Source organism: Engraulis encrasicolus, chromosome 18, assembly GCF_034702125.1.
Source record: "Engraulis encrasicolus isolate BLACKSEA-1 chromosome 18, IST_EnEncr_1.0, whole genome shotgun sequence".
In the NCBI taxonomy this organism is placed as follows: domain Eukaryota; kingdom Metazoa; phylum Chordata; class Actinopteri; order Clupeiformes; family Engraulidae; genus Engraulis; species Engraulis encrasicolus.
The window spans coordinates 50,739,787-50,883,965 of NC_085874.1; the positions used below are offsets into that span (position 1 = coordinate 50,739,787).

At 43.7% G+C, this 144,179-nt stretch overlaps 6 protein-coding genes, 1 long non-coding RNA gene and 2 other non-coding genes across 11 annotated transcripts in view; 6 read left to right on the top strand and 3 right to left on the bottom strand.

Moving 5' to 3' along the window:
* clu (clusterin) overlaps positions 1-999 on the bottom strand; it is a 17,535-nt gene extending 16,536 nt beyond the window's left edge. The window contains exon 1 of one of the 2 annotated variants that reach the window (XM_063223801.1): positions 873-999. The gene's annotated coding sequence lies outside the window, so the exon portion shown is untranslated. The remainder of the gene's footprint in view (positions 1-872) is intronic. The other variant, XM_063223800.1, reaches the window with a different exon arrangement.
* A 17,793-nt stretch (positions 1,000-18,792) lies between these two features.
* Positions 18,793-19,790, top strand: LOC134468289 (uncharacterized). Its single transcript, XM_063222230.1, has 2 exons — positions 18,793-19,324; positions 19,512-19,790. The coding sequence occupies exons 1-2, from the start codon at positions 18,793-18,795 to the stop codon at positions 19,754-19,756; spliced, it is 777 nt and encodes a 258-aa protein (XP_063078300.1). The 3' UTR covers positions 19,757-19,790.
* On the top strand, positions 19,771-22,824 carry LOC134468290 (uncharacterized). Its single transcript, XM_063222231.1, has 7 exons — positions 19,771-19,996; positions 20,182-20,525; positions 20,619-20,881; positions 21,027-21,278; positions 21,380-21,599; positions 21,725-22,109; positions 22,820-22,824. Exons 1-7 carry the CDS (start codon positions 19,810-19,812, stop codon positions 22,822-22,824), a joined length of 1,656 nt encoding a protein of 551 aa, XP_063078301.1. The 5' UTR covers positions 19,771-19,809.
* A 33,365-nt stretch (positions 22,825-56,189) lies between these two features.
* Positions 56,190-63,767, top strand: LOC134469474 (zinc-binding protein A33-like). Its single transcript, XM_063223755.1, has 2 exons — positions 56,190-56,334; positions 62,015-63,767. The coding sequence occupies exons 1-2, from the start codon at positions 56,310-56,312 to the stop codon at positions 62,602-62,604; spliced, it is 615 nt and encodes a 204-aa protein (XP_063079825.1). The 5' UTR covers positions 56,190-56,309; the 3' UTR covers positions 62,605-63,767.
* A 4,473-nt stretch (positions 63,768-68,240) lies between these two features.
* On the top strand, positions 68,241-80,709 carry LOC134469473 (E3 ubiquitin-protein ligase TRIM35-like). 2 transcript variants are annotated; one of them, XM_063223754.1, is made up of 8 exons: positions 68,241-68,490; positions 71,616-72,114; positions 72,751-72,849; positions 75,683-75,778; positions 76,130-76,357; positions 76,779-76,801; positions 77,652-77,776; positions 79,074-80,709. In XM_063223754.1, the coding sequence occupies exons 2-8, from the start codon at positions 71,722-71,724 to the stop codon at positions 79,649-79,651; spliced, it is 1,542 nt and encodes a 513-aa protein (XP_063079824.1). In that variant the 5' UTR covers positions 68,241-68,490; positions 71,616-71,721; the 3' UTR covers positions 79,652-80,709. The 2 variants fall into 2 exon arrangements, with proteins under 2 accessions (XP_063079824.1, XP_063079823.1); XM_063223753.1 differs by having other exon boundaries at positions 68,241-68,387.
* Positions 80,710-81,915: 1,206 nt separating this feature from the next.
* On the bottom strand, positions 81,916-98,448 carry LOC134469475 (tripartite motif-containing protein 16-like protein). Its single transcript, XM_063223756.1, has 8 exons — positions 98,256-98,448; positions 86,850-86,945; positions 85,986-86,219; positions 85,680-85,848; positions 85,550-85,585; positions 83,410-83,469; positions 82,651-82,707; positions 81,916-82,499 (listed from the first exon to the last, which is right to left on the bottom strand). Exons 1-8 carry the CDS (start codon positions 98,313-98,315, stop codon positions 81,976-81,978), a joined length of 1,236 nt encoding a protein of 411 aa, XP_063079826.1. The 5' UTR covers positions 98,316-98,448; the 3' UTR covers positions 81,916-81,975.
* On the top strand, positions 90,736-97,016 carry LOC134469476 (uncharacterized). Its single transcript, XR_010038991.1, has 8 exons — positions 90,736-90,981; positions 92,186-92,255; positions 92,527-92,619; positions 93,064-93,148; positions 93,615-93,690; positions 93,805-94,020; positions 94,278-94,422; positions 95,814-97,016. It is a non-coding gene; the product is annotated as an uncharacterized LOC134469476 (long non-coding RNA).
* A 28,800-nt stretch (positions 98,449-127,248) lies between the features above and the next one.
* LOC134469540 (U6 spliceosomal RNA) lies at positions 127,249-127,355 on the top strand. Its single transcript, XR_010039009.1, has one exon. It is a non-coding gene; the product is annotated as a U6 spliceosomal RNA (small nuclear RNA).
* Positions 127,356-132,130: 4,775 nt separating this feature from the next.
* Positions 132,131-132,237, bottom strand: LOC134469541 (U6 spliceosomal RNA). Its single transcript, XR_010039010.1, has one exon. It is a non-coding gene; the product is annotated as a U6 spliceosomal RNA (small nuclear RNA).
* Positions 132,238-144,179: the final 11,942 nt, after the last annotated feature.

The following is a 144,179-nucleotide window of genomic DNA, read 5'->3' on the forward strand; positions in this document are numbered from 1 at the left end:
CAGTATATGGGTCAAAGACGTTCAACATGAAATTGTCCTTCAGTGTAACGGATACTTTTGCTTACTGTAAATGCAAAATATATATATATATATTTTTTTTAAATATATTTTTTGGTTTGGCTTTCATGCATTCACTTTTTAAAAACATGAAAATCATGTTTTTCACAGTTAAGCTTACAGTAAGCAAAAGTAGCCTATCCGTTAGCACTGAAGGACGATTTCATGTTGGACGTCTTTGACCCATATGCACCTGTATAGCACTACGCACCATGCGCTAAGGACGCACTATGTGAAAGGGGGCCCAGGATAAAAACAAATAAATCAACAGAGAGCAACAATCTGACACATGAACTCGAGGCAGCAGCAGACAGGCGACGTCTTTGGAGTAACTCATAACTTACTGTCACAGACAGCAAATCCATCTGCATGGGAAAATCAATAAACAGCTGAATAAAAATACTAACATTGGGTAACATCTGTGATGTGTGTCATGATGAATCTGACACAATGGAAAACAGAGTGACTCCTCAATATCCGAACTGTGCACATGGTTGCCGAATGTCCCTTCAAAATATTGGCAACAAACTGTAAATGCGTCTATCGACAAGTTGGCAACCTAAACCGCTGACTGGAAACGAGAAGGGGGTCAGGGCAAAAAAAAATCCCTCGAATGTTGCTCCAGGCAGTGGTCCGTTTACACCAGGCAAAACTGCTGGCCTTCTAAAAAACACACACACACACACACACATAACCGGTAGGCCACTGGATACAATTCTCGACCATTTGCTGCGTCTGAATGAATTGCATGAAAACATGTAGCAGAATTTCCTATTATTTCACGAGCATATGGAAGCGTGAAACGCGTCGCTCACCTCAGCAGCAGCAGCAGTCTTGCACTCCCCGGAGTGGATGAAGCGCAACGCACATACTGTGGCCCGCCGCTAGGTACAGTATTTATACACAGCAGTGCGGGGATGTTGATTGGTGATTCACTGGGGGAGAATGCCCCTTCGGCTTAGGACTTTTCCAGAAGTTGTGCAATTTCTCGCTCAGACTGCCTGCACGTCCTTTGTGCAGGCGCTAGAGGGCGGTGCTGCACCTTCAGGTTCAGGCTGCTCTGTCATCTCTTGGAGCCGCCATGGACCATGTCCACTAGTGATGGGATTTTCGGCTCTTCTTTGAGATGCGGTTCTATTTGCTCTTCTTACTATGGAGAGCCGGCTCTTTCGGCTCCCAAACGGGTCCCTATATATGTGTTTACATAATTAATAAATTCAAAGTTTTAATTTCATTTTACAACATTTTGTTTCATTATTGACATTGTGAAGCAGTTTGGGCAGTGTATTATGTGTAAAAGCCTTTATGAACAACACTTTTATTATAATCGGTCGTTAATAAAGACCCAACATACCCAAATACAAAGTAAATTAGAAAGGTATTAATACATACTATGAATTTCTGATCGCTGTGAGTGTGTCTAACAACTCCTCTATATCCACTGGCACTTTTAGTCGTTCACTTCAAAGAGCCTGCTCCTAGAGCCGAACGGTTCGCGACCGACACATCACTAATGTCCACAACAGGGGAGGAGATGGTTTTCCTTCAGTGGTCAAGTCAGGAAACAATACTGCGGAGGAGACTCAAATGGAGTAGCCAACCGTGTAATAGGCTAGTGTTGCAGTTTTCCCCCCATGGGAATAGATTACAGGAAATGTGTAGGCCATGCAGGAATGCATCTGTGAATGACTTTTCAATCTTGATGCTGGAAAGAAGATTGCTGTGTACTTAACCATGTGGGTGAGTGAGAGGCCTGTTTATTACATTAGATTCCCCACGTGCACATGCTTCTGCTCATTAGTGCTGATTTCGAAAAGCATGCCTGGGGATCTTTCCAGCACATCTGTATCTGTTAAGAAGTGCATCAATAAAAGTTTCAAATGACAGTCTTTAGCGACAGGGCTAGTCATAACTCTACATCGTTGTAGAATCAAGCCAGTGCTGCCAGCATCCTTGACCTCCACCCATGCGCTCAAAATATTTCCAAACATAAACAAACACACACACACACACACACACACACACACACACACACACACACACACACACACACAGGCGGAAAAAGACAGGCTACGTCTTGCGACCTCAGCTGGTAAACACAGCCCTTTAGCGCCTGCTGCTTAGGTAGGCTTCAATTAATAGAGGCATGCACAGCGTGCAGGGGCAAGTCAAGGCTGTCTGGTGAGTCTATGCAATGTAATGTCTTATATCTGCAGTTGCTTACAACTGCACTGTTTGGACTGTATTTACAGCAGAGATTGCAGGAAAGATATTATTAATCTTAAAGGGACACTGTGCAGGAAATGGTCAAAAAAGGTACTGCAACTATGCCGCTCATTGACACTGTGTCGCCTGTTGCCAAATTTGACCTTTTCATGATAGTTTACTAAGTAATAAACTAATATTTTCTAGTATTGCCCAAGTACAGTCATTTGTGCAGCTAAAAATGGCTATTTCTGGAAATTCAAAATGGCGGACCATGGAGAAGATCCCCCTTTTAATGTATGAAAAGTGCAATTATCCCAGTCATCATATATACTTAGAATTTGATGGTAGTGGTAAGTATTCATGAAAAAGGTAACATTAGTGAATGGGCAGCATGAATTCTGGAAATAAACAACTAAAAATCTCACACAGTGTCCCTTTAAGGGAAATCAAGGGTGTGGGATTGGAGTTACTTTATCATGTGGAAATCATGCAGGTGGCACATGTTCCCCCTCTCTCCACGCACACATGCACGCACACACACGGTTTGCCAACCGTCCCTTGAAATGTGGAATCGTCCAATGTTTAGAGATAAAAGTACAGGTTCTGTATTGAGTTGAAACAGGACACAGGATGTTAAAATGCAGGAAATTACATCTAAGATATGCAAGGACCCCCCCGACTCCCGCCACAATGTGTCCCTTACTTTTTACATTTACAGTTGGCAACCCTAACACACACACACACACACACACACACGCACAGACACACATGCACACGCACATACGGACGCACACATGTATACACATGCACACACACACACACATTCATGTTTTTACTTGTTTAACATTTAATATGATCTATGTCGTTTGTAGAGGCGCATATGGGGTTTAAGCTGTCATGGGCCAGATTATTAAGATCCTACAGCTGGCCAACAACCAGGGGTGTAGTGGGCATGGTACGCGGGGGTACGCAGTCCACCCACTTCTCCTGAAGTGAGATTTTAAAACATACTTCTGCCCATGTTTTGAATACAAAAAAAGGAATGAGCACATGGCAGTATCGCAGGTGATTGACCAAACAGATGAAAACGGAGAAGCAATGACAGTAGATCAAGGATAGAAGGGGGGTTTGACACGATAAGTTGCCTAATTATTTGATGACGTTTAAAATCGCGTACCCCCACTTTAAAAATCCCCACTACACCACTGCCAACAACAGTTACGGTAAAGGGGAGGTGAGTCAGGACTCTGGACTGGAGCAGTAGCTGCAGGGACCAGGGAGGTAGCCGACAGGGAGGGGCAAAGAGGTCTCTTGTCCCGGGCCCAGGGGATCAGCCAGGAGGGTCAGAATTGGATCCTCATTACATTGTATGTAGTATGTATTGGGTTTGGGGGGCCCTTTCAGATGTTTTTGTCCCGGGCCCAGCCAAAGCTATCAGCAGCCCTGGCCAGGGAGTACATAGGGGTTAGAACAAACATGTGTCCTCCGCCCTCATCCCGCCTCTCAGCTTGTCTCGTCTCGTTTTCCATCCCCTCCTCTTCTGCCCTCTCCTCTTCTCTTGAGGGTGTGGTGGCTGGGGCTGTGTGTGTGTGTGTGTGTGTGTGTGTGTGTGTGTGTGTGTGTGTGTGTGTGTGTGTGTGTGTGTGTGTGTGTGTGTGTTTTGGTGTGTGTGTCTGTGTGTGTGTGTGTGTTTGGTGGGGGTGTGAGTAAACTGGGCCAATACGCAGCTCTGGCCTTCCCATCATCCCTGTAGGCCAGGGGTGGGCAATTATTTTGGCCCATGGGCCGCATTGGATTTAGAAAGTTGACCAAAGGGCCGGATGTCGTAGGCAACTTGTCCGTACCAATAATAAGAAATGGTGTACGCCAACAACATTACACCATTGTCAGTTAGGCCTATGCCATTCCTACTAATTGTATCTAGATGTAGACTAGACCACTAGACCAAGACCCTTGTTCTGGGTAGCCAATTTAAGAATGAATGACCGTATGAATCTGCATTTTTTGGCCCCCGGGCCTGAGCTTGCCCACGTCTGCTGTAGGCACTGGGCCAGACAGCAAGCACTGTGTTCCCTCTCCTCCCCTCCCCTCTCTTCTTCTCTCCTCTCCTCTCCCTCTCCTGTGTTTATGTTTCAATCTCTTTTTGCTCTCCTCTTCCCACAGCACTCTTCTTCTCTCCTCTCCACACCTCCCTCCATTCCCTCTCCTCTCACCTCCTCTCATTCCCTCTCTTCTCCTTTTCCCTCACAGCACTCTTCTCTCCTCTCCACACCTCCCCCCATTCCCTCTCCTCTCCTCTCAGCTCCTCTCCCCTCATATCTCTCTAAGCCAGGCTCAGACTATAGTGACCCATGCTCCTCTCCTCTCCTCTCCCCTCTCCTCTCCTCCTGTCCTCTCTCTCTCCTCTCCCCTCATCTTCACTTCTCTCTAAGCCAGCCTCTGAACTAGTGACCCGTACTGCAGAGATGGCTGATCTCTCACAGCGGGTCAAAACAAATCCCCCATCCAATCATCCGCCCTCCTGCCCACTGCTGTTTTGGGAAGAAAAAGATATGTAATCACGTTACCCCGTCCCCAAATGTTTGTTTTGTGCAAATAGTCACCCCAGATGCACAGGCCTGTATTTCTGAGACGGTGCAGCTATGTAATGAGTCAGCGCTTTTTTGTTTTTTAGACAAACACAGAGAGACTGAGATTGCTGAATAAAACTTTATTTCTCTATTACAGTATATGCGGTATATTTACATGTGTAAACTGCAATGGTTACAGTAATGAGGCATGAGTCAGGTATGGTGGCTGGAACTGTACGGGGGATTGGAATAAACTTCTCTCCTCTCCTCCTCCCTGCCCTCTCTCCTCTCCTCCCCTCTGCCCTCTCTCCTCTCCTCCTCCCTGCACTCTCTCCTCTCCTCTCCTCTCACACACCTCATCTATCTCCTCTCCTCTCTTCCCTTACCCGCCCCTCTTCTCTCCTCCCCTCTCTTCTCTTCTTATCTCCTCTCCTCTCTTCTCCCCTCTTCCCCTCCCTCTCTCCCCTGCCCACCCATCTCTCCCTGCACTCTCTCCTCTTCTCTGCTCCTGCATAGTTTTGCTGCTGTCTAGCTCCACTGCTTACGGTAAAGAGGAATGACTCAGGCGTGGTGGCTGGGGCTGTGTGTGTGTGTGTGTGTGTGTGTGTGTGTGTGTGTGTGTGTGTGTGTGTGTGTGTGTGTTATACTGGGCCAACAAGCCGCTCTGGCCTTCCCATCATCCCTGTAGGCACTGGGCCAGAAAGCAAGCACTGTGTCTCCTCCCTCTCGTCTCCTCTCCACTATGTTTATTATACTCTAATCTCCCTGTGCTCTCCTCTTCCCTAACAGCACTCTTCTTCTCTCCTCTCCTTTCCTCTCCCCTCTCCTGTCCTCCCTCTCCTCTCCTCTCCTTTCCTCTCCCCTCTCCTGTCCTCCCTCTCCTCTGTGTTTTATATCTCTCGGTGCTCTCCTCTTCCCTTACAGCACGCTTCTCCTCTCTGCCCCCCACCTCCTCTCTCCTCTCCACTCCTCTCCCAGCACTCTTCTCCTCTCCACCCAACACCTCTCTTCTCTTGTCCTCTCCTGTGCTCCTCTGCCATCTCTTTCACTCCTCTCCTCTCCCATCCTCAGCGCTCCTCTCCTCTCCTTTCCTTTCTTCTCCTCCTCAATTTTGTCTCCTCTCCACCATTCCCTCTCCACCCCCATTTCCTTCTCTTCTCTTTCTCTACTCATCTCTTTGCCACTTCTATCACTTTCACTTCTCTTCTACTCTCCCCTCATCTTCACTTCTCTGTAAGCCAGGCTCAGACTATAGTGACCCGTGCTGCAGAGATGGGTGATCTCTCACAGCGGGTCAAAACAAATCCCCCATCCAATAATCTGCCCTCCTGCCCACTGCTGTTTTGGGAAGAAAAAGATAAGCAATCACTTTACCCCGGACCAAATATTTGCAATGCCTTCTGCTCCAAATGTTTGTGATTCTGTATTGCTGAGACAGGGCAGCTATGTGAGTCAGCATAATCGTTTTTTCCCCCCCAGACAAACACAGGCAGAGTCAGCTTGCTGAATAAAACTCTATTTCTTATATATATGAGGTAGATTTACATTTGTGTAAATTGCATGTGTTTTTGCATGTGTATTTTCATTTACCCTTAACGGAACTTCTAAAAAGGCGACAATAAAGTAACAGCAGAACATATACAACACTGTTACAATGGTTGTGTAGGTACAGTGAAATTGAACTTGAACTCGAGTATACTCGTGAAAATTGTTGCTCAATCAGTTTTCCCCAGCAGGTGGCACTATAGGCTACCTAGAAATGGCCAGATTTACCTCATTCTGTGAAGAATACACATGTCCATGTTTCACTTTTGACTGCAGGGGGCAGTACATCCTTCGTTTTCAGCAGAAATGCCCAGTTCCACAGAAGGGTACACCTTATTTTGACAAGAATACGCACTTACAGTAAACACCATCTTACCCCTGCAGTAAGTCAAACCACAAGCTCAATACTTGACTTTGAACATTCTGCGCCTACCATATAACCAAGGAAGCCTATTATTGACGTCTCACAAACCATATCAAGTAACCTAACCAGTACAAAAAAGCTAAATGACCCTTGATGTATTTCTGACACCCATTTTCTCTCTCTCTGTCTCTCACTCACTCACACTCACACACACACACACACACACACACACACACACACACACACACACACTCACCTTAACAGTGGCATGCACAGACGTTTTGGAGGGCAGATGCTGAAGGGGAGGGGAGGGGGAACTTCGAGCTGCTTCACTATACGTAGAGCATGGGTCAATAGGTCCATCGCGATCTACCAGTCAATCACATAGGCAGTACTGGTAGATCACAAGACATTTAAAAAAGAGAGAAAGACATTCCCTGATCCCCAGAATTTGACAAATAATGTGTTCCAGAAATACTTGTAGTTTGAACTTGTGATAAACACCATATTAATTTTTCATCAAAAGACTTGTATGTCTCTTATACTCTTGTTATGTACAGACTTTACTCCGTTTTACAAGTATGCCTACCATTTTTAACTTACATATGAAATAGCATCCAAAAAACAATTACTACCACTCTACGTTTGATGCATAACACCATAGTACAGCTAATGCATTGATAAAGCTATGGTAAATAGAGGTGTGATGTTCAAACGAGCCGGTTCTTTTGAACTGATCCCTGAAGTGAATGATGGGAAACGGACCACAGCTGGGGGAGCCACTCGACCGTTATTTCGTTCATTTTTCATTCATTTTAAGCATGTGACCTCGACCAGAGTAATTACATTTTGAGTAAAAAAACGGTCTATAGCAGCAGGAGAATAATCCGTTGTTGTTTGGACAAAATTAGCTTGAGGTGGAGTCAAAATATTACATTCTAAACACTGAATAAATAATTTTAAAAAGAGCCAAAAGAGCCAGTTTTTTTGAACGGCTCTTTGAAAGGAACGAGCCACTAAGATCCGGATCCCGTCAAAGAGCCATAAATCCCATCTCTAATGGTAATATTGTATGCAAGTGTCATATATAAATACAGCCGCGGAAGAAATTGAGAGACCACGTCAAAATTTTCTGATTTTGTTATGGATAGGTATGGGTTTGAGTAAAACAAACATTGTCATTTCATTCTATAAACTACCGACAACATTTCCTCCGAATTTCGAAAGAAAATATTGTCGTTTAGATCATTTATTTGCAGAAAATCTCAAAATGGTCAAAATAACACATAAGATGCAATGTTTCCAAATCTCAAAAAAGGCCAAGAAAACAAGATGGTATTAACTTTAAAACAACACAATAGTAATGTATTAACTTAAGAAGAGTTCAGAAATCAATATTTGGCGGAATAAGCCCAATTTGTAGTCACAGCTTTCATGCGTCTTCGTATGCATTGCATTACTCCTTCACATTGTTCTTGGTTGACTTTATTCCAGGCCTGGTGCAAGATTTCAAATTGCTGGGCTTGGGTTGATAGCTTGTGACCATCCAGCTTCCTCTTGATCAGATTCCAGGGGTTTTCAAGGGGGTTCGGGCCTGGAGTTTGGGCTGACCATGTCAGGGTATTGATCAGGTGGTTCTCCAACAAATACAATAGTAAGTCATTATATTACCTCTACTACTGCTCTTTTGATACTTTTAATAACACATTACAAGTTCAGTACAAACAAAACATTGATAAAGCTACGTAATGTTGTATAAAAGTATCAATCCCATTGATATGGTCGTAATAAAACCCGGAAATGGTTCCCAGAACTACAGAACAAAAACAAACTACATTTTGATGTAAAAGTCATTTGCGATTTCATTCATTTCATTGACAGACCCTGTAGTCGTCAAAATGCAATCCACTAGGCCTAAACGTATTGGTGGGTTTGGTCCCAGCATTCCCGCCAACTGATCCGTAGGCACACTAAATCATACCTGCAAACTTGTCACATTAAGGTGAAATTCACCACAAAATAGGTCACTTACGTGAATCGTGTAGATCTGAAAAGGTTTTTTGGGGGGTGGAGGTAGGCAGAGACCTTATTGTCATATTGCCTACAGACAATATTGTCATTAATGTTGAGCGACATTCTATTGCTATTTTGTTGGTCAGTCTACCTCTGCCCAAAGAAAGTGGATCTATTCTGCCTCCCGTGACCACTGTATCAAAAATGCTGGATGGATACTCCTAGGATCTACTAGTTACAAAGTTATAACCTAGCCACGCATATAATATTGACGCGCGAGATGTCCCACCCCAAACAAACGAAATTAACCACTGGTCACTCTGTCCGGTCTCCGCTGTCACTTTTACTTTTTGGCCTTTTTATCGGATTTTGAGTACCTGAACAACTGCTATGGGATGAGGATTATGTTGCCAAGTGCATAGGTACGTCCAAAGAAACTCAAGAGAAAGAACAATCTCTTGGCGGGGAATGCATTGGCCACGGTGTAGTACGGGGGCGTTGCCTGAGGACACGAGTGGATGGAAAATTAACTCCCTTGCGCATGGTCATTGGTCAGTGGGTGCGATGGATGCCATTTTCGTACTCCCTTGCACATGGTCAGTGGGGGCGACACCATGATGGATAATTTGTGGCCAAGTAACGGCAGCTGTTGGTCAGCAGTAATTGCTGGGGGTAATTAAGGACAGCTGACAGACATTCACGCTGTCCTATGACCTGTTCCACAGTGAATAACATTTCCGTACTCCCCTTGCCATCATTTCCTACTACGCTGTTATGACGTGAGTAAGCCCTCTTGTCTCAAGCCTCTTTGGGTACGTCTTGTTGGCCTATAATGCTAGAAACATGCTTGTGCTTTATGTTCCCCAGTCTAGCAGCCATTAACTTTAGCATTTATTTACTACTTTTCGCATAGCTGTTGCAGGCAAAGGATGAAGCTATGGCGTCCTGAAACATTAGAACTAATACAACCGTTTTGAAAATGCAGTGAAAATATTTCTGGACAAAATGTACACTCTCTACCACCAATCCACTAAAAAAATCACGGGAGCTACTGTAAGCAGTCCAAGAAGTGGGCTCAGAAGTGTTAAAATAGCCAGAGTTTTAAATACACGATGTAGCCAGCAGTTTCCACTCAGTAGCCTAATACCGTGTACAGACCAGGAGCGAACGAAGCGACGGAAGTCATTATTTCCCGAATAATTCGCCAGGAGCGAAGCTTCTTGCGCGACCAGAGCGAGTTTTGACGATTAAACTAAATCTAATCGCAGGCAAATACGCTCCGACGCTGTTTGGCGAAAACCAATCGGAACGTTCATATCTCCGAATGTCCCAGGCTGTCAAGCCAGAGCCGTTACGTGATTAGCTGAATCAAACATGTCAATGCTGCGTCTCGAGCGAATCCAGCGAATTCAAGGCGAAACTTCTTCTGCTACCCACGCTACCAGGCAGCGTAGTTCGCTCTTGGTCTGGACACGGCATAAAGGCTGTGTGGACTGTGGAGATCTTACGAAGCTCTTAATAAATAATGCTGCAGCTAATCTGTCAAGAACAAGCATAGAAAGAAAAAATTATAGAGGCCTTGCTCGTTGAATGTAAAGCAAGGACTGAGTGACCGCGGACTCATGTAGGCCTACGATGCACTTTCGGAACTCTCAAACCTGTCTCTGCAACTGCAGGCCCATTACATCACGCTTTTCAGAGCAGAGGAGGTCCTGAATCGTACAATAATGCCGCGATCACACCGCCAGCGTTGAAAGAGCCACAACGCTGCTGACTCCTGCCTGGAAAGCACTGGTCAGGGGCGTTGAACGAGGCAAACGATTCAACCTGAAGCGTTCAGCCAGGAATCTCGACCAACCGAAGCTCGTGTTTAGAAAAATGTGAACATTCCATTGGCTGACGCCCTGCAGCCGCTGAGCTCAATACATATTTTTAGATGAAGTTCAACTTCTGCCGCCCTCAGCTTTTGACGCTTTCGACGCCCGCCTCTAGAAACGCTCGACGCGTTTGCCTTGTTCGCCTCCTGCTCTCCCATACAAAGTCAGTCACTTCCGCATCTTTCCACGCGTTCAACGCCCGCGGTGATCGTACGGTAAGATTCTCCAGGAGAGAAGTTGGAGGAGGCACTGGCGGCCCAGCCTTCGGTTACACAAGCAATTCATTTAAAACAATTCTCCAAAGCCTCATAAATAACTTGGAGAAACGCATTTCTTTTGATTCCGAAATAGCCTACTGAATAACCTCAGTGTCCTTGATGAAAAAAAAGCACCTGACCCTCCAGCCCTTGCATACGCCATGGTAAGGTCCAAGTGAAGCGGCTCTGTAGGAGGTTCAAGCTCGGTGAAGAGCAAGCTGTTAATGGCATCAGACATTTTCTTGAGGATCCAGAAAGAGAGCCCGAGAGCCTCAAGCCACTCACTATGCATGTAGGAGCCATGAGTAGTTTGTTTATATTTTCTCATCTTTGAAATATTATTTACAAATTCTATTTTTGTTACATTTAGAACCTGAATTATTTTTCTATTTCTAACATCTTCTCACGTTTTGAGTATGCATGAGTATGAGTGAGTGAATGAGTGAGCATGAATGAATGAGTGCCCTCTACAGGCAAAGGGGGAAATACACCAACAGGTATATAGGTGTGCCAGCCGGATGCCAATGGGAGGGTTCAGTGATGCGCATACCATCAAAGACCGTGGCAAAGAGAGGAAGCTTGAATGGACGCTGGAAGCCTTGAAACTTTGAATTAGAATATAGAACTTTAGAAAGCCACTTGAACCCTTTGCAGAAAGTTTGTAATTTATCATTTATGTTATTAAATCACATCAACTTTATTTTCGCCTCCTCGAGTATTTTGCACGAGTCAATGATCATCACACCGAACCCCAAGAATTGTCAAACAAACAAAGGTCAATGGGACACCAAACTAACAATAGTCTTTGATGCGCACATTGAATTACTTGGTGGAATACTACTGAAGATCTTGTGGATTTCAGTTGGAACTCGCTGGACTTCGAATGCGCAAAGTGGAAAGAACAAAGGAAACGCCGAGTAGAGCCCGAAAGCCTCATGCCACTCACTATTCAGACCATCCCTGGCAGTATTGCTGAATGTGAACGGGGCTTCAGCCTCATGAACAATAAACAGTGTGTACAGACAAGATACCTACACTGTTGCAGTCAAACGTTAGTAACTTGATGAAGATCAGCATCAATGGTAGCCTCGCGCACCATCCTACGTACTTCCGCCAAGAGACTTGACTCCTCACTACGTCTGGTACCTGTTTTCTGTGGAGCGATGTTGAGCGGCAGGATTTGGCCGGTGTTCTGACAAACGGTCCTTCATTCTATGCGTTTACATGAGACACTTAAGTCCGATTTAACTCACTTTAAATCTGATTAAAACTTAATTCCACTCTAAAAATATCATGTAAACACTTACCAAACAGGATTTAAGTTTATTCCGATTAAGTCCGATTAAAGTGGGTGGTTTATTCCTCTTTTAAATCCGATTAAACACGTTCCTCTGTCATGGAACCTTTTATTCAGAATTACAATAAATCCAGTCGTTCCACGCATGCTCGTTGACCATACGATGGCGCCAAGAGCCCGTGCTCTTTGCCAGTGAGAAAAAAATGGCGGCACTTCCTGTTGATTTTCACATGAAAGTTTTGCTTAATTTAAAGTCCCTAAGCGACTATAAATGTTGTGGCTTCCATATATTGATGCAAAAGTGCCCCACGAAGTAATGAAGCACAACAAAGTTACTCCACATCACCCTTTCACCAGTTCGTTTTTCTAAGCTAGGTGGGTGCTAACTAGCATTTGAAAGAACCAGACCCAAAGGGAATTTCTCCAGCCTTGAGTCCACTGAGGGAATTCATTTTCGGGCTGAAGAAGATTAGCTTCTGTCCCAATAGTAAACATAGTTCCCCGGAGGTTTGGCGACCACGACCCCACGCCTTATTGGGCTCAATCAGCATGTGCGTCCTCAGTCCAATCGCAATGCTTTATTTTCCCTAGACGTTTAATCGCATTGAGGTGAAAGTGCCATGTATACACGTCGCAAAATAACTCTTCATCCGATCTATTTAAATCTCATTTATTAAATCGGACTTAAAAACAGCATGTAACCGTAGCCATAATTTTATCCTACGGTAGGATGTTCTGTCAGACATGTCTGTTAAACGGTCCTACATAGCCAATCATTTTTATAGTGACTTCACATTTGCATCAGTAAAGGTCTTTGCAAACTGGATGCAATGCGATTTTGCAATGCGATTTTGCGAATAAAACGCGGGTCGAATTATTCGCAAAAAACTATGCACACCTCGTGCGACGCGATTTTGCGACCTTGTGACATCAAAACGTTCGAAAAATTGCACCAGTGAATTGATAGTAGCAGCAGCACGGACGAGGTCGTCATCTTGGATCCAAACGTTTTGCTTGGTATAGGGGAGCCCTACCCACACATTCACTGGCCTGGCGAGACCTTTCCCTGCCGTTTGCAAAATGATATTAGGCTACTGTAACACAACTGGCTTTCGCTCAAAAGCGAATGCAAATCTATCAGGCCAACCATTCCATTACCTACACAAACAAGATTATGCCAGGCTAATAACTAAAGATGACATTTGAAGTACACAAACAATTTGAAGTGCACACACATTTGTCTTTTGCCTATCAGTCAAACGAGTAGCCCTAGCCTAAAATGCGTGCGTGCCTCTGAAAAGATGCAGCCCCTTGGCCAATGCAGCACACATCGCGCGCTCCACGCTCATCCGACCTGTAGCTAGGCCTATAGGCCTATTTATTTTCTGCAACAGAGTGATGAAGTGGTCCGCACAATGGGTATTAGCTTCAAAAATATAAACTTTATTTCATTTTTTTAAAGAACAAAATAAAGTTCATATTTTTGGAATAGGCTTACGCAGTGCGGACCACTTCATTACACTGTTAACCACTTTTTGTCTGGCACCTAGATAACGTTGTGGATGTGCGCATTCCAGCCGCCAAACGCTATTTTCTGCAACAGAGGAAATGCTTTCTCACGTGACCCAACAGCAGAAGTCCGTGGCAACATTGACAATACAAGGCGATTGACAGTGACAACTAGATTTGTTCCGAGGCAAATGAAACGCACACTTCATTCGAGATGAGCTGAATTTCTATGCATGATGTAAGAGCGGCGTGTGACTCAATTTGAGCCAGTTAGTGCCAAACAGGCTACGAGGTGAGCGCCTCGGAGAAAATGTGCCCACCTCATTCCTGGGTATACCCACATAGCCTGTTAGATAAATTGGCCTGGCGAGACATTTTCCTGCCGTTTGCAAACTGACATTAGGCTATTGTAACACAACTTGCTTTTGCTCAAAAGCGGATGAATCATGCCAACCATTTCATTACACCAACACGATTAGGCCAGGTAGGCTATATAACAAAATATAACATGTGAAGTACACAAACAATTTGAAGTGCACAGACATTATTTTCTTTTGCCCATCAATCACACACGGAAAGGGCGTGCGTGCTCCTGAAGAGCTGCAGCTTCTTGGGCAACACACATCACGTTCTTCTACGTTCATCCGACAACTGTCGCTATTTATTTTCTGTAACAGAGGAAATTCTTTCTTGCGTAAATGTTGACCCAATAACAGCAGACGTCCGTGGCAACATTGACAATGCAGGGCGATTGACAGAGTGACAACATTAGGCAATATTTGTTCCGAGGTCAAACGGACAGAGGTGGCCGCTGGTGTTCAGAGACTTTGGTCAGATGCCCAAGACAAGGTGTGCGCCTCGGAGAAAATGCAGCCCACTTCATTCGGACCTCCGAATGAAAAGGGTATTCTATTTTTGAGACCACAGTTGCCAATTTATCAGACGCAATATAATGGAGCGGACAAGTTTAATTTCAGTGTTTTAGCAGATCACTCCTACACATTGCAGGTTGCGCAATGTAGGCCTTGGCCTGCACCCCCATCATTTCATAATTTCACCAAAGAACAGCTCTGCACGTCCCCGTGAAAAGCTTCCCAAAACTACTTATAAGAACAGGCAATCATCACTGCGCCACATGGACTCGCCGCTGCGTTTCATTGATAGGCATTCGTTTTTGACAGGGCCTGTTTTAAAAGTGCGTGCATGCATGCATTTGGTCATCGAAACGAGAATATTGTCTTTTTTTCCTTGATAGTGCTGGGCCACTCAAAGCTGCCAAGTCATTCGTTGACAGTGCAGTGCAAATACACTATTATTCAATAAAGATATGAGTTAGTTTGCATTGACTTGCATCCAAAGTGTATATGAGGGTCTTGTATGGTGTACTGTGACAATGTTGGTGCTTGCTTTTATACCAGAGGGATAGTTATGTTTGTGTAAACTGGGGTGTCACTATGAAATATCCCAAATAAACTTATTGGACATTGTTTAGTAAGTGTATTCGTTCACAGAATAACAGAAATATTATGATGGCTGTGGTTTTCACCAAGAAAACAAGATTGTCTAATTCCATGATGAGGGGATGCTGTTGTTATCCCCAAGTGTATGTGAGTGCACTGGTTCAGCAAAAGTTAATGCTGCAATTGAGTGCTATTTTTGTATTTGCAGATGGAGAAACCAACCTTGCGATTCCAGCCTGCCAAAAAAGGCAAGACCCCCCTCCTCACCCTGAGGCCACTCAGGCAGCAAGGCCTTTCATTGAGGCCGGCCATGCTGCCCGGCAGCGGGGCGACAGGGTGTCATCGGCCCCGCCCAAGAAGCCGGAGGAGGTGGAGAAGGAGGCGCGAGCCCGCGTCGTCTCCGAGGGCGGAGACCCTGGGAACCCCACTCTGGTGCTGAGCCGCCACAGCATCCAGTTTGGTCAGTACCAGGGTCAAACCTTCAAGTGGCTCCTGGAGAACAACGTGGGCTGGACCACTGACGTCCTCGCCAAACACCAGAAGGAGCGGGAGAGGAGCGTGTCCCAGAGCACGCTTATGTCCAACAAGGTACATGCTTCCAGTATCTTGCTTTAATAAGAAATTTAAAACAACCCTATTCTCATCTGCCTGGGGTGATAGTTAAATAAGTATATTAGGCACACTGAATGACAATTATGTATGATAATGTGCTTTATGGGTCATTTTCATTGATTGACTGATTGATTGTTGAAGGATGCACTCGCCCAGTACGCCTGCGCTTACCCGGATGTGAAGGAGGAAGTCCGCTTCCATAGAGCGCAGGCGGAGGCCCGGGAGCGTTATGAGGAGTCCCGGGACGAGGGCGAGCTCCTTGTTGGCTTTGGGGACTACCGCTGGGACACGCTGAAGGGCCTGTACCACAGCATTGACCCAGAGAGGATGAGGTGAAGTGACATTGTGGTTGAGGCCTGTGTAGTTGTGTGTGTTCTTTTGGCATTATTTAGAAACTTCATGTGTGTCCCGTGGCACCACCACCACCACCGCCTCAGCACGGAAGCCGGCTGCTCCGTCCTTGAAGTCCCTCCTCCAGTCCCGGCGTCCCATGACCTCAGGCGAGCTGCAGGCCAAGGTCCACAAGCTCGTGGGCACGCCAGCGAGACGGCCTGCAGCTCCAGGTAACATTGACTTCTGGCTTTTACTAACTGTCCAACTTACTGGTTTAAATGTGTAGTTTGTATCGCTGAGTCCAGATAATGTTGTTTGTAGATGGGTCTGTTATATGTAAATATAGTTAATCAGGCATGCAGTGTCTATTACCATTTGTGTATTTCTGTATGATGGTCATAATTTTCTTTGTTATCAATGATGTTACTCTGGCCTACTGTGCTCTATGCTGTTTTCTTTACCTACAGCACTTCCTTCCGCTCGAGACCGGCCTCCCTCGCGTCCATCACCGACCCCCTCCGTAGAGGTGAAGGACGAGGAGCTGGTTCAGGCAGCCAGTGACATAGAGATGGGTAAATGTCTCACTGAACCAGCGCTCCTCTATCAGAAATGCTTATTTTAATATTGTCTGAAAGTGGATGTATTGGATGAATTAACCTGTCATGTGTATTTGTTTTTGTGAAATCATAAAGCTGGTTCTTGAAGGAGAAAGGTAAGTTTTGAAACAACGGTATGCATGTCGTAATAGATAAAACTTGTAGTTAAATAGTAGATTCACAACCTCTCTGTCACTGCACTGCTTAGTCGCACTAGCACTTCCTATCTTCCACTTCCTGTATGTATACATGGTGTCTTTGGATGATGTGTATACCCACCCCTAGTGGACATCTGTCCTTCCCATGTCATTAATGACACTCTTCCAGCTTCTTGCACTAACTGTTTGGTAATGGTCGGTAGATGGTCTGTGTATATCTTTTCTCTTCATGTGCGTCTCCATTCACTAAAATCACACATTAATGGTGCTTTTGTAAGCCATGCATAAGGGCTGCATGATTATGGGGGAAGAAATCATACCATGCATGCATTTCTTGTTGGTTGAGCTCATTAACTGTCTCATTAACTGTCTCTGGCATTGGCTAAGTCTGTGTGACTGTGCAGTGCTTAAGTTTTAGTGTGTGTGTGCATCTGAAGTCAACGTACAGGCCCTTCAATCCCCCCCTCCTTCTGTGATGGCGCCTCCACCTCCTCCGCCTCTGATGCCCGTCCGGCCCGCTGCCGCCGCTGCCCGGCCCACCGCCGCGATGCCCGCCCGGCCCACCGCCGCGATGACCGCCCGGCCCACCGCCGCGATGACCGCCCGGCCGGCCCGGCCCACCTCACCTCCACCCAAGGCTGCTCCGCCAACGGCCACCCTCGCACCTCCACCACCACCTCCATCGAGGAAGAGGAAGAGGAAGGAGCATCATGTGGAGCAGCCGATGCCCACTCCTGCTGTGGCTGAGGTGAGGAGGAAAAACTCATAAACCACACTGCACTGTGTAATCAACTACTACTGGTAGGTGCTTCACCACTGTTTTCTTACAATGTGCCTGTCTGTCTTCACAGCCTCAATTGCCGGAGAGCTGGCGGACCGCGCTCTCGAGGGAACAGCAGGAGTGGGTTGCCGGGGTGCTGTTTCGGGTGGACAGCAGGGGGAAGACCCGTCTCACCGGGGACCTGGACCTGTGGTGGGACCCCCCCAAGCCCCGGCAAAACTACACTCAGCCGCCCGCCAATCCTGCATCCTTCTTCGCGTGTCGGTTGTTCCTCTGGGTGCCCCAGCGCCTGTGGGGTGTCCGGCCGGCATGCACACAGCCCGGCTGTAACAAGCTCCTGACCAAGGCTGGGCTGTACAAGACCATCCGGAGGGTCTTGGACATCGACTCCTGGTACTTCATGGCCACCGAATACCTGGAATGCAGTCGATGTCAGAGGAAGGTAGCAGGATGGTCGCAGGAGGTGATGCAGCAGCTTGGGCCCGAACAGCTGGCCCAATTTCCAGCTGTGCTCACCTACAAGTAAGTTGCATTTTGTCACTTAATGTCACACCGTGTCATTCAATGGGATGTACTACTCTTTGTGTGTGCATGTGTGGCTGTTCTACAACGCATGTCCTCTTCCCCAGGCTCTCCTGCGACTGGCGGGTTATTGCCATGCTGCGTGAGCGTTCTCGGGGGAACAGCGCGACGCAGCATTACAACAAGATCCGTGAGCTGCACACGGAGTCGTGGATGCGGAAGACCATCAGGTACCTCAGCGTCATGAAGCCCTTCAGGAGAGCGGGAGTCGTGGCCGATGTCCAGCCGCCGCCGCCGATGCGCCCTGTCCCACTTCCAGGGTGGCTGCTGACCGTGTACGGCCACGACATCCTCTCCAGGACGCGAAGGCCCGGGTCACCTCCATCTTCGGGAAGATCCTGAAGATGGATTCCACCAAGAAGGTAAGCCAATGCCAAGACATTGTATGCCTCACTAAGATGTTTGTGTTTGTACATGTCAACAGGTGACCCGAAGACCTACCAGCGCCGCAGCAACTTCAAATGACATGTATTAAGATGTTTTTATTTGTACATGTCAACAGGTGACCCGAAAACCGCCAAGGGAACCGCAGCATGGGCTTCCAACGTCGGAAACGAGCACGGACAGGTGCTGATGTCCGTGCTCACGGCCGCCGAGGGCGACGGCCTGAAGCCCATGGCTGCCGGGTTGGTGAGGCGGTACCGAGACGCTGGGGTACAGCCACCGCTGCTTCTGTACGTCGACCGGGACTGTTGTTCGCAGCATGGAGGTGGTAAGACAGCTGACATGTTCCCCGAGTGGGACAAGCTGGTGGTCCGGTTGGACATATGGCACCTGATGCGCCGCATTGCGTCAGGTGTGTCCACCGAGAGCCACCAGCTGTACAAACCCTTTATGCAGCAGCTGTCCTCTGCCATCTTCGAGTGGGATGCTGACGACACGGCCCGGCTATTTGCAGCCAAGAAGCAGCAGATGGTGGCACAGGGAATGACCACCGTCCCCGACGACGCTGCTGTGATGAGGCTCGTCAGCCGCAGGGAGATGGCCGCCCACTGCCGCAGGCGGACCAGAGGCGCGGAGGAGTCCCAGCGGCTGATCGATGACCTCATCGCCATCTACAGCAGCGAGTGGGGACGTGACACGATGGGCATTTCCCTGTTTAATGGTGAGTGTGCAGGTTAAGATTTAAAAGAAGTTTCACCGCCTCCTTGTTGGTAGTACACATTTAAACTTTTATCCATAATAGGTGATTTGTTTGGGTATATGTGGCAGTTACAATGTACACACGTCTTGAGTGCTTAAAGTACCTATTAATCATCTGTGGTGGTTAACCTGCGTGTACACCTTTAAAGACCGCATCCACGACATATGGGCGGAGCAGAGACGCCACCTCGCCTGTATCCAGGACCCGCCGGGAGTGGAGCTGTACACGGAGACGGGCAGGCTGGACAAGGGGGGATCCAGTCTGCCAGTGTACAGATGTGCCAGAGGCTCCACTTCCCTAGAGTCGTTCCACCTGCACATAAACCGCTTCATTCCAGGTAAAGTCCTCCCTCATGTGAAAGTGTGTGTGTGTGTGTGGTATGTGTGGGACTAACTGTTTAGTCTTTGTTATCTTTTGTCTTTCCAGGAGATAATGCCAGTGCCTGGATGTTCCAGGCATATCTCCTGGATGGGATTGTGCGGTGGAACGAGGACCGTGCGGTGTCCATGGCGGAGGGAGAGCGAAGGCTCCGCTCATACGGTGGCCCCCTGCAGCGCTCCCTCGAAGAGCTCAGCCAGGAAGTGCTGGGAAGCACTCTCTTCGAGGACCACACCAAGCCCAGGGAGTACACAGGTACATTATTTTAAAAGGCTTCCCATTATAATCAGTTCAGGAACTCCTTTAAAAAAAAAAAACATTCCAGACATGTCCAGTAGTATGAAAAGCATATGTGGTGTGTGTGTGTGTGTGTGTGTGTGTGTGTGTGTGTGTGTGTGTGTGTGTGCCCGCACCCGTGTGTGTTTGTGTGTGTTTTTTAGGGGAACTCATAGGGATTGAGTACCTGTACTCCCAGACGGGCAGAGCGCTGCGGGACGTCAGCTTGGACCCAGACACTCCGGACACGGACGAGTGGGGAGACATCTTGCCCCCACCCTCTGAGGAACCGCTACTTGATGTCGTCCAGGAAGAGGTGGAGGACCTGACTGTCCCTCCACCGGGCGACTTCCAAGAGCCTCAGAGGTATCCGTGGTCATGGGATCCAACTGACGAGGCGCCCGAGCCGGCAGGTCCCGAAGACGTCCCGAACCCCGCACTCCACACCCCAGGCCGGTCCTCACCACCTCCTCAGGAGCCAGCTGAGGTGAGCATTCCTTCCGAGTATGCAAACATGCAGCTCAGCATCTGACTAATTACTCTGCTATTGTGTGTGTGTTGTGGTGTGTGTGTGTGTGTGTGTGTTGTTGTATGTGTATGTTCACAGGAACATGTAGGACCGGATGGCCAGCCTGGGTACCTGGCTGTGGTGGAGTTGGCCAGAGCCTTGGTGGAGCTGCGGGGGGAAGCGGCTTTGTCCGAGAGGGGGGTAGACCGCTTGATCACCCTTCACCAGGCCTTGACCCCGATGGACAGGGCCCGGTTGGTCTACCCCTCTCAGCCCAAGGACAAGCCAGACACGGGACGCTTCCGGTCAAGCAAGGGCTCTCAACCCTGTATACCAGGGTTGCAGAGCCTGAAGCGGTAAGTCCCAAGAATAAATCCACCTCATGTCAATGCTGGTTGAAATTTAAATGTGGTACTGTTGTCATTATGACTACTGTTAGTTTTGTTCTGTCTGTCTTTCTGTCATTTATAGTCTGTCTGTCTGTCACTCTGCCTTTTACAGCTGCTTGACTGGATCAGGATCGGGACCTGCCACGTGCCCCAGCGTAAGCCGGGTGATGGAGACGGTGTGCACAGAATTGTGCCTCATCTACCCCAACACGTCCTATCACTACCAGGGGGTGAGGAGGGGTAGGTGGGACCACATTCTGATGCACTACCACCACATCCAGAACCTGCTGCTGGGCCACCAACGACTGATGGCTCGGGCGCCAATTCAACTGGCCAGTCTAAATTATTGGACCCTCTCGCAGTGGTAGGTTTGATGTCTGCACATAGCTGATACAGTCGAGTGCATCACAACACTTGGACACATTACTGAAGTCTCTCTTGGAATTGTGTTTTATATTTTTGTAGGTTCACTAGGACCACTCTAGAGAAGGAGAGGCTCCTGTTGGCACCGGGACCAGGCGCTGCAGCCCAAGGGACGCCGCCAGCATCACCAGCGGCGGAGGCACCAGCGATGCCGTCGCCAGCACCAGCAATGCCACCAGCACCAGCGATGCCGCCACCAGCACCAGCACTGACACCACCACCGACACCAAGACTGCTGCTGCCAACACCACCAGCACCACCAGCACAGACACCAGCACCAGCACCACCAACGCCACCAGCACCACCAACGCCACCAGCACCACCAACGCCACCAGCAGCACCAGCACTACCAACACCATCACCACCACCACCAGCACCGACACCAAGACTGCTGCTGCCAAGGCCACCAGCAGCAGCAGCAGCACGACCACCACCACCACCAAGACTGCTGCTGCCAACAGCACCAGCAGCAGCAGCAGCACGACCACCACCACCACCAAGACTGCTGCTGCCAAAACCACCACGACTGCCAGCAGCAGCAGCACCTGTGCTGGTGCACATGGCACCATTGGCGGCGGCCCCACCACCTCCCTCAGCGGCAGCACCAGCGGTGGTGCACAGTGGCCAGGCACCAGGGGCAGGGCAGCTCCATCTCCCTGTCCGTTTAGTCCTGGCCAACCCAGCACCACCAACAGCTGCCGCGGCTGCAGCAGGACCTTCCACCCGGGCCACAGGGCCTCTCCGGGACTTCTCGCTGCCCCAGCAGCAGAGGGTGAGGGAGCTCCCCATCTCCTCCCCCCTCCCTGCTCTCTCTCAGACACTGCCAGTCCAACCACCCCAGCCCTCCGCACGGAAGAGAGACCCCCCAAAGTGCTACAGCTGCGGGCAGCTGCAGATCAAGAAGACTGGGCACTTCCGTCGGGGGGGCAAAATGCACTGCACTGCAACCATGGGGGGACTGGCAGAGGGAGATGCAGGGGACCAGGGTTGAGCTCTCGAACTGCTGACACCCTCCTGTCTGTTGGGGCATGTGTTGTAAATAGTGTGTGTGTATTTATTGTGTGCGTGTATATATTGTGTGCCTGTATTTATTTTGTGCTTGTATTGATTTGTATATAGTTGCCCTCCACAAGGGAAGGGACCTTGTCGCGGTGTGCAGGCTTTCCACAAGCACCGGCCCTTATTTATTTTATTTATTTATTTATTATTGCACGCACACTTTACTGGGCATTTCAGCTCTTGCACTTCACTTAATACTTGGGTTGTTCTGCTTCAATTGATGCACTGATGACAGTGATATCCACAAACCATCTGCAATCTAACTGTACAATGATTCTTGGAATTACTGCTGTGCGTCCACAATTAAACAACAAATGATGTGTTTGAGAAATGATTGTACTTTGAACCTACCGTATAATAAACACCATATTAATTTTTCATTCAAATAAATCTTGTATGTGTCTTACATTCTTATACGTGTAGGCTAATAACTTTGCCAGATGTGTCTGATCAAATCCCGCCCAAAAGGGTCTTAAAAACCGCCAAAATTCAACAAATTACATCGACTTCTATGGGCCCATAACAGCTGGGAAAAAAAGCCAAATGGCCAATTTATCCCGTTTTTACCCGCAGACGTTCATCCCAAGTAGCCCAATTGGCAATACTGCGCACAAACCCAGTGGCCGCATGGAGGGTCAAGGGTCAGCTGTGATCTGCATCCAGAGTCACGCCGCACACCCTTTGACAACAGCAGGTTGTGTCACCAAGACACAGACCAGTGTTGCCAAATTAGTCTTTGGGACTTCATCGCTAGATTTAGCCTTTTTTTGCCGTCCCTGCCAACTATAAACTTAATTTGGTGAATATAGCGACTTTTAAAAACGTGCCTTTTCATTGACGAAATCATTGTAACTCTGCGCAGCAGTTAGAAGCATTTCCCACGGTGATGAAGAAGGGCTGCAGATTAACTTTGATCTTCAAAAAGTAGCCACCACTGCCCATTTGAATTATGAACGTAGACACTCTCTGCTCTGACGTAATGTGGCAACTTCTATTGACTTTTCAGCAAGCCAATAGCGACTTTGACTGTTTTTTTCTTTTTTTTGGCAACACACACACATACGAGGGCCAAGTGCCAGTTCCCCTTCACACTGTTGTGGCCGGCACCCAGAATCAGGGGTCTTCCATACCAAGGCGGTAAAGAGTTGCGGAACGGCAGCGTTTTTTACCGGCGTCGGTGAAAATACATTGAAACATATCTGTCATTACACAGTAACCGGCGGGAGCCGGCTCCGCGCCGCGCTGCATTTGGAAAATAGAACTCGAGCTTATTTTTCATGCCGGCGACCGGCGGTGTCTCATTCAAATGAATGGCAAAGTAGCATGCTAGCTTTGGCTGTGGGGAGGGTTTTGAATAGGACTGGCCGCGCACGCCGACGCTGTCAGTGTGAAAGGCAGAGAAAAACACGCCGGCCAAAACTAAGCAGAAAGACCGCGTTCGTCCCGGGACCGTTCCGTTCCGCCTTGGTATGTTTTGGCCCTCACGCTGCACACCCTGCGGCAACAGATGTGGTGTCGAACACACACACACAATTTTCGGCTCTTCTTACTATGAGGATCCGGCTCTTTCGGCTCCCAAACAGTGCTGCTAAAAGAAAATCAGCCAAAGTCGCTATGGACTTGCTGAAAAGTCGCTAGATATGACGTCACGCACGGCGCACTGATCTACAGAAAACGCGCCCACATGTCTTTGTCCAATACAAATCCGCGGTGCTAGCTACTTTATGGAGATCAGAGCTAGTCTGCAGACCTGCTTAACCGTGGGAAACGGTTCTGACGGCGGCGCAGAGTCAGAATTATGTGGGAAAACTATGAATTTGTCACTGAAAATGCACGTTTTAAAAGGTCACCAGATGCCCTAAAAAGTCGCTAGATGAGTTTTTTTGGTCACCAGTGCCCGGGGCCGGGATTCACTGCGGTCGGTGCGCCACCCTTCTAGTGCTCATTTAAATTTGTCATATGTGTAGTGGAGCGCTGCTCCTTTAAGGGAAAGTCTGACGCTGCGGCACACGTCACCACGCCGCTCGTAGAGGCTTATGGGAAGTCTCTTCATAAATACTGCCAGGGCTAGTATTCGGTAAGCCTGCAAAGTCCCCCTTTGCGCGTTTCATCGCCACCGGCGAATGCGGTGGTGGCTTCTCCTTGGGTCGTCGAGAGGAGTGCGGTGTCCAGTTCGGATCTAGGAGATGTGGACCATTTCTTGTCCTCGTGAGTATGTGGACCATCTCTTGTCGCTGTTTATGTGCTAGCCAGCGGCTAGTGGCTAACTTCGCGTCTGCTGTTCTATAGGTTGTGATTCCAACTTGGCGTCTCTTACTTGGCTAGAGTGATCTCTTGCTTCTCCACTGGCAAGGACTTCGGTGGACAATACCAACGGTTACCTTGCGCTTTTCCCGTCTCCTGCACGCCGGTATGTATTATAGTGGGTTAGCTTGTGCCTTTACCCAGCTCTGACTGTTTTCTTACCATGGTTGCTAACGACGGCCATTATTATGGTTTCAGCGTGTGGTCGCTACCGGCGCCTCGGCCGTGTACCTCTGTATTGGCACTCCGACTGTGAGAATTGCGCATCGGTGCACCCTCATCTCCGGGTAAGGTAACCTCTCGGCAGCAGAATCGTATGATAGTGGGTGTCCTGCTAGCTTGGCTAACGCTCTCCTCCTCCCTCGCAGGTTGTATCTGTGTGGCCGTGGTCAGACACACCACGCGTTTAGGTGCACGAGCGGCGACTTTTAGCCCCGGTTGTGTGGTGCCTCTGGACGCCGGGAACCCGTATCTCGGCTGCTGCTCCGGCCTCGGGAAATCGGACATTCGTGTGTGTGTGTGTGCGTTGGCGCGCTTTAGTTCAGTGTGTGTGTGTGTGTGTGTGTGTGTGTGGGCGCTCGGCTCGGTGTGAGCTGGTGTGTGAGCCATTCCACAGTGTGTGTGCGTGTGCGTACGTTGGTGCCTGTGAGTGTGGGGATACCTAGGGGACTGCACTGAGCTGAGCCTCTGGGGTTGGTTTACCTCATGTTTTGATTTTCGTTTTCTTTCGTTTGCTGTGCCTAATTTCCTTTTTTTTCATTATTTCATTCAATTATCTAATTTCTTATTTTACTGCATGTGTTTACTGTTTTCTGTTTGCCGTGGATTATTTCTGTTTGTTGTGAACTATTTCTTTACTTTTTCTTTTGTTAATCCTGAGGTGTGCCATTCGCCCTATTGTGTTAGCCGTGCCAGCCCCTAGTGGCAAAGTCTGACAACCTGAGTGTAGGTTCTAAGGCCTTAGGCCTACCAGGTGTGTTGTTTATTGTGAATTAAGGAACATACTTTGGGGCAGGTGTTTACAGATCCGCGGGTGTGGTGGCAGCACACCCACCCCTGCACTTTACTGTTACCGTGAACATACTTTGGGGCAAGTGTTTATCTATCTGCGGGTGATTGCGACAGCACACCCACCCCACTGCACTTTGTGAATTGTGAGTACCTTTTTTTATATTTTATTACAAAGAGTGAGAAAAATATATTTTTATAACGCAAAGAATAATAAAGATTTGAATTATTAATTGTCACCACTGTCTCTGCCTCCATTGTGCACGAACCTGTGTTTGCCTGGTAATCTATTGTGCGGGTACATTGTGTGTTGGTCCGGGGTATCTGTAACTACCCCTAATTCATTTCCTCCGGGGGCTCCACCCCCGGGGGTGGCGTAGTCGAACTACTTCCTGTAACGGTCTCGCCCACTACATCTGCATATCCCAAGGAGCCGTTGTGGTCAGTGTTGGCAGATTGTCTGCGACAAATAAGCGACTGACGTCCTGAAAACAAGCCCAAAAGAAGCGACTGACGGGCGTCGTGAAAACAAGCCCAAAATAAGCAACCGAAGGGGAGGGTTGTCAGTCGCGTGCCTGGTCAGGGAAGACCTTGCTCTTTGCGGGGGTCTGCGTGGCAGCTAAAATCCCCTGAAGTGACCACAGAAAGTGGAAGTTAACAATGCTGTAGTAAGGTCACTTGTAAGGATGAGTGAGAAAAGACGAGTTGCCATTGAGAAACACATTTAGGGTGACCAGCTGTCCGGACTTCGGCCAGATAACCCCGCCCCTTAACTTTCTAACCAAGCGTCCTCACGCGCACCCATTGCTTCGACTTAATCCCCGCCTCCGTGGAGAAAACAGTGAAGTTGGCATTCTAAACTGTAGGCAGGAAACTGTAGGCGCTGCCATCTTACCTCAGACTAACTCAGCTGCCAACAGCAGTTTTACTTGTAAAACAATATTTTTGGGGGGAAGGATTTTCGCATTTCATTACCTCACTCCGATAAAGGAGTCATCAGTACCACTAACTTATTATTGTATCAGAGACGGCAGGTTACGATAGACAAATCCTTCCGTTGTTGTCTGTGTAGGCTATTTCATATTTTAAAAAAAATATATTTTGGGTAGTCATGCATTCGTTGGCCTAATAGCCAACAATTAATTTGATTTACTTTACTCAAAGTTGGTCAGAAGTCTGTTTATCAGCGGTGTTTTAAGGGAGGCAAACCGCTTCTGTCAACCTTTATTTTTCATGCAGACGCTGGATGGAGCTCAAAATACAGACAGCGCCTGTCCAGAAAAAACGTTTCTTTGCCCTGTTTGTAAAGTTGTGAGAACCCTCGTATCGTTGTAAAGGCATTTAGTGGACAAACTTAGTTGCACTATGCGTTGCCACCAGTGCAGGAAAAAATGGGAAACAGACAGTAGACAATAATATAGTTACCTTATTTAACTTTCATACAGTCAGTTAATGAACTTAAGGGCTATTGCACTGAGATTTTCCCGACAGAAGGCGACAGCAATACAGTTCGCTATCGCTATGCGAAGCCTGGGATTTCAATCTGGAGTAACATGGCGGCCGCAGATATCGGAAACGCGACCGACTGTCAAGGTCTAGTTTGCGTCAATGACGTTGCCTCGCATCTCGAGGGCATAAGCAAAAGGCTAGGAGGAAAGGAAAGACAAAAGAGGGACACACGGATGTCGTGAACAGGTCGTAAAAACGGACCGATGGCCACCCTAAACACATTCAAATGACCGGCAGAGCAGGAGAAAACAGCAAGCCCAACCCTGAAAAGAACAAGCCCAAAAAAACCGCAACCCGCGACTTTATAAAATTCAAAGCGATTGCTCAAAAAAAGAAGCCCAAGGTCGCTTATGGGTACACCCCGCCATTCCGACGCACCGCCATTCCGACATTGAAGTCTTATTGTCGTAGTGGCGATGCGTTTGATCTTTATCAAAGGCACTGCCATGCCGACACATTTTTAAGCAGATTCGGATGAATAGCCTTCAGGGTACTTTTCAGCATTAGCCTACACTATTCCACTGCATATTGCAGTGGAACATTCAATCGACTTCATAAAAAAAAGTTTTGTCAGCTTTGTCAAAGTGCGTTCATTGTTATTAATAGCCTAATAATCAGCACATATATAGGCTACACCAAACATGCACAGAACACCACGTCTAGGCATAGCCTAGTAGGCTATAACTAAATGCAAGTGGTAATGAGACGTGCTACATATTAATGTTCGTTTTTTTTTATTTTTTACTGTAAGTTAAATATTCGTCTTTAAAAAAAGAATGGATTATTACCGAGGTCCAGACCATTGCGGCCAGTCTGGACACTCGAGTCCTTAGCCTAAATAAATAGCACACGCAGTGTAGTTGTCTTTCAATAGGCTAATTCTGGTTTTATGTTAAGGCTATTCAATCCCTAAATTACTTTTTGGTGGATTACTGAAGTAAACCTTGACAGATTCCAGGCGCACTCTCCCACCTCTTCCTGCGCGGCCGCCTGGAACAGACCTCTCCTCTCGTTGGGAGGGACAGAGGAGACGCGTGACAAAGATAAACACACAAACAAGCAAAACAAACTAAGCACTTGTTGTCACTAAGTAGTCTAAAGCGGCGGGACATCTTCAAGAAAAAATGCATAAACATTTCCATTTAAGTCGGCAAGTTGAAGAGTGCATTTCTCATGCTCCATGCGCGTAGGGATACTCTTTGCAATGCATGTAGGCTAACGCTTTAAAAAGAAAGCATCACCTCTGATATTAATGTTTGTGCGCTTATTTGGTTGCCTTCTCGTTGCCTTGGTCGAGCTTTCTCGAAAATTATGAGGCCCGGACCTCATATAGCCAGTCAGTAGGCGCACGTCATCTGCTGAAGTGTCTTTCATGTTTGCTTTTATTAGTCTTATTCATAACCCACAGTGCAGTCGCGGACATGCCTTTTTACAGCCGTTAGGATCAGAATTCGACACGAATTGAATATCGTGAGCTGTTGGATGGATTTTGTGATTCCGGTCCTCGAGCAATGTGCCTGTTCCTGCTTTAAACTGCGCACTGGTTAAAGTTATCAAGGACTGGCCGCAGATCACTGTTAGTGTAGGCTATACTGAACCTGCTGGAGAACTTGCATCACTACGTTGTTTTTTTTTTTCAAATGCCTGCAGCTATAACCGTGATGAACATCAGGTAATTAGCCTATCTAGTTTTCTAATATCGAATTCCCAATATGGGGCAACGGGAAATAAGCATCCGATATATAAGGTACCAGATAGTCTGACAAAGCAGGGAAAAGGGACAAGTTAAGGCCATTTGGACCGTGACAAAATGATACACTGATCGTAACTGTGCTGTCACTCTCTCTCCACTACTTTCCGCTCGTGTCTCAACATTGTTGCAAATGTCATTGGCGTTAGAATGTTGTTCACGCCCCTAAGCACTTGCAACAATGTTTAAATGATAGGAAGAGTGGTGTTTTTAAACAGAGCTCTCTATTAAATGTGGGCTTAGAGTCTGAACAAAAAAAACCTGGCAGCGAAGGACAAGGCAGAAAAAGAGCAGGAACACCAGAGTCTCGGAATTACATTAAAAAAAAAAAAAGAATGGCGGTGTGTCGAAGTGGCGTTGTGTCGGAATGGCGATTGCCCCCCGTCGCTTATAATAAGCGGACTTGGCAACACTGGTTGTGGTAGCTTTTGTGATACGTACCGGATTCTCATGTACCCTGTATCTGCTTGTAGGGTAGACCGAGTAAAGTTAAGTACAGGGTACAGTTGAGGTAAATCAAATATACCTGTGTAACAAGACTCTGATCTAATTCCAAAGTGTAGGCATAATGCCGTGTAAAGACCAAGAGCGAACGAAGCGATGGAAGTCATTATTTCTCTATGGAAGGCACGCGACCTGCGCTACCAAAGCGAATTCGCCAGGAACGAAGCTTCTTGCGCGACCAGAGCGAATTTTGAAGATTAAACTAAATCTAATCGCAGGCAAATTCGCTCTGACGCTGTTCGGCGACAACTAATCGGAACGTTCATATCTCCGAATGTCCCAGGCTGCCAAGCCAGAGCCGTTATGTGATTAGCTGAATCAAACATGTCAATGCTGCGTCTCGAGCGAATACAGCGAATTCAAGGCGAAACTTCTGCTACCCACGCTACCAGGCAGCGTAGTTCGCTCTTGGTCTGGACACGGCATAACATAAATGACAGTCCCAAAACATTTGGTGACCATATCGAAGATTGTGTAATCTCGGTTTATGTTGACATTCGGTTCCTGCCATATCTTTGTCCCATATCGCTTGCCGTAGCCTCATACAAGCAGATGTACATGTGCATGAGAATTCCTGTGCGTATCATAAAAGCTGCCACACTGTAGTGCATCATGTGTCACGTCTCTACCCGTCAATGAAAATGCATTGTGTGGTGTCGTGGGGAGGGAGACTGATTTGACTCTCCCAAGACAAGCAAAATAGTTGCTAGATTCGGCCAGATTGAGCCTGAAAAGTCGCTAGATGTTTTTTTTTGTCGCCAGAGGTGGCCAAAAGTCGCTAAATTGGCAACACTGAGTGTTGTGGGGAGGGAGACTGATTTGCCTATCACAAGACAAACGAAATAGTCGCTAGATTCGGCCAGGTTGAGCCTGAAAGTCGCTAAATCGCTAGATGATTTTTTTTTGTCGCCAGAGGTGGCCAAAAGTCACTAAATTGGCAACACTGCTCCCAAACGGCTCCCTATATACATGTTTACGTAAGTAATAAATAAAAAGTTTTAATTTCATTTTACAGCATTTTGTTTCATTATTGACATTGTGAAGCAGTTTCGGCAGTGTATACTGTGTAAAAGCCTTAATGAACAACACTTTTATCATAATCGGTCCACTGAGTGTTATGGGGAGGGAGACTGATTTGCCTCTCACAAGACAAGCGAAATAGTCGCTAGATTCGGCCAGATTGAGCCTGAAAGTCGCTAGATGTTTTTTTTTTTTGGTCGCGAGAAGTGGCCAAAAGTCGCTAAACTGCAACACTGCTCCCTAACAGCTCCCTACATGTTTACGTAATTAATAATTTCATTTTACAGCATTTTGTTTCATTATTGACATTGTGAAGCAGTTTCGGCAGTGTATACTGTGTAAAAGCCTTAATGAACAACACTTTTATCATAATCAGTCGTTATTAATGACTCAACACACCCATATACAAAGTAAATTAGAAAGGTATTAATACATACTATGCATTGCTGATCGCTGTGACGCCTAGTGCCCACTGGGGAAACTGCCAGGCGGGATCTGCGACGCGCAATATCGCGGTCACGAATACTCCCATTAGATTCTTCCCGGGGCTAAGACTTTCGACCCGTGTCTCGCAGCTGACACTGGGTAGACCGAGCGAGATAACAAACGGCGAACGGTCGTTTGCACACATTACTCACCCAATATCACAACACAGTGTGTACATGGCTTAAATGCGATTGTGTTTTGGTCCTAGATAACATTTAAGCCCCGTTATATCATTATAGAAGTACAGCTGTAGTCTAATATAAACTTGTAGCTGCCTGGTTCTGGTAAAATGCTAACGTTAGCTTACCCGATTAACTCAAAACATCGAGTGATCAAATGGCAATGTGGGGTAACCTATTTGTGTTACATAAATTTGTGGTGCATTTTTACATCAATCCGTGGTAGTCGTGACATTTATAAGCATTTAGGGTCTTTATATTAAGCAACAACGTGATGTTGGAAATCATAGAAATCGCCGCCATGTTTTTCAAAAAAAAATTGTAACTCCCGCCCTTTCTCCCCATACGCCCATCTGATTGGTTTGTGCTGCTTACATGCATGACAGCAAATGTACCATAAAGGGCGTTCTTGACGGCGTCTTTTTGACGAGGTTGAAAATCTGCTAGGCAGCGAGCATGCTCAGTGTGCCCGCGTGAAGCATCATGGCAGTCGTGTCACATGGCGTTGAACCATCGCGGGAACAAAAGTTTTGTCAAGCAGATATGCAGTAGCAGAAACCTACTGCGCTGGGCAGAAGACCTCCTCCATGATGTGAGGAATCTGCCGTGATTGGTGTTCATAGCTCATGTGATTCATGTGTGTGTAGTTGAACGTGCTTCATTTTCTACATGCTGAAATGCATTTCATGCTCAAATGTAGCATACTTAGAGTGGCATCATCGATATGTATGGTCGCACAACCCACTTACAACAGTAAAAAAGAGAAACAAACCACCCTGTCGTCACATGCTCCATCTTCGCCACGTTAGGAGTGTATGCCGTAGGTTACAAAACCAGTACTATTCCACGGGCTGCCTGCTTGTAGGGTAGAGGTTGCGCGCCTGACTTCCATTCGTGAGGTCCTCGGTTCGAAACTGCGCCGAAACACAGGAGGTCTTTAGTTGCTGATGGTTAATGTGGAAACAGACCTGTTGCGAGCGACTTATCTTGTCCTTTATGTATGAGAGTGCACGAAACAGTGGCCTTTGTGGTTGGCGCGCCATGGTAAAGCTACATATTGAACACCTGGGTTCAATCCTCGCAGGATGGGTTGGCGCTGTTAAGTAATTTTAAAACGGTCCTATCTGAATGACGACTTTGGTCCCAAAACACAAAATGAATAGCCTAAAGTGAGCACTAATTAACTGAATTATTACATGGAAGTGAAGCCAAATCATCACAAATTTAACTAAGAGTTGTACCATGATTCACCAAGTGGTAACCTGTGTCTCTACCTCAAGACCATCCGATTTCTCGCCGAGAGGCAGAGAGTCTCGGATTTCACAAGCATGTGCCGACATTGGTAAGCGCGTCATGGAATTAGTGCCATGATGATTAAATTCCACGAGAGGGCGCCCTGGTACACCCGCTGTCAAAAAAGGTAGATCCACCCACAGACCTATAGATCCACCTTCTTTGCCGCTGTTGAAGTCTCGTCGTCCTGATGTGTCCAGCTTGATTGCGACGCAGTTATCCCCTCCTTTTTATGACCAAGCAAATCACGTTTTGATCAAATCTTTTGCTGCGTAGTTGCAAAGGAGCCTATTGTGAAAGATTGGAGAAGATTCTTGGTCTGTATTCAAATGAACATTTCCCACACTAAAACTATGGTGAGAATAGACGACTGCTGCTAATGCTTGCTCAGCAGCATCTGAATGGGGAAGTGTCAGTGCAAAATGATGTCCAAGGTAGCAGGTTCTCCATCCTCTATTTTCCATAACAGATCTTTTTTTATTTGTATGAGAGAGGGTAAAAGACAGGACCTATCCATATGTATGAAGAACCCATAAGATCACCTAATTCTACATTCTCACAAGTAGCATTGTGCATTTATTGAGTGCATTTCAGCCATCTTTAGAATGGCATTACAGAGAGATTACTCAATATACATGTAGGCTACAGTATGTCTTCAGTTCAAATTAAATGGAAATGTTTTCTAAGTAGGTGTTGAGTAAGTAGGCAGAGGTCAATTGTTTTTTCCTGAATTTGCAAATAAGTCCTCACCTAGTAATTGTGTCACAAGTTGCATTACAGTTAGTCAGTGAGTACTTCAATTGCTACTTCAAAACTGACAGCTGCTGATGGACAACATGTGCCACCCTTACCCAGAGGAGAAATATCTATATAAAACAACAATTCTCGTATGGTATATACTATAAAAGTAAATCATTACCGGTACTCGTTTTCTTGATATGCACGGCACACAAATAGTCTGGGAGTAAGGATAGTCTACCACCGTCTTGAATATTCATGACAACTTTTAAATTATCCATAAGACATTTACCAAGTAGTATGAATGGTAAATATGTCTACCATCTACCCAGTGGAGGTAGGATGCAGAGGCTTTATGGGGTTGTCGACTCTACGCTTCCTAAAGGACGTGGGAGTCACCGGAAGGAAGCTTAAGAAGGCAACAAAGGAACTGGCAGAGGAGGCGGAGAAAGGGAGCTTTTGGCTCTGGCTGCGGAGGAAGGACAGAAACTGGGGGAAGAACACCTAACCCCCAGACAGCAGCTGCAGGGATCAGCAAGCCTATCTCCCAACCGGCTTGCGCATTCGGCACTTCACTCAACACTGTTGTCACCCCAGCAACCAACGCACCTGAGCACAGCTGCATTGGAAGGGGGTTACAGCCAGCAGCCAACGAACACCAAACAGCTCAACTGGCTCACAAACAACTCGTCAGTAAGCATTCAGCGCATTCGGCACCTTTCACTCAGCACTGTTTTTTTTATTATTTATTTTTTATGCTTATCAAATGTATGAAACGTATGTATTGTTGGTGTGAGCTGTACGCCAGGGGCAGATGGGCAGTGAGCCTGGCCACTCACTGTTGGCCCACTAGCCGGAGTTGGCGGTGTTGTGGTTCAGGGCCGAAACACCGCAGAGAAGGCTGGACACCACCTGACGACATCTGCTTCTGGCGTAGGGCTACAGCTACCTGTGAAGGTGGTTGAGGAAGGCACCTCCTGTGCATGCATGATGAATGTGAATGTGTATTCCCTGTTTGTCTAGTAATTTATACAATAAAGATGTTTGTGTCACAAGTCTTATTTTCTCTCGCTGACCCATGGGCACCGGAGGAGGTGCGACAGGCAGCAATGCCCAGCAGGTATTAACAGCTACCTGTACAATCCTGTCTAAAATGTCATATTATACCCATTACTCGTTAGAAAACTGTTGTTGCTGGCGGCCATTTTGAAAAATGGCTGATATGGCCACCATGTTGAAAATTCATGATGGCTCCATATCCAATTCTTTTTAGAATGCCTTGCTACATGTATATCAATTTTAATGCTTGTATCACAAACTGAACGATTGCTTTGGTTAGCCGCTGCACTACTATGTGTGTTCACCATTGACGCTGGGAGGGACAGTCATGCGGTTTTCAACTAAGGAGGCATTTTAAAAGTACATGGCAAATGTTGTGCACTTGTAGCAGAATGGATTATTGAGGTCTCATCTGCCTCCTGAGCTCTGCGCTCAGTGATTGGATCCTGGAGTTGGCCGTAGGGCATTTAGGTAAGCACGGTAACCTGTCAGGTGACCGCCCTCTCCTCTTCCGGGTATCCGGCTTTGTGTGGGTAGCAGGTAGCACGAAAGGTTGCTGTAGCTGCATCAGGGTGAGCGTATGCTCCGACTGGGTTTCGTCCAGGTATTGGCGAGTTTGGAACCGCATTACGTGGCGTGTGTGTGGCCACGCTCAGCTGATGCTTCTGAGCGACGGCTTCTACCGACAGTTGTTGTCTCCTCTCCATCTCCGGCCGCAACAAGTTGCGAGCAGTTACCGCTCGACCGTGTAGATTGCAGAGCCCAGCGTGTCTACTGCTTCCGGCTGCTGTTTTGTTCACCGAGGATTCACCCAAGCGTGAGCTGGCTCGCAAGCCAATGTCTGCACTCCGCATGAATGAATGTGCTTCTTCGTAATAGTGCATGGCCCCTGCTTCGCTCTCTCGCATTGTCCTCGTCTGCTTATTTGTTTGTTCCTTGCGACCCTCGTCGGCTAATGTCAGTGCCTAGTGCATGCAGTGCACTTCTAAAAGCGTCCTCTTTTTGTGTGTTTTCTTTTCTTTTGTGTGATGTGCTTTGCTTCATGTGCATGGCTTGCTAATTTCTTATTGATTTGATTTGCTTCATTTGCATGGCTTGCTTATTTCCTATGTTGCTTTTGCTATTTGTGTTTGAAGTTTCAGTTGCATGATTACTTTATTTTTTTGTTTATTTGCTTGCTTCTTATCTTTTGAGTGTGCAGTGCTTATGCATGGCTTGAGTTTCTTTTGTTTATTTTCTTTTCCTTTATGTTTCTTTGGGATTGCATGGCTGCATCGGTAGCTGCATGTAGCTTAATTGGGTAAAGGGCAGGGAATAAATTGTCTGTGAATATTTTCCTCTCAGTGACCAGCACATTGCACACCTACCCCTGGAAGACCCATCTACTCAGTCCCTCTGTTGAAAGATAAGTGGCATTTGTTCAACATAGTGGAAGTGCATTTGTTTTAGAATGCCAGTGTAACGTGGTGGAATTGTACTAATCACTGTGTTTGTGGGTTTGCCCCCTCTCTTTTCAGCCAGGTGCTCTGGGCCTACGCGAGTGGCAGGACGAGTCCCCGGGTGGTGGATCTACTTCGGGTTGGTTCACATTTCGGGTGCCCCTTCCCCTTTCAGTTTCCAGCTTTGGCTGATCACTTGTGGTGTAATCAAATATACTGCTACTTTCCCCCTGTTGTTGCCCTGCCAGTCGTGGTAAGTCACTGCCCTAGGCTAGTCCCCTTAATCCCCCCCCCCTTTCTCGTACATTGTGAAGACATAGTTTGGCTACCAAAGCCAGCCTTGTAATAGCAGGTGTGCAGTGTTGCTGGTGTGTGCATGTTTGTTTGTGTGGGTGTGTGTGTGTGTGTGTGTGTGTTTGTCCTGTTGTGTCATTGGTGAGGACCAGAGTTGGCCATCTTGGCCTCCGGGTAGTGACCCGAGTATTGTCTATGTCCTTTTGTTTGTCCAAAGTTTAATAAATATCTCTTGGTGGAACTCACGTCTCTGTCATATCTAATGTATACGAACCTGTGTTGCCTGATTGGTACTTTTTAAGGGTTTACTTCTTTCTTCCTGTGGGCCAACCCCCCATAGGTGGCGTAGTCTGCTTGATTCTAATTGTACAAACCTCCATTCGGTCACACTGTCTTGTTGTATGGTGTGTGTGTGTGTGAGTGACTTCATGTCTCCAGGTGTTTTTTGAGTATTGCTTGGGCTGGAACTGATCAGACAGATCTGGTTAACCTGACAGCTGGGATGTTGAGGGCTTTACATGTAACTCAGGGACACAAAGCTGGGCTGTGCAGGTTTGTGGATTTAAAGGGGCACTGTGTATGATTGTGGCCAGAATATAGGTATTTTTCAAGATTCAAGGAGTTTATTGTCATTGTCAATGAAGTCAACGAAATTGTGGGTGGAGCAACAACACTGCGTAGTTTGAAGTAGGCCTATAGAAGTAACCAAAAAGAAGTAGTCAAATAAAGTCTAAATTCATGAAGTATATCATGAAGTATAATAAATTAAAGTAAATAATAGTAATAATATGAGTATTAACAAATTAATCAAGTAAATCAAAAACAGTAAAATAAAAAAATAAAAATGTGATCCTCTCCCCACAATTCAAAGTTAATAACCCAGTGCTGTTGATATTTTTTAGGTGCACACAACACACACACACACACACATGTATGCACACATGTATGAATACACAAAATCAATAGGATGTTACAGTAGGCCTAAGTGCCATCCCTTAAAAGGCAAAAAAAACACAGAACACCAGTCCAGAGACCTATGTAAGAGCACTAGAATTAAGCAGTCTAATGGCTTCAGGGTACAGGCTATTAGAAAGTCTTGTAGTTCGTGCCTGTAATGACCTGTATCTTCTGCCTGATGGAAGCAGTTGGAACAGGTGGTAAGCAGGGTGGTGACAGTCTTGCAAGAAGTTCTGCTGTCTTCGTAAACAGCGTGCGGTGTAGATGGTACTTATCTCTGGGAGAGGTGTCCCAGTGATTTTCTGTGCTGTTTTCACCACACGCTGGAGTGCCTGCTGGTGTGCTTTTGTGGAGCTCGAGTACTACACCAAAGACCCATACATTAGAATGCTGCTGATTGCACAGTTATAAAAGTTCACCAGCAGCGGTCTGGGGATGTGATAGCCTCTTAACTTCCTCAAGAAGTAAAGTCTTTGCTGGGCCTTACCCACGGCTGAGGCTATCTGTGTACCCCAGGACAGATCATCAGCCACAGTCACCCCCAGGAATTTAAAGCTGTTGACCCTCTCCACCACCTCTGAGCCGATGGAGAGGGGTCTGTGAGGGGTCTTGTTCCTCCTAAAGTCTACAATAATTTCCTTGGTCTTTTTGGTGTTTAGGGCCAGGTTATTGTTGTCACACCATGATGCCAGATGTTGTACCTCCTTCCTGTAGTCCGTCTCATCGTTGTTTGTTATCAGTCCAAGAACGGTGGTGTCGTCAGCGAACTTGACTATGAGGTTGGAGGGGAAAGAGGCAGAGCAGTCATGGGTGAACAGGGTGTACAGCAGAGGGCTTAGAACACATCCTTGGGGCGCGCCGGTGTTGATGGTAATAGTGGATGACATGTGATCACCTACTCTGACCCTCTGTGTGCGATCAGTCAGAAAATCCACAATCCAGTTGCACAAGGTGGTGTTTAGTCCCAGCTGGTGTATTTTGGAACGAAGACTGTAAGGCCGGATGGTATTGAAGGCCGAGCTATAGTCCACAAAGAGGAGACGTGCATAGGTGTTCTTTTGCTCCAGATGTTCCAGGAGTGTGTGAAGCACAATGGCGATGGCGTCCTCTGTGGAGCGGTTTTCCCTGTATGCGAACTGAAAGGGGTCTTGTGATGGTGTAGTGGCCGCTTTAATATGTTTCATGACCAGTCTCTCCATGCATTTAGCAGGAATAGGGGTGAGAGCAACAGGCCTGTAGTCATTGAGACCTGTGATGTGGGACTGTTTGGGAAGGGGAACTACTGTGGCGGCTTTGAAACAGGCTGGGACCCAACCAGTGGACAGTGAGGTGTTAAAAATGGAGGTAAAAATGTCTGTGAGTTCTGCAGCACACTCTTTGAGAACCCGGCCCAGCACTCCATCTGGTCCAGGTGCCTTCCTGGTGTTAATGCTGCTAAGTGCACATCTCACCTCATGTGTGGTCAGGACAGGAGCTGGATCTGTACTAGGTAGGGGGGGCAGGACAGGGTCTGTGTTCTCCCTGTCAAAACGGGCGTAAAAAACATTTAATTCCTCAGCCAATGTAGGAGAATTAGCAGAGGGGGGATGAATATTGCTTTTGTTGCCTGTTATGGCCCTGATGCCTTCCTACACCTGCCTGGTATTTGTGGTGTCAGCAAATCTGGCTTCGATGTGCCTTCTGTGTTGTTGCTTTGCAGTGTTGATGCCCCTCCGCAGCGCAGTCCTGGCACTCCTGTACGCCTCCTGGTCACCAGACCTAAATGCAGTATTCCTATGTCGAAGCTAAGTTAAAATTTTAACTTTGCTGTTAATTTAAATAGTGCTGCGTATTGCCAAATTTGATCATTATATGAATATTTGCTAAGTAATGAAGTAATATTTTCTAGTATGACCAAAGTACAGTCAGTTTTGCAGCTAAAAATGTCTATTTCTAGAAATTCAAAACGGCAGACATGGAGAAAATCCCCCTTTACATGTATGAAAAGTAAAATTTTCCCAGTTATAGTGAAAACTTACAATTTGATGGCGGTGGTATTTGGGAAAAAGATAACATTTGTGAATGAGCAGCTTGAACTCTGGAAATACACCCCTGAAAATATTCCAGAGTGCACATTTAACTTAGGGACAAGAAGAACAGGTGTAACACTGTGCGAGAAAACACAATTCAGTAACATAAAACGGGCCAGGCCAATTTTATTCCCCACAATTGCATTGCGGGCCATGGCCATGCGATGTAACAGTACATCTTGATCCAGAGTAAAAAATATTATAAATTGTACAAGAGCGCCCTCTATGGGTAGCTCTCATGAGCTCCTCCCCTAGCCAGGCTGCGCCCTCCTACTGACGCTACACCTTCAGCGTTGCAACTAGTCAGGTCAAGAGCAATGCAAGTACTTTCTTAGTTCCCGCAAATACGGAAACTCCTTTTACTTTGCCAGGAATCAAACAACCATAGGCCAATCAAGGGAGGCAGGTCAACCATGCCGTTTGGGAAATGTTAATTGTTATACTCTTGGTCAGACCAAGTCTTGAAGAGATTTGAAAGTCGATGATAATCAGGCTACTCCTCCCCCCTTCCTGTTTGTCTTGCTGCTTCCGCCTTTAGATCAATCTACTCCCGTAAGAAATATTTTTGTCATGTAAGAAATTGTTTTGTTGTAATGTTTTTTGTTTGTTTTTTTGTTTGCACAATGCTTGAGCTGCCCTAGCCCCAGGCCAAACTCATGACATGATGTGTATGGGTGTGTGTGTACAATGTAAAAAAAAAAACCCTAACTAACCCTTCTTTGCATCTGCACCTGTTGTTCTATGTATTTCCTGTGCGCATTATATCTGCTAGTGATGTTGGCTATGATTATGTTCTCTTTTGAAAGTCGCTTTGGTTATAAAGTGTCTGCCAAATGCAATGTAATGTAATGCATTTGTGTTTCGTGAAATGTAAATTTGTCTCAGAGTTTGCATTTGTGCTTTGTGTTTTGTACATTTTCTTTCACATTTGCAGTTGTGTTATGAAATTGTCTTTTTTTTGTAAGCGTGTATTCTAAATGTATAAATGTTAAGAGTGTGCTGAAGTACTCTTTTATGACATTTTATTGTTACTTGAAGTTCAATAAAAGTATATTAACTTCATGCTTCTTTGGACTACATTGGAACACTTCAAGTCTGTAAAAAGTACATCATGTTAAGTATTGTAAATATATTAACAGGTATGCTTGAAGTACGTTTACAGTACACTCCCAAGTACATGAAATAACATAAATGCAATACTATAATTTATGCTGTTTCCCAGAGCTTGTACATTAACCACATCCACAGGTCACATCAGTGATATACACGCATGGCATGTTTGCCATTTACAGTCATTGCAGGTTCACAGAGATTCCAGATACACATTTCACCTCCACTCAGTCTAGTTTCATCTTCCTACACTTGACCACGCCCGTTGAACCTCAAACCTCAGTTTGATTAGCTACTTCTGTCTTTCCTCCCACCGTAACACAAGTGTGAGCTTACAGGCCTATGTACCAAAACATATACGTGACCGTCGCAATGACGGTGGGAACATGGTCATTTTTTGTGTTCCACTTAAAATTTAAAAAACCCTACAATAAACGCAGAATATAACAATGAGTAATATTTTCATGCACACCAAAGATATTCCTTCGAGATAAATGGCTCTCTGTTTGAGAAATTTAGCTCCAAGAAGTGCAGTGCATGATGGGACATGCATGATGGGTAAATGCACTTTGTGTAAGCACACTTTGAAGATATTTGGGTGAAGTACAGTCATGGTGCACTTAAAAAAAAGTATACTTGCAATATGTTAAAGCGATTTACTTTAAAGTGCACTATAGAAAATCACACTTCAAAGACATTTGATTAAAGTATAATCATCGTGCACTTTAAAAAAATGCAATTGCAATATGTTATTTAAAAATACACTTTTAGTAAGTTCACTATTAGAACTCTATTAGTATATTCCTCTAAATACACTTTAGCCAAACATCTACCAAGTCCACTTTAAGTATGGTTGGCTAAGTGTACTTTATTTGAGAGCAACTTAATTTCATCTAATTTTAGCATACTTTTTCTTAGCACAAAAAGTATGAGTGCACTTTTAACATGCTAAGTAGGCCTACACTTCAGTCGTGCTTTTATTGTACTAAATTGAACCACTTTTTCACCTGGGAATATCATTTGTTTCATGAAATAGGAATTTGTTTTGTTTAATTTGTAAGTGTGTAATGAAAAAGTAATTTTGTTTTCAAACTCTTTAATGTTCGTAATAATATGTAAAAAGTGACCGCACCTCAGGGCTACAATATGTAGCAAGAGGAAGATAGGACACTTTTGGTTTCCTCATGACACACACACTTTTTCCAATTACTGCTCAGACATGTGCATCAATTAGACTAAAACTGCAAGGATGCTCTACCTTATCAGCTTCCCTTCAACAAATGTCATAGGATCTGTTGAAATATTGTAGGTTTAAAAATATTGAAAAAAAACATTTTTTAACAATAAATTATTGTCATCTTGAGGACCAGATATCTGATGGTGTGGCAGATTTGGCCCCAAGACGCAAATTTTTAATCCCTATCCTAAAAAATAGACAACGTGTTAATGTTTTTTTTCCCTTAAAAAAACCCCCACCACAATCACAAACACAACAGCTTACAACTGACAGGTTGATATTGGTGGTGCCACTTTATGTGTGTGTGTAGCCTATGTGTGTAGCTTATCCATGTATCCATGCCTCTTGATGTGTGTAGCCTGGTAAACCAGTCGCAGGCACCAAAAAAAATGTCCACCAGCGGGTGGCGCTGTTCACTGGCTAATTCCAGAGCCGTTCATAAAGTATACACTTTTATTTTGACGTCTGACCGGCAAACTTCCCCCAGTGTCGCTGTGTTCACGCAGAGAAGGGGGCGGGCCGCCTATTCCACGCGCGTTGCGAACAGGACACCAAAACAAAGTCTCCCTCTGAAGTTTAATGATTTCTCTGTTGAAACGTGCAGGGATATGTTGTGCCATTCTACATGCCGTGCGTTCCTGATAAAGTGAGTTTAATACAGTGTTAGGTGAGAACAAATTGATTTGCTCTGTTGTGCTTACAGTGTAGTCTACCCTACTACTTCTACTACCTACTACTACTACTAGCACAGCAGCGTACCACTGCAGTCAGATAGGGTTTATGGAGGTAGAAGGGCTATGCTGCAGTGCCGTGCGTATTTGTTTACTTTATGTTGTGTTGTAATTTAGGCCTAACAATACTGTATTCCTTGATTAGGTCTATCTATGCTGGCAGTAATTACTAATCATTCGCCAATCCACTTAACTAGTACTAGCACTTAAAAAAGTTGCATTTCCCGTGTGCAAAAGCAGCTATGCTATTTACAGTATTTCTCAATTGGTTTTGTACATTTCTCACAACAGAATAATCATTCTCAGAACTTCTTGTTCAATTGTGACTTCCTGTTGTTGTCTGTGCATATGGTAAAATACGTTTCTCATAGTTTTCAGCATTTAGCAAATGCTTTCATCACCATGCAGATGGTTGTGTACAATTCTCAGCTTTTTCGTACATTATCAACTGCTTTTGTCATATCACTCAAAAAGCATTGTCACTGAATGCACGAAACTATCTCACCGCCAAAACATTTAGGCCCTATGTCATAGTTTAAGTCTTGAAATGCAAAATGACTTACCAAGCTGTCATAATGTGATGAGCACTGTATAATTTCCATTGGATTTGTATCTATAAATGTGATCTGAATTGGTAAATTGCTCACAGGTAAATATTGACTCTCTCTAATCAAAGGCAATAGAAGGGATAGAGAAAACAGGCATGCAATACAACAATAGGCACTGTACTGCATTATATTACTCTATGCCTCATGTGCCCTTTATTATTACGCTCCACGCAAAATTACAATATTTCCCTAGAATTTCACAAGACAGTAAGTGTACTTTATACAGTATCAGTGTATTGTTTCAAATTTATTTTGCTTTACAGTTCTATTTTTTTCACATGGGCTTGCAAGACAAGTAAAAAGGGATGGTAGAGGGCGCATTTTGACACCTCAACCAGAGTTTGCTATTTTTTCCTATTTTGCAGTGAGAAAACCTGTCAATAAATAGTCATAGTCTAAATGTATATCTAGGACAATCTTATCTGATCAGTGTAATACAAAGTCGAATTTACAACATTTCCCATCCAATCTAAACAACATTTTGCTTCAGAAAAGATCCTCAAGAATGTACTATTCAATTGACAACATGATAAAGCGATTTGACTAGCTTGTCCATACACAGACCACACTATGACACAATGACTAACCATTCTGCTGGCACTGATACGTTCATTGACACAAAAACTTGGGTTCTGAGCAAGAGACTCGGTTTTGCAGGTCATCCACGGTGTTTTGCCATTTGTTAAAGCTGTTTTGAGAATGAATATTATGTTTTGCACATTGCGAGAGAGATTCGAGAAATGTACAAAAGCAATTGAGAAATACTGTAAATGGTCGTGCCATGTTGGTGTAACTTACGCAATTATCAGATTGAAACGATTGTGTAGAACTAAAGGCAGTCTGGGAGTTCCCAGGCTAGTTAAGCCCTGCAATTGCCTTTCTTGTGCAATGTAGGCCATGTCATGTTTTTCCTGTTGTTTACAAACAACAAGCATGTTCATTTAGGTCTTTATTGGCCTATTGTTCTTATGGCTTGTTTTCTTTTCTTCAGTTAACTACGATTTGCCTTCAGATTCCCGAGTGGAACTTGGCATCTCCATGAGAAGGAGAAACAGAGATTGAAAGACCAACTCCAAAGCAACACCAGAGAGAAATGGCTTCAAGTTCAATCACCTGTCCTGTCCAGGGTGTAAAGGCATTTTTAGAGACCCTGTCATTCTCTCCTGTAGCCATAGCTTCTGCGAGGACTGTGTGAAAACCTCTTGGGAGACGAGAGGAGACAGGCAGTGCCCTGTGTGTAGGGCGTCTTCAGAAGGCCCGGCCCCCGTACTCAATCTGCATCTCAGGAACCTCTGTGAGACTTTCCAACAGGAGGGGAATCGAAGAGGACTCCTGTGCAAACTCCACCACTCAGAACTCAAGCTCTTCTGTAAAGACGACAAGCAGCTGATCTGCCTGGTGTGTAGAGACTCAAAGCTCCATGACAACCACAACTTCAGCCCCGTCAGTGAAGCAGCAGCTGAATATATGGTACGATTCAGAGAGCACATTTGATGCAACTTTTGTTGTCACTTTTCACAAGATTGTCAAGAAAGCTCACAATTCTTTACTTACAGGTGCACTGTGTAATATTTTTAGTATTTAATTTCCACAATTCATGCTGCCCATTTACAAAATAAATGTTACCTTTTTTCAGAAATACTTACCACCACCGTCAAATTCTAAGTATTCATTAAGAGTGGGAAAATTGCACTTCACATACAGTGAGGAGAATAAGTATTTGATCCCTTGCTGATTTTGTTGGTTTGCCCACTAATAAAGACATGATTAGTCTATAATGTTAATGATAAAATGTATTCTAATATTGAGAGACAGAATATCAAAAAGAAAATCCAGAAAATAACTTTGAAGAATATATTTTAATTGATTTGTATTCCATTGAGGAAAATAAGTATTTGACCCCTTTAGTCAAAAAAGACAAAATACTTGGTGGCAAAGCCCTTGTTTTCTCATACAGAGGCCAGATATTTCTTTCAGTTAATGACAATGTTTGTGGGTATATTAGAAAGGATTTGTGTCCACTTTTCTTTGCAGATCATCTCTAAATCACTTAAGTTGTATGACTGTAGCTTGCCAAATGGGAACTTCTGTTCCCTTCACAGGATTATTATAGGGTTAATGTTTGGAAACTGTCTAGGCCACTTCATGACCTTAATGCGCTTCTGCTTGAGCTAAGCTTACTCCTTCGTTGCTTGGGCTGTATGTTATGGATTATTATCATTTTGGGAGGCTAATCCATGACCCACCTTCAGTCTAGTGGTGGTGGGAAAGAGGTTGGCATGCAGCATTGTACGTTTACATGTCTCCCTCCATCCATTTCTTGACGATGTGAAGTTGTCCTGTGTCTTGGCCAGACAAACAACCTCAAAACATAATGTTACCACTTTCATTTATGATGTTGGAGAAGGTGTTGTTCTTGGGATCATAGGCAGCATTTCTCTTCCTCCAAACACATAGAGTTGTGTTAATGCCAAACAGTTTGATTTTGGTGTTATCTGATTCCAGCACCTCCCAATCATATCCTAATCCAGTTTGACGTTCATTGGCAAACCTCAGGTGAGCCTGAACAGGTTCCTTCTGAAGCCGGGGTACCATACATGCACTGCAGGATTTTAATCCGCTGTGGTATCAAGTGTTTCCAATAGTTTTCTTAGTGATTGAGGTCCCAGCTGCCTTGAGATAATTTCCTAGCTCCTCCCATACAGTTTTAAGGTGCTTTATCTCCTTTTTTTCTGGTTATTAAATTCCCACAAGGTCAAATCTTGTATGGAACCAGAGACAGGCCTAAGATTGATGATTGATGATCATTTTGTATGTCCTAAAATTGGGAAGAAATGCACCAACAGTTTGCTCTTTAATATCCAGGAGCCCATTTCAGCCTTATTGAGTTCTAAAATCTTGTCCCTGACATCATTTGACAGCTTTTTGGTCTGTCCCATGTTGGCGAGTTTAGTTTGATTGATTGACTGATTCTATGGACTGATTCTGCCGATTCAGTGTGTCTTTTGTGCAGGTTACTATTAACAGGTGTGTTCAATTCAGATAACAAGTTGATTGGAAGTGACATTTGATCTGCGGGATCAGAACTCTTAGTGGTTGGCAGGGGATCAAATACTTATTTCCCGCAATTAAATATAAATCAATTATTATATATTCTTTAGAGTTAATTTCTGGATTTTCTTTTTGATATTCTGTCTCTCCATATTAGAATACATATTATCATTAACATTAAAGACTGATCATGTCTTTATTAGTGGGCAAACCAACAAAATCAGCAAGGGATCAAATACTTATTCTCCTCACTGTACATGAAAAGGTGGATCTTCTCCATGTCAGCCTTTTTGAATTTCCAGAAATAGAAATTTTAAGCTGCAAAACGTACTTTACTGTGGTCATACTGTAAACATTAATTCATTATTTAGTAAATATTTGTGAAAAGCAAGCAAATTTGGCAATATAAAACGGAGGCTAACTAGGAGAGTTTGCGTGAAACGTTAGTAAACCTCCCTCCCAAAGCCTCATACAGTGTCGATGCCATTGGGCTGATGGACTGGTCCTTTAGTCTAGCGGTATCGTACTGTGGCTCCGTTGTAGTAGCCGAGGTGACAGGTTTGCGTCCCCGAGGGGAATGGCCTGTGCAGGAACACTTCAGACACAAATAGGCAGCACAGTTTCAATGAGCAGCATAGTTGCAATACCTCCTCTGGCCACCATCCTGCACAGTGCACTTGTAACATTATTAGTAACTCTATTTGATTTCTAGGAGGAACTGAAGAGGAAACTTGAGGCCATAGAGGAGGCGCCACCTGACCGTAAACGAGCTAAAACAACCAAAAGGAACGACCCGGCTCAACACATCCGAGTAAGAGTCATGCCTGTAAACTTGTCTGTTAGATAATTTCCATTCATGCACACATTTAAACTACTTTATTATGTCCACAATTCATAATATGTTAATGTACTTAAGGACATAAATGTTACAGATACATCAATGCTCAGTCATGATCCACCAATGCTGGTCCCAAAGTAGCAGCAGCTTTAACGATACAAACACCTTCTTCTCCAAATATGACGGCTCATAGGACTCAATGAGTTTTTCCAAATTGTCATTAGACCACAATATCATAGTTGTTTCCTGAACCATGAATATTATTTGACATTCAGGACGAACTGGCTGTCGTACTGCCGTCATTTAAGGAGAAGCTGGATGCCCATGAAAAAGCTAAAGAAACATTTGATGAAACAGCCCAGCATATCCAGGTAAGATGCATTTTCATTTATAAGAGTGATTCTCCGATTCGACTACGCTTTTAAGTCCATGGATTTTATTTGCCAATTCCACTAACTATTAACTGCATCCAATGATTATTTGGACATTAGAAAACATTTATCTTTCATATAATACAGAAAGTGTAGACATGGCATTATTTCCCTCAGCAAGAATGAATAATTAATACTAAAAAGATAAAGCATACAGATACATGAATTGATTAAGGTGTTGTGGTGGAACTTCTGAGGTCCTCAGTTAGCACAACACCATAAAAATGGCTGAAATGTCAACCGTGTTACCGTCAATGGTGTTACAATTAGCTATGACAGTCAGGGTTGCCAGATGAGGCTGATGATTTCCAGCCTAAAAAATGTTCAAAATCCGCCTAGAAGCACAAAATCCTGCCTAATTCTATTGATTTCTATGGCAAAAAGTGGGCAGGTTTTTCTGATAAATGCCATTTTTACCCGCACACGGCCATCCTAAGCAGCCCAATTGGGCGGGAACCAGCCCAATCTGGCAACACTGATGACAGTTGAGGAGGAGTATATTTTTGCCAATTTATCTCCATATTGACAGACAAACAAACAAAATAATTTGTGTTCTAGGGAGATGGGTTTGTCTGCTCTGTTTTTTCTCCTAAAAAAGTGCCGACTTGTTCCCCTGCACTGTTGACCGTAACACAGTTGACTGTTTTGAAAGTGTTTTTGAGCTATTGATCCCTTATGTGTTGGAAAAATCCTATGAACAGACACTAGGGATTATCTCTGGAGAAGGAAGTCTTGTGTAAGGAGGGTGACTAAATTCAAATCAGACGTTACAGGGATGTATAATGAAAAATGTGTCAGTCTGTATCACAGTGAATCATAAAATCCTACTTATGAAGCTCAACAATCACATTTTCTATATCAGTTACACAGATTAATGACAACATTATTGCTAAGGGACATAAGCACTTTCAAACGTGTATTGTTTCAACTCTAGTATTTTTATTTATGTTTGAAATGACATAGTATTTGTCCATAACACTGTTGACAAAATAATTAAGCAAATGTTCGCTTTCATTACAGTATTTATCAAATGATTTAAGATTAAGCTTGGCAATTTGTTTGTTTGGAAACTTAAATATATACACTATGTAAACATCTAGGTCATTTAGTTGAAAAAAAAATACTGATAATTGACATTTTGCTTTTGCCAAAAGCGTAGGCGAATCGTAGAATCACTCATAAGTTAAAACTGATATCCTGTAGCAGTAATACATATCCAAATAAGATGCTGTTTACACATATCTGGATATTTTTAAATCTGGATATTTGTAATCCTGGTTAGCTGTAAACGCAGCATGTAGATAAAAATGAAAAAAAAAACTTCTTTGTAACGTGTGTTTTAGCCTCCTAAATAGGATAATTTGTGATTAAAGCCGGGTTTTTTGATATGCTGATTTTAAAACTCTGTTTGCGTGTAAACTGAAGACCCAAACCAATGCATTTTCAAAAAGATGCAGTTATGTGTAAACAGCTTCTAAAAGGCTAGTAATTCACCATGGTGATGTCTGGTATTGCAGGTTCAGGCACAACAGGCAGAGAAGTACATCAAGGAGGTGTTTGATCTTTTTCATCACTATTTACGTTTTGAAGAAGAGAGCTGGATATCTGAACTGAAGGAAGAAGAAGAGCAGAAGAGTCAGATGATGAAGGAGAAGATTGAGAAGATGAGCAGAGAGATCTCATCTCTCTCAGACACAATCAGAGCCTTCGAGGAGACCCTGAAGTCTAATGATGTCACATTTCAAGTAAGAAACTTTTTTCCATGTCTGTTGTTATTTGGAAAGTTGATGCACTTTAGTTTCTGTAATTAAAAGGAATAATGGCTTGTTGTTTTCAATATCTGATTATAGTACCTGTTTTAAACCTCCCAGCAAACAGTGAAATAATTGAAGAATTCCTTATTTATGCACATTATAAATGCTAAAAGTTCTAAAGTCTTACAAAGGCAAACATTTATCACAGTGAAACCATCAAAATAGTTATCAATGCACAAGTGAATTGTCCAGGGTACTAAAAAACCCAAACAAATAGAAATACCTCCTCTTAAAAGATCTTAACAACTTGTCTGTTATTTCTGCAGAACCTTATGTCAATGGTGGAAAGGTGAGTAATCTTATTCTGATTCAGGTTTATCTGTGTTTAGACAAATGTGCAGCCATGGTATAAAGCCCCCCCTCTATCGTTATCGAGGTATTGCATGTTGTTATCGAGTATCTTTTTTTCTGATATCGTGCAGCCCTAATGGTAAGGGTTGTGTGGCCTGGGTTGTGTGATTCTGAAAGACAATCCCACTCCCACTAATGGATGAATGTTATTCCAGAACCCTGTGCACTCCAGATCCAGAGAAGCTTCCACAAGGAGCTCTGATCAATGTGGCAAAGTACCAGGGCAATATTCACTACAGAGTCTGGACGGATTTGGGCCTGGCCTTGGTTGCATATAGTAAGTTGCATTACTCAATTATGTGTGCGAGTCTATTATCTGTCATGTGACTCTCCAATGTGAGCTGCCATTGACATTGACGCAATAAATGCTCTGTGAATTTTCTACAGTAGCTCGACATGGGCATGATTCCTACAGTGTCCCAGGTGTGTGGAGCTACACACACACACACACACACACGTACACACACACACTTTACGAAAATCCAGGGTCTCCGCGGATCCTTAAAAAGTCTTAAATTTAATATTTTAATAAGCCTTATATTTCGCCAATTTTTGGAAGTGTGGTATTATATTTACGTGGGAGGTCTTATATTTCATCTGGGTAGCTTGGGTGTAAGGAAAAAGGTCTATTTTTTTTGACGCTATAAACCTTATTTAACCGGCATACGTCCCTTATCAAGATGCGGAAAAGTAGATGAAACTGATCTGTGTTTGTGGCGCTGCGCAGCGCAGCCCGCTGGCCACACAGCGGGGGGCAGCCGCAGACCTGTGGGCGCAGCGTCTAGCCTACTTGCATGTTCTAGTAGAAACAGTCGAAAAAGTGGTCGAAAAAATATGAACGTGAATCGAGATGGGTAGATAGATGCAAGTTCAGTGTAATGTGGCTTGAGGACAAGAAATTAAACGGTTAGCTATCCAACGCAACGTCGGAATATGAAGCTTGATGTTAACTGTGTCGGGAGGACGCATAGCCTAATCATTTAGTCGTTGAGGTTAAGTTTTAAATGTTGTCTATCGTAAGCATGTATGTGAAGGGTTCATTTCATAAAGTCCATTATGACCGTATTCGAAAATAATTGTTCCTTCATACAATAGCCTACACTTTCAAAATCGCCTCTAGATACGTGACAGGCTATTTGATGCCTCTGTCAAATGCAAAATGATTTTGTTAACATGATGACAGCATGAGGAAGTGAGCGCGAGGCAATACGAAATCGGATGAGTAACAGAATATGTACGAAGCCAATGATCTGGCGAGGTGCGTAATGTCCAAATCGGTAACCAGATGGGCAACGGTAAACGCGCTAAATGCTTGTTATATTATGGACATGCTGGAAATCGCTTCCAAGTTGTGCACGGTTTCTTGCTCCCATCTAGAGAACAACAAACTACAGACAGGCTAAGCTCAAAGTAGAACGCTTGCTTCTGCTACCCGTCTCTGATAAAGCGAGCTGGAGGAGGAGAAACGGCAGTCACTCAGAGTAGTCGTACATTTAACCCTTTTGACACCAGGTGTCCTCTCTCCTAATAGCAAAGTGCATTCAACTATTATTTATCCATCATAAATGATGAATTGTTGAGCCATTTTTTAATGTGTAGGCCTACATTTAAAGGCATTTTATGAACATTCATCTGATTTTTCCATAGGCTGTCAAAACATGCGTGGGACCCTCAATTTAATGCCAGTTGTCAGTTAACTGACCATCTGCATGCGTGGTGTCTGTAGGCCTACAGATCAGTTACGCCTTGCTACTGCTTACACTGTGTTTACCCTAGGCTACACTACAAAAGCACAGTAGTCATATAATATTGTTTATTATATATAATGATGTACTAGGCCTACATTTCATAGCAATGCAAACTAATAACATTAGCAATACTGCAATGCCTCACCCCGAGCGGTGGTCTTATATTTTATCATCAGAGGTCTTATATTTGTCTTAAAAAGTCTTATATTTGGTAATCCAAAATGTGCAGAAACCCTGAAATCAACCATGGTTTTACTATGAGAACTGAACCATGGTTTTTAGTTACTCATAGTTATCATGTTTTTTTGAACACGGTTCATGACTATGGTTTAACCATTGATTGACTGGTTCAACCATGCACTAACTGTGATTTAACCAGTTTTACGCTTTCGTAACCTCTAAATTGGACTATTGCAATGCCCTATTCACTGGTCTCCCTGCAAAGTTGATTAACCGTCTACAATATATTCAGAACTCAGCAGCAAGATTATTTCCAGACACCAGACCCTGGCATCACATTACCCCTATCCTCTATCAATTACACTGGCTTCCTATCCATTCACGTATCCATTTCAAAATTGTCCTCCTCGTATACAAGGCCCAGCACAACGTTGCGCCCTCCTACATCACAAATCTCTTCACCCCATACAATCCCACCAGCACACTACGCTCCACTGACACACTCCTCCTTACCATTCCCTCCACACACCTGCGCACATTTTTTTTTTCAAATGTATTCTACCTTTTTTTCTCATTTTAATTCATTTTTATTTTTACTTTATTTTACATTTGAATTATTTTCCTATTGTTAATTCATTGATGCTTTGTTATACTTCCTCTACTGTTATCTATCTGTTTTAATTGTTAAGTGTCCTTGGGTATCTTGAAAGGCACTGAAAATAAAATGTATTTATTAATAAAATTATTATGGTCTAACTATGACATATTTAACCGCTTAAATTTCTTGTTCACTCAGAAAAAAACTAAATACTAAAACATATTTAACCGCTTAAATTTCTTGTTCACTCAGAAAAAAACTAAATACAGCCATTAATGTTTGAACATGTACTCACAAAAGTGAGTACACCCCAGATTAAAATCCGGTAGAGAAGGGGCTGTGTTGGCTCGAATCGTCTCGAAATGAAACAAAATGAAAAGGGATGAAAGGGGAGGTCATCAGTGTGCATTTCAACCTTTCTTTGCATTGACCTTTTACATTTTCAGTCTGCATCTGGCTTAAATAGATTGGTGTGAGATTTGAATGCAATCCTATGGAGAATATCATGATCTGCTTCAGTAGTCACAGTGCATGTTGATATGCATGTTTCTTTTAGGTGTATTTCAGATTACCAATGTTGACAGCATCCATGCATCCCCAAACCATGTCAGTCCCACTATCTATTTAAGCCAGATGCAGACTCAAAATGTAAAAGTTCAATGCAAAGAAAGGTTGAAACGCACACTGATGACCTCCCTTTTCATCCCTTTTCATTTTGTTTCATTTCGAGACGATTCGAGCCAACACAGCCCCTTCTCTACCGGATTTTAATCTGGGGTGTACTCACTTTTGTGAGTACATGTTCAAACATTAATGGGTGTATTTTGCTTCTGAGTTAACAAGAAATTTAAGCGGTTAAATAAGTTGTTAAATGGTCACTAATCATTGTGTCAAAGTGACATTTCTGTAATGCTTTCCTATAAAAATGTATACTCAAAAATCTGCAAAAACTTTGAGGGGTGTATTCACTTTCGTGATATACTGTATGCCCTTGGAAAAATTGACCATGGTTTTACTATGAACAGAGTAGCCGCGCGGTCTAAAAAGTAAAAAAAAAAAGTCTTAATATTTTGATCCCCTTTTTTAGACCTAAAAAAGGTCTAAAATATCTGTCTCAGGTCTAAAAATTTTTACGAAGGTCTAAATGCAATGCAATGTACGAAACATGACCCTCAAACATGAACATTAATTTTGGAAAAATTGAATGAGCGTCAAAAGCGCAAGCGACGCTCGTGCATTTCGGTTCTGTTAGCGCATGAGGCAGCTGGTCAGGGGAGTATTGTTTGTACGCTATCTAAGAGTGGTTGTTGAGGATATTTGGGTCATCGTGGAAAATTGGGCATTTAAACCACCTTGTGCCAAATGTATTGCGTCGTCCCGGAAGACCGAATAGTGTGGATTGATTTACCTCCACTTCGACTGATAGCCAGCAACACAAACCGTGCCCAGCGGCAAATCCAAGGGCTGAGTTTATAAAGGTTGGTGGAGCTCCGTCACTTCTGGCGGAGGTGTTGTCTTCCGTCTTACAAACATCACGGACCACCACTATAACTGCCATTATGTTATTTTAACAATGCGCAAATTTCTCGCCAAAACAATGAAACGCGTGGCGAAACTAATCATAATAGCTGTAAACAGCGCATCTATCTGTAGTCAACTTGGAAGATTTTTTTATGAATCATAGAAACATGCTTACAGTTTGAATAAGGGCTCAACGGTGGACTGAGAGAGGTGCCTGCGCCGTGCGCGCATGCAGGGCTTTGACTTTCTCCATCGACGGGGAGAGTGATTGTCAAAGTTTTTTTTTTTTTTTTAAACGCCGCTAGAAATGCTAATCTCTGCTGAGCGTAACTGCTAACAAGTTATGAACCTGTTAACTTTATGAGGGAGAGCAATACATCTGTGTATAAAGTTAGGCCTATCATTGGACTTAATCAGAACTTGCCCTGTTCATGTTAGGGGAGAGATGGGAGACTTGGCGACTGTGAATGCCTGTTCACTGCTCATTTGTTGCACAACAACATCACCTGAAGTTTGTAGGGCTTTATAGCATACAGGAACTCTCAGTAACAGTAACATAATGTTTTAATGTGCAAGGCTTCTGTATTGTCAAAGTAATTTACAATTTGCCTACACATCTTATTTACAGATGTTTTGGCAAGTGTAGACTTGCATGGATGGAAGAAATACAGTGAGGAGAATAAGTATTTGATCCCTTGCTGATTTTGTTGGTTTGCCCACTAATAAAGACATGATCAGTCTTTAATGTTAATGATAATATGTATTCTAATATAGAGAGACAGAATATCAAAAAAAAATCCAGAAATTAACCCTAAAGAATATATAATAATTTATTTATATTTAATTGAGGGAAATAAGTATTTGATCCCCTGCCAACCATTAAGAGTTCTGATCCCGCAGATCAAATGGCACTTCCAATCAACTTGTTATCTGAATTGAACACACCTGTTTATAGTAACCTGCACAAAAGACACATTGAATCTGCAGAATCAGTCCATAGAATCAGTCAATCAATCAAACTAAACTCGCCAACATGGGACAGACCAAAAGGCTGTCAAAGGATGTCAGGGACAAGATTTTAGAACTCAATAAGGCTGAAATGGGCTCCTGGATATTAAAGAGCAAACTGTTGGTGCATTTCTTCCCAATTTTAGGACATACAAAATGATCATCAATCATCAATCTTAGGCCTGTCTCTGGTTCCATACAAGATTTGACCTTGTGGGAATTTAATAACCAGAAAAAAGGAGATAAAGCACCTTAAAACTGTATGGGAGGAGCTAGGAAATGATCTCAAGGCAGCTGGGACCTCAATCACTAAGAAAACTATTGGAAACACTTGATACCACAGCAGATTAAAATCCTGCAGTGCATGTATGGTACCCCGGCTTCAGAAGGAACCTGTTCAGGCTCACCTGAGGTTTGCCAATGAACGTCAAACTGGATTAGGATATGATTGGGAGGTGCTGGAATCAGATAACACCAAAATCAAAAACTATTTGGCATTAACACAACTCTATGTGTTTGGAGGAAGAGAAATGCTGCCTATGATCCCAAGAACAACACCTTCTCCAACATCATAAATGAAAGTGGTAACATTATGTTTTGAGGTTGTTTGTCTGGCCAAGACACAGGACAACTTCACATCGTCAAGAAATGGATGGAGGGATACATGTAAACGTACAATGCTGCATGCCAACCTCTTTCCCACCACCACTAGACTGAAGGTGGGTCATGGATTGGCCTCCCAAAATGATAATAATCCATAACATACAGCCCAAGCAACGAAGGAGTAGCTCAAGCAGAAGCACATTAAGGTCATGAAGTGGCCTAGACAGTTTCCAAACATTAACCCTATAATAATCCTGTGAAGGGAACAGAAGTTCCCATTTGGCAAGCTACAGTCATACAACTTAAGTGATTTAGAGATGATCTGCAAAGAAAAGTGGACAAAAATCCTTTCTAATATACCCACAAACATTGTCATTAACTGAAAGAAACATCTGACCTCTGTATGTGAAAACAAGGGCTTTGCCACCAAGTATTTTGTCTTTTTTGACTAGAGGGGTCAAATACTTATTTTCCTCAATGGAATACGAATCAATTAAAATATATTCTTCAAAGTTATTTTCTGGATTTTCTTTTTGACATTCTGTCTCTCTATATTATAATACATTTTATCCTTAACATTATAGAATGATCATGTCTTTATTAGTGGGCAAACCAACAAAATCAGCAAGGGATCAAATACTTATTCTCCTCACTGTATCTTGTTTTCAAAGGGCACATGTCTTTAGATAGGCTACTATTAAAATATATCTCATTGTAAGGCTAGGTACTGGTACAGTACCAATGAAATAATTTTTATCTATAGCATACCTTCATGGCATACTATGGGTTGACAGTATTTTCAGGTTGGGTGTGTTGCCTAAAATGCCCCCAGCTCTGTCTTGGAAAAAATATGCCGCTCCACCTGACCAATTTCCCTCCAGAATTGCTGGAATATAAGATGATATAAGATATGACTTTTTATGGTAGTGGGACTGACATGGTTTGGGGATGCATGAATGCTGTCAACATTGGCAATCTGAAATACACCTAAAAGAAACATGCATGTCAACATGCACTGTGACTACTGAAGCAGATCATGATATTCTCCATAGGATTGCATTCAAATCTCACACCAATCTATTTAAGCCAGATGCAGACTCAAAATGTAAAAGTTAAATGCAAAGAAAGGTTGAAACGCACACTGATGACCTCCCTTTTCATCCCTTTTCATTTTGTTTCATTTCGAGACGATTCGAGCCAACACAGCCCCTTATACCGGATTTTAATCTGGGGTGTACTCACTTTTGTGAGTACATGTTCAAACATTAATGGATGTGTTACGTTCGCTGACACAGGTGATGGTTGAGGGAATCTGTAGCCACGGGTAATTTTAAAAGCAACGCAGCACAGCTGAGTAAATGGGAGGGGCACTTACCTGGGTGTGAAACACTGGCTGGTGGTTGGTCAAAGGCACTGTCAGTTACTCCAATATATGCGAGAATGAGTATGGCGACAAGGAACACAAATCCACTTGCATGCCTCGAGAGCAACACGCCACTGGTAAGGTGCCTCTTTATATTCCTTTGCTGTTTGGCTGAACTGCTTGTTATTATCTCCGTTTGTTTAAATGACCCTTTATTTAGTAACTTGTCACTCTGCCTGCTTGGTGAGAGCCGTATTATAATGTGTTGAATGTTAGTTTATAAGTTTCGTCTGTGTAAACATTTAAACCGCAGCGCGTTCTCCTTACGAGGTCTACTTCCTAGTTCGCGGTGAATTCTGGGAAATGTAGTCGCGCTATAATTGATCGCTTCCTGTGGTGCATTATGGGTAGCGTAGTCTATCCACTTACTATTGAGAAGTGGATGCTGTTTGTGCCATTTAGAGCTGCCGGTTGTGGTTGTTGCCCTGCAAATGGGCTCCTGTGTAATGTTATTGTCTTTGTCTGGAAATGTTATTGTGGAATTGTTGCTTATCTAGAAGGCTATCTGCTTTAGCTGTTTGTATTTGTTGCTTATGTATTAATGTATGTAGCTTAACTACAACTTCAATGTATATATTTTAATATTCATAAAATTAAAATGTAAGACTTTATATACATAAATTTAGCACTTTATGATGCATGGGCCTATTCAAAGTGAAATGTTTATAGACACATTTGCCGTGCATCCATATAGGTATTTTAATTGCACTTGAATATTATGTACTTGTCAATCTGAGAAAACAACTACAGTACACTTTGGTCTTTATCTTACAGGTTTATAACCTGATGGAATGTGTGTAAAGAAAAATAAAATAGAAGAACCACATTTGGAGTTATACCGACGTCTTTGCTCTCCTGGCACCCCTTTCGGCGGGGAAATTCAAAACAAGCCGAACAGGCTGTATTTTGCTTTTTTCTGAGTTAACAAGAAATTTAAGCGGTTTAATAAGTTGTTAAAAGGTCACTAATCATTGTGTCAAAGTGACATTTCTGTAATGCTTTCCTATAAAAATGTATATTGGAAGAAATATCTTGTTTTCAAAGGGCACATTTCTTTAGATAGGCTACTATGAAAATATGTCTCATTGTAAGGCTAGGTACTGGTACAGTACCAATGAAATAATTTTATCTATAGCATACCTTCATGTCATATTGGGGCCTACTATGGGTTGACAGTATTTTCAGGTTGGGTGTGTTGCCTAATATGACCCCTAGCTCTGTCTTGGAAAAAAATGAGATTCAAGGTTCAAGGTTCAAGATTAGTTTATTACGTCTTATTATAGGTTTGAAGCCTATAAAGAGTAAAAATTGTTGTGTTTTTCTTGTGTCCTCAAAAAGATTTTTAAAAATAAAAATAAAAAAGGGAGGGGGGGCATTCATGAATTCAGTAGTCTAACTGCTTGGTGGAAGAAACTACTTTGGAGTCTGGTAGTGTGAGACTTCAGGCTTCTGTAACGTTTCCCAGATGGCAATATGGTAAACAATTCATGGTTTGGGTGACTAGGATCAGCCAAGATCTTTTTTGCCTTCCTGATGCTCCTTCCCTCGAACAGTTCCAGTATGGAGGGTAAGTCACAGCCGCATATGTACTGAGCTGTACGCACAACCCTCTGAAGAGCTCTCCTGTTGGCTTGAGAGCAGTTCCCATACCATGCAATAATGGTCCCTGTCAGAATGCTCTCAATGGTGCCTCTGTAAAACGACCTCTTTTTTGCCTTCCTGATGCTCCTTCCCTCGAACAGTTCCAGTATGGAGGGTAAGTCACAGCCGCATATGTACTGAGCTGTACGCACAACCCTCTGAAGAGCTCTCCTGTTGGCTTGAGAGCAGTTCCCATACCATGCAATAATGGTCCCTGTCAGAATGCTCTCAATGGTGCCTCTGTAAAACGACCTCAGGATCTTGGGTCTCATCCCAAACTTTCTCAATCGCCTGAGGTGGTACAGACGTTGCTGGCTTTTTTTAACAATGCGCTTTGTGTGATTGTCCCAGGTGAGGTCCTCTGAGATGGTAACGCCAAGGAATTTAAAGTCTCTCACCCTCTCCACTGTCTCACCGTTGATGTTAATGGTTTCAAACTGGTGTTCTTTCCTCCTGAAGTCAACTATTAATTCTTTTGTCTTGGACACATTCAGAGACAAGTTGTTTCCTCTACACCACTCCATGAGGTTGTTTATCTCTTTCCTGTAGGCTGTTTCATCATTGTTTGTGATTAAACCGATAACAGTGGTATCATCTGCAAACTTGATGATGGTGTTGTTGTTGTGTATAGCCACACAGTCATGCGTATATAGAGAGTAGAGGAGAGGGCTCAGAACGCAACCTTGCGGAGCTCCCGTGCTGATGGTCAAGGAGGATGATGTGATGGAGCCCATTCTCACCACCTGTTTCCGTGCTGAGAGGAAGTCTAGTATCCAGCTGCAAAGGCCACTGTGAATTCCTAGACTCCGGAGTTTGTCGTCGAGTATGCTGGGGACAATGGTGTTAAAGGCTGAGCTGTAGTCCACAAACAGCATCCTTACATAGGCGTCTTTTTTCTCCAGGTGTGTTAGGGAGGTGTGTAGTGCGCTGGTGATGGCATCATCAGTTGATCTGTTCTGTCTGTAGGAAAACTGGTGACAGTCAAGCGTAGGTGGAATCATTTCGCAGATGATGTTCTTCACAAGCCTTTCAAAACATTTACTCACGATGGGGGTGAGGGCCACAGGTCGCCAATCGTTCAAGCTGGTGATTTGGTTTTTCTTAGGCACTGGAACAATGATAGATGACTTAAAGCTGCTTGGCACTACACACATGGACAGGGAGAAATTGAAGATGTCTGTAAACACACCAGCCAGTTGCTCTGAACACACTTTGATGACACAGCCTGGAATCCCATCAGGTCCTGCTGCTTTACGAATGTTGACTTGTTTGAAAGATTTCTGCACATCAGCCACTGTGAACATTAGGCCTGGGTCAGAGAAGTGAGAAAAGGAGGGGGCTCTTACTGGAGGTTTGGTGTTGACCTAGCCTAGAAATCTAGACGCCCCTAGCGACCGCAAATTGAATTTGCTCCCGGGGGCAGTCTAGCGGACCCCGGTCGTTTTGCGAGGCTGAAAGTTATCCGATGACAGGGCCAATCAAATCGCGAGGGGGGCCGGGCTACCTAGTAAACAGGAAACTTTCTAAGAAGAAGCATGGTGTCCGTCCGTGCTACGTATAGCACGAAAGTGTTTAATAGCTACTTAATTTAAAAAGCCTGGATGATAATACATTTCGTGGCTGACATGGATTGATGTAATAATACACCATGAACTTATGGGGCACAAATAGATCTCAACACATTACCATTTGATCATTCGATGTTTTAAACTAGCTCGGTAAGCTAAGTTGAGCATTTTACAGAACCAGATAGTCACACGTTATTATCAGACCACTACTGTAGGTGTAGAATGAAATTGCTGCCCCAATTTCTAACAAGACACATGCCATTAAAAACGAGACATTTGGGAGCTTTGGAAGTCTTTGAGTAGCTTACTAAATAGATGGGAATGACACCGAGTCTACCAAGCTAGTGGCTAGCTAACCTGTCGTCAACAACACAGACCTAGGTATCCAGGTTAGGGTTAGGTTAGGGTTAGTCTTAGAAAAAAAAACTAGGGTTAGAAACAAAAAACTAACATCAAAAAGATAACTAGCTCCGTTATATGGCGGTGGGATCGATAGTCTGGCTAGTGGGAGCGAGCTGACCGGGGAGCGTCCTGCGTTGGGAGCGACAATCAGGGAAAGTTATGGGTATACAGCTGGCTAGCTAACGCCGAACATGCCATGTTGACAACAATCATAAATATAACCGTTTAACAAGCTCCAAATTGCTCGACATTTTGCTGATTGATCAAGGAGGGTCATGTGGCTGAAAACGAGGCATTTTTTAACTGTATAAGTGAAAACACGATTTATTAGGAAACTTGTTTGTGGCTGTGGTCATCACACGAATTCACTTCACCTACAAAGAGGCCCTCGCTAGTGGCTAGCTAACCTGTCGTCAATAGCAGAGCTAGGTATCCAGCCTTGTATTATATGCCTGCCCCAAATTCTAATAAGATCCATGTCATTAAAAACGAGACATTTGGGAGCTTTGAAAGTCTGTAAGTCGCTTACTAAATAGATGGGAATGACACCTGGTCTACCGAGCTAGCGGCTAGCCATGTATTAGTTATGGGTATACAGCTAGCTAGCTAACACCGAACATGCCATGTTGACAACAATCATAAATATAACCATTTAACAAGCCCCAAATTGCTCGGCATTTCGCACGAATTCACTGCTACGACGGCTCGAAGTTGCCGCTTCAACTACAAAGGGGCGTGTCGCGTGTACGAGACAGCTGTGACGTTACACAGAAGTGTGTGGGGATTGGTTGTTTGCCATCCAATTGCGTGACGTTGAGTGCTGAAGCAACCGTTTATCCCGCCCACACTGCTGCCCAGCTCTCCTAGACCCTGGTACAGCTTTTTGCTGTACGGGTCTGGCTGCGCTAGGCTAGTGTTGACCTCAAAACGTGTATAGAACTGGTTCAGCTCATCTGCAAGTGAGGGATGAGAGACTTCGATGTTGGATTTTTTCCCCTTCAGATCTGAAATCATGTGCAGTCCCTGACACATATTTCTTGAGTCATTCCCTTCCAGCTGTTCCTCAATCTTATGCCTATTATCTCTTTTTGCTGCTTTGATTGTTTTCCGCAGGTCATATCTGCCGCCCCCCTGGCCAATTTCACTCCAGAATTGCTGGAATATAAGATGATATAAGATATGACTTTTTCTTAAATACTTGCCACTATTCATATTTTTGCCATTATAATTATTGTTATCTTTTCGTGACACCTGTGCGGCAACTGGGAATGGGAGCGATGCTGGTCTAAATTTTCATTTTTGTGGTCTAAAATAGGTCTAAAAAAGGTCTAAAATTTGATGTGGTCAAACCTGGCGACACCCTGTATGAAAACTAACCATGGTTAATGTAGTTATTCATTACATTACAGTAAGCTGACACTTTTTTTATCCGGAGTGACTTAAGCGGCGTACACATACAAAGCTAGCTTTTCGCTTGCTCGCCTACTCCCCACTCTTTCATGGAACGTTCGCTGAAAGTTCAGCGCGGCTTTAACTGCCAATGAATAGGCGAGAAGTACCGAACTCTGCATTCCAATTGGTTACTCGCTTACTCGCCTCGCTCGAAGTTAAAATATTTTCAACTGGGGATCCGCCCACATCGCATCCCTTGTACAGTACTCGCCTGCGAGTCTTGCTGGAACACATAGACATTCTATTGACTTCATTCGCTGAGCAAGTAACTAGTAGCGACGTGTGTGTACGGCCCTTTACTGACATTACAGGCTATTGGTTACGGTCCCTGGATCAATGTGGGGTTACTGTAGGTGCCTTGCTCAAGGCCACTTCAGCCATGGAAATCTGAATCTGAGGCACTGAAACCTTTTGAAATCTGAAATCTACCACTACCACAACCACTCCACTACAAATACCTCCACCATCACTTCTTCTCTGAACTACTAATTCTACCTCTACTTATAGATTCTCTACTACCGTACTACTGAAAATCCACAACACTTACATATTTACTGCCATCTTGCCCGTTGTTATCAACACTGTCTCAACTGTCATCAGTTTTATTCCATTTTCATAAACCCGTTTACTGTCATCGGCCTGCTTTCAGCTGTACAAATCTGTTCATTTAACCTTTTTTGTTTTTTATTTGCAGCTCCTGTGATTTTGGATCCCAACACCGCGGGCTATATCAGCCTGTCTGACTGCCTGACGAAGATGGAATTCTGTGATGATGGGCCCGAGCTTCCTGAGAACCCAGAGAGATTCCACAGGTCAGAGTGTGTGCTGGGTTCGGAAGGCTTTAACTCAGGGACACACTGCTGGGACGTGGTGGTTGATCTCTGCATTGGTCCGTGGTCTGTGGGGCTGAAGGCGGAGAGCTCCAGTAGGGATGGACCTGACTCCAACTGGCAAGGATTCTGGGGCATTCATTATGTTGGCTATATGGATGACTCAGCATGCGAACATGGCAAATACCAAGCTCGCTCTCCAGGTGCGTCACCTATTCCCCTCAAAGTGAACCAGAGGCCCCGGAGGATCAGAGTGCAGCTGGACTGGGACAGAGGAGAGCTGTCAATCACTGACCTTGAGAACAACACACGCCTGTACACTTTCACACACGCCTTCACAGAGAGGATGTTTCCGTGCTTCATGGCAGATTGCTGCACTCTGCGGATCGTGTCATGGCGGATTGTTGGAAAGGGACAGGATCTCACTTGGACGCTATGTCCATCTTCTCTTTAGGACTGTTCATGGCAACATGGTTGTGCTCTGTGTAGTCCACTCAGACCTATCAGAAAGAAGCACGATCACTAAAGCTATAACATGGGCCCCTGGGCCAGACAATAAGGAAGCCCCCTCCCCTCAGGGATTGTGAGGTTTGAAACGAATAAGGTGTTTATTGAAGATGCTGAAGAGCTTTTGTTGTTGGGAATTTCTACCCCTGAGAAAATTTGAAAACACAGTTGAGAGATGTGCAATTTGTTTTAATATTTGTTTTATGGGGCATTTTAGCTTTTATTCTTACAGGACAGTCAAAGATGGAGACAAGAGAGAGAGAGTGTGTAGAATGTGGATATGACTCATGCCAGACTCGAACCCGTGTCCCCATGGGCATGCAAGCCCAGGGGTGCATCCCAATATGTGTCTTTGCCTCCTCCACTTGTGCTTGTCTCCTCGTCCCGCCTCCTGGCCCCTCCTTTGTGGAGAAAACGATAAAGTTTCCCAGCTGTCAGCCTAGCCACAACAACTTTTGAGGGACTGTTTTTCATTCACCATCCCAATTGCAAATGAGAAAAAGACTTTACAATTGAGCTTTTGCAAGATATTGAAATATAATGCTGTTGTCAGTGATGTCATCATGACGAGAAGCAAGTGGAGGAGGCAAGGTCACATATTGGGATGCACCCCAGATGTGGGGCGGCTTACCTGTGAACCACCCACATTCATACCATACACGTAACCCATTTGTTACAGTGTTACAATGTTATTTGCTGCTATTCTGCTGTCTTCTTTGGGTGTTAACAATGTTATTTACTGCTGTTCTGTTCTATTGTGTTGTTTGGGTGTTAACAATTCGGGGTTTCCTGCTGAATATTTCTTAGTCAAGGTGGGCGGGGGGTTAGCAGAGATGCCAACAGTTTTAAAAAGTGAAAAGGAAACAGTTTCAGGCACAATTGAGCCAATGGTGTATCAGGTTTGTAATATTATGTGCTAGTGTGTTATTTACACGATATGCAGCATCCTCAGAAAGCCCATTGTGGGGTTTTTTTTTCCATTAAATATGACATGAAACCCTACAAAATGAACACCTTATACATTTGTCTTTATCAAATGTTGAAATAAATCAACTTTTGATATTCATAGTACAAATTTCAAGTGTTGGGTTTATTGCCAAGGTGGATGCTTAGCTACAGTTTCATCCGTTTGTCCTTGAGTGCTTGGTGTAGTACAGTAAGCATGTGTGGTAGCTGGCCTTGGTCCCGGGATGCTCTGAGCGGAGGTCATGTGGGATGAGATCTACCTGCCACCTCCTGTGTCTAGAGCAGTGTTTCTCAACCTTCTTTAAGGCGAGGCACCCTTTCAATTCATGAAAAATTTCAAGGCACCCCAAACCAACAAGCCGTAACATGGCATCTCATCCGATACCACAAAAGCTTAGAAAAGTAACACATTTGGAGATGGCACACGACCTACGTTCAAAGTTGCAGCTGACTGGGGCGACCTATATTTACTTTATTGAAAGATTCCACTGACTAGCATTAACTTATCAATTTAGACAATTATGTATCATATTACATAATTTATTTATCAGCCACGTGGGGTGAAATGGAGTTTGGAGAGGAGGTGGGACAATTCGAGAGCCTTCGCACAAGACGGGTGGATGGATAGGAGTAGGAGGGATTAAATCTCCACAAACGAAGGCGGGAGTAGTTATGACAGCTGCCAATCACTCCACATTCTTAGCACTGTCAGCACTCTTGACTGATGTTTGTCCCCAAAAAGTGGCGGTCCCAGTTCAAGTGCCGTCATTAGCCTTAGTCTCACTGCAGGGCCAGCCCCGGGCTGGCCCGGACAAAAGGGGGCTGACGGTGATCTCATCAAAAGGGGGCTAGGTGCTAAAGATGGCCGCCGGGCCAGGTTGTGGGGCTAAGGGCCGCTTTCCCTGGCCCGTTGAATTCGATGGGCCAGCAAGCACCGCCGAGGCTCGGAGGCGGGGTCAACCTCGGGCGATATAGCCCACGTGCGATATAGCCTACCAGACCTTCGGCGATAATAGCGCAAAAGCTAAATAAGCCGACATAAATGTCATGTGTGAGTATTTGTGAGACACTTTTTATTGGTGTCCAGTGGAAAGCATGCCAAATCACGATAATGGCACAAGAGTTGGCGGCTAAAAGCAGAAAAAAGCCGACATGACTTAGCTATGACATCCCAAGTTTAAGTGTAGTGGTGCCCATGATGCCCTGATAACAACAAAAAAGTTATGTTGGCTAAATAACTTTAAAAACACAAACAGAAGTGCCAAAGTTGCATCTTATGAAATTATGCCATAAGAAAGCCAAACACCCCAAACTAATAATTTGCCCAGAATTTAGCGATAAGTCCCCCATGCAGCCACATTATTACACAGTAAAGCACAGCTGTTATTGACTTAGGCCTATTTAAAATCATCCTCACTCTGCTGCCCTAGTGTCTCATGTTTTGCAGACATACTAAACCATAGGCATACGTTTTGCAGACATGTGCCATAGTGCGCACACTTAGAATTCCCTGCAGGACACACACCGATGTTATGCAGATTGAACGACTTGTAGGCTACGCTACTTCCGTGGCTACTTTATTAAATAGTCGCTATTCCCCTGGCTCATCATTTTCTATAGCAGCTGATGAAGATGCTATGTCTCCGGGATTTGGTCTCTTTTCACATGGTAACTTATTCAATTACCTGCACATTCACCATGAATAGGCACGCCGCAACGAGGGGGTGTGTCGCTATGTCCGGGGCTCATAATTTTCTATAGCAACTGATGAAGGTGCTATGTCTCCGGGATTTGGTCTCCTTTCACATGGTAACTTATTCAATTACCTGCACATTCATGTCTCGCTATGTCCGGGGCTCATGCTTCTGTGCGCTATTGGGGGGATTAACTGGGCATGTTCGCACGTCTCCTTCTGTTCACTCTCAGTTGTCGAGCTGCTCGTATTTTCATGCGTCTTTGTCTTCTTAACATGCGCTGCGTCCCATACAGCTTCTGAATCGACAACTTTGCCATGTAGGCTAATAAAACTGTTCTTGAAAGGCAAGCCATTTTCTTTGCAGTTCTTGTCGTCTTTGTCCGTAGGCTACGAGCCAAACGGCGACCTGCTCCAGCAGAGTTTGCTCAATTTTCTTCTCCTTCTTTGTCGTTGTTCTGTTGTTGTCCTTCTGTGATTTGGGGCGAAAGTGGGCTGTGCCCGACTGACGTTTCACAAACAAGGCGTGTACCTGAATGTGCCTGGGGTCGGCTATGAGTCCGATCAGGCAAAAAATGGCCCGGGGCCGGCAGCTCCGAGCCGGCCACTCTCCTGAGCCCCGGGCGGCCCCGGGCCGCTGAAGCGCGGCTAATGAGACCAAGGGTGGCCAGCCCAGGACCAAAGAGTTTGGCCACAGCCGCCAGGACAGCGAAGTTAAAAGACAAGCAGAGCACCCCCAAACCCTCCAACCCCCTTCCCAAGGCCACCCTCCAAGCAGCGGACTCGGAAGTCAGAAAATTGTAGTGTGTGTGTGTGCGTGCGTGTGTGTGTGTGCGTGCGCACGTGCATTTCCATCGTTTGCTGTTGAAATCTCTCCCTTCCACTCCCTATCTCACTCCATGGCTGAAGCAGAGATTCTAGGACTTATCCAGTCTCTCTGGCTGAAGTGCCCTTGAGCAAGGCACTTGACCCCACACTGCTCCAGGGACTTGAAGCAATACCCTATAATGTAACTGTAACTGTAAGTCGCTTTGGATACAAAAAGCATCAGCTAGGTGTATTGCAATGTTATGTCTTCCTCTGTTATACTTAACGCCCTCTAATGTCGCAGGCGGCATTGTTGTTGTGATGTAGTTGAGTATTTTCAGCAAATAGTGAACAGGCCTGCAGGCAACCCCATCTGCTCAAAGAGGCTGCTTACCATGTGCATAACCATTCCCAGAATGACATTATAATGTGCATCAAGTAGTAGACTCAGGCTGCATACTGCCCTGAAGAAGGCCTAAGTGTTTAAGCAGTTTTAAAGTCCTTCATGGACATAGAGTAGAGTAACTTTATTGATCCCCAGGGGGAAATTCAGGTATGCAGTAGCTTACATAAATACACAAATGGCCACATGGACATTTCAAGACACAAATAACACAGGAATAGTCAGGGAGGGGAAAATAAAATAAAATAGTAAAGATAATAAATGTAAAAAAGGTAATTGTGCAAAAAGACATTCTGTGAGTTGGGATAGACCAATGGAGAAAACATACTCTGTCAGTTAAGGTAGACAATCTTAACATGACCTGGAACAAGTGTTGATGGATACATCTATGATATAGTATAGTATGTAGAAGTAGGCAGTGTACAGAGTATGATAGGGGTGGAAAATTCTCACAATGTCACAGTAAAGTACAGGTAAGTGTATTAGGCACACACACACACACACACACACACACACACACACACACACACACACACACACACAAAGAGGTTCCCCAGTAACCGGGCCAGCTCCGACAGATCACAGTCTTTGCTTGTGGTAAGCAGGAAAAACAAGGATGTCCAGTGGTCAAGAGTCAAAAGTTCCTTAGTGCAGTGATTGGACAACACACACACACACACACACACACACACACACACACACACACGCACACACACACATCCCCTATGATAATGTTCTGCTTAGTGTCCTTCTGTGTGTTGTTAAACAGCTGAATTGCCCATGGGACAAATTACTTCCTTAGGCCTACTCTGTCAGTCCTGCAGGTGAAAGCACGGAGTCTGTGGCTGAACAGACTCAGTTGGTTAGTGAAGGTGGCTTTAAGGGGGTGATGCTGATTGTCCATAATAGAGTCTAGTCTGCTCAGTGTTCTGCTCTCAGTTATTGAGGTAAGTGTCTCCAGCTCCATGCCCACCACTGATCCCACCTTCCTCACCAGTCTGTCAAGGCATCCAGCATCTCTCTTCCTGATGCTTCCACCCCAGCACGTCACAGCAAAGAAGAGCACGCTGGCCATGACAGACTGGTAGAACATAAGCAGAAGTCGGTTGCAGACTTCTGAGGAAATAGAGCCTGCTTTGGCCTTTCCTGTAGAGTGCATCTGAGTTTGTGGACCAGTCCAGTTTATTGTCGAGGTGCACTCCTAGGTAGGCCTACTTGTAAGTGCTGACATGTCATAATAATATACATTTTTAACTATACTTTTTGGAGTCCCTCAGTCAAGAAAAGTTTTTTGTCTTTTCAAACAGCTTTTTAACATACTTATAATGTCGTCTCGCGGGCCAGATATATTTGATGACCCTCAAAAGATTGTGTGTGTGTGTGTGTGTGTGTGTGTGTGTGTGTGTGTGTGTGTGTGTGTGTGTGTGTGTGTGTGTGTGTGTGTGTGTGTGTGTGTGTGTGTGTGTGTGTGTGTGTGTGTGTAAATCACAACCACAACAGCTCACAAGCAACTGACAGGTTGATATTGGTGTGTGGTGGTGTGTATGTTTGTATGTAGGTGTCTATGTGTGTAGCTCATCCATGTACCCATGCCTCTTGATGTTTTGGGATTTTCCATGTTCCAAAAGCCTAAGCTAAACCAGAGAGGCTAAACTAAGCATAAAGCTTTTATTTTGACGTCTGACCGTCGGCAAACTTCGCCCAGTGTCGCTGTCTTCGCGCAGAGAAGAGGATTGGCCTCCACGTTGGTTGCGAATGGAACACCAAAACAATCTCTCTGAAGTTTATTGATTTCTCTGTTGAAACGTCCAGGGATATGTTGTGCCATTCTACATGTCGTGACTCGTGCGTTCCTGCTAAAGTGAGTTTACTACAGTGTTACTCGAGAGCAAACACGTACTAACTCTGCTGTGCTTACAGTGTAGGCTACACAACTACTCAGAGCGTGATGCCACCGCAGTAACGTGAGTATTTGTTTATAACTTTAAACAATGTGGTTGTATTCCTTGGTTAGGTAGGTCTGTATGATTGCAGTATTACTAATTATTCGTCAATCCAGTGTTTCTTCACTAGGACTTAAAAAAGTTGCAGCGACACACCCCCGTGTGTAAAAACAGCTGCATGGTCGCGCCATATCGGTGTACGCAGGTAGTCATGGTCCTCCCCCAGAAAAAAATGTATTTCTTAGATGCAATTTCCTGCATTTTAACCAAATCTGGAGAGTCACTATCAGCTAAAAACGTTTATAAAAGACTAAAAACTTTGAACAAATAGTACCCCCTTTCATGCAGATCTGAAATGTAACATTGTGTGTGTGTGTGTGTGTGTGTGTGTGTGTGTGTGTGTGTGTGTGTGTGTGTGTGTGTGTGTGTGTGTGTGTGTGTGTGTGTGTGTGTGTGTGTGTGTGTGAGTGTGAGAGAGGCCTTAAGCCACAAGGTATGGCTTGGATGGCCTATTCACCTATGCTGATAAGGTCTTTAATGTGCAACAAATTCGTAGGTCTCTCTAAAGGTTTCTCTAAATAGGCTACTGTAAATATAAAGTAAGCTATAATATAAAATGCCATCAGTGCTTAGCCACCACAGCTCTAATAACTAAATAAGTAAATAGGCTAAACTATTAGACATTTGGACATTGTGTCAGTAGACCTTACATCTGAAACAATAAGTGAAAATGCATAATTTCAATTTCTTGAAAAGGCCAGCTAGACTTTTTTTTGCCAAATTGGCAAATTGGTAGCTCAAGGACCTGTAGGCCTACATTNTACAATAATTTGGAAAGCTACAACATCACAGCATTTTGGGGGAAAAGCTTTAACTTTTGGCTTTAGCAGTTGCCTTTGCTCCTCTTCTGTTTATTCTGTTGCAAATGCCAGGGTGTTTCACATGGATGCAGGGTGGCAGTGTAGCCTACTTTGTTTAGAAGATAAAATGTCTAGTTCACCAACTGTGAATCACACCATAGCATGTGAGGGGAAACGATTTACATTTAGCAATCAACCAACCTAGGTAACAGCTCCTGCTTCATTGACGCATTTTGTGCTGCTAATCAAACACTCACAGACAAGAAGGAAAGTTGGCAAGGGGGCGGGTTGCTTGCGAACTCAACAAACATGAGCCGTGAATTCATACTGGTACATCGAGTAAACCAACGAAAACACTTCTGAGACTCATTCTTGTGCGTGATTGTATTCTCAAACACTTTAGCAACGGTTGTGCAAGGTGTTTCAAATCAAGTCAATTTTTGAGTGCGTGAGCACCCATCCCAGTCACTCGAGCGAGCCCCACCGCCCCCACGTTGATCTCGTACACCGTGCACTTCAAAAGAACACAGCTGCACGTCAACTTGCTAACAGGCTCCACACACCTCACGCATCGCGTATTAAGTCATCATCATAATAAATTAGGAAAATGAAGTCATGTCGTACGCTCAAAAAACAATCTCGCGTCCATAATAACACACACACTTTGTGTCCACAGCACAACCAATCTTCAATGTCAACACCTCCCTGACCCATCAACAAAAGGCACCACGACAAACTTGAGCATGTTCATGTTAAAAGGCTACCCACAGCTTAATAATTAGATGAATCTTACCTTAAAGCAGAATCACGAGAATGTTTTCCATGCAAGTTAGTTCCATTAAAAGCCCGGGGTGGTTGACATGATGAAGATATTTTGTCCCAGTGTGTTCAAACTACTTGAAGCTGCTACCCATCTGATGTTGAATATTTCCACAATGCAGCGATTGCAAACGGCTCAGCTATTGCCTGTCATCTGAACCATCTTTCTTGCTACTTCTCGGCTTTTTTTGCAATAAAGGCAAAACGCCAAAGACTGCATGCCATGTTTTCTGTACGGCTAGAGTTTGAACAAGCCTTGCCTTGCTAGCTGTGTTGAGAACAGCAAGCAAGGGAAGCAGAACAGACGGTTGCTAACATCACACCCGCAGAGCCACTCTTTTCTCTCATACCATTCCTGATGGAATGTACGTACTATTTTCTGCCCCTTGCGCTGATATAAATCGCGAAGAGGAGGTGTTGGCCTACCTCGATTGATGGTGAGCAACTTCTGCTGGTAATCCAGCTTGCTAAAACACTTCAGATGTGCAATTGTTGACATAGCTGCCGATATTTCACTTCCAAAGTCTTCGATAGAGTGCTGAATGCAGAGTGTCTTCGCTGGGCTATTGCATAGTTATTACACCTGAATTGTAACAATTTTTCATTTTGGGCGCTGTGATTGGCTCACATACTCCCGCCACAGACTAAAGGCTCTGCTTTTAGTCCCATTGACAAGCGCAAACTTCTACATTGACAGCACTGAAGGCAGGCTAGGCAGAGGAAAAGCGAGCCTTACCGGGCTGCCTGGCTGGCATTCGAAAGCTCTGCTTTCGCAGCCTGTCTCTGCTACCAGCCGGGACTGCGCGTTGCCACGGCAACCTGCCCAAGCCTGAGCGCTTTGCTTCGTGCGATTACTTGGTTTTTGATCGTTGTCCTGCGTATACTGTACTTTAAACAGCTCATAATTTATGCTGAATCAATGTTATTGTTGTGTATGTGAACTCTGAAGAATATTTTTTAAAACACGTGTTAGTTTTTATTTTTAAGACATTTATCCCAGGGTTGGCACTGCCTACCCTGCCTACCCTGACCGCACGTCTCTGGCACAGGTAGAGTTTTAAAAGAACAGTGTTTCTATTTTTTTCCCATGCAGCCCAAACGACAGTGATGGTGGTTGTGTATCGTATCTGGTTCACTGGTGCATCGTGTCCTGTGAAATAACTCAACGTGAGTCTCGACTGTAGGACTGCCATCTTTAATCTGTATCTCTCTCGTTCCTCACTTAAATATATAGCCCTCCAATAAACAGGCAACAGCTCCCCCCAACTGGCAAGGATAATATTGCAACATAAACACAACACCACAGTGCAGGCAGTTGAGCCGTCAATTGCGCTTCTTGTGCACTTGTTGCCTTTCTTGTGCACTGTATTGTAGGCCATGTCATGTTCTTGCCTGTTGTTTGTGTGTGTTCATTTAGGTCTTTATTGGGCTATTTTGATGACTTGTTTTCTATTCTTTCTTTTTCAGTGAACCACGAAGGAGTTTGGTTCTCTTGAGTTCTCTGCACTGGGCATCTCCATGAGAAGGAGAAACCGAGATTGAAAGACCAACTCCAAAGCCACACCAGAGAGAAATGGCTTCAAGTTCAATCACATATGAGGACCTGTCCTGTCCAGTGTGTAGAGGCATTTTTAGAGACCCTGTCATTCTCTCCTGTAGCCACAGCTTTTGCGAGGACTGTGTGAAAACCTCTTGGGACTGGGAGAGCAGCGGAGACAGGCAGTGTCCTGTGTGTAGGGCGTCTTCAGAAGGCCCGGCCCCCGTACGCAATCTGCATCTCAGGAACCTCTGTGAGACTTTCCAACAGGAGGGAAATCGAAGAGGACTCCTGTGCAAACTCCACCGCTCAGAACTCAAGCTCTTCTGTAAAGACGACAAGCTGCTGATCTGCCTGGTGTGTAGAGAGTCAATGTTCCATGATAACCACAACGTCAGCCCCATCAGTGAGGCAGCAGCTGAATATATGGTACGATTCAGAGAGTACATTTGATGCAACTTTTGTTGTCAATTCACAAGACTGCCAAGGAATCTCACAATTCTTTACTTAAAGGTGCTCTGTGTAATATTTGTAGTAATTTATTTCCAGAATTCATGCTGCCCATTCACAAAATAAATGTTACCTTTTTTCAGAAATACTTACCACCACCGTCAAATTCTAAGTATTCATTAAGCTTATGAGTGGGAAAATTGCACTTCACATACATGAAAAGGTTTATCTTCTCCATGTCAGCCTTTTTGAATATCCAGAAATAGAAATTTTAAGCTGCAAAGCGTACTTTACTGTGGTCATACTGTAAACATTAATTAATTATTTAGTAAATATTTGTGAAAAGCAAATTTGGCAATATAAAACGGAGGCTAACTAGCAGAGTATGCGTGAAACGTTAGTGAACCTCCCTCCCAAAGCGGTATCGTACTGTGGCTCCGTTGTAGTAGCCGAGGTGACAGGTTTGCGTCCCCGAGGGGAATGGCCTGTGCAGGAACACTTCAGTCACAAATAGGCAGCACAGTTTCAATGAGCAGCATAGTTGCAATACTTACTCTGGCCACCATCCTACACAGTGCACCTTTACCATTATTAGTAACTCTATTTGATTTCTAGGAGGAACTGAAGAGGAAACTTGAGGCCATAGAGGCGGCGCCCCCTGACTGTAAACGAGCTAAAACAACCAAAAGGGACGACCCGGCTCAACACATCCGAGTAAGAGCCATGCCTGTAAACTTGTCTGTTAGATCATTTACACACACACACACACACACACACACACACACACACACACACACACACACACACACACACACACACACACATTTAAACGACTTTATTTATGTCCACAATTCATAATATGTTTATGTTCAGTACAGGCCAAAAGTATGGACTCACCTTTTCATTTAATTAATTCTCTTTATTTTTGTGGCTATTTAAAGAACATAATACATTTTCAGAGAGGGCATTTTTTCTGTGCATATACACATGTTTGTTTGTTTTTTGCTTAACAAAAAAATGAAAATAAATAAAAACAATTATTTAAAAAATATTTAAAAAATGCCAAACAGTGACGTCAACACAGCAAAACTGAGGGCCCCACATGTTTCAACAAGCTTATTTTCTGTCTATTTTCAAGTAAAATTACCCAGTCATTCGAGTCCATTTTAATTTATACAAGCAATACAAGAAATATTTTCTTGATCTGATAATGGATCACTTGGTCAAACATAGCTGGTTATCTAGGTGAAACAGTGGTACAAAAACTAAAAGTAAAAGTGAAAAACCCTGCCACAGATTCCCTCCAACACAGGTTTGACCTCTCCAAGTCACTGGCTGTGACTCAATATCAGACCAAGAAAATGTTTGTAAAATGCTGATTTTGGCAAAGTGAAATTTCACCAGTGTTTGGCCTGTTGGCTGGTTTTAGGTCTCAAAAGTCTAGTTATTGGAGGACTTAAACGTTCATTTAAGATTAACATGACTCAATGGGCATTTTTACTTGAAAATAGACCCCAAAAAAGCATATTGGTGTGTGTGGGGCCATCAGTTGTGCTGTGTTGACGTCAGGTGGATAGACCGCTGACATTGCTGTTAGACAACTACTAGAACAATGAAAATCTAAAAAATAAAGATAATGCATAAATGAGAAGGTGAGTCCACACTTTTGGCCTGTACTGTATGTGCGCACGCACACACATTCATTTAAATGAAATATGTGTTCAGTTATGCAATGCATTCTTGTCCATCTCCACTTCATGTTTTGACCATGAGCTGGTGTGAGACTTACTTACTTACGCCTACCGCCCAACTTTGGGCATAGGCCACAAACAAGTGCTCTCCAGTCATCACGATCCTGGGCCATCTTTTCCAGTTGTCCCCATGTATACCCAGACCTCTTCACATAAGCATCTAAGTCACAGCGCCAGCTGTTTCTTGGCCTGCCCCTCTTCCTTTTCCCTTGTGGATTCCAGAAGAGTGTCTGTCTTGTTGTGTTTGATGCAGATTTGCGAAGGGTATGGCCGACCCACTTCCATCTTCTTGGTGATGGTATTTGGCCAGTATATTCTAAGGATTCGTCTGAGGCAGGAGTTTATGAAGATCTGGATTTTACTCATGGTGTTGGCTGTTGTCCTCCAGGTCTCTGCGCCGTACAGAAGTATGGGCTTCACCATGGAGTTAAAAATCCTGATTTTGTTGTTGCGTGGCAGTTCAGATGATCCCCATACCTTCCTCAGTTGGTGGAAAGCTCCCCTTGCCTCTCCAATCCGCACCTTTACATCGGCATCGGTCCCACCCAGTTTGTCCATTACGCTTCCTAGATACGTGAAACTCTCCACTTCTTCTAGTGCTTCTCCCTCTAGCCTGATAGGGGTTGGGTTGTTATTGTTGATTTTGAGGATCTTACTTTTCCCTTTGTGTATTGTGAGGCATGCTGAGTGAGTTGCTATGGTAGTGGTTTTCTCCTGCATTTGTTGATGGGTGTGGGAAAGAAGTGCCAGGTCATCAGCAAAGTCTAGGTCCTCCAGATGTGACCAAGGTGTCCATTGGATGCCATTTCTTTTTTCAGCAGTTGATGTCTTAATTACCCAGTCTATTGCTAACAGAAAAGTAAAGGGTGATAGTAGGCATCCTTGTCTAACTCCTGTTCGAATGTGAAATGCTTCTGTGAGCTGTTGGCCATGTACCACCCTGCAGGTCATTCCCTCGTATGAGTTCCTTATTATGTTGGTTATCTTTTCCGGCACCCTGTAGTGTCTCAGTAATTTCCAGATGGTCTGTCTGTCTACACTGTCAAAGGCCTTCTCGTAATCAATAAAGTTGATATACAGAGGTGAGTTCCACTCCGAGGATTGCTGCATGATAATCCTCAATGTTGTGATCTGGTCTGTACAGGATCTACTCTTCCTTAATCCTGCCTGTTGCTCTCGGAGATGTGGGTCGACCACGCCCTTCATCCTATTGAGGAGGACTCTGTTGAGAATTTTTGCTGGGGTTGAGAGCAATGTTATTCCTCTGTAGTTCGGGCAGGAACTAAGGTCTCCTTTCTTTGGGAGCTTTATCAGGTGGCGCTCCTTCCATTCTGATGGAATATCTTCCTCCTCCCAGATGTTTTGAAAAAGGGGATAGATCATGTCCACAGTGGTGATTTCGTCTGTCCACTCGCTGGTGTGAGACAGTAGATCATAATAGGCTACTGTATTTTGAACTTGTTTTTTCGCACACGTCAGCTGGAAGGTGCGTAGAACATGGCTTAGAGATCACTCATCAGACAATTTGAAGGGGAAAAAAACTGACCATTTTGCTGTTTTCTTCAATACACGTTTTGGTCCTAGACCTTGTGAAATGGCCAGTGTGCTGTTTTTTTTTGTTTCTGTTTTTTCAAATTGCCAATATGCCAAATGTTTCAAATAGAGCTAGCAGTTAACACTGACTGACTCCTGTGAGACCAGTTAGCCGCCAGCTGGTCTCATAGGACTTTTCAAATTGTCTTTAGACCACAATATCATGGTTGTTTCCTGAACCATGAATATTATTTGACATTCAGGATGAACTGGCTCTCGTACTGCCGTCATTTAAGGAGAAGCTGGATGCCCTTGAAAAAGCTAAAGAAACATTTGATCAAACAGCCCAGCATATCCAGGTAAGATGCCTTTTCATTTATAAGTTAAAACCGTCAATGGTATCCTGTAATACACATCCAATTAAGATGCTGTTTACACATATCTGGATATTTTAAATCTGGATATTTGTAATCCTGGTTAGCTGTAAATGCAACATGTGGATTAAAAAATAAAACTTCATTGTAACGTGTGTTTTAGCCTCCTACATGGGATAATTTGTGATTAAAGTCGGATTTTTGATATGCTGAATTTAAAATTCTGTTTGCGTGTAAACTGAAGACCCATACCAATGCGTTTTCAAAAGAATGTATTTATGTGTAAACAGCTTCTAAAAGGCTAGTAATACACCATGGTGATGTCTGGTATTGCAGGTTCAGGCCCAACAGGCAGAGAAGCACATCAAGGAGGTGTATGAGCAGTTTCATAACTATCTACGTTTTCAAGAAGAGGGCTGGATAGCTAAACTGAAGGAAGAAGAGGAGCAGAAGAGTCAGATGATGAAGGAAACGATTGAAAAGATGAGCAGAGAAATCTCATCTCTTTCAGACACCATCAGAACCATAGAGGACGCCTTGAAGTCTAATGACGTCAGATTTCAAGTAAGATTTTTTTTTTCCATGTCTGTCGTTATTTGGAAAGTTGATGCACTTCAGTTTCTGCAATGAAAAGAAATAATGGCTTGTTGTCTTCAATATCTGATTATAGTAGCTGGTTTAAAACGCAAAATAATTGAAGAAATTCTTTATTTATGCACATTATAAATGCCAAAGTTCTAAAGTCTTACAAAGGCATACATTTCTCACAGTGAAACCATTGAAACATTTTCAAGTGTTTCTGTTGTGCACTGGCTGATTATTCTCACAACATCAAAACAGTTATCAATGCACGAGTGTATTGCCCGGGTACTAATCCGCCCCAAACAAACAGAGAAACACCTGCTCACTGAAGAGACGTTTCAAACTGAGTAACTGCCAATTACATTTCATGAGATCTCAAAAAGCTTCTCTTTTATTTCTGCAGAACCTCAAGTCAATGGTGGAAAGGTGAGTAATCTTATTCTCTGTGTTAATACAAATGTGCATGGTGCAATGGTTAGGCAGTTGGCCAGTTGGAAGTGGATCACAGGGCTGCTGGTTAAATCCCCACCCTCACCAATCCCTTCCTCTCTCCATGGCTGAAGTGCCCCTGAGCAAGGCACCTAACCCCACACTATAGATTGTCATTTTGGATAAAAGGGTCAGCTAAGTGTAACAGTTTCAAGATCCATGCACCTCACAGGTGCTGGTAAACGCAGGAGTGTTCAATACTTCAAAAGAAAGAAGTTCACCATGCACTTGTTTTGACTTTTTGCTCGTTTATTCAGAGCAAACACAACACGTTTCACGTCTGTACGTCATCAGGTTCCATCAAGTGTGTGGTAAAATTATTTCTTTTGAAGTATTGGTGTACAGTGTAATGTAATAATGTAAGATGTCACATGTTCAAACAAATGAATGCTGGCAATGTAACAGTAAAAGCCAGTTTGGACATCGCCACCACACTGACATGGCAACAAACAAAATGAAAAAAAAATAGTGAAGCAGCACTCCTGAGTGAGGACCAAATTGTTGGTGTTGTAGAGTCTGCAGCTCTGTATTTATAAGGGTTGTGTGGCCTCTTGTTTGTATTTATAAGGGTTTTGTGGCCACTTGTTTGTATTCATAAGGGTTGTGTGGCATCTTGTTTGTATTTATGGTGAAGGTTGTGTGGTCTGGGTTGTATTGATGGTAAGGGTTTTGTGGCATCTTGTCTGTGTTTATGGTGATATCGTACAGCCCTAAAGGGTTGTGTGGCCTTGCTTGTGTGATTCTGAAAGACAATCCCACTCCCACTAATGGCTGAATGTTATTCCAGAACTCTCTGCACTCGGCATGATCCAGAGAAGCTTCCACAAGGAGCTCTGATCAATGTGGCAAAGTATCAGGGCAACTTTCACTACAGAGTCTGGGAGGATTTGGGCATGGTCTTTGTTGAATATGGTAAGTTGCATTACTTAATTATGACCATACACCATTCACACGTGTGCACAAACATACATAGGAACTTGTAAGCTTGTATATATTCTTTATTGCCCATCTTGTGTAGTTCCGTGCAGCTTTGTGAGCTTCACTACTAGGTGTGGGAGGATAGCATGTGTTGGCTCTGCCTTCAGAAGACATGTCTTTGTCCATTCTGCCCATCCTTGCCAACAACAAATACCTTCAAAAATGTTTTCTATTAAACACTAAAGAGTCAATATAGTCTATAATCTGTCCTGTGACAAATGTGAGCTGCCATTGATATTGAAACATTAAATGCTCTGTCAACACACTAGGGTTGCACGGTATACCGGTATAAAAAAAATACCTCGGTACTAAGGCATTTAAAACGGTACTATACTGCGTTTGAAAAGTACCGGTATGCAACAAATGTGGCAAACAGCAACTGCTGCTGGCTGCTTGTAAACACTCCAAAATGATGAATAGCGGTTAGCGTTAGCAATTGCTTAGCACTTTTATTTGTAACTTCAACTTACAGTTGGAATAGTATCATGCTGTACTGTATGCAGAATTTGTGACATTATTTTTGATTGCTTTGTGAATCCATCCTGTAAAATTGCCTCTTCAAACCCATTCAAAAATATTTTTTTTCGAACAGCCACAGAATTTTTTTAGTTAGACCTAAGGACACACTATACACCTCAGCGTTTCATAAGTGAAAACGGTATGTTTCTAGCTTCTACCAATCCGATGGTAGCCTGCTTTAAGTGCAGAGTTATTTTTTATAAAGATAGCGTTTTGTTTCCCTGGAAACGGAGATGAAGCCAGAGAGACTGGATAATACTCCTAGAATCTCTGATGAAGCGGTTTGTTACGTATGTGCTACTTGACTCGGTTTTGCCTTATTATGGATGAATTTCTAATCTTGACATTGTAATGGACAGTCTATGTGATTTTCATAATGTGTTTTTACGTGACTTGGAAGTAAATGTGTTAACAGTAACTTAATGCCGTCTGGGATTTGTTAAAGTAGGCTAGTCCGCTAGTTATCTAGCAAGTGCTAGGTCTACATCATGTGTCAAAAGTGGAAAGATTTGCCGACATTCAAGGCTGTGGATATAATAAACTGGTCCTGTGAATGTTATCAAAATGTTTTGCTTTGATAAAATGCTTGAAAGATTAAACATCCAAATCCTGATATTGTCTCTTTGTTTATGCTTGGCCCATTGAGACGGATCGATTCTAATGTCTTCTTTCTTTCCTTTGTCGTCCCGTTTCCAACTGTGTTCCTCTGCAGACCCTGTGATTCTGGATCCCAACACCGCGGGCATGTATATCCGCCTGTCTGACGGCCTGACGGAGGTGAGCTACCACCCAGAGGGACACGAGCTTCCTGATAACCCAGAGAGGTTCATCGGACCGGACTGCGTGCTGGCCTCGGAGGGCTTTGACTCAGGGGCTCACTGCTTGGACGTGGAGGTTGAGCTCTCCGGTGAGTGGTCTGTGGGGCTGAAGACAGAGCGCTCCAGCAGGAATGGATTTGATTCCAACTGGCTAGGATTCTGGGGCATTCACTATGTTCACCTTGGGGTTAACTATGGCGAATACCATGTTCGCTCTCCTGGCACGTCACCTATTCCCCTCAAAGTGGACAAGGGACTTCGGAGAATCAGAGTGCAGCTGGACTGGGACAGAGGAGAGCTGTCAATCACTGACCTTAAGAACAACACACGCCTGCACACTTTCACACACACCTTCACAGAGAGGATGTTTCCGTGCTTTATGGCATATTGCTGCACTCTGCGGATTGTGTCGGGGTGGCCTGTAAGAGAGAGACGGGCTTTCACATGGTCCACATCTCCGTATTATGTTTAGGACCGTTTATGGCAACGAATTTGTGCTCAGTCACAGTGTGCTCCACTCATACCTACCAGAAAGCAGCACGATCACTAACACTATAACTGGTTTGAAAAGGTTACGGTGTTTATCGAACATGCTGTAGAGTCGTAGAGTTTCTACCCCAAGAAAATGTGAAAACGCAGTATAGAGATGTGCAATTTGTTTTAATATTTGTTTTATTGGGCATTTTAGCTTTTATTCTTACAGGACAGTCAAAGATGGAGACAGGAGAGAGACACACTGGATAGGATTTGCCTATGAGTAATGCCAGACTCGAACCTGTGTCGCCATGGGCATGCAAGCCCAGATGTGGGGGGATTAGCCCGCTGTGCAACAGCGCCCCCAAGAAGTGCAGTTTTAACACGATATGAGAACATGAATAAAGACCAACAGCAAAGTGTTTTGTAGTTCTGAGGCTTGGGCTTCAGGGCCCCCCTTGACTCTTGGGCCCATGTGTCAGGGCCTGGTAAGTCCTTGCTGCAGTAACGGTGGAGCAGCTCAGGTAAACATCAGACACCGTGTGCAGACTCTGCAGCAGAAACACATTTTGTGTTTTCAGGCCAACCAGAACGGTGCCGGTGCTCATTCCCGCTCCAGTTATGTTCAGAACTTAAGTGCTTAAATGTGAACCTTCCACATTCATACCATACAGGTGACACCATTTGTTACAGGGTTACCATGTTATTTACTGCTATTCTGTTCTATTGTGTTGTTTGGGTGTTAACAATGTTGGTGTTTCCTGCTGAATATTTCTTAGTCAAAGTTGGTGGGGGGTTAGCAGAGATGCCAACAGTTTTAAAAAGTAAAAAGGAAACAGTTTTAGGCGCAATTGAGCAAATGGTGTATCAGGTTTATAATATGTTGTGCTAGTGTAATTTCCTTTTACCTGTACTTTTGACACCTCTGGTGGTTAAACGGTATGTGACGATATGCAGCATCCTTTTTTCGTTAAATATTACATGAAACCCTACAAAATGAACACCTTATACATTTGTCTTCATAAAATTTTGAAATAAATCAACTTTTGAAATTCATAGTACAAATTTCAAGTGTTGTGTTTATTGTCAAGGTGGGTGCTAATAAGCTACAGTTTCATCAGTTTGTCCTTGAGTGCTTGGTGTAGTACAGTAAGCATGTGGTAAGTATGTGGTAGCTGGCCTTGGTCCCGGGATGCTCTGAGCGGAGGTCATGTGGGATGAGATCTACCTGCCACCTCCTGTGTCTAGAGAGGGTGGTAGAGTGGGACTACTAGTGAAGTACTAGTGAGTTTGGAGAGGAGGTGGGACAATTCAAGAGCCTTCGCACAAGACGGGTGGATGGATGGATAGGAGGGATTAAAATCTCGGCGAAGGCGGAAGTAGTATTGACAGCTGCCAATCACTCAGTAGGCCTGTCTTTAATCAGAGATTCTATTGAGGGCTTTAGCAGAGGAAGACAACTTTGATACCTATGAGTGCTAACTGCAACAGGACAGGACTTCCAGGTGTGTCCCCTCCCCCCAGACTGAGGTGACCAGTCTCCCCCCTCCCCCCAGAGTGGCTCAGAGGTGACCAGCCTAGTGGGTAGGTTTCACGTTGAAGCCATGGGGCCAGGCCAAATGCTGGTGAAATTTCAATTTGGCTGATAGAAAATGCTTACTTACCAGCCACTTTGACCCATTAGTGAGCATGTGTTTGGCTAGTAAGATTAACATCTACTTGCGATTTGGCTTGTGATGAAAAAAGTTAGTTTAGAGGCCTGCAAGTGTAAACCAGGTTTAGTTCACAACTGTGTTTTTTGTCCTAGGTATTTGGAGAAAAAAAAGTAGTCATAGATAGAAACGTGCTCATGTCATATTTACCTACAAATGACTCATTTTGGTGCAGGGGCCACATACAACTATCCAAATTCAACTCGTTGGACATTATCTCAATCAGTGTATTTGTTTCCAGAATAACAGAAACAGTTCATAATGGCCATTCTCACTGAGAAATTAAGAGAAATGTCTAATTTCAGGAGGGAGGCTAATAATATCATCCTCAACTGTAACTATACGTTATTGCACATTGCAGTAAACATATGGGGGGGGGGGGGGGGGGGGGGGGGTTGGGTCATGCTGTCCAGTCACCAAAAATGCTCGTTATTTACTCGTTACTTACTCTTTATAAAAAAAATAATTAAAGCGTCTGCCAAATGTAGTGTGTGTGTGTGTGTGTGTGTGTGTGTGTGTGTGTGTGTGTGTGTGTGTGTGTGTGTGTGTGTGTGTGTGTGTGTGTGTGTGTTGAATGACCCATAGGAGTAGTGCTTTCCATGTACATGCCTCACAACAGCTGCAGTAAAGATCTGTCCCAAAACGAAAACCCGGGGTAGAGTGTGTGCGCGAATGTGGTGTGGACTCTGTGCAGGAGGGTCATTGTGTCTCCAGAGATGCTGTAGAAGGCCAGAGTTCCTGCCCTGTGATCCACATACACTCCTATTGTGGAGCTGGCGACTGGAGGGAGTTCAGTCTCTTCACTATCGTGATAGAAAGAGGAGCAGTGTCTGTCCAGGTTCAGCATCCAGGACTGATCATTAAATCCAAACAATCTGTCATCATCACCCTCTCCATCCTCCATCTCCATGCTTTTATATGACACTGCTATATTAAGCTCTCCGCTCCGCTCAACCTCCCAGTAGCAGCGTGCAGACACACCCTCTCTACACAGCACCTGGCAATAATTATAAAATCTGTCTGGATGATCGGGATATGACTGGACCTCATCTCTCCTCTCCGCCCTCCTGTTCCCCTCAGACAGATGCAGGTAGCGGTTGGCTCGGTTTGGATCCAGAGTGAAGTGACAGGAGTCTGATGGAACAGAGAATAGTATACAGAGACATGTTTTAGCTAATAACTGTGTGTGTGTGTGTGTGTGTGTGTGTGTGTGTGTGTGTGTGTGTGTGTGTGTGTGTGTGTGTGTGTGTGTGTGTGTGTGTGTGTGTGTGTGTGTCCAACTCACAGCATAAGAACTCCTCTCTGGTCACTGGTTCGGCAATGAGAGCCAGGCCATCAGACACTGAGACAGAAAACATCACATTCAGTAAGTGCCTGACCTCCACAATATGCTCCACATTCAGAAAAAGACATCAAGGAAACCTCTCCTGTCATGCACCAATTTTCCCCACTGCACGTTATCGCACGCATGTGTGCGTGTGAGCATCAGGGCTTGACACTGGCACCTGCCAACCGACTAAATGCTGGTAAAACTTGGCTGTGGCTGGTAACAATATCAGGGTCACTAGCCAATTTGGCAGGTATCTTATTCTATGGTATGACATATCAGAATAGTGTATATTCTGCACTTTGCCCCTTTTGTACAATTGTTTGTACAAAAGCTCAGTTACTCAAGTTTCTATTTGTTTGTTTTATTTCCATGTAAAAACCCATGCACTCATCTTCTTGCTTTAAGCACCCCATCTTCTGAGGTTAGATGTACAGTGTCATGATTAAAAAAAACAAAAAGAAAAATTAAAAAAAAAAAACAATTGTGGCAAATAGAAAAACTGGATGGCTAGTGAATTGGGAAAACCACCAGCCATAGTGGCCAGTTAATGTCAAGCCCTGGTGTGTGTGTGTGTGTGTGTGTGTGTGTGTGTGTGTGTGTGTGTGTGTGTGTGTGTGTGTGTGTGTGTGTGTGTGTGTGTGTGTGTGTGTGTTGTCATTGGCTGCATCTGCATGTTTGACCTAAAGGCTATGGAGGTCCTCAGTAATGACTTACCAGTTGGTGGCAGGAGATCCTTACTGTCTGCCATTTTGCCTGGGAGTTCAGGATCAGTATCTGCAGGCCAACACAGAGACACACATTCACGCACATGCATCTAACATCCATGGCTTGGGCTTAAAGGGTAACTTCTGCCAATTTCGACATGCAGTTGTAGTGCTCACACTACCCTGGACTTGTCAGTATCTGAGATTTTGTTTTCAGCCTTTTCCGAGATCCTGGTCATTGTAATGGGGGCAGGCGTTTGTTTACATTTCACAAAAACATCTTGATTTATTCCCAATAACATCCAAAAGGTTATGCAACATCAGCAGACAACTAGCAAACAGTGATACCTTTTGGGATGATATTAAGAGTAGGCCATGCCCCATGTTAAGAATTTTTAAAATGTAAACAAAGTCTGCCCCCATTAGAATAGCTCACATCTCGGAAAGGGCAGAGTCGAAAAATGCAGTATTGACAAGTCCAGAGTAGGGTGAGCAATACAATTGAAATTGGCTGAAGGTATCCTTTAAGTGGGTACAAATATTGGCAGATGATTACCAGCAATATTGATTCATAACACAATTGTAGTTTTTGAATGTACTGTATATTACATTAATATTGTTACACGGTGCAATTAAATCAGTCAGAGATACTTGTTCAATCCAAAGCACTCTCCTTCGAGTCAAGGTCCGTTATGTTAAAAACCCTTTATTTTAACATGGGGTATACAAACTTTAAAAACGCCGACCGGTTTCAGCCGTCTGGCCTTCGTCAGGGCGTGGTTAAAACTCAGGTACCTGAGTGACACAGGTAAATAAACTCTTGGGGGTCACATGGGTATGGGGAGGTTCAAAGCATTCACATTCGGTTGTAATGAAATAAAGAAAATAAAGCAGATATATAAGTGGTCTAGCATAACACATAAGCATATAATATTGTCTGAAGTCACATTTCAATCTAGGTAGTCAGATTATGAATAAGTATCAGCATATGGATCCCATAGGTGTGGGGGTATACACTGTTCCCACACTCTGTAAAGAGAAAAAAGAGAAAAAAAAAAATATATATATGCAGGAATTAGATATGTTAGTGGTGTGGCAGATAGTCTTACATTATTCTTCATATCCACTGTTCACACACTCTGTAAAAAACAATGAGGGAATTAGATAAGTTAGTGGTATGGCAGATAGTCTTACATCAATCATTATATGCCAAGTCAAAAAAACTTTATAAAAAACTTTATAAAAAAGGCCTAAAGTCTATTTCCTCATTTAAACCTGGGTAGTTGAGGGCATCCAGATTATGAATCCAGTAAGTCTCTCTTTGTAGTAGTTTGTTGAGTCTGTCCCCCCCTCTTGTTGGTTTTTCTATATGTTCAATTCTCTCTCTTTTTTCTCTTTACAGAGTGTGGGAACAGTGTATACCCCCACACCTATGGGATCCATATGCTGATACTTATTCATAATCTGACTACCTAGATTGAAATGTGACTTCAGACAATATTATATGCTTATGTGTTATGCTAGACCATAAGTCAAACTTATATATCTGCTTTATTTTCTTTATTTCATTACAACCGAATGTGAATGCTTTGAACCTCCCCATACCCATGTGACCCCCAAGAGTTTATTTACCTGTGTCACTCAGGTACCTGAGTTTTAACCACGCCCTGACGAAGGCCAGACGGCTGAAACCGGTCGGCGTTTTTTAAGTTTGTATACCCCATGTTAAAATAAAGGGTTTTTAACATAACGGACCTTGACTCGAAGGAGAGTGCTTTGGATTGAACAAGTATCTATGAAGCCTGCAAAGGATTAACCAGATGCACCCCTTCTATCTGGAGAGAAGACTCAGAGCGCTCGCCATCATTCTTCCTTTTCGCCATTTAAATCAGTCAGAGCTTTGTATTCCCATCGTTGGATTCAGAATCAAGGAGTTTACACAGTAGATTCCACACTTGACACTTGCATCTACATGCGTCTGCAGAATAAAAGAAAATTCCAGACACACACTTACACACATATACATCTCATCACTTCATCATCATCATCTCATCACTTAATCTTATCGTACTCACATAATAAATACTTTTTATTCTATACTGTGCGTGCGTGCGTGCGTGCGTGCGTGCATGTGTGTAGTGAAGACTTACACTGTATGTTCTGGATGATCTGGACATGTGTCACTGCTGTAAGATAAAAACATTACATGTTGTCTCACTGTAAAAAAAAGAACAAGTGAAATGGATATCCGTTATGATTTCCCTGCGCTGCGTCTCCAACCTGCTGCATATATCGTGACTATTTCCTGCTTGAAGACTGAATCTAATTTCTCCTCCAGCTGCATCTTCAGTGCAGACACAGATTCCTTCAGGGGCTCCAAGGAGAAGCTTTGGCTGAAGGTCACGCTGGTTGAAATTGTGCTGTAAGGAGTCCCAGTGATTGACATGTTCTGCACAGAGAAACACACATACTAGGGTGAAGAAGACACTACTGACACGGGCCCTTGATCAGCAGGACATTAACAGGGTTGTATCATCACTGTGTTTAGCCATGTTTTAAACTCTTAAATAAAGTAATTTTGTCTACCTTGAGGAATTGGGTGGGATCCTGTGTCAGTGAAAGCTGTTTCATCTCGTCATCTGTCCTCTTCAGCTCAGCAATCTCCTGCTCCAGTCGCTTCAGGAGTCCTTCAGCTCGACTCACCTCAGCCTTCTCCTGAGCTCTGAGGAGCTCTGTCACCTCAGAGCACCTTCTCTCAATGGAGCGGATCATCTCAGTAAACATCCTCTCACTCTCCTCCACTGCTGTCTGTGCACCAGACTGTTAGGACACACACACACACACACACACACACACACACACACACACACACACACACACACACACACACACACACACACACACACACACACACACACACACATAAAAAAACCTGGACCACATCATAAGCCTCCCAACGGCCCCTAGACTTTGCCATAAGCCTGCCACGCCCCGGAATTAAAACATACAATAGATAACTTACCATGGCAACTAAGCACCACCCCTTTCAGCTGTATCCTTCTCAATGCCCCCCTACGGCTCCCTAATGCCCCTGGGGGGCTGTAGAGCCCCCTTTGAGAAACACTAAAATGTAGTATTATTGGTGATCTACTGCATTGACACAGAGAAAAAAAATCAAAGACAAAGACAGACAAAGAAATCCTAGAAAGAAATGCATTAAAATCAAATTATAACCAGTTTGACACTTCTTGGTTTGGCTGTACGAACCATACAACTAAAATGTCATCCTACAGAGACCAAACACTGGAAAGCATTGTCAGTCTGTGGTTGTGAAGGGTAGTTATTCTTGCAAACAACAACCATGCTTGTGTCACAGCTCATCATAACTACCATCTCACTGCAAAACCAGAAACCTGCTGCAGATTGTCTTCTCCTCTGGTCAGTTCTCACCTTGAGAGTCTCCACAGCCTTCCTCAGCTCCTGCAGCTCCTTCTCCTTCAACTGGATTATCTGCTGGCATCTCGTCTGGCTCTGCTTCAACCCCTCCTAGACGATCAGGAATAAAAGCAACACACACACACACACACGCACGCACGCACGCACGCACGCACACACACACACACACACACACACACACACACACACACACACACACACACACACACACACACACACACACACACACACACAAAGTACAGTACTTGGTGGCTATCTACATAGACAGGTCATCAGCTGGGAAAATTAGGCCTTTCATCCTACCGCACTTTTCTCTGTGGATTACTGACCAGAAGGCCTATTGGAAGAAATTAAAACATGGGGCCATCTCCATTTTTGCTCAGAATTCAATATGGCCGCCATTTTCCAAAATGGCCTGTTTTCATGCATTATTACACTGTACTATAAGGTGATATTCATGAAAGATTAACTACTTTCAGCACTATTCTGTCCTATTTCCTTACATACATGTTTACAAAGGTTGACTAAACTAAAAAAATGAAAATAAAGTTGGCCACCTTGCAATATCCAAAGGAAAGTGCTGAACATCATGATTGAAATGCACATAGAGAGTCTATGGCTGGGAAAATTAGGCCTATTGTCCTGTCAGGGTTTTCACAGTGGATTACAGGGCAGAAGGCCTATTGAAAAAGATTAAAACGTGGGTCCACTGCTACTGTGTGCACACAATCGTCTTGCATTTGTCTCATGAAAGTAGGCCTATGTGTTCATACAGTGCATTGGTGTACAGTGGCTCCATGTATGTAGGCTGTGTCTTGGTTGTACTTTACCATAAATGTTGTGCTTGAGTGAAGGGCTGTCCCCCACTCCGCTTGAGTCAGTGAGGGAATCTATTTATTGCTACCTGTAGAGTAGAGAGTAGAGTATCATTTATTGATCCAGAGGGAAATGACTCTCTCTGTATGTATGTCTAGCAGTATCCATACACTGGAGTGATGTCTATTTCAGTCTTTTGTCATATGTAAAGACAAAACATGGATTGTAATAGGGTAGTGAGAACAGCTATACTATGGGTGTCATAGTATGCCTTTGTGCTTTGATGTTAACATGCCACTGAGTATCAGTCCACCAGGAAAAATATACTGTTTGTTTGACTAGCTACCCATTCGTTTTTAATATTGTCTTTTGTAAAAGCTCCTGAAGTAAAGGAGGACCATAGCATTCCATTCTGGAGGTGCAGTACCACAAAAGTTGCTACCCACAGAAAACCAGGTTTTTGAGCGATCATAACACATGTACTTTACATATTATTTTCTAAGGAATTAGACACACTAAGGAAGACATATTGGCCTGGTGCAGTCAGGTGAAGGTGTTGGATATTTCAAGCTACAGGTATTTGCAAGGCAATTTATTATTTGTCGAAATAAAGGCAAATTTCATACATGTGTGTGATCATTCATCTTGCCATCTATATACTGTTTTGTAATGAGGAAGGCAGCAGTCTTCTTGATCATGTGATGCTACAGTAATGCTTACAGTAATTTAAAGAGTGTAGTTTGCCTTCCTTGAAGCAATATTGGGCTAGATGCCTTGCTCAAGGGCACTGTAAGCATGGATGGAGGTGTAAGCAGAGGTCAGGGATTTGAGCCAGCAGCCCTCTGATCTTAAGACCACCTCCCTAACCTTTCGCCACACAGCCCCACCATGCCAGTCACAATATGAAGCCCCCTTTGCTGGTATTCATCATGACTCATGAATGGTTGTTGATTTGTGATGTTATTGACAGGATACGTTGACGAGGAGACTCAGACATGGCCGTCCTCAGCTTGTTATTCACCCCCACCAATTGTGATATGCCCCTATGTCTGATTTTTTTTTGTTGTGACCAGGTTTTTAAGTAGGTTTGAATTGTTGTTTTTTGCTCAGACTTCAACAGATATGGTCTTCAACATGTTACCCTAAGGCAGGGGTATTCGATTAAAAGTCACTGAGGGCCATTTTTTAAAATTGATTCCAGTAAAGCGTCCGAACATAGAATTTGCATAACACAGTGCAGCGCGGTGTCCGAGGTTGGGGTGCCGAACGAGCGGATAGCTTTCTAGACAGAACAGATATACGCTTCTTTATTTCTTAGTAGCCTTATGAATCATGATAGGGTTGGCAACTGTGAATGAAAAAAATACAGGACGGTTCATTGTGGCGGGGGTCTGGGGGTCCTCTGCTTCAGAAAATTTTGCATTTCTTAGATGTAATTTCCTGCATTTTAACGCATTTTTACATCCCATGTCCCGTTTCAGCTCAATACGGAACCCATACATTTATCTCTAAATACGGGACAATTCTGTATTTCAAGGGACGGTTGGCAATCCTAATTCATGAGACTGTTTTAGATAAGATTTCACTCTCATGTTAATGCAGAGATACCCCAAACCTGAAGTGTTAGTGATTGCAAGTTATGCACGGCCACAGATATAGCACACATATTTGGTTTCATTTTGCTCTGACTTCATGGGGGCCTGGAACCTTGCCATCCAAGGGCCGCCTCTGATCTGGCCCCAGGGCCTCCGTTTGAATAGCCCTGCCCTAAGTTGTGGAAACAACACAGTCCAGCGAAATGAGACAGACAGATATTAACACTGAGAAAGGACAACAAGGTCTAACATGGCCTACCATTATGCAGAAGACTTCAATGTTCAATGAAACAAAAACAGCTGTTCCCCTTGTACTTTACAATTTAGTCAGCTGGATTGTAGGTGCCACTAAGGAGCCAACACTGATAATTTTGTAAACATTTCCATGACATGTATTAAAAGGGCTGTCTGTCTGTCAGGACACTGTGTGCCTGCCTTGCCTCCAAGGGCTGTAGACAGGGTCCTTGTGTTTCGGCATAACCGTGCATCTATGCCAGTCAATTGAGGCCTATTCTTATGATTGTGTTTATGTGTTGTGTTGTACGTAGTTATGAGAGAATAAATTACCAAATGAATAACTGAATGCTTATCATTGATAATTATAATTAGCCTCCTTCCATTTATTGATTAAAAAAAGATCTAGGCCTACCGCCACTTGCATTATTGTTTTTTGTGCGTTATAAATAAAGCACGGTTAGGAATCTATTTAGCCCACTTAAATGCATGAATGGTTATCACTGAAAATTAGAATGGTTTCAATTTATTTGTCAAAATGACAACATGAAGTGTAACTTGCATCGAGGTTTTGTGAAGCACAATTTAACTTGGCCCACTTTGTGCGAATGAAAAAAATGAATGAATGATCATTAATATATTATATTATAATTATTTCTATTTGGGCCTATGTCTATCTTCAATATATAAATTAATCACGGCCAGTGAGTGTTCATTGCCAAGAATCAATTTGGCTCACTTTAGAAAAATATTTTTGGGAAATCCCTTCGCAAGGAAGGCTGGTTGTTGTGACAAATCGGCTACGCGATTGGTTTAGCGCGGTCACGTGGTGTACTGCCCACTAAACATTGGACGTCGTATAGACGTTGAAATTAGGTCTAAATTGCGTCCGTCGGTCCATGACCAGTTTTGGACCTTAGAATGACGTACAAACTAGGTCCTTTATTTGGACGTCTAATAATGACCCTATTTGTACGTCATTATGAAGTTCAAAATTCGGACGTCAGTCTAGGTCACTTTTTTGGACGTCAAAAACAGGTGAGGGAAATCGACATGATTGTTATTGTTGCTGTTGCTTTTTTTTGTGCTTTGTTTTTAAATAGGCCATAGTAGTTTTCCTAGTAGGCTATTTTTTCTGTTCACATCTGGTGGGGAAAGAGAGATACGTGCAATGCACCGTGGGACACACTACCTAAACAGATGTGTCAAAAAAAAAAAAAAAACACATTGGGATGTGTAGACAGCATTGACAGATTATGTGTCATTTTTGTGTAAGATTTCACAGAATGTGTGAAACCTGAAGTTAAGAGGTTCATTTCTGGGTCGTGCTAATACTAATTCGCTACAAGTGAGAAACTAACGGCCGTTTGGCTGTCCAATCGCGTGACTGTGGACATTTGAAAGCAGACTTCCGCCCGCCTTTTCTACCGTTGGAAATGCAAGATGCGGCGACTTGACTTCAGACACCGAGAGAGGCTGGCGTAAGTAATTCGCTTTATTGGTATAATTTCGTAACAATTACGTGTGTTACCGTTAATGTGTGGTTAAAATCAAACCCTGCTTCACAAGTTTTGCTGTACGAACATTGGAACAGCCTCCGTGATCCTGTGAACATTAAGCTAGCCTACAATCAGATGTAGCTAGTTATTGATACTCAGTTAGCTATTGATCTTTAATGCTTGCACTATAAATTATATTTATTTTCTTTTAATGCACATGTGGACTAACTTAATGGTTAAAACGTGTTGTGTTGGGAAAATTAAAGGTTTGAAATGTGATATCGGATGGTTTGCTAACATTGGTTGCTAATAGGGTAACTGATAATTAGCTGGTGTGGAAGAAATCAGGCGGCACTTAACTGATGTGAAGTTTGAAAGCTATTTTCTGAGCATGAAAGAAAGTCTGACAGGATTTATGTAAGGATACTGAAACACCACGGATGGATTGACGTAGAGCTAGTACTGGTAGTGGGGCAAAAGTGGATGCTGCTAGTAACAGCAGGTATCGGAGGGGGCAAGACAAGGGCTAGCTAGCATAGAGGCGATTTTAAACTTCAGCGCTTCAAACGTAAGCAGTTCTGCGTCAAATCATGTAAATCAGACCATCCGCCACCCTCGTACATGATAAAGAATAGCACCAGTAAAAGCAAGCAGTATCCCACTGTTTTGTGTTGGGCTCGATGAAAGGTGATACAAACGAATTTCCGAATCACATTATGTCGGCTTGGTTGTAGTTGTTGTGTCCAGTCAATATACAAGCTTTGAACCGTAGTTCCATGTAAGTGTCGTGGTTTTCACCGTTTCAGTATGTAGTTGAATATGGTAGATCTGGGCAACTGGTCAACGCTGTCGTGTTTTGTCTCGGTAGACCTCGTATGACGGTGTGTTGGGAAAATACCGGCAGTTGTTTCAGATGGAGGGTGCGACGTGCCAGATGTACGCTGTTCGAGGGATAAAACGGCCACGCACGAGATTTTGTAGGCAATTGTAATTGGTGACGATACCATGACATTTGAAAAGAAGATTCAAAGTTTGAGTTTTAGGTGGCAGAGTAGAACAGCTGCGTGTGAAGTGTGGCGACTACCAAGGTATCAACACCAGTTATGGCTACAGGATTTTTTAAGTACCTTCAATGCACTGGGCACTAACGTGCTCTCCCCCCCTCTCTCTCTTCTCTCTTAATCAGGGCCCAGGTCTTGTGGCCACATCTGTCCAAGCTCCTACTCTGATTGAACAGTTGGATGATCAGACTGATGGTAAGTGTGTGTGTGTGTGTGTGTGTGTGTGTGTGTGTGTTTCCATGTGTATCATATTGTCTATGTGATCATGTGTCTAATTGCCATCCACTTACAGGCCCTCTGCCTCCTTTCATTTGTTTTTTTTAGGTTTTTTTTTCAGATTTTTTTTCTTATTGTTGTATTGTATGCAATTATGATAAATATGTTACTGTGATATTGTTATAACACAGAGACTTTGGTAAATGTGACATTTAAGTACTGCTGTACAATTTTCTGCTCTCATTTTCAGATGAAAAGTGCTACACAGTTCTCACACATATTCTGACTCCGAAGCCGCTGCAGTGTAAAATCTGAGATGTCTTTTCTGGTTGATTTTGTACAGGTATTTTTCAAAGGATAGTTACTTTTAAAACGTCTTTTAATCTTTAAAAACACTTTCATGCAGAGCCTCTGTTAGGACCTCATTGCGATACAGAGTTATGACCTTGTCACCAAAATGTCAATGACCATATTTTAACCTGCTATTTAAGGCTGTCATAGCCATATTCTTATAACAATGCAGTTAAGTTCAAGAGAACTATAGTTTGGTGATATGGATCCCAAACGGAAGGGAACAGCAGCGGTTTGTAGTTGTAGAGAACTAATTAGCGCCAAGTGTTGTTAACCTGTTGTTTCTTGTTTACCTGTCACAGTAGCCCATAGCACTTTTGTCATAGAGAGCAACTTGGTCAGTAAATATGTGCCTGCTGTACAAAGTAGCAGTATTTGGATGAGTTACAGCTAACACGGACGGCAAACTTGAGACTGTATATTGTGTGGTTGACAGATTTCTGACAGCGATGGTGAGGGAAGCAGTGTACCGAACTCTCAGATGACTCTGACCAGATGACCAAACCCATGCAAAGCACAATGTGAGTGTACACACACACACACACACACAGACCACGAGTCAACATAGTAGCCCCTACAACAGGCATCACCAACGTTGTGCCCGCGGGCGCCAGGTAGCCCTCCAGGACCTTATGATGTGCCCACCAAGGATATTAGTAAACAGTGATGACTACAAGAATTTGGTCACAGTTAATGTTTTTCTTAATTTAAATATGAGATTATTTCTTTATAACCTATAGCAAGTGATCTTTCAATCATAGCGTGATTTGGGAATAAGGTCAAGACATCGGTAGAGGACTTTGAACAAACAAGTAGCTCTTGGGTAGCCCTCGGGTAGCCCTTGGTAGCCCTCGAGTAGCCCTCAGACCCAGAAAGGTTGGGGACCCCTGCCATACAATATTTTTCCAATTTATTGCTGTATGCTTACCATATCCATCATGTTGATGTGTGTTAATGCATCCTTGTGTGTGTATGTGTTGGTGTTAGGACTGTGCTGAGGCGTTCCGCCCCCCTCCCCCTCCACACCACTCAAGGCACGGCGGCGGCCCAACCGCAAACTAACGTGAGTACACAACACACACACTTGTGTGCATGCCACGCACTGACACTTTCTCTACAGTGACTTTTCAACTTTCCTTACATTGTGTGTGTATGTGTGTGTGTGTGTGTGTGACAGGGAGATTAACATGAGGCTGGATGCGCTTGGCTCCCTGCTGCGTCCATCACCAGAGGGGCCGGGGTTGCTGCGGCAGCTAGCCAATTAAAGGAGGAGGATGAAGGAGAGGAGTCTGACGATGCAGACATCGCCATCGTATGCAGTCCACGCCCTCGCAGGAAAACCAGCCAATGAAAACGCTTGCAGCAGCATCAGCAGAACACACCGGCACGACTGGTAAACTTAAAGATACGCCACAGACCAGACATACACCAAATACAACTAGCACAGGTACACACACACACACACACACACACACACACACACACACACACACAGCAGTACATCTGTTTTGTATAGCGCTTTGCCTAGTCAAAGACTTTTTACAGGAAGTATTATAATTCTGTTTTATTGTTGGGGGAAGCCATGGAAAGTAGATAACCCTATACAGCTGATGTGTGTGTCAGTAATATTTATGTGTATGTGTGTTGCAGACAGAGCTTCTGAAGCATGCAGTGGAAGAGCTGTCAGTCAAGCTAAAGGTCCCATCCTCCAACCTGCTGCTGCTGCACGGAGAGGCGGAACTTAACACCTCACACACTATTGGCCAGCTAGGACTCTGCATCGCTGACATCTTTGGTAGGAATATGTGTGTGTGTTTGCGTTTGGGTGTGTTTGCGTGTGGGTCTGTGTTGGTGCAAGTCAGTCTTGGCTCCTTCCTGATATTATACTGTATAAGTTCATACGTATACCGCATTGCAAAATGAATTTCATATACAGTATATCACGAAAGTGAATACACCCCTCACAGTTTTTGCAGATTTTTGAGTATACATTTTCATAGGAAAGCATTACAAAAATTTCACTTTGACACAATGATTAGTGACCTTTTAACAACTTATTTAACCGCTTAAATTTCTTGTTCACTCAGAAAAAAAGCAAAATACACCCATTAATGTTTGAACATGTACTCACAAAAGTGAGTGCACCCCAGATTAAAATCCGGTAGAGAAGGGGCTGTGTTGGCTCGAATCGTCTTGAAATGAAAAGGGAGGTCATCAGTGTGCGCTTCAACCTTTCTTTGCATTAAACTTTTACATTTTGAGTCTGCATCTGGCTTAAATAGATCGGTGTGAGATTTGAATGCAATCCTATGGAGAATATCATGATCTGCTTCAGTAGTCACAGTGCATGTTGACATGCATGTTTGTTTTAGGTGTATTTCAGATTGCCAATGTTGACAGCATTCATGCATCCCCAAACCATGTCTATTTAAGCCAGGGGCAGACTCAAAATGTAAAAGTTCAATGCAAAGAAAGGTTGAAACGCACACTGATGACCTCCCCTTTCATCCCTTTTCATTTTGTTTCATTTCGAGCCAACACAGCCCCTTTTCTACCGGATTTTAATCTTGGGTGTACTCACTTTTGTGAGTACATGTTCAAACATTAATGGCTGTATTTAGTTTTTTTCTGAGTGAACAAGAAATTTAAGCGGTTAAATATGTTGTTAAAAGGTCACTAATCATTGTGTCAAAGTGAAATTTCTCTAATGATTTCCTATGAAAATATATACTCACAAATTTGCAAAAACTGTGAGGGGTGTACTCACTTGCGTGATATACTGTAAGTTGAAAAAGTATGTTCTCAAAATATTTGAATGGCAAGAATTCACACATAGGTGATAGGACCTCTGGACAGCCATTTTCAATAATAAAATGCCAAAAAAAAAGGGTAGATACACCGTTTTGCAATAAACTCTTCATACGTATATATAAATAATGAAATGAAAAATGAATGAAATTAAATTCACTCAGTTTAATGAAGAGCTAAGAAGATGTCATGATATCAATGTATGTGTAGTTGATTCGGCTATACTGACTGGTATGCTTCATACCTTTCAATCAGTTAAGTAAAACTTGCTATTAAGTATTATTGATGATCTCTCTCTCTCTCTCTCTCTCTCTCTCTCTCTCTCTCTCTCTCTCTTTTTCTTCTTCTTCTTCCTCCTCCTCTTCTACTTCTTCTCAGTCTGGAACCAACTTCACATCCCTCTTCACTGCACTACTGACACTGAGATGGAATCCACAACCCAATCACTAGTGGTCTGCATTGGGAACCTGAAGAGTCTGTCATAACCGCCAGGAATGACCGTGTGACCATTCCCGTTGCAGACGGCCTGACTTGCACAATTGACAAGCTGTTCAAGCTTTACTGGGTCTGCAACTTGTTATATCCAGCACAGCTCAGCTCTGTTTTCACCTTCTTTGAATATGTTTATGACGTTCCCATCTCAACCAACAAACGAACAAAGGCACTACAACTTCTCTCAAAGCTTCCCAGCAGCCCAGTGATCACTCAACATGTGTTTATGCCCAAAATGTAAATAGTTACTACAGACATCAAGAAAGTAGTTTGGCATCTTTGTCAAGTACACGCTTTGTCAGATGCACAGGATATGATGATAATTTGCAGCCAAGATGGCTGTTCAAGTGTACAAGGACTTACTATGTAGACACCACCTACGTAGACACCACCAGTCCACAACAACAGAAATGGGAGTATCTTTCAATGACTCAATTTTGAATCCACTGACATTCAGACAGCCTATGCAGCTTCAAGTAACACCTGAAGAAAGAGCATTTTGTGTCCCTTCTCAAGGACCGATTCTCCATAATTTACCAGTTAATGGCAATTTATCTGTGTTCATGCTTGTTAGGATTATTACAGGGAATTATTTTGATTATCATTTTGGCAACACTTTATTTTATCATTACATCTATTAGCTCTAATACATACAGTGTTAATGCCTGTATGCTGTATAAGTAACTTGTAAGGCATGCACTAAGCAAAATCAAACATACGTTAGGCATGTATTCGCAAATGCCTTGTTCATGCACTATTTGGGATTTATTACCTAATATAACCTGATTTCGCTTAGTACATGCCTTACAAGTTACTTATACAGGCATTAACTCATTGATGCTGGATGTTGCGTTGTGCAACATTGGCCCTGGCGCCTGGAGTTTTGTATGGCATCAGCACCCTTTTCTGCAAGTGCTTTAGGCATCAATGGGTTAACATTGTATGTATTAGTGCTAAGCGATGTAATGTTAAAATAAAGTGTTACCATCATATTTTTAAAAAATATATATGTTGTAAAACTGGACGATTGTGAAATGATATGATGTGGCAGATGTAAGACCCATTGATGTAATGCAGAGTTTTCATTCAGATGAACTGTCTCTTAACCCAAGGTACAATGTCTTTTCTTCCAATATGTTGGAACCTATTTCATAAGAATGTTATTTTCAAGAATATTTAACACTACTTAGAATTTCAAGACTTTCGGGTTTTGTAATACACCGGTAATGTTGTTAAGAGATGATAGTGTAGGAGTCATAATCATCAATACTTCATGAAATTCGCAGTGGTGTTAATTATTCTTGAAAAAGATCACATTTGTTATCTCCCCCTCTTCTGAAAAGCCTAACAAAAAAGAATATGACAGTAAAGTTAATGTAATACAATTTTTTTTTTAATTGAATGTAAACACAACTCTACAAAAAAAAAAACGTTGCAGAGGTACGTAGTCAAGACTTTTGAAGATTGAACCTTGTAAACAAAAGTGTTTGCTAAATAAAAGTAAACCCCCCCCTGTCACTTTCCATGTGATAATTGTCTGTATATTTTGAAAACTAGAAGTTTCAAGGTTTTTAATGCTGTCACTTTTATGTTTGAATGACAACTCACAGAGATAATTTGAAGTCAAAAAGACGTCCACAAAAATGACGTCAATAAAACCACCTACAAAATGACGTCAAAAACATGTCCTCTAAGACCCTATTTGGACTAGAGATGACCCTAATATGGACGTAGTACAGACGTCAAAAATGGACGTCCATTAGACGTCCGAAAAAGACGTCGTCTGGAGTAACAGTCTGCACCTTCAGATGACCTAAATTATACGTCCAAAAATGACCTAAAAAAGACGTCCTTTAAACGTCATTTTGTTTACTGGGTGTGACGTCAAAATCGTCATTCAGCTCAGAGGAAAATATTTATTTCAGAAAACGTCTCGTTTCAAAAAGTAGCCTACATGATTGTGCATAACTTTTTTTATAGATGTAGAAGTGCACCATAACTTAGTCATTTTTGTCATCTAACGTGCATGTAGTACGGGTTCTGTGGAGCAACCCTGAACGATAAACGGTGTTCACCTTAAAATAACTTCCAAAATAATCTGACATGGAAGCTGACAGAGTTAAGAAGTGCTGCCTGTGAATGAGAAAGATACACTGAAGTTGCCGTCAATGTGTTACATAATGTTAGACTCATTGGACCTTTAATCCAACAAACACTTCTTCACTTGCCCAAGGGGACAGTCCGATCATTCAAAATGGCAATTTGTTCATCTTTAGAAACAATACAGCTGTTCAGGTCTCAGGAAAAGAGTGTGTGTCTGCGTCTAACCTGTTTCTGACTCCCCTCTGCCCTAACCGTGGTTGTGTTGTGGCTTCTACGATCGTCCATCGTCTATCTGCACAACGCCCATCACGTCTTCCTCATTCCAGAAGTCCTCACAGCCCGAACAGTGTGTGTCGCGACTTACTAGAGCTAGAACCGCAGCCCTTCTGTTTCACGCTGTCTCGGTCGGTAGGGCTGTATCGACTTGCGCCTTACGTCATTCAGAATGACAGCTGCCCTAGGGCTGTAGACATTGACAGTAGCCTATTGTAGGCTATATATATATATATCCTACTGTCAGTGTCAATGGCTGTAGATCAACGGTTCCCAACCTGGGTCGGGACCCAACCTAATAGGCCTATACCAAAGATCCACAGAGAGTCTCGAAGTACTCTTGATTTTAGGGGGGCTAATTTTAAATATTCCATGTTGAATAGCCTACATGACAAAGCATTACTATATGCATAGGATCGAAGCAACAAAATGTAAACGCTACACTAAACATTTAAGACGAATTGAGGAATAAAATAATAGCCTAGGCCCTTACTAAAATGTGTTTTCGCAGGAAACAGGGTCTAGCTATCATCTGACTCCCTCTTGTGCAGGCGCTGGCGCAGTTGGGTCACCAAAGCTTACAATGGTAAAAACATGGGTCTCTCAAGAAAAAGGTTGGGAGCCACTGCAGTGAGTCTACGGCTCTGGGCTGGCCCATGGTGCAGAGGATATAGGCTGACATATTTTGTAAAGGAATATTAGAAATTACATTTGCAATACAATTAAGTTATATTCAGGGGTCCTAGAGAATGTGGGGACTGTTTTAAAAGTAGCTGCCTTCAATATAGGCCTGAAGTGCAGGGGGAAATCCTGGTTTGTGTTCATGATACGGCCCTCTGAGGACTCTCACAGCCCTCGGATGAATTTGAAGTGGCCCTTGAATGAAAAAAGGTTCCCCACCCCTGGGCTAGGCCTATGTGTTTTCAGTTGAAGTACACTATCAAATGGACTATAATAGGTGTTAAGAATTGTGTCTCCATAGGGCCTGTGGGCCATTACCAGTCCCCCCTCTGGTAAGATACCACACTGTTCTTAGCAGGATGCCCATCCCCCCGTTGCTGGTGGGCTACCTGTCTCCCCCTCCCTCTACTGCTCTCCTCTGCCTGACCTGTAGGGCCTACACTCTGGTGAAATTCAGCTCCTGGCCCTAGTGGGTTGCTAGGGGCCCCCGGCAACATGCACAGTTAATTTGGGATCCAACTCCCTTTCTCTTCATAAAGTGAAAGTGAAATGAAGTGAAAGCCCATTGAACTCCAACTCCCATTGTCATTGTGACACAGCACTCCACAGCATTCAAGTAGTGAACAACACTGAACACTGTACACAACGAAATTGCATTTATGCTTCACCCGTGCAAGGGGGCAGCCCTCAATGGCACCCCTAGGGAGCAGTGCGGTGGTATGGTACCATGCTCATGGTACTGCAGTCATGGAGGAGGATGGGAGAGAGCACTAGTTGATTACTCCCCCAAACCAACCTGGCCGGTCGGGAGTCAAACAATCGTCTTGGACGTCTCAGGATCCCAGCGCCCTTTCATGTACACTCGCCTCCAAAAGAGTTGTCGCCTACCCATCTGTTTGGAATAACAGCTAATAACCTGACTTTCAATTAATCACTTGGCTTCAGAAGTCACTCATATGAAAGCTACAACCCTCTCGAATGAAAATGTATGTACAAAAATAAATTTCATGCACCAAAGAAAGATTGACCCTTTAATGAACACAGACAGGGCAGATTTTGACAAGACAAAAGTTTTGTTGCTTATCGAACATAATGTGAAAATGAGCAGATAAGTCACTTCAAAACACTTCAAATACGCAGATCGGGTGTCATACTTAACCACTGGTTCACTCACACCTCTCCAGAAAATCAACTTTGGCCTTAGGTGTATGTTTAGGGTCATTGTAATCATGGAATGCAACACAATGAAAATCAATGGAGTTCAATGAGAGATGGTGACATATTTGCTATTTGTAGAGCAATACATTTTTAACTTCATGATGTAATCAATGATAAAAGCCCTCACACACCAGCAGCATGCATGCAGCTCCACATAAGAGCTGTATCCCTCCCATGTTTGACTTTAGGCACCATGTATTTTTTCCAAATTCTTCACATTTAACAACAAAGAAGTCTCTCCCACTGTCCTGTCCCAAAAAAGCCAGCCAAGAGTATGTCAGGCCTAATTCTGACAAAAATGAAGGCTAATGGGATTCATACTCTGAAATCAAGATCCCAAGATCAACCATTTTAGAACTGATAGCATCAGAACTATATGGTGTTGGAGATGAAGAATATGAATAAAGAGAAATGGTGCCTAAAGTGAAACATGGTACAGATACAGCTTTTATGAGGAGCTGCATGCATGCTGCAGGTGTTTGAGGGCTTTTGTCATTGATTAAATCATGAAGTTAAACATGTATTGCTCTACGAATAGCGAATATGTCACCATCTCTCATTGAACTCCATTGATTTTCATTGTGTTGCTTTCCATGATTACAATGACCCTAAACATACACCTAAGGCCAAAGTCGATTTTCTGGAGAGGTGAGAGTAATTCAGTGATTAAGTATGACACCCAATCTGCGTATTTGAAGTGTTTTGAAGTGACTTATCTGCTCATTTTCACATTATGTTCCATAGACGACAAAACTTTTGTCTTGTGAAAATCTGCCCTATCTGTGTTCAATAAAGGGTCAATCTGTCTTTGGTGCATGAAATTTATTTTTGTACATACATTTTCATTCGGGAGGCTTGTAGCTTTCATATGAGTGACTTCTGAAGCCAAGTGATTAATTGAAAGTCAGGTTATTAGCTGTTATTCCAAACAGATGGATAGGCGACAACTCTTTTGGAGGCGAGTGTACTCTGTGCTTTCTCTGCGTCTTTAAGTTTCTGTACTATGTTGTTACCATGTTATGTCATGTCTGTATTGTTTGTTTACCGTATTGTTTGAATCTTGTGATTGCATAATATATGTACACATACTCCATGTCGCGGTTCTGCCAGAGAGTACATTGGCTCAGTAATGTGCTACTGTGGTGGTGCTCCCCACCTCGTAGTACTGCACGAGGTCAACAGTCCAACCCATGGGTGCTGCGAGGGGGGGAAGGTGTTACAGATTCTAAGGGCCCGGCAGCACTGCCAGGGCACCTGGAAGGATAATGATAACACATCATTTGTCATTTTGGGGGCTCAAAGTTTGATATTTTCATGGGGCCCAACATTTTTAGCGACGCCCTTGGTCCAACCTCAACCCCCCCACTTCACACAAATCAGCCACCACCCGTGAGCCTGTGAACTACTACGTTGACTCAGCACACAGTAGCACAGGTGCTACTCAGTATGGTGAAGGTGCGCCATAATAATCAAGCGGTTATTCAAGCAATACATTTAAAAGAAGTGATTTAGCAAACGACACCCGATGCAACCGCATGTATCTTGGCAACTAATTACACCGTTAAAGCTCAGTTGGTCATAGTTTTCCAGTAGGCCTAGGCCTAGTCCAAATGGGCCCGATAGTGAAAATTAGGTCTAGAACTGTTTTAGATTTTAATTGCATGATTATTTTTAAGTCAAAATAATATAGGTCAAAATAATGTAAACCACTGCAGAATTACATTATTTTAAAAAAAATATATTGCAATATGATGTCATTATTATAACAGCTCGCAATGGTCAACGCTGCTGGAGGCCTATCCGTCCCCATAGCATAGGCTATAAGAAGCATATGGTTTATCTATATTCTTTGGTCAAATGCAATGTAGGCCAGCATATGCATTAGGCCAGTGGTTTGCAAAGTGGGGGCCGCGAGGGGATGCCAGGGGGGCCGCGGCAGGTTGTTAGGAAAAATATAGCAATATAAATTGAATACTTTAATAAATTGAAAAGCTTAAGAAGCCAACATTAACAAAAAAATAAGCTAAACAATCTTCTTCACAACGTAGGCTATTATGCTTCCTGTAGTAGGCCTACTTTTATGGGTTAGGAATGCATCAACTTCATCAAGTTGTGAAACCAGGTGCGCAGAAAAAATAGCATGTCACGGCCCATGGCAGGGGAATCTACCGGTATCTGGGGGGCCTTATCATGGTTAAGTTTGGGAACCCCTGCATTAGGCCTATAATCAGTCTACTCTAATCCAATGCAACTTTATCTTGACAGATCTTGACAACTAGTGAGTCCCAATTGGGGTCCACAATTGAGGGCCATTGAGTCCTTCAGAATATATCTTATGTGGCTAATGACACATAATAGAGGGGATGACACCTATTCTGTGTCATTGACCACAAGATGAATTGCAGATTGGATAGACAAACACGGACTATTTTCTGCGTAGACCGAATTTATATTTGCTGTGACTAGGCATAATTACTCGGATGGATATCATGTCACTGGCGTTCACCTGACTCGCTTCATCGCACACGCCGTTATGATGAGCGTGGTAACTGTCCACATTACAACATTATTTTAGCCAAGTGGTCACCCAGAGCGTCTGAAAAGATCAAGGAAGCAAAATTCAGGAATAAAATAATAGCCTAGGCCCTTACTAAAATGTGTTTTCGCAGGAAACAGGGTCTAGCTATCATCTGACTCCCTCTTGTGCAGGCGCTGGCGCAGTTGGGTCACCAAGGCTTTCAATGGTAAAAACATGGGTCTCTCAAGAAAAAGGTTGGGAGCCACTGCAGTGAGTCTACGGCTCTGGGCTGGCCCATGGTGCAGAGGATATAGGCTAGGCCAGGGGTGGGGAGCGTATGTCTCGAGGGCCGTTTGCGGCCCTTGAGGTCATTTTATCCGGCCCCCGATATGATTTTAATGCTATGCAACTTCACATGAAATATGACATATTTTGTAAAGGAATATTAGAAATTACATTTGCAATATAATTAAGTTATATTCAGGGGTCCTAGAGAATGTGGGGACTGTTTTAAAAGTAGCTGCCTTCAATATAGGCCTGAAGTGCAGGGGGAAATCCTGGTTTGTGTTCATGATACGGCCCTCGGAGGACTTTCACAGCCCTCGGATGAATTTGAAGTGGCCCTTGAATGAAAAAGGTTCCCACCCCTGGGCTAGGCCTATGTGTTTTCATTTGAAGTACACTATGAAATGGACTATAATAGGTGTTAAGAACTGTGTCTCCTAGGGCCTGTGGGCCATTACCAGTTCCCCTCTGGTAAGATACCACACTGTTCTTAGCAGGATGCCCATCCCCCCGTTGCTGGTGGGCTACCTGTCTCCCCCTCCCTCTACTGCTCTCCTCTGCCTGACCTGTAGGGCCTACACTCTGGTGAAATTCAGCTCCTGGTCCTAGTGGGTTGCTAGGGGCCCCCGGCAACATGCACAGTTCATTTGGGATCCAACTCCCTTTCTCTTCATAAAGTGAAAACTACTACCTGTCTCCCCCTCTCTCTACTGCAACCGCATGTATCTTGGCACAACTAATTACACCGTTAAAGCTCAGTTGGTCACAGTTTTCCAGTAGGCCTAGGCCTAGCCCAAAAGGGCCTGATATTGAAAATTAGGTCTAGAACTGTTTTAGATGTTAATTGCATGATTATTTTTAAGTCAAAATAATGTAGGTCAACATAATGTAAACCACTGCAGAATTACATTATTCAAAAAAAAATGTATTGCAATAGCCGATGTAACCTTAATGACATTATTATAACAGCTCGCAGTAGTCAACGCTGCTGGAGGCCTATCGGCCCCCATAGCATAGCATAGCAGAAGCATATGGTTTATCTAGGCCTATATTCTTTGGTCAAATGCAATGTAGGCTAGCATATGCATTATAGGCCAGTGGTTTTCAAAGTGGGGGCCGCGAGGGGATGCCAGGGGGGCCGCGGCAGGTTGTTAGGAAAAATATAACAAAATAAATTGAATACTTTAATAAATTGAAAAGGTTAAGAAGCCAACATGAAATAAGCTAAACAATCTTCTCCACAATGTAGGCTAGTATGCTTCCTGTAGTACTTTTGGGTTTAGGAATGCATCAACTTCATCAAGTTGTGAAACCGGGTGCGCAGAAAAAATAGCATGTCACGGCCCATGGCAGGGGGGGGGCCTTGGCTGGAATCTACCGGTATCTGGGGGGGCTTATCATAGTACAGTTTGGGAACCCCTGCATTAGGCCTATAATAGTCTACTCTACTCCAATGCAACTTTATCTTGACAGATCTTGACAACTAGTGGGGTCCACAATTGAGGGCCATTGAGTCATTCAGAATATATCTTATGTGGCTAATGACACATAATAGAGGGGATAACATCTGTGTCATTGACCACAAGATGAATTGCAGGTTGGATAGACAAACACGGACTATTTTCTGCGTAGACCGATTTTATATTTGCTGTGACTAGGCATAATTACTCGCGGATGGATATCATGTCACTGGCGTTCACCTGACTCGCTGCATCGCACGCCGTTTTGATGAGCGTGGTAAATTTCCACATTACGACATTATTTTAGCCAAGTGGTCACCCAGAGCGTTTGAAAAGATCAAGGAAGCAAAATGCACCGATTGTGTGAGGTGATTTCAGATATACTAGGTTACGGTACGGCTAGAGCCATTTGCTAGTATGAAGGCGGTTGGTCAATGTGGCCGAGGCAGGCAGATTTCGTCGGAAGGTGAGTCTTCAAGTTCGTGAGCTGTAGGCTCAACTACCAGTGGTAAACATATATGTATTTTTGTTAAGTGTTGTTCAAAACGGACACAATCACTTTCGCTAGAAGTATAGATAGGGGTAGGTTGGCGGTTTGCATTAATCTGGCAGCTAGACTAGTTATCAAAAATTAGCTAATCTGCCTGCTAGCTTCCGAAGATTAGCAGGATTTGGCCTTGTTCGGTGGCACGAGGCGATTTCCAGCACCACCAACGTCATCGCAAGTCAATTCGATTCCGTTTGATTCTACTAGCTGTTTTTTGTCTCCACAAATGGTGGTCTGATGTGGTTACGGCTTTCTATGATAGTTTTGGATGTCATTTGGCGATTTTTGTACTCTCAAATAATGTTAACCATCGACGAAAATGTAAGTGTGGAAGATGGTGGTGTTTTTAGCCTGCTGCTTCCCCGCGGTTTCGGCAACCTAGAATGAGTTTGACTGGCTTGACACTGTTCGATAACGTGTATCGATAACTATAATTAACAATAATAATGAGGTTTTAACGAAACTGATCGTTTTCTGAAATGGGGAATGTTAGCTAAGGAGTCAATCCGGACTTAATCAACACATAATGGCGTGATGGTGCTTGTGCCTGGTGGATTTTCTTTTATCACCATGGCCGCCAAAATAATGTTTTTTGCCACTGGAACCTGAATGTGGTATAACTAGCTGCAGCACAAGAGAAGATATTGATGGCTGTAGCTTCTAATTTATATTACCAATATGTCATTGATTTGAAAAAGGATGGGTGTGTTTTTGCATTCTCCTTTTTACACACAACCAGCAGGGTGACAGTTGAAAATTGTGTCTTTCGGGGTTTTCGACACCGCACGTGTGTTATCACGGGAATGCCACTTGTAATCTAGGCAGCAGCGTAGCTTTTATGATATCGTCGATGGTGTGTTATGTTTTGTTGCAGTTGTGAAACAAGATGAGGTGTCCGAGCACTATTGTGTTTACATAATGTTGGACATGCTTTGCAGATCTGCGGGACTCCAAGGTACTGCCGTTGAAGCAGACGAAATCCGTCCCTGCCTTCTGTGAACTTCAAGTGATTGGTAAGCAGTTTCTCTTTCTATAATCCACCACAGTTTGTCAGTCTTTTCCTGTGTACATTTCTGTCTAGGTAAAAGGTCTGGCTTCAGTGTTAAAATTGTTACAACCACCCTACCCTCTACTACTGGAGTTAAAACTTCAGTCGATTTCAACATGCAGTTGTAATGCTGACACTACCCTGGACTTTTTTTTTCCCTCTTCAGCCTTTTCTGAGGTCCTGGTCATTGTTATATATATATATTCATTCTCAAAAGCATCCAAAAGGTTATGCAACATGAACAGACAACTAGCACACACTTTGGGGAAATATTTGGAGTAGGCCTATGTTATTTTTTTTTTAAATGTAAACAAAAGCTGCCCCCATTAGAGTAGCTCATCTCGGAAAGGTTGCACACCCAAAGGTATACATTTATCTCCAGAAGTTGAGCGCGCCCTCTGACTAACCATGTGGTTTGTGCTCATTCAATTGCATTTGTTTCACTTAACGCAAAACACAACAAATAGTTCATTAGCTGTGTAAATTACATTACTAATTACAATGGTCAGTCATGGGTAAGCAGTCAGGGCATCAGGCTTGTAGCCCAAAGGTTGCCGGTTCGACTCTCAACCTGCCAGGTTGGGTGGGGGGGTAGTAATTAAGCAGTGCTCTCCCCCATCCTCCTCCATCACCGAGGCACGCTGAGCATGGTACGGTCCTGCCGCACTGCTCCCTTTCGGGCGTCATTGGGGCCTGCCCCCTTGCACGGGTGAGGCATACCGGTACATGCAATTTTGTTGTGTCTAGTGTTCACTTCTGTGCTGCGACAATGGGAGTTGGAGTTTCCCAGTTGGACTTTATTTTTTCTCACTTGCTTTAATTTCCCATTAATTGGTGTGTTTTTATGTCTCTACAGGCATCTTGGTTGGCAGCACAAAATCACATGGTGAGGAGCCCCCTGGATATCCTGTATTGGAAAGAGGTAGGTTTATCTTAAAAGTTTTGCATGAAGTGCTTGTTTCCTGGGAAGGTTATAGTTATTTTTTTCCCATTTGTAAAAGATATATATTTTTATTTGATTTGAAGATGGCATTTTAGCAGTTGGATCTGGGTCGGGTGTTATGTGACACTTTCTTACCAATGGGCAGTCATGGGTAAGCTGTTAGAGCGTCAGACTTGTAGACCCAAACCAAAGTTTGCCCGTTTGACTCCCGACTAATTAACCAGCACTGTCCTCCCTGACTGAGGTACCCTGAACATGGTACTGTCCCGCCACGCTGCTCCTTTTTGTGCGACATTGGGGGGTGCCCACTTGCACGGTGACTGGCATAAATGCAATTCCGTGGTGTGCACTTGTGTGCTCTGTCACAATGACAATAGGAGTTTTCCAGTTTGACTCTCACGGCTTTCACTTCAGAAAACATATGCTGTGTAAGATGTTTTTTTATATACCAGTGTGTATATATTTCTATAAGAACAGATATAATTATTTGTGAAAACAGCTCATGTATTAATAATACCACTATACCAGCCTTTTACCAAACAGCAGAAGTTAATTTGGCATGATCACTAACATTTCCAATGCTTCCACTGTAATGCTGTAGTAACTGTCACATTGTTGTGCTAATTGAAGCCCATTATGATGGAGTTAATGATCAGTGGTAGGAACAACCCTTGTGTTAGTTGTGGAAGAGTCTTAAAAGCAACCCTCATGAGTTTGCAGGTATGTTATATGATTAATTGTCATGAATTTGAATAGCATAGGAAATGAACACACATCTGCATTCGACTGCAGGCCCTCTTTGTTTAACCCTTTGCCCTTAAGGGCTATTTTTGAGTGTTTTTGAGGTTTTGCACAATGTCTACTTAAATGGTTCCTGTGCCTGCATACTTTGACCTATCATGAAGTGGCTGGTACCATTTGAAAGTAGAGACTCTGTAGAATCCACAGGAAGTGACAGGAAGATGATGTGATGTACTGCTAAGGACTTACAGGGGTTTGAACATCTTTTTTTCTGACAGGCGGTTTTAGAAACTCTTGGAAATTACTACATTTCAGCAGTTTAGCTGATACATTTTGCCTTGGAAACAAATTTGATACTTACTCACAGGTCTACAGAAGCTGTTTGTCAAAGAGGATATTTTTACAGCTATATATGACCTTTCCCAAGACAATTATGTGTGGATATGCACTTGCGTTTTGCCATGTGTTTTATTGTAGACCTTTTGATTTGTCAAAATGCGCCCCACAAATAAGGTCTCACTGTTCAAGAACAGTTTGAGCTAGAAGCCTCATGATGGTCTCAAATGAAAGCTTACCCCTTGAGGTGTTCTACAGTCATCTGACTTAGTTGGATATGCCTTTGGGGTAGTATTACAGAGATGTTACTGTACAGTACTGTACGGTACTGTACACTATGTACAGTAAAAACATGGGAAGAAAGGGGCATTCTTGAGCAGATTTGAGATTCCTCCGTCCCTGGGTGTAACACAGAAGAGCTATATGACTCATTTGAAAACCTGGACTCTAGACTATCATCCAGTCTTTGAATGGAGTTTCTAGCTCTTGCTTTGAGGGAGCTGCAGTCATTCAAAGCAAATGAGCCAACACAAAGCTGCGTAAAACAGGACCTGCCTACTTCTCTTCTAAGGCTTGTCTTTCAGGGTAGGAATGTCACAGAGCCACTCCAGTGGTGCCCATGTAATCAGCAGGGTCTGGGGATCATGTGGAATACCATTGATCATATGAAATATATGGAAGTGTGGTCAAAAACAGCACAGGAAATTTTGAAATGTGATCGTTTTTTCCACAATAAAGTGGTTTAGTTTGAGTAGAGTTGTACAACTTGTGGTTGAAATAAAGTAAAAAAAAAGAATACACTTTCATAAACCTTGGATTGTAACAGACAATTTGAGACCATGATGATAAGGATATCTTCATGTTTGGATGTCCACTCATCCTAGGAAGGTAGGGAGACATCAGGCGGGGGGGGTGGTCAAATTTGAAAGGTGCATTCAGACCGGAAGCATTCAGACCCTCTGAAGGGGGAATGATGGAAAAAATTGGAGAACCACTGATTTAAGCAGTGGTTTTCAAAGTGGGGGCCGGGGCCCCTGAGAGGTTACAAGAGGGGCCGTGGTAGGTTGGCAGGAAAAGTATAGCACAATACAAGATAATTAATTGAATAAACCGAATAATTAATGAAAAATGAAATGAAACAAAAGTGAGCTAAACAATATTCACACATTCATTCATATATACAGTATAGTTAAGAATAGTATAATTATCTATTGCATCTCTGAACATTAGTATTATTGTTGATGATCTTACGCCTAGACTACGATTGTGAAATGGGCCGCACAGAAAAAAATGTAGCATGACTCGTGTCAGAGGGGCCTTGGCTGCAATCTACCCAGGAGGGCTTGTCATGGTAAAGATTGGAAACTCTTGTACTAAACCATGTAAAACTAGTGTTATTTACAGTTCACTGTTGCACTTGATCAGGTTTTGCTGGCATCATCTAAAACAGATGTCATGTCTAGTATGGTATGCGTAGCATATAGTAGCGAGGTAGACTATTGCTAGCGGTAGGGCTTTCTTGATATTACAGTTTCAAAAGAAAGTCTGCAGTCATTTTGACTGCCAAAGAGTCCATCCCACATACTTCCCATTCATATACTTGTTGTTGAGCTAATGTCAACAATTTTTTACTTGTGTTCCAAAAGCAAAATGGTTTTCGACCACCAGCCATGGTGTCCCATGGAGTGGAGTGGCCATGGAGTGGCATGGGCACAACTAAAAGTTAGGGCTCAGTAATCTATTCATCATTAGCTATTGTTCACATTAATGCTTCATCTAATATCCACTTGGAATAAGTGGGAACACAACACTTAAATAAATGTTGTACTGTCTTTTTATTTTATTATTTTTTACAGATGGGACAGCGAGAAGCATATTTTCAATTCCTGTGTCTAGTACATGTATTATGGGAGAAACTGACATTAACTCAGACTCTTATTCTGGTCAGTCTTGCAGATGAGTCGATGGCCGCAGTGGATCCTGCTTGAAGCATGGTGGTTCACATGCATGCAACTTTTGGTGAGTGCCAATTGAAAATCCCATTTTGCAAAAGTGAGTTACATTTTAATTGAAATTGGTGGTTAAATATGGTCTGATCTTCACCAGAATCACATGAATGAACAAACAGTGTCTGTAACTGACGCCACTGAAACAATTGCTTGTTACATTTTTACTGACTAGAAGATGCACAAGTTGTCTATGCAAGATGTAGAATTGGACATTTTAGACTAACTTGTGTTTTTTTGTTAATTGGAGGTGAACCTCCCCCCTGTGATCTTTGGTAACCTCTTATCAATAAAGCATATTTTATCTGGCTCTGCCCTTTGAATAAAAGGATGTACTATAGTTGGCGTTTTAATAACATCCCACCTTTTAAAGGTTTTAAAGTGCATTGATGTGAATTAACTTAGTTAATGGATATTTATTTCTTTGTTTTTTTTTTGTCAAGTGCAATGTATTAATTGTATTAACCATGAAATTGCCACAGCTGCTTAACTGGTTTTAAATGAAAGCAAGCAAACCATGAGATGTTAACATTCACCGGACAGATGTACAAATTCTTAAGTATGCACTGAAGTATGTAATATTCCTCCGAATGTATCTTCGACACGCTACCTGTAGGGAAGCACACCCTGTTGACTCACAAAGACTGTTTTGGTGGTGAGAACAAATTTCCCCTTGGGGACAGTAAAAGTCTATCTATCTACTGTCGTCTTAAGCACTAAGGGAGCTCTATTTATTCTGGCCTCTTCAAGCGGCGTTTGCCTGATGTCACTGAGTTTGCCTGATGTCACATCGATCCCAGATAACTATGTGCTTGGATGGTCTCTTCCTTATCCACTGTCTCTGCATATATGTGCTATGTTTTGTTTTGCTTGTGCAAAATGATCGAATTGGCCAATCATCCTAGTTTTGATGAGCCTGTCATCCAGTGGACCAGCCCCAAGAGACTCGCATGGATCTTTCACAAGGACCAGAGAGCCTTGGATGATGCCACCCGTACAGCCCTGTGAATACATGTTCGTGGGATGTTTCTTTTGGTCTGAAGTCCGAGTCAGAAGAAATGTGTGTAGTCTGAAGACATTCCTTGGGATTACCACCAGATGGCGACATCCTCTGTTCTGCTCGGATCGTTTCAACCTTATCCATTGTCTCTGCATATGTGTGCTATGCGTTGTTTTGCTTTGCTGGTGAAAAATGATCCAATTGGCCAATCATCCTAATTTTGATGTCCCCTCCTTATTTTGATTCACATGGCCCTTTCACAAGGACTACAGCCACCTGTACAGCACTGTGTGTACATGTCAACAATTCAGAGGATGTTTCCTTAGGTCTGAAGTCAAGTCAGAAGAAATGTGTGTAGTCTGAAGACATTCCCTTCATATTACCACCAGATGGCGACAACCTCTGTTCAATGAAGTGTAACTTGCAAAGTGTGTGTCAACATGATGACGGCGCCTCCACATCACTTTTGTGTGTAGTGTATCTACAGCAATAATATCCTCCTTGGTGAAGAACAGCTGAAAGGTTCGGTCATATCAAACTGCCGCAAGTGTGCATCATCAAACTGCCGCAACTACACAAAGGCTTTTTATTGCACTTTGCACACGTATGCAAAAGACACAGAAGGTGTTTATGCCGATGCATATTCTGAGACTGACGACAATGAGCTTCCCTTCAATGCAGAAAACAATTTGCCCAATAAAACAAAGGATTGAGTGGAATAGAAGCCAGCATGATGTACAGATTTCCTTAAACGTATGTCAAAATTTGTGAAGATTGTTGTACAGATACAGTGTTGAGGAGGACCCCATGTGGTGACGTTTTTCCATTTTTTTCAAACTGTAAGTATCTGTTTGGCTGCTCTTTTCAGCTTTTCACTTCAGGGTGCATGTGGGGACCACGGTCTTTGGTATAGAAATAACAAGTCATAATCTCACACCTGTCAACCATCCCTAATTTCCCAGGAAACTCCCTAATACTGACTAATTTACAGATGTCTTCCCGAATCAGGTATTTTCCCACAAAATATCCAGATTTTTCACACCGTCTCTTTAGAAATTATCTCCATGGCCCTGTCAGTTAGCTGGACGAGCCACACCTCCTACTTGTGGAGAGGAGAAGGCCTTGTTTTATCAAGCTCTCTGCCAGATTTTTTAGCTAGATTTTATGCCAGATGCCACCAAGAATGTAAGTTCCTTGAAAATATGAGTGGTCCCCCTCGAGCTCCTTAGACGTGTGCGCCGACTCGTTGAAACCGTACGTTCAGTTCACTCCAATTTCATACAACGCCTACATATGCACCACAAGCCTCTGAACAGTGAATTGTGCGATTAACCTTATCACAACCTGCTCCACAAAGTTTTGCACGTGCCCTGGACAACTGACAAGACAAAACAACAAGGAGAAACTCATATTTCATTGCTTTTCACGCTGTATGCGCGCTGTGGGGGGGATTTTAGACAGGACTTGCTTCACACACGGACTGAAAAGCAGGTAAGAATGCAGGTCTGATCTGTTACTGTCGTCCCGTTGATTGTCAGGAATTGATGATTTTTGGTGGCTCAAAGTTGACGGGTATGCATATGCATTTTCTCTGCACTGGCCTGTCTTGAGCTGCTCCTCCTTGTTACGGCAGGTCTTCAAACTTGACATACTGAATACGGTGACTACAAAGAATCTGTTTTGTTCAGTAAATGCCAAACAGCTTCAAATATTTGAGTGGACTAAAATCTGAAGATACATCCTGAACTTTTTACCTGGCATGCATGCTGGTGTAACAGTGTCCCAAGACGGCAGCTGCTACATGTGGGCAGTCTTCTTACCATCACCTCTATCCAGGTTCTCATCATGGTTCCTAGCTCATGAAGAATTGTTGTCTGGTTGCACCATCAGCCCCCTCCACCTAGACCTCATGTCTCAAAAGCATGCTTGCTAACCATTTAGCAACTTAGTAGGTTCTCTCTGGTGCATTTCTCAGCTAGTAACTTACTCGGCTGTGATGCAATTTCCCACTGTCCTGTCCTCTAAATACCCTAGTTGTATCTGCATTCATTTTTGTCAAAACAATTCTGTTTGCTGTTGGTTGTTTGCGGTTAGGAAGTGGCTTGCACTACAGAGTTGGGTTTTGTAGCCATACAAAGCTAGTGCTCACTACCTTGGTCCTCAGTCACCACTCACCATATGAACTTTATGACTGGCTTTAAAGCAAGTTAATATGGATCCATGTCGTGTGACTACAGCTGAACGTGTGGAATTGGCCTGGATAGATTGGCCCGGTAGAAAGGGGAAAATAAGGTATAAATCCGATTTGGCAAAAAATAAATCCGAAAAAACGGAATTTGAGAAAATAAAACGGAATTTGAGAAAAAATAAAACGGATTTCATTTGTCCCTACCAATATTTGAGTCTGCCATTCTTTGTGGACATGCCTTGTTAACTACAGCAAGGCCCAAGGAAGGGTCATCCCCCTCCCCTCCCCGCCCCTGCTGAGAGAGACAATGCCTTACTGCTGGGCTAAAATGCTTCACACCCCTCACCCACTAGTTCCCAACAATGGTGGAACACATCGTGCTGATTGCAATGACACTCCAGCCCTAGTAGAAGAGGCACAAACTCTTTCACTCTCTCTCCCTCACACCTCTCTATACTATAACTATATTTTCTAGGGCGGGGGCACACACACAATTCATACAATGCATTTGTGGTTACGAAATACAGGTTAAGTAGGTTACGAGTAAACGTAACTACCCTAAGGGGCATTTAAAATGACTTGGAAGCATCTCGCTGATGTTGCAAAATGCAGTAACACAACCAGAAGAATCTGCCAGGCCGTTGTGTAATGACGGCCAACCCATCCCCCGTCACAGTTCCCAGCCTTCGTCAAAGAAGCACTCGTCCACTGCTAATTTAATAAATGGTGTCCAACACTGATTTGTTGCATGCATCTAGTGATGCCTGTTGTTGGACACATAATCAGTGGTAGTACCTGGGGATAAAGGGGGTTTTGGGTCTTCCAACTTCAGACCCAGGCGACCCAACTGCAGGGCTGATAGTTTTTAGGCTCAGTGCCTGATTTCAGGCTTGGCAGAGTTTGTCTGTAACATAAACATATAACACATGACTCATGTAACATATATTCATGACCCATTAGGTTTTTCTTCTCTCAAAAATGGTTAAAGGTTCAGGCTCAGGATATTTTTTTACTATCAGGCATGCAACTGTCAGTAATCAGTTCCCAGCCAGTGTTCGTCTGGATCCACAGCTTTCGTGACAAGGATAACAAGTATCCTGGGATTTCAAGTTATAATTGCTTTTACCTCCCTGAATCCAACATTAAAGAATGCATTTGATGCATTACTCTTGCTCCATCTTATCTCTGTGCGGCCATGGCTTGGTCAGCATCTGAATGAGGTGGTCACACTGCCAGGAGAGACAGTCAGTGATGGCTTGAGAACAACATTATAGATGGGGCACAGAGGCTGACAGTGTGTAGATCAGGGGTGCCCAACCAGTCGATCGCGAGCTACCAGTCGATCTCGAGGGGAGTGGCAGTCGATCGCGAGACATGTGATGTGACGGGGAAAATATTGTCTTTCAAAAGTAGGCTATGTAGCAAGCTGCTGGTACTGTATTGGTTAGATAATTAGTCCCACGGTAACACAGAATGAGGGGAAAGCATTAGGAAGTGACCGTCAGGGTATTGCAGTTGATTCATGTGTGCACACATGTAACATCGGGTCAGTAACAGAACATGTGCGCAACGATGCGTTATGACGCGGCGATGTGCGAGAATCTTCCTCCAAATCGCTAGTCGCATGCATCATCGCTAACTGCGTTTACATCGCGTGCCGCGTGTAAGGGAAATGTTAGTTGCTGACATGTATGGAATTCACTTCAATTTGTGCTGTTTCTTGCTCCAGTTGTGGACAAAACGATTGGCCAAACTCACAATAGAAAGCCTTTGCTGTGCTACTGTCCCAGAGAGCTGAAAAAAAACCCTTCATAGATGAGCTCTCTCTCTCTCTCTCTCTCTCTCTCTCTCTCTCTCTCTCTCTCTCTCTCTCTCTCTCTCTCATAGTAAAGTGAACTTAACTAGCCTACTATTTACCCATAACAAATGGTGAATTTCTGAGCCCTTTTTAATTTGTACCACTGAGGGCATGATGCTTCATCATATTTTAGAAATAGGGCCTTTGTGCCTACATATGCCTTTTATATACCAAATGTTTATCATTTTGAAATTGTTTCAGTTGTTTATGACTTGTGTCTGAAATTATCTATGCATACTATCAGTGCTGCAATTGCTTTGTAATCAGGCTATTCAACACACTTTAAAAATACACTGAAAAGATATGGCCATAGTAGCCTACCAAAAACATTTTGTTCATAATAATGGTGATTAATAAATGGTGATCTTAAATTTTCATACCGACATCCTTAAATTTGACTTGGTAGATCACAGCAGACCATCAACTTCAAAAGTAGATCTCGGTTAAAAAAAGGTTGGGCACCCCTGGTGTAGACACTCATCAATTCCCTTGAAAGTTTTGGATTTTTGGATTCAACTTCCTGCATTCTAGTGCATTTTAGGGTAACCTGTTCCACATGGAAAATGCAAAAGCCGTTCTGATTCAGCTTGAATTCTCACTTGCATGACCTTTACAAAACAGTGCATTCAAATAAATACAGACTGTTGTAAATGCGTTGAGGTCAGACACATGGCCAGTGTAAGGAACTCCACTCTCCCCAGACAAATCAAACTTAGCTTGTTCTATGCAATAGTAGAGTCAGTTCTCCTTTATGGCAGTGAATGCTGGACCCTTAAGCCAACCCTAGAGAAGTCCCTTGATGGATGCTACACCAGGATGCTTCGTGCAGTGCTTGACATCAGCAATAGTGCACATGTATGAGGGAATACCAAGGGTGAGCGAGAAGATTGCTATAAGGAGAATGAGACTTGCAGGACACTGCCAAAGGCACCAAGAAGTTAAGAAGATGTCCCACGCTAACGTATGTACTCCAGAAAGACGCGGGAGCCCAGAGTACCAGTGTACTGAAAAGATGTATGGAGAATCGGGATGACTGGAAGCAACTATGGAAGGCTTGTCTGAGGACGACCTAGAGAGAGAAAGAGAGAGAGGCAGGCTGTCAGTCACTCCATGACAAAGAACAACTTTCCGCACCAACTCTCGTCAATGCGCCCAAATCTCTACACAGACATGTCGACAGCCAGGAGAGACGGAATCATCTGGAACCGCTGAGGTCAACACCATACTGAGGCCGACCATGGCTCTTAAGTATGGAGCAGATTTGTTCACTCTAGGGAGCAGGACTCTATTGGTGACTACACATCAAGATATAAAAGGTCAAGGATGTGATCATCACCTTTCCGTCTTTACACATCATGTCTGTGAGACACTGGTCTCAGTTGTCAAGCCACTCTTTTCAGGAGTCCTGTGGGTTTCGTCATGTGACTAGCTGTCAAATGCTGCAGCACAGTGTGCTGTGCAAGTCATACAAGGAAAATAAAATAGCATTTCTCTCTTATCTATACCATGCCAAGACATAGACATTCACAGGACTGACATTTTACAGACTGATTAACAGACTCTTGAAGTCACATCACCCACACTTTGCTCTACTTGCATACAGATCTATACCATTTCAAAATGGATACAACGCTGCTTGCTCCACTTATCATGGGGTGGAGACTTTACATACTCTGCGTCTCTTGCCAGCATGGTTGGAGTTTGCTCTTCCTGATGAGACCTGAAAGGAGAAGAAGAGGAAAGATGCATGACTCCATAAGGCCAGTTGCACACAAGTGCGTGGCATCATCTCCATCATATTTGATCCAGAATGCGGCGGCACGGTTGATATTCAATCAACCCAAAAGGACCCATGTTACTCCTCTATTTATTGAGTTGCACTGGTTACCGATCGCCGCCCGGATCAAGCACAAGGCATTGACCCTTGCCTACAAAATCCTCACAGGAACGGCCCCAGCTTATCTGAAGGACCTACTAATGCCCTATGTTACTGGAAGAGAACTGCGCCCATCCAGCACAAGCCGCCTGGCTCTGCCATCCAGTCGCTCTAGGTACTCCCAGTCAAGATTGTTCTCCGTTGTGGTACCCAAGTGGTGGAACGGTCTACCAGAGACAGCAAGACTAGGCACATCTCTTGCAGCCTTCAAGAAACAACTGAAGACGTTCCTCTTTCGAGAGAATCTACTAGACTAATGCTTGAACTGGCCTTGCCCCAGGGCAGACTCCTGACATGATGTTTAGTTTAGTTTAGTTAAGTTTGTTTGTGTGTACTCGTTATTTACTCTTTAATTAAAAAAAAACAACTAACCCCTCTGCAACTGCACTTGTTGTTCTGTATATCTCCTGTGCATATTGTATTTGCTTGTGATATTGGCTTGAATATGTCCTCTTTTGAAAGTCGCTTTGGTTATAAAGCGTCTGCCAAATGCAATGTAATGTAATGTAATATTTCATCATCTTTATCACCACCGTCACCATCTTCATTGTCATCATCATCACTCTTTGGGTGTGGTCATGCATCTCATCACCACCTCCATCTTCATAATCATCCTCATCACATTCCAGCCTGCGATCTAAAGGACAGCATGGCGTGGTGGCAGCGAGAAGACCGTTCTTTCTGCCTAGTCTCAGCCGGTTTGTTCTACTAAGCCTTTCACACTGACTGTGTCAGCGTGCGCGGCCAGTCAACCCATTGACTGTCAAAATTTGTCCTTTAGAAAATTTCCTGGATTTTGTGTTAAAATATGGGAATTTTCCCGGATTTCGGGAGCTCAAAGTTGACAGGTATGCATTCCAGCCTGCGATCTAAAGGACAGCATGGCGTGGTGGCAGTAGTTTCAGCCGGTTTGTTCTACTAAGCCTTTCACACTGACTGTATCAGCGTGCGCGGCCAGTCCTGTTCAACCCCCCGCACATGCTATTTCACTACTTTGCCATTCATTTCAACGGATCGCCGCCGGCCACTGGTGTCCAAATTCCGCTCGAGTTGGATTTTCCAAATGCAGCTCAGCACGTAGCCTTCTCCTGCGCCGCTAACAGCCAACTCTACCGCCATATTGGTGTGGAAGGACAAATCTGTTTCCATGTATTTTCGCTTCTGTCCCGCCCCGCTTCCCCGATCTGGTGTGTGAAGGACCTAATCTGTGACTCCATGCATTTCTGGGCTCAATGGTTGGGGTGTCTGATCAACGAACATCAGCAGTGGTCATTCATATGTGCCACATTCATATGTGTTGCAGAGGTTCAAGTTTGGCGGAATCAACGATGGCCTAGACGGGGACACATGGTTAAATTATGAATCCCTCTGCCTTGGAATAAAACGCACAAAAAAGGATTTCAAGTGATCGGGCTCCTCGATCTAAAAAAGCCCAGGTAAATGTGGAGGACAAAAGCTGATTAGGGATGTGCACAATTGTCGTTCTCAACTAAATTATAAGTCAAGCGAAATGCTTGACTCTTGAAACTCCCTGTTCTAGTCTGCTTTTCATTTGTTCAGACTGGGTGTTTAATGATTGTGTGCGTGGCCAGACACCATTACCGTCACGTCGCATGGCATGGCTCAATATTGTCGGATTTATAAAAAAATAAAATAAATAAAAAACGTGCAAATGCGCGCGCACACACACACACACACACACACACACACACACACAAACACACACACACAGATGTAAAGTGTCAGTACAGGGAACGTGTGTGTGTGTGTGTGTGTGTGTGTGTGTGTGTGTGTGTGTGTGTGTGAGAGAGAGAGAGCTTGTGTTTCCCCTTGTCTAGTGAACGGTCCTATTGAGTCAATGACTGTGCTTGCCGAAGGCCCAGAAAGCAGCCAAGAGTGTAAATACAGATGGAGATCGGCAACATCACAGATGGATCATGAACCAGTAATGGTGAGTTTTCAGTTATCTATTGAAGCTTTTGGAGTGTTTTAATGTGACTAGTGTAATACAGTTGTTTTGAGCCATTTGATGTTACATGTAGATGAATTAAATTGTTCCACTGTACCTGTATTTTGTGGATGTAGTAATGTGTTTCATGTTAGGTACTTGTTTCTGTTCTTACATGCTAAATAAACTGAGGGCTATTATTATCTGGATGCATTTTGCCTGAAGCAGTGAATGTCTTCCTCAATATACAGATGCAATGGAACAAATTCAATCGTGTTCAATGTACAATGGCATCATTAGTTAGAGTTATGGTGGTATCGGCGGGTCCATTGAAACGTTTCTCTCCTTAACTGTCCTAGAAAGGCAAAGTGCAGTAACTACGCCAACATTGAAACTGCAAAAAAAAAGGCCTTCAAAGCCTTGGCATTAGGTTGGACATTGTAGTTACTGCAAATTTGACATAGCAACATCTCATTTACCGGGTCCATTTGGACCATGAGGTTGTGTAACGTTATGAAGACCATTTTCAGTCTAAACTCAAGTCTTTCCAAATATGCAGTTACTGCACTTTGCCTTTGTAGGGCAGTTTACTGCAACATGCCTGGGGCCTCATTTATCATCAGTTCGTAGAATGTCTTCTAAATTGTGTCTTACGAGTGAAATTTAGAATGTTCCCAAGTACAGAAAAATCGGGATTTATCAAACGTGCGTTGGCTGCTCCTACGCACACGTCTGCATGATAAATCCCACACCTTCCAAAACACTGTTCACGCGCGCATTCTGGGTAATTTGCATCCCGAAACGCCTCCAAGTAACCATATATGGTATTAAAATATATTCAAATGCCATGTTAATTCGAATGCGCCACCCTGTTTGGACACACATGAACACACGTGGACACACGCGTCAGTCGAAGCGCTGGCGGGAAGTGCGGAGATAGAAACATTTCCGCGGCAGAAGTGGAGGTGCTTTCGACAGGAGGAGGACAGTGTTTCAAAATAAGTAAAAGAAGGAGACACACATGGACGAAAACACTGTAAAATAGCACAATGTCATACTCCATTGTCATTCAAAGCAAACTGTACCTTGCACGGTCAATATTCTGTGCAATTTCGCGTTTCTTCCACTCGCACGGATGGTCTGAGGTGTGCGTAGATTTAGGCACATTTCTACGTTCAAGTACATGTTCATAAATCCCACACTTTGCTCAGGAATGATCGCACGCACGCTTTACGCACAGATCTGTGCCTAAGAACGCTTGATAAATGAGGCCCCAGGATCTTGTTCTCTTATCTTGTCCATGTTTTTTTAGCCATCCCAAATTCCCAATGGATTGGCTATCAAAAACGAATAATTATAGCAGTAATTATCGTAGTAGTCTCGTTATCCCTTACACAGTCATAATGAACGTATCTCTGGGTCTTTCTCTTTGTCGTTTCTCGGGCTAGATGCGAGACTGCCTGGATGTCTCAGTCGTCACCCAACTTGACCCCACGGCTGCAGCACCAAAGTAAGTTAATGTGTGCGTGCTCGTTGCACTCCATGCATTCCTCTCTTCTCTGCTCTCCTCTCTTCTCCTCCCCCTTCCTTGTCCATCTCTCCTCTCCTTATCCATCTTTCCTTTCCTGATCTCTCCTCCTCTCTTCTCTCCTCCCCTCTCTTCTTTCCTCTCCTCTCCTCTGCTCTTCTTATCCAGCTCTCCTTTCTTCTCTCCTCAGCTCTGCTCCTCTCCCTCTCCTCTCCTCTCCTCTACTCTCCTCTCCTCTCCTCTGCTCTCCTCTGCTCTCTACTCTACCCTCTACTCTACTCTCTACTCTACTCTGCTCCCATCCTCTCTCCTCTACTCTCTACTCTACTCTACCCTCTACTCTCCTCTGCTCCCCTCCTCTCTCCCCTCCCTCTCCTCAGCTCTCCTCTACGCTCTCCTCACCTCTGCTCTTCTCCCTCTCCCTCTCCCTCTCCCTCTCCACTCCTCACCTCTCCTCCACTCTCTCCTCTCCTCTCCCCTCCCCCCTCTCTCCTCCCCCTCTCCTCTCCAAGTAATGTCCTCCTCCATATCTTATCCTGTTTGCTTGTGGTCTCTTGCGTTGCTGTCGTCTCCCCTCCCCCACATTTCCAAATCAAGTGTCCCTGGCAGAGCAGCGTTTGGGGATTGCAAATGAGATGACACTTTTGAATTGTATCCCAAGGCCACAAGCAACCGGAGAGGACGGCCCAGACCCGGGATAGAGACTTGAGGCGCTTGTGGTTTAAAGTGTCGAATGCACAAGGTTTTTTGTAGTAGTAGTAGTAGTAGTAGTAGTAGTAGTAGTAGTAGTAGTAGTAGTAGTAGTAGTAGTAGTAGTAGTAGTAGTAGTAGTAGTAGTAGTAGTAGTAGTAGTAGTAGTAGTAGTAGTAGTAGTAGTTAAAGGTGCCGTGTGTAATATTTTGTGTAGTTTATTACAAGAATAAATGCTCCCCCTTCACAAATGTTACCTTTTTCATGAATATATACCAACCACATGAAATTCTAAGTATTCATTTTCACTGGGAAAATTGCTATTTTCATACGTTAAAAGCTGGATCTTCTCCATTGAATTTCCAGAAAGACATTTTTAGCTGCAAAACTTGCCTTACTGTGGTCATGCTGGTAAATATTAGTTGATTATTTAGTAAATATTCATGAAAATAGCAAATTTGGCAATAGACAGCACGGTGTCAGGCAGCAGCATAGTTGCAATACCTACTCTGGCCACCATCTTACACAGTGCACCTTTTAACGTCCAGAATTCATGCTGCCCATTTACAGACGTTCTCTCTTTCATGAGTATTTTCCACCATCATCAATTTCTAAATATTAATTTATCACCGGGAAAATGGCGGTTTTCATACATATAAAACATGGATCTCTCTGTGTCCACCATGTTTAATTTCCAGTAATAGAACTTACTGTCCTTTGATCAGACCAGTAAATATTAGATAATTACGTAGTACTTAATATTCATAAATAGATCAAATTTTGAGATGAGCAGCATAGTTGGAATGCCTACTCTGGCCACCATCCTGCATTCTCTGGAAGCACGAGTGCAGTATAGTTAAACAGCAGCAGTGTGCTGTGTGTCAACACACAATGTAACTTGCTGATGGTGGGTTTCTTGGTGCTTATTTTTCTAGGTTCTGGTAGTGTTACTACGGCAACGTCATCACTGTGTGGAAAGCGACGTCTACTCGGATCATCAACCGTCCCGTCACTCTTGTCGTCCCCACCGACAGCACCTGAAGCGCCACACTGCTGCGAGCACGAGCACCCGTCCCTGCAACACATCCTGTCTTCAGTGTTAAAATGCGTTTTTTTTTTTTGTTTTTTTTTTTGTGTGGTATTTTATTTCTGTTTTGTGGTGCTGGATTTTTTTTTCCCCCGGTCCTGTTTGTTTTGGAAGAGGAAGCAAATCTCCCTGTTATCCAGAGTACCACCAAGACGCATGCCCCCACCCCACCCCCCACTCTCTCTCTCTCTCTCTCTCTCTCTCTCTCTCTCTCTCTCTCTCTCTCTCTCTCTCTCTCTCTCTCTCTCTCTCTCTCTCTCCTCCACATACTTGCAACACCCTGAGATCTACATCATCGTCATCAGCAGCTCCTCCTCATCACCACCCCATCTTCATCATCTCCACCTCCATCATCACCATCACCTCAATCATCCTCATCACTATCATCACAATCAACTCCATCATCATCATCATCATCATCACCACATCCTTCTTCATCATCACAATCATCACCACCTCAATCATCACCATCACCTCAATCATCCTCATCACTATCATCACAATCAACTCAATCATCATCACAATCAACTCAATCATCATCATCATCATCATCACCACCACCATCATCACATCCATCTTCATCATCATAATCATCACCACCTCAATCATCATCACAATCAACTCAATCATCATCATCACCACCTCTCACCATCATCACCACCTCCATCTCCATTGTCATCATCACCATCTTATTTCATCATCTTTATCACCACCGTCGTCGTCATCACCACCGTCACCATCTTCATTGTCCTCATCACTCTTTGGTCATGCATCTCATCACCACCTCCATCTTCACCACCATCATCATCCTCATCACATACCAGCCTGCGATCTACAGGACCGCCAACAGCCATGCCCGCATCACTCCCCTGCCTCTACGCCGCTGAAGTCCAACTGTTTTACATGATATTTGGCGTAAATTGAAACATTGGTGGCAAATATTTCACACTTCCATGACATATCTTTGCTATGGTAAATGCACAGTTGCACAGCCTCATATCTTTGCTATGGTAAATACAGGGCCTCATATCTGTTCTGCTCTTTGAAGTAATGATGCTCTGTACTGTTCTGTAATTGTGTGTATGTCTTCTCACTGACTCGGATCAAGCTAAATTGTGTGTAAATCTGTTGGGCTGTTGTATGTAGAATTAATTTTGTGATTGCATGGTGTGATTTTAAACTTGCTCTGACTTGATTTATGATTTTTTTAAATTATTATTTTCAAAAATGTTGAATTAATTGGCTAACAGTAAGAAGTGTGTGATTTTAGATAATGTCATGATGGGATGTAATGTTTGGAAAGTGAGTTTGTTTTTCTTTTTCTACGTCATGTTGGTGATGATGGAAACTGCACTACAGTCTGGGTAGAGGAGCCACAGCATCTGGAGTTGCATCACCCTGAGAAGAGGACCATGGATACCGCATCACCCTGAGAAGAGGACCATGGATACAGCTGAATCACCAGCGGATTCTGGCTGTACCTGCATCACCACAGACGACACCCAAATCACCGTGGACATCAACTGTTATGTCACAATCGCAAGCTGATACCACTCATAGCTGCGTTGCACTGAAGTTACCATGGACCTCAACCACAGTTGAAACTCAACCCCCCGCACACCAACTGGTTCCGTCCTGGATGAATCATCACCACCGGCACCACCCATTCCATCACCATGGCCACCACCCTGGACACCAGCTGGCCGTAGCTGCATGAGCTTGTCATCAACGTGTACAGCACCCAAATCAACACCCACTGTATGGTATACCCACTGTATGCATCATCGACCGCTTCGTTCCTTAGTTTTTAGCTTTTTTTCTTTCACGCAACTACTTTTAACATCTTGTGTGTACCTAAATTGCTTTTAACATCCCTAATGTACCTAAATTGCTCTATGGAGTTCATTATTTAATGCTACATCCTTTACCATGTGTTTTATATTGCCGTCAGTGTTGCAACTGTACACTGCACCTAGATGTCTGTGTTTTACTATCTAAATCTGCTTTGTTACCCCTCCATTCTTTTATGCTATATCTTTTATCATGTGTTGGACAATGCGGTCAGTGTTGTGTGACTGAGTTCATCTTGCACCTGTTCACCCCCCTCGGGGATCGAACGTGCGACCTCGTCAACTACAACGGTTCGGCAATGGGAGACGCAGTACGATACCGCTGGGCCAAGAGACTGTATGAAGCTATCGGAGGGAGGTTTACCAACGTTCCACGCCAACTCTGTGCTAGTTAGCCTCCGTTACAGATGCAACCGCACACTGCGCCTTTATGTCTTTGATTACTTTCTGCCACTTTTTAATGCATCTTGTTTTTTATTTTTGTACCTTGTGCTGAACTATGTCGTCAGTGTTGCAACTGTACACTGCGCCTATATAGATGCTTTGCCCTATTTCCCCCTTGTAAGTCGCGTCAGTCAAAGGCGAGTGCTAAATGCAATCTAACACCTTCATCACCACGGCCACCCTCCACCGCTGCATCAGGCTGACGTCACCATGGATATCAACCACAGTTGCAACACGCGGAAATGACTACGGACACCAACTACCACCGCAGGTCCACGGGTAGCAGCTGTCAGCATCATCTCTGACTACACACTGGACATCAACTTGCCGTAAACAAATCTCCCTCGATGCCAACTGTATCATAAATCCATCACAACCAACACCACTCATACCTTAACCACCACCATGGATACCTTCCTGGATGCCAGGCAGCCTGGGCTGCATCTGCTTGCTGTCAACGTGGGCAACACCCAAATCAACACCAGCTGTATCCAACATCCCCATGGACGTCAACTACAGATGCAGCACGGATACCATCTATAGCGGCATCACCCTGAAGTTACCGTGGATGGACACCAAGCCCTGCATCATCAACTGGCCTCAGTGGAAATCCAACTATTTTATGTTTGGTTTAAATGGATAGTTTAGTAACTAAATTGAAAGTCTTTAATAACTTTTTAAATGTTCATGAAGTAAGGCCATGTATTATTGCTGATATTAGCGCTGATAATGTTGTCATTTCAACTGTAAACTACCTACCTGCCTGCCTGCTTGTCTACCCACCACCCCACAACATGGTCATTGACAGTAGTCAGTAGTCAAATGTATGCCTTTTACAAGTAATGGGACATTCACCATGCCCCTGCTCTTTCTGTATTGTATGTTCCTGTTTACTGTAACTGTGGCATACGACTAGTGCGACATCACTTCACTCTGACCATGGACACCAACTACCACACCTGCATGATCCATCGCCCTGAGATGTATTGATGTTCTGAACCAGTTTCTGGTCACCTTTCTGATGTACTAAGCCCTACTGTTTAAAAAAATATTGTACGCACTTTTCTTTGTAATGTGCTGTTGTAAATGCATGCCCTTCTGTTAACGGTGTTCTGGGCATGTTTGTGTTGTAGGCTGCACTGGTCTTTTGTGTCATATGCGTATTTCTGGTTGTCTTTCTAATGTGCTGTTTCTTAATGTATGTGTTCCTCTGATGTGGGCCCTGCTGTTATGAGTGTTGTATGCATATCTGTGCTGGTGATGTTCATGTTGAGTTCATGCGGTAATGAGCGTCTGTTTTTTTGTCCCGTTTCATTAAAGAACGTGTGTGTGGGGTGTCTTCTTTCAAACACAATGCTGTAGACACTAGTCAGGGTAGATGGTTGATGTAATTGAGTTTTGTTGCAAAGTGACGTAACCATTTTTTTTGTTAACTTTGTATTTGTTGTCTGACTGTCCAGACGCTCTTTTGACTCAAGTGGGAATGCTTGCCATGCAAATATGTTGAGAACATATTAACATGGGTAATGTAATGCTATGCCCAATTCAAAAGAGTTTCCAGTTAAATGTCCGAAATATGGTTGTGCTATTTTGCAACGAAGCTCTTCTATTTTACATTGCACTGGTTTAGAGCACGATCAGTAACCTGTCGTGTGTATGCCTATGGGTCGGCGTCGGTGTTCCAGTACAGGAACATGCACTGGGTCTTTCTCAAATGCAAGGCCAGTGTCCTTCCAAGTGTACCAGCCTAATTAGTCACACCCAGTGATTGGATACCCTTTATTAGTCATACCCAGTGATTGGATATTCTGTAGAGTTCACCAAAAAGTATCCAATCACTGGGCGTGACTAATTAGGCTGATACACTTGGAAGGACACTGGCCTTGCATTTGAGAAAGACCCACTGTGTTCGACGTGTACTTGTCCGGAATTTCTAGTTCTCTGCGGTGAAGGAGCAACTCCCCTGGCGGCCAAAGGTGAGTTATGGCAAGCGAGTGCCCTCTGGTGGTGGACACGAACGGAGCAGAGTACCGCCTGTATGTAGACCGTGCATGTTGCAATTTTGATTTCGGAGTTCTGGAAGGGTGGTGGTGAATACGGACAAAAGGCGGGCGAGCGAGGAGGTTTAGGAGTTCCAAGTCATTCATGCCAGTGCAGGGTGACGTTGACTGAACATACAGTTGGGACAAATGACAACTGGAGTGGCTTAAGTAAATGCGTAGAAACGATGTGACCCATACTGCCCACTGGTAAATCGGGGACGATTATGTAGCAGGAATTAATAAACTGAGTGACGTGTTAGAAGTGGTTAGGAAAGTAAACTAGATTAAGTTCACAGCAGTGAAGGGAACAACAAAGAGTGGGAGGAGTATCAAACTACCCATGGTGCAATAGCGCCTCGAACAAGTGGAAAGAGCCAGGAATTTATTGAACTGAATGCGTTTTGAACGTTTGACGATAAAGCCACGCAAATAAAGGCAAATGCAACGAAGGGATTGGTGTTTGTGTCTTGTCTCCGCGCACTATAAGCGGCCCTTGTGCCGCGCGGATACATAGTAGCAAACCGAAGCACCAGCGACGTCACGGTTGCCATGGCGGCCGCTATATGTTGCAACGTTGCATTGTTGCAATTCGTGCTCGCTCCGGCAGCACATATACTAAAATTGGAACGATACAGAGAAGATTAGCATGGCCCCTGCGCAAGGATGACACGCAAATTCGTGAAGCGTTCCATATTTATGATAATTTTTTTAAAACTTATGATAAGTTTTAACATTTTAGCGCTTAAAAACGCGAAAACAACATTCTTCTCTGTAATTTTTCACTCTCGCCACTGCGGACCTGTGAACCATGGGCTGAAGTTCACACATTCACCACTGGGGGCGACATACACCATGACACAGCAGATGCAGCCCTGTGTGGCCCATGTACTCTACTGTTGAATTGTGATGGGGTAATGCAACCCTAGTTTTATTAAGTGATCACATACAGCCCACACCATTATGTAGAGCACATCAGACCATACAAGAAAGCAGGCCAGGGGCAGCTGACCTCCGGTACCAGCTCACAGGCACTAGGCCCTGTCAGCACATCAACCCCATACTAAAACAGCTTCACTGGAGTCTCTGAAGAAACTGTTTGCAACAACCTCCTGTTGGAGCTGTCCTCAGTTTCTCGTAGTGTCAGGGGTAGCTATGCACACACACCCTCTCTCTCTCACACACACAACCTCCTGTTGGAGCTGTACTTGGTCTCTTCTAGTGTCATGGGGTAGCTAGTCTGAGGGCTACACAGAAGGCACTTCATTCAACAGAAGCAGAGTCTAGATTAGGCTATATATACAATATACATTATAGGACAGTTTCATGCAGGGCATCAAAACTGTGCATGAACACATGTAGAATTATGTGCTCACTAAAAAATATCATTGTAGCTGTTGTCCAACAGCAATGTCTATCCACATGAGGTCAACACAGCACAACTGATGGCCCCACACATTTCAATAAGCTTATTTTTTTAAGCCTTTTTAAAGTCTATTTTCAAATAAAAATGCCCAGTCAGTCATGTCAATCCTAATTGAACATTAAAGGAGAAGTCCACTTTTTTGAACATTAAGGCCATTTTCTGAGTGGTCTGCAATGTTTTAGAGTCCCCCTCGCCGTTTATTTCATGTTTGCTGCAGTATCTGTTATTTGGCTGATTTGGATTTGATCTCAACCAGCTTTTGAATGGCCGTCTATGGGCACCTGCAACTCTGTTCTTAAAATCACCTTAAACATTTGTTTTTTTTTTTAACAAAATGAAAATGTACTAAATTCTGTAAATAGCCACAAGAATAAAGATAATTAATTAAATGAGAAGGTGAGTCCACACTTTTGGCCTGTACTGTATACATAAAGAATGAAACATAAAATAAAAAAGGGAAAGTTAATAAATAAAAGAGTAGAGCAGTGGACCAATGTGAGTGCATGCGGTGGAAATACAAGTCAGCTGTGTGGTGCAGATAGGCTTCAGTGAAGAGGTGTGTAATAGGCTGGAGTGAAGAGGTGTGTTTTGAGCTTGGATTGGAGAGTGGAGTGCATTGAGGAATTGTGAGAGGGAGGACGTTCCATAGCTCGGCACCAGCCACACTGAATGCCCGGTCGCCCATGGTGCGTAGGAGTGTACAGGCCAAAAGTGTGGACTCACCTTCTCATTTAATTAATTCTCTTTATTTTTGTGGCTATTTACAGAATTTAGTACATTTTCAGGGAGGGCATCAAAACTGTGAATGAACACATGTATAATTTTTAACTTTTGGCCTGTACACTCCTACGCACCGGCCCTTATTTATTGTATTTATTTATTTATTATTGCGCGCACACTGTACTGGACATTTCAGCTCTTGCACTTTACTTAACACTGGCACTTTACTTTTCAACCTGGACACGTTACTGGACAATTCAGCACTTGCTCTTTCCTAGACACTTGCACTTTTCTTGATACTTGCCCTTTACTTTTCACCTGGACACATGGGCACTTTAATGGACAATTCAGCACTTGCACTTTACTCTTTCCTGGATACTTTCACTTCACAGGACACTTGGACACTTGGCCTGGACACTTGGACACTTGGCCTGGACACTTGGACACTTGGCCTTTTCCTGTGGGCAATGCACAGGGCACTTTACTTTTTGGACTCAGTGGCTAGGGGGACTGAGCTGTTTGGCCTTTTTGGTCTATTTCTGACTGCTCTTGAATCTGTGTTACCTTACATTTGATTGATTAACCTTGTCAATTGCAAAACGTACGAGATTCCATATTTTTGTCTTTTACAGAAGATTACAGCTGTAATACAGCTGTAATAGTACCCCTGCACATATGTAAACTATTCTTCAATGTACTTTTCCTTTAAAAAAAAAAAAAAAAAAAACCTTTGTTTTGGGTTATTCTGCTTCAATTGATGCACTGATGACAGTGATATCCACAAACCATCTGTAATCTAACTGTACAATGACTCTTGGAATTACTGCTGTGCGTCCACAATTAAACAACAAATGATGTGTTTGAGAAATGCTTGTACTTATATCATGAAGTATAATACATTAAAGTAAATAATAGTAATAATATGAGTATTAACAAATTAATCAAGTAAATCAAAAAACAGTAAAATAAAAAAAAATGTGATCCTCTCCCCACAATTCAAAGTTAATAACCCAGTGCTGTTGATATTTTTAAGGTGCACACAACACACACACACACACACACACACACACACACACACACACACACACACACACACACACACACACACACACACACACACACACACATCTGTCATCAGTGCATCAATTGAAGCAGAATAACCCAAAACAAAGGTTTTTTTTTTTTTTTTTTTAAAGGAAAAGTACATTGAAGAATAGTTTACATATGTGCAGGGGTACTATTACAGCTGTATTACAGCTGTAATCTTCTGTAAAAGACAAAAATATGGAATCTCGTACGTTTTGCAATTGACAAGGTTAATCAATCAAATGTAAGGTAACACAGATTCAAGAGCAGTCAGAAATAGACCAAAAAGGCCAAACAGCTCAGTCCCCCTAGCCACTGAGTCCAAAAAGTAAAGTGCCCTGTGCATTGCCCACAGGAAAAGGCCAAGTGTCCAAGTGTCCAGGCCAAGTGTCCAAGTGTCCAGGCCAAGTGTCCAAGTGTCCTGTGAAGTGAAAGTATCCAGGAAAGAGTAAAGTGCAAGTGCTGAATTGTCCATTAAAGTGCCCATGTGTCCAGGTGAAAAGTAAAGGGCAAGTATCAAGAAAAGTGCAAGTGTCTAGGAAAGAGCAAGTGCTGAATTGTCCAGTAACGTGTCCAGGTTGAAAAGTAAAGTGCCAGTGTTAAGTAAAGTGCAAGAGCTGAAATGTCCAGTACAGTGTGCGCGCAATAATAAATAAATAAATACAATAAATAAGGGCCGGTGCGTAGGAGTGTACAGGCCAAAAGTTAAAAATTATACATGTGTTCATTCACAGTTTTGATGCCCTCCCTGAAAATGTACTAAATTCTGTAAATAGCCACAAAAATAAAGAGAATTAATTAAATGAGAAGGTGAGTCCACACTTTTGGCCTGTACACTCCTACGCACCATGGGCGACCGGGCATTCAGTGTGGCTGGTGCCGAGCTATGGAACGTCCTCCCTCTCACAATTCCTCAATGCACTCCACTCTCCAATCCAAGCTCAAAACACACCTCTTCACTCCAGCCTATTACACACCTCTTCACTGAAGCCTATCTGCACCACACAGCTGACTTGTATTTCCACCGCATGCACTCACATTGGTCCACTGCTCTACTCTTTTATTTATTAACTTTCCCTTTTTTATTTTATGTTTCATTCTTTATGTATACAGTACAGGCCAAAAGTGTGGACTCACCTTCTCATTTAATTAATTATCTTTATTCTTGTGGCTATTTACAGAATTTAGTACATTTTCATTTTGTTAAAAAAAAACAAATGTTTAAGGTGATTTTAAGAACAGAGTTGCAGGTGCCCATAGACGGCCATTCAAAAGCTGGTTGAGATCAAATCCAAATCAGCCAAATAACAGATACTGCAGCAAACATGAAATAAACGGCGAGGGGGACTCTAAAACATTGCAGACCACTCAGAAAATGGCCTTAATGTTCAAAAAAGTGGACTTCTCCTTTAATGTTCAATTAGGATTGACATGACTGACTGGGCATTTTTATTTGAAAATAGACAAAAAAAATAAGCTTATTGAAATGTGTGGGGCCATCAGTTGTGCTGTGTTGACCTCATGTGGATAGACATTGCTGTTGGACAACAGCTACAATGATATTTTTTAGTGAGCACATAATTCTACATGTGTTCATGCACAGTTTTGATGCCCTGCATGAAACTGTCCTATAATGTATATTGTATATATAGCCTAATCTAGACTCTGCTTCTGTTGAATGAAGTGCCTTCTGTGTAGCCCTCAGACTAGCTACCCCATGACACTAGAAGAGACCAAGTACAGCTCCAACAGGAGGTTGTGTGTGTGAGAGAGAGAGGGTGTGTGTGCATAGCTACCCCTGACACTACGAGAAACTGAGGACAGCTCCAACAGGAGGTTGTTGCAAACAGTTTCTTCAGAGACTCCAGTGAAGCTGTTTTAGTATGGGGTTGATGTGCTGACAGGGCCTAGTGCCTGTGAGCTGGTACCGGAGGTCAGCTGCCCCTGGCCTGCTTTCTTGTATGGTCTGATGTGCTCTACATAATGGTGTGGGCTGTATGTGATCACTTAATAAAACTAGGGTTGCATTACCCCATCACAATTCAACAGTAGAGTACATGGGCCACACAGGGCTGCATCTGCTGTGTCACGGTGTATGTCGCCCCCAGTGGTGACTGTGTGAACTTCAGCCCATGGTTCACAGGTCCGCAGTGGCGAGAGTGAAAAATGACAGAGAAGAATGTTGTTTTCGCGTTTTTAAGCGCTAAAATGTTAAAACTTATCATAAGTTTTAAAAAAATTATCATAAATATGGAACGCTTCACGAATTTGCGTGTCATCCTTGCGCAGGGGCCATGCTAATCTTCTCTGTATCGTTCCAATTTTAGTATATGTGCTGCCGGAGCGAGCACGAATTGCAACAATGCAACGTTGCAACATATAGCGGCTGACGTAGCACCCATGGCGTCGCCGGTGCCTCGGTTTGCTACAATGTCTCCGCGCGGCACAAGGGCCGCTTATAGTGCGCGGGGGCAAGACACAAACACCAATCCCTTCGTTGCATTTGCCTTTATTTGCGTGGCTTCATCATCTAACGTTCAAAACTCATTCAGTTCAATAATTTCCTGGCTCTTTCCACTTGTTCGAGGCGCTATTGCACCATGGGTAGTTTGAAACTCCTCCCACTCTTCATTGTTCTCTTCAGTGCTGTGAACTAAATCTAGTTTACTTCCCTAACCACATCTAACAAGTCACTCAGCTTATTCATTCCTGCTACACAATCGTCCCCGATTTACCAGTGGGCAGCATGGGGCACATCGTTTCTACGCATTTACTTAAGCCACTCCAGTTGTCATTTGTCCCAACTGTATGTTCAGTCAACGTCACCCTGCACATCAACCACATTGCACTGGCATGAATGACTTGGAACTCCTAAACCTCCTCGCTCGCCCGCCTTTTGTCCGTATTCACCACACACACTTCCAGAACTCCGAAATCAAAATTGCAACATACAGGCGGTACTCTGCTCCGTTCGTGTCCACCACCAGAGGGCACTCGCTTGCCATAACTCACCTTTGGCCGCCAGGGGAGTTGCTCCTTCACCGCAGAGAACTAGAAATTCCGGACAAGTACACGTCGAACACAGTGGGTCTTTCTCAAATGCAAGGCCAGTGTCCTTCCAAGTGTATCAGCCTAATTAGTCACGCCCAGTGATTGGATACTTTTTGGTGAACTCTACAGAATATCCAATCACTGGGTATGACTAATAAAGGGTATCCAATCACTGGGTGTGACTAATTAGGCTGGTACACTTGGAAGGACACTGGCCTTGCATTTGAGAAAGACCCAGTGCATGTTCCTGTACTGGAACACCGACGCCGACCCATAGGCATACACACGACAGGTTACTGATCGTGCTTCTAAACCAGTGCAATGTAAAATAGAAGCGCTTCGTTGCAAAATAGCACAACCATATTTCGGACATTTAACTGGAAACTCGTTTGAATTGGGCATAGCATTACATTACCCATGTTAATATGTTCTCAACATATTTGCAAGGCAAGCATTCCGACCTGAGTCAAGAGAGCGTCTGGACAGTCAGACAACAAATACAACGTTAACCAAAAAAAATGGTTACGTCACTTTGCAACAAAACTCAATTACATCAACCATCTACCCTGACTAGTGTCTACAGCATTGTGTTTGAAAGAAGACACCCCACACACACATTCTTTAATGAAACGGGACAAAAAAAACAGACGCTCATTACAGCATGTACTCAACATGAACATCACCAGCACAGATATGCATACAACACTCATAACAGCAGGGCCCACATCAGAGGAACACATTAAGAAACAGCACATTAGAAAGACAACCAGAAATACGCATATGACACAAAAGAACAGTGCAGCCTACAACACAAACGTTCCGTCAACAGAAGGGCATACATTTACAACAGCACATTACAAAGAAAAGATGACAGAGATATGTGCATACAATATTTTAAACAGTAGGGCCTAGTACATCAGAAAGGTGACCAGAAACTGGTTCAGAACATCAATACATCTCAGGGCGATGGATCACGCAGGTGTGGTAGTTGGTGTCCATGGTCAGAGTGAAGTGATGTCGCACTAGTCGTATGCCACAGTTACAGTAAACAGGAACATACAATACAGAAAGAGCAGGGGCATGGTGAATGTCCCATTACTTGTAAAAGGCATACATTTGACTACTGACTACTGTCAATGACCATGTTGTGGGGTGGTGGGTAGACAAGCAGGCAGGTAGGTAGGTAGTTTACAGTTGAAATGACAACATTATCAGCGCTAATATCAGCAATAGTACATGGCCTTACTTCATGAACATTTAAAAAGTTATTAAAGACTTACAATTTAGTTACCAAACTATCCATTTAAACCAAACATAAAATAGTTGGATTTCCACTGAGGCCAGTTGATGATGCAGGGCTTGGTGTCCACCCACGGTAACTTCAGGGTGATGCCGCTATAGATGGTATCCGTGCTGCATCTGTAGTTGACGTCCATGGGGATGTTGGATACAGCTGGTGTTGATTTGGGTGTTGCCCACGTTGACAGCAAGCAGATGCAGCCCAGGCTGCCTGGCATCCAGGAAGGTATCCATGGTGGTGGCTAAGGTATGAGTGGTGTTGGTTGTGATGGATTTATGATACAGTTGGCATCGAGGGAGATTTGTTTACGGCAAGTTGATGTCCAGTGTGTAGTCAGAGATGATGCTGACAGCTGCTACCCGTGGACCTGCGGTGGTAGTTGGTGTCCGTAGTCATTTCCGCGTGTTGCAACTGTGGTTGATATCCATGGTGACGTCAGCCTGATGCAGCGGTGGAGGGTGGCCGTGGTGATGAAGGTGTTAGATTGCATTTAGCACTCGCCTTTGACTGACGCGACTTACAAGGGGGAAATAGGGCAAAGCATCTATATAGGCGCAGTGTACAGTTGCAACACTGACGACATAGTTCAGCACAAGGTACAAAAATAAAAAACAAGATGCATTAAAAAGTGGCAGAAAGTAATCAAAGACATAAAGGCGCAGTGTGCGGTTGCATCTGTAACGGAGGCTAACTAGCACAGAGTTGGCGTGGAACGTTGGTAAACCTCCCTCCGATAGCTTCATACAGTCTCTTGGCCCAGCGGTATCGTACTGTGTCTCCCATTGCCGAACCGTTGTAGTTGACGAGGTCGCACGTTCAATCCCCGAGGGGGGTGAACAGGTGCAAGATGACCTCCGTCACACAACACTGACCGCATTGTCCAACACATGATAAAAGATATAGCATAAAAGAATGGAGGGGTAACAAAGCAGATTTAGATAGTAAAACACAGACATCTAGGTGCAGTGTACAGTTGCAACACTGACGGCAATATAAAACACATGGTAAAGGATGTAGCATTAAATAATGAGATCCATAGAGCAATTTAGGTACATTAGGGATGTTAAAAGCAATTTAGGTAGATACAAGATGTTAAAAGTAGTTGCGTGAAAGAAAAAAGCTAAAAACTAAGGAAAGAAGCGGTCGATGATGCAAACAGTGGGTATACCATACAGTGGGTGTTGATTTGGGTGCTGTACACGTTGATGACAAGCTCATGCCGCTACGGCCAGCTGGTGTCCAGGGTGGTAGCCATGGTGATGGAATGGGTGGTGCCGGTGGTGATGATTCATCCAGCACGGAACCAGTTGGTGTGCGGGGGGTTGAGTTTCAACTGTGGTTGAGGTCCATGGTAACTTCAGTGCAACGCAGCTATGAGTGGTATCAGCTTGCGATTGTGACATAACAGTTGATGTCCACGGTGATTTGGGTGTCGTCTGTGGTGATGCAGGTACAGCCAGAATCCGCTGGTGATTCAGCTGTATCCATGGTCCTCTTCTCAGCGTGATGCGGTATCCATGGTCCTCTTCTCAGGGTGATGCAACTCCAGATGCTGTGGCTCCTCTACCCAGACTGTAGTGCAGTTTCCATCATCACCAACATGACGTAGAAAAAGAAAAACAAACTCACTTTCCAAACATTACATCCCATCATGACATTATCTAAAATCACACACTTCTTACTGTTAGCCAATTAATTCAACATTTTTGAAAATAATAATAAAAAAAAAATCATAAATCAAGTCAGAGCAAGTTTTAAATCACACCATGCAATCACAAAATTAATTCTACATACAACAGCCCAACAGATTTACACACAATTTAGCTTGATCCGAGTCAGTGAGAAGACATACACACAATTACAGAACAGTACAGAGCATCATTACTTCAAAGAGCAGAACAGATATGAGGCCCTGTATTTACCATAGCAAAGATATGAGGCTGTGCAACTGTGCATTTACCATAGCAAAGATATGTCATGGAAGTGTGAAATATTTGCCACCAATGTTTCAATTTACGCCAAATATCATGTAAAACAGTTGGACTTCAGCGGCGTAGAGGCAGGGGAGTGATGCGGGCATGGCTGTTGGCGGTCCTGTAGATCGCAGGCTGGTATGTGATGAGGATGATGATGGTGGTGAAGATGGAGGTGGTGATGAGATGCATGACCAAAGAGTGATGAGGACAATGAAGATGGTGACGGTGGTGATGACGACGACGGTGGTGATAAAGATGATGAAATAAGATGGTGATGATGACAATGGAGATGGAGGTGGTGATGATGGTGAGAGGTGGTGATGATGATGATTGAGTTGATTGTGATGATGATTGAGGTGGTGATGATTACGATGATGAAGATGGATGTGATGATGATGATGGTGGTGGTGGTGGTGAAGATGATGATGATGATGATGATGGAGTTGATTGTGATGATAGTGATGAGGATGATTGAGGTGATGGTGATGATTGAGGTGGTGATGATAATGATGATGAAGATGGATGTGATGATGATGATGATGATGATGATGATGGAGTTGATTGTGATGATAGTGATGAGGATGATTGAGGTGATGGTGATGATGGAGGTGGAGATGATGAAGATGGGGTGGTGATGAGGAGGAGCTGCTGACGATGATGTAGATCTCAGGGTGTTGCAAGTATGTGGAGGAGAGAGAGAGAGAGAGAGAGAGAGAGAGAGAGAGAGAGAGAGAGAGAGAGAGAGAGAGAGAGAGAGAGAGAGAGAGAGAGAGAGAGAGAGGGGTGGGGTGGGGGCATGCGTCTTGGTGGTACTCTGGATAACAGGGAGATTTGCTTCCTCTTCCAAAACAAACAGGACCGGAAAAAAAAATTCCAGCACCACAAAACAGAAATAAAATACCAACCAAAAACAAAACACAACCAAAAAAAAACGCATTTTAACACTGAAGACAGGATGTGTTGCAGGGACGGGTGCTCGTGCTCGCAGCAGTGTGGCGCTTCAGGTGCTGTCGGTGGGGACGACAAGAGTGACGGGACGGTTGATGATCCGAGTAGACGTCGCTTTCCACACAGTGATGACGTTGCCGTAGTAACACTACCAGAACCTAGAAAAATAAGCACCAAGAAACCCACCATCAGCAAGTTACATTGTGTGTTGACACACAGCACACTGCTGCTGTTTAACTATACTGCACTCGTGCTTCCAGAGAATGCAGGATGGTGGCCAGAGTAGGCATTCCAACTATGCTGCTCATCTCAAAATTTGATCTATTTATGAATATTAAGTACTACGTAATTATCTAATATTTACTGGTCTGATCAAAGGACAGTAAGTTCTATTACTGGAAATTAAACATGGTGGACACAGAGAGATCCATGTTTTATATGTATGAAAACCGCCATTTTCCCGATGATGGTGGAAAATAGTCATGAAAGAGAGAACGTCTGTAAATGGGCAGCATGAATTCTGGACGTTAAAAGGTGCACTGTGTAAGATGGTGGCCAGAGTAGGTATTGCAACTATGCTGCTGCCTGACACCGTGCTGTCTACTGTGCCAAATTTGCTATTTTCATGAATATTTACTAAATAATCAACTAATATTTACCAGCATGACCACAGTAAGGCAAGTTTTGCAGCTAAAAATGTCTTTCTGGAAATTCAATGGAGAAGATCCAGCTTTTAACGTATGAAAATAGCAATTTTCCCAGTGAAAATGAATACTTAGAATTTCATGTGGTTGGTATATATTCATGAAAAAGGTAACATTTGTGAAGGGGGAGCATTTATTCTTGAGATAAACTACACAAAATATTACACACGGCACCTTTAACTACTACTACTACTACTAACTACTACTACTACTACTACTACTACGACTACTACTACTACATACTACTATCTACTACTACTATACTACTACTACTACTACTACTTACTACTAATACTACTGACTACTTACTACTCTTACTACTACTACTATCTACTGATACACACTACTAATATAAAATACTACAAAAACCTTGGTGCATTCTGACACTTTAAACCACACAAGGCGCCTCCAAGTCTCTAAATCCCGGGTCGTGGGCCATCCCCTCTCATCGGTTGCTTGGATTGTGGCCCTTGGGGATACAATTCAAAAGTGTCCATCTCATTTGCAATCCCCAAACGCTGCTGCATTGCAAGGGGGATCCACTTTGAGATTGGAAAATGTGGGGGGGGGAAGGGGAGACGACAAGAACAACACTACGCAAGCACTAGACCCAACAAGGCAAACAGGATAAGACTATGGAGGAGGACATTACTTTCTTTGGAGAGGTGAGAGGGGGAGGGGAGGCGGAGAGGGGGGAAGGGGAGAGGAGGAGTGTGAGAGTGGAAGAGGTGAGGAGTGGAGAGGGGGAGGCGGTGAGGGAGGAGAGGGAGAACGAGGAGAGGAGGAAGAGAAGGAGAAGAGAAAGGAGGGTGAGGATGAGCGGTAGAAGGAGAGCCGGAGGAGAAGAGGGATAGTAGAGATGAAGCTTGAGTGAAGTAGAGGGAAGCAGAGGAAAAAGAGGAAAGGAGAGGAAAATGGGAACGCAGAGTTAAAGAGTAAGAGAGTGTTATAGTAGATGTAGATAGTAGAGGCAGAGGGGGGAGCCAGAGTGGATAGGATAAGAGTATCAGTAGAGTAAAAGATTAGTAAATAAGGAGAGCCAGAGGACAGAGACGTAACATAGCGAGATAGAAGAAAGGAGAAGCTGGCATAAAAGGGTCCGTACACACACCCATCGCTTTGCGAATGAACCAAATAGAATTTTCCTGATGTTGTTTTGTTCCCCCAGCGAGACTCAGCAAATGCGAGTCCTGTAACAAGCGATGTAATGTTGCGGATCCCGAAGGTTGAAATATTTTTATCTTTGAGCCGAGGGCAGTAAGGAGTTAACCATTGGAAGGCAGAGTTTCGTACTTCTCCGCCTGTTCAATTTGGCATTAAAGCCCGCGTCACACTTTCAGCAAACAGTTTTCCCATAAAAAACAGAAGGGCGAGAAAGACGAAGATCAAGCGATAAGCCTAGCAAATAGCAGCGATGTGGGGTGTGTACGCCCCCCCTACCAAATTAAGAAGAGCAGGGAGAGGAAGAGGGAGAGGAGAGAGGGTAGGAAGAGGAGAGAGGAAGAGGGTGAAGAGATTGAAGAAGAAAGAAGAGAGGGGCAGGCAAGGAGAGAAAGAGAGGGGGAAAAGAGGAGAGGAAAGAAGAGAGGGAGAGAGAAGAGGGAGTGAGGGATCAGGAAAAAGGAAAGATTAGGATAAGGAAGAGGAGAGAAGGGCAACACAAGGAGGTGAGGAGAAGAAGACAAGGAAGAGCAGAGAAGAGAGGAATTCATGGGAGTGAACGATGCACGCACACCTGTCCCTTAAACTTCGGTTGCTGGCAGCCCCGTGGGTTCCCCCCCCCCCCAAGTTTTGTGGGTGACGACCTGCAGGACCAGCCCCAGGCAGTCCCTCGCATCTACCGAGAAACGACACAGAAGAAAGACCCCATAGATGCGTTTTTTTTTTCATTTGACTGGGTCAGGATAATGAAACTACTACGATAATTTACCTGCCTATCATTAATTTGGTTTTTTTTTGAATTTGATTTTAATTTTGAATTTCCCATGGAAAATTTGGGATGGCTAAAAAAACATGGAAACAAGATAGAGAAACAATATCCCTGGGTCCTCATTTAATCAAGCTGATCTTAGGCAACAGATTTCTGTGGGCGTAAGCGGGCGTGGCCCGATCATTTCCCCTGAGCAAAGTGTGGGGGATTTATGAAGCATGGTCCTTTTGAACGTAGAAATGTGCCTAAACTACCACACCTCTACCCCACCCCGTTTCCGAGTTGGAAGTAAACGCGAAATTGCACAGAATAATTGAACCGGCAGGTTCCGTTTGCTTTGAAGACAATTGAGTGATGGACCATTGGGCTAATTTTTACAGTGGGTTTTCCGTCCATTGCGTGTGGTCTCCCTTCCTTTTACTTATTTATTGAACACTGGGGTCCCTCCTCCGTCCGAAAGTCAACCTCCCACTTCTGCCCCGCGGAAATGTTTTTTTCATTCCGCACTTTCCCGCCCAGCGCTTTTCGACTGACCTCGTGTGGTCCCCCCCCCCCCACAGGTGTGTTCAATGTGTTGGTTCCAACAGGGTGGCGCATTCGAATAACAGGTCTTTGTAATAGATTTTAATACCATATAATTGTTTTTTACTTGGGAGGCGTTTCGGGAAAAAATTGCAAATTTACCCCATAATTCGGTACTGCGTGAACAGTGGGTTTTGGGAAGGTGGGTGGGGATTGGGGTGTTTATCATGCAGACGGGTGGCCGTAGGGAGCAGCCCAACGCAAACCGTTTTATGGGAATAAATCCCGAATTTTTTCTGTTACTTGTGGAACATTCTAAATTTTCACTCGAGACCACAATTTCATTAGAAGACATTTCTTACGAACTGATTATGATAAATGGGGCCCCCATGCATGTTTACCAAGTCAAACTTCCCCCTCCAAGGCAAAGTTGCAGTAAACTTGCATATTGGGAAAGACTGAGTTTAGAACTAAAATTGGCTTCCCTAAAACCTCCCCTTTATATTGTTACACACCTCATGGTCCCCCCCCCCCGTAACTGCGATCTTCGCTGTATGTCCCAAAATTTTGCCGTAACTACAAGTCCCCAACCTAATTTTGGCTTTGAATGCCTTTTTTTTTGCAGTTTCAATTTGTTGCGTGTTACTGCACTTTGGCCTTTCTAGGCAACCAAAGTTTTTAAGGATAAAACGTTTTCCCCAATGAAACCCCGCCGATAGCCAACCATAAACGCCCCTGCTGAAAACCTCCATTGTACTTGGAACACGATTGAATTTGGTCCATTTGCAATCGATTTTGTGGAATCCTTCCACGGCTCCCAAGCAAATGCCATCCTAAATAATAGAATAGCCCTCCCAGTTGTATTAGCCAAAATGTAAGAAAACGAAAACACGTTCACCGAACATGAAACCACTTAACTACATCCACAAAATTCCAGTTTACATGGACAAATTTAATTCCATCACATGTAACATCAAATGGCTTCAAAAACAACTGTCATTACACTAAGTCACAAATACAAACCTCCAAAAGCTTCCAATAGATCAACTGAAAAACCTCACCATTAACGGTTCATGATTCCATCTGTTGATGTTTGCCCGTCTCCCATCTGTTATTTACACCCTACTTGGCTGCCTTGTCTGGGCCCCTTCGGCAACAAGCACAGTCCATTGAAACTCCAAATAGAAAAAACCTTTTTTCACTAGCAAGGGGAAAACACAACTCCTCCTCTCCTCTCACACACACCCCCCCCACACACAGATGTAAAAGTGTCGTAACAAGGGGAACGTGGTGGGGGTGGATTGTGTGTTGTTTGTGTGTTCTGTTGTGTTTTGCCTTGCGCAGCGCTGGGCCAGTTTATAAAAAAAATAATAAATAAATAAATAAATCAGATTGATCTCAAATGAAAAGTAGACTAGAACAGGGAGTTTCAAGAGTCAAGCATTCCGCTTGACTTATAATTTAGTTGAGAAAGACAATGTGTGGCCAAAAACATCCCTAATCACCTTTTTTAATCCCCTCCCACATATACCTGGGCTTTCTTAGATCGGAGAGCCCGATCACTTGAAATCTTTTTTTGTGCGTTTTATTCCAAGCTAAGAGGGAAATTCCATATTTAACCATGTGTCCCCCCCCCCCCCGTCTAGGCCCATCGTTTGATGTTCAGCACAAACCTTGAACACCCTGCCCAACACAGTATGTAATGTGGCCACATATGAATTGACCACTTCTGACTGTGTCCCTTTCGAACACCCCAAACCTTTTGCAACCCAGGAATGGGAGTCAACGATTAGGTGCTTTTTACACACCAAAAATCGGGAAAGCCGTTAACAGAAAAGGCAAAATCACTGTAAACACACAGTGTCCCCCCCCCCTTTCCACACACAATTTATGGCGGGTAGAGTTGGCTGTTTTAGCGTCCGCAGGAGAGGCCCCACCGTGCTGCCCGGCTGCAAATTTGGACAACAAAAAAAAAACCATGGGCCCCGCGCGATCCGTTGAAAATGAATGGGCAAAAAGTAATTGACATAATTTTTTTTTGGGGGGGGGGGGTTTGTTTTTTGAACAGTACTTGGCCCCGCGCACCTCTAACCACGACCAGTGTGAAAAGGCTTTAAGTAAGAAACAAACCGGCTGAAACGAAGGGCAGAAAACTAGGCAGTTCCCCCCTTCTCGCTGCCCAACCACCTCCATGCTTGTCCCCCCTTTAGATCTCAGCCCTGTAATTTTTTTGGTGGGGCAATACCGGTCCAACTTTGAAGCTAGGGAAAAATCCGGGGGAAACAAATTCCCCCCATATTGTTTTTTGTTTAAGACCCAAAATTCCAGGAAATTTTTTCTTAAAGGGACAAATTTTTGAAACAGTCCAATGGGTTTTTTGGACTGGCCCCGCGCACGCCGGACACAGTCAGTGTGAAAGGCCTTAGTCAAGAAACAAAACTCGGCCTGCCTAGCAGAAGAACGGTCCCCCCCCTTTTTCCCTCGCTTGCCCACCCGGCTGTGTCCATGCCCTGTTCCTTTTTAGCTCCCTGCACTTGAAAATGTGAATTGAGGAATGAATTATAAGATGGAGGTTTGGTTGAAATGAAGAGGCATAACCACCACCCAACGACTGATGATGAATGACAAATGAAAGAATGGCGAACGGTGGGTTGATAGAATGATGAAAAATATTACATTTAAATTACAATTGCATGTGGCAGACGCTTTATAACCAAAGCGACTTTTTCAAAAGAGGACATATTCCCCAGCCAATATCACCAGCAATACAATATGCACAGGAGATATACAGAAACAACAAGTGGCAGTGCAGAGGTGTTAGGTTGTTTTTTTTTTTAATTAAGAGGAAACATAACGAGTACAACCACAACAAACTTAACCTAAACTAAACTAAACATCATTGTCCAGGAAGTCCTGCCACCTTGGGGCACCAAGGCCAGTTCAAGCCATTTAAGTCCCCCCCTTTAGAATTCTCTCGAAGAGAAAACGTCTTCAGTGTTTTTTCTTGAAGCTGCAAGACGAGTTGTGCCCCCTATTCCCTCCTGTCCCTCTGGTAGACCGGTTTATCCACCCATGTGTGGGTACCCCACAACGGAGAACATCGTGACTGGGAAGTAACCCTATAAGCGACCCTGGATTGGAAAGAGCCAGGCGGCCTTTTGTGCTTGGTGGGCGCAGTTTTTCTCCGTCCAGTAACCCCATAGGGCATTCGTAAGGTTCCCCCCCCCCTGATTTCAAATACTGGGCCCCGTTTCCTGGGACGGATTTTGTAGGCAAGGGTTCATGCCTTGTGCTTGAATTCCGGGCCGGCGATCGGTAAACAGTGCAACTCCATAAATAGAGGAATAAACATGGGTCCCTTTTGGGTTTTGATTTTTGAATAGCACCCTTGCCGCCGCCCATTCTGGATCAAAATAGATGGGAGAATGAGTGCCCCATCCACTTGTGTAGCAACTGGCCCCCTAAATAGTCCCATGCCCTCTTTTTTCCCTCTCTTTCTCCCTTTTCAGGTCTCATCAGAAGAGCAAAACTCCCCACCATAAAATGGCCAAAAGGAGACCTCAGAGTATTTAAGTCTCCCACCCCTGAAATAAGTGGAGCAAGCAAGCGTTGTAGCCATTGTATGAAATGGGATAAGATCTGTATGCAAAGTATAGCAAAGTGTGGGGGTGGGCTGTTAACTTCATAGGCCGTACCAAAAAGTCAGTCCCCCTGTAAATGTCAGGTCCCCCTTTGGAAATGTACCTTATGTCCCTTGGCCATGGTAGCGATAAGATAGAAAATGCCTATTTATTTTCCTTAAGTATGAACTTGCCACAGTACCCTGTGCTGCGCCTTTTGGGACAGCTACCACATGACCGAA

Bases quoted from the DNA above. Each gene is read 5' to 3' on its own strand.
- LOC134468290 (XM_063222231.1), top strand. From the start codon at position 19,810: ATGTTCCAGGCATATCTCCTGGATGGGATTGTGCGGTGGAACGAGGAC. The intron at 19,997-20,181 runs GTACATTATTTT...TGTGTTTTTTAG, and splicing joins CAAGCCCAGGGAGTACACAG to GGGAACTCATAGGGATTGAG. The intron at 21,600-21,724 runs GCACAGACACCA...ACCGACACCAAG, and splicing joins CAACACCACCAGCACCACCA to ACTGCTGCTGCCAAGGCCAC.
- LOC134469473 (XM_063223754.1), top strand. From the start codon at position 71,722: ATGGCTTCAAGTTCAATCACATATGAGGACCTGTCCTGTCCAGTGTGT. The intron at 75,779-76,129 runs GTAAGATGCCTT...CTGGTATTGCAG, and splicing joins AAACAGCCCAGCATATCCAG to GTTCAGGCCCAACAGGCAGA. The intron at 77,777-79,073 runs GTAAGTTGCATT...GTTCCTCTGCAG, and splicing joins CATGGTCTTTGTTGAATATG to ACCCTGTGATTCTGGATCCC.
- LOC134469474 (XM_063223755.1), top strand. From the start codon at position 56,310: ATGCCTCGAGAGCAACACGCCACTG. The intron at 56,335-62,014 runs GTAAGGTGCCTC...TTTTATTTGCAG, and splicing joins TCGAGAGCAACACGCCACTG to CTCCTGTGATTTTGGATCCC.
- LOC134469475 (XM_063223756.1), bottom strand. From the start codon at position 98,315: ATGGACGATCGTAGAAGCCACAACACAACCACGGTTAGGGCAGAGGGG. The intron at 86,946-98,255 runs GTTAGACGCAGA...CTGATCGTCTAG, and splicing joins CAGAGGGGAGTCAGAAACAG to GAGGGGTTGAAGCAGAGCCA. The intron at 85,586-85,679 runs GTTGGAGACGCA...TTTATCTTACAG, and splicing joins AGTCACGATATATGCAGCAG to CAGTGACACATGTCCAGATC.
- LOC134468289 (XM_063222230.1), top strand. From the start codon at position 18,793: ATGTCCGTGCTCACGGCCGCCGAGGGCGACGGCCTGAAGCCCATGGCT. The intron at 19,325-19,511 runs GTGAGTGTGCAG...ACACCTTTAAAG, and splicing joins GGGCATTTCCCTGTTTAATG to ACCGCATCCACGACATATGG.